Genomic DNA, 144,179 nt, shown 5'->3' with positions numbered 1-144,179 from the left:
TTCCCATTTCACCACCAATCCGGATGCTTCCCCGATGACCCCGACTGTCAAAAATTACATTTGATGATGACCATGTGCACTGGTTTACCACACCCACAGAATTACAGCCCAGAGAGGGGAAGGATTGAAACAGCTGCTGAGAATCCTACAGCTATTTTTAGTCGCTCTTTTCTCCCCAGTATTAAAAGATATTTTCTATTTCCTTCCAAAGATTCTCAGCACAGACCCTGCCCCAGTGATCTCACACACATTCCTGGACTCCGAATTAATTCCCTATCTCGCTTCCCCCACTCTCACAATCACAGCCCCCATCTCTCTCTGCCCTCGACATACTTCCCTTGTTAACACATTGTCGAATACTCCAATATAAACTCAGCAGCTTCACCCCAACTCCTCACCACAAGCATTGGTCCCAGAGGCACAGTCATTGTCCACAAATGATTACTTCCCCCTTGTCAATCCCAATCTGTTCATTTGCTTTCCATTTCTGTAACCCAGTAAGGATTAAGTTGTTGTTATTAATAAACAAACACAAGAGACACATGAAAACAGACACTCGGCATAGGTTCAAAACATTTCATATCTTCCTGGAAGACATTATTTAATATTTTGGCAGAAATTCGTATTGGTCCAGACTAGGGACAAGTGAGAGAGTCAGAAAGAGAGAGAGAAAAAGAGATAATGTGAATAAACAAGAGAAAAAGATAAAAGAATATGGGTGAAAAGGGAGTTAAGGGCATTGAGTGCACAGGCAAAGAGTATAAATGAGAGCAAAGCATTTCCTGAATGGTTGCTGGGTAACCTTGGAGAAGCAGTGGCCACAATAACAATCAGCCAGAAAACTAGCTCCCCAAATTTGCTTAAACAAAGCTGATTAAAGCATTGCACACTAGAGAGAGACAGCAGCAGATGGAGGAAGGTGGAGGAAATCTGCATTTTCAATCTCAAAATTTTGCCAGACTTGCAGGCAACCCAGTGAGAGTTCACAATGAAGGTACAAACTGTAAGTCTTTTCCCAGAGCAGTTAGTTTAACAATCAATGTGCTGTGTCGCTCCTGAAAATAGGTGGGGAACTTACACAAACTCAGGGATGGCAGGGATCCCTTAAGTGGCTGCAATCCACAACCTATCTGTGTACTTGAGTTTGAAACATGCTCCCAACAGAGATATTAACAATGGATCAATGAATGTGCCTACCCGTGTCCCACCAGAGGCAATGGCCACCCATGTCACATCTGTGGCACCAGGGGCAATGCCCACATCCAATGTATGAATATAATCAGCCAATATACCAAATTCCATCTGCTCCTTTAAACTGGATATCACAGAAAGGTGGTAACTTCAGCCTAGGTTCCACTGTTGGGTCCCATCCTCCCAAACAGCAAGATTATTGGCACTAAACATTAATGTTTAAAATTGTAACAAGACACAATGCCAACCTGATCATTTCTTAAGGGTGGCTATCGCCCATGCCAACCCCCTTGACTTTGTGCGTTTAGTCCCAATGTCACATCATTGATTCACTCAAACAATTGTTCTTAGACTAAAGATGAGAAAATTAAAACAATACCAACCCAAAATTCCTCCCCTAAGTTAGTTCAGGAGTCCTTCATTTCCCCCATGGCCTAGTGCTTCCAATTAGCTTTCCAGTATTACAAGGACAATTCCCAGGAAGCACAACCCAGCCAGAACAACCCTGAACAGCAAAATCTAATTGAAAACAAAACAGAGCTTTTTCCATTCAGATGTTGGTCAAAAATCTGGGAATAATCACGAAATGGAATTGGTAGATTGGTCCCATTCAAGATATTCCAAAGCCCAGTGTTGAACTTGCTTTAGTTGTGAGTCACTCAAACCTTCCTACCCCCTCCTCCATGGCTTCTTGTCCTTGATCCAGTGACCTCACCCCAAGGAATGGTTGTTTGGATTTTAGTCAATTATGGAATGACTAATCATTTGGAATGAATAATCGTAAAATAAAACAGTTTACATGGAAGAAAGGCAATAAAATTGGCAGAAAGCTCCCGATAAAGTAGCGAGGCTGAGCAGGCAGAAAATCTGTTACGGTTTCTAAAAGACTAACACAGGTGCACGACTTGGTCCGCACGCAGGGGAGCGAGTTGCTTCAGCGTGCCTCCGCTCACCGTCTCTGGCCAATCGGGAGCAGATGGGATCTCAGTCAAGTTTCAGGAACTTCCGCACATCGCTGGTTTCCACTGCCTCGACAAAATCCTCGTAACCCTGTGGGAAGTAAGAGTCAACTGCCGTCACTACGACCTGCATCTCGCATTAGGATTGGTTCATAAACATCGTTATTCTCTGCATCTGGCTAAGCCTCCGGGACGACTATTCCAACCATCGGCAGTCAGCCACCCACCTTGTCTAAACTTCAGCTCATCCAAAACTCTGCAGTCCATGTCCTAACTTGAATAAGTCCCATTCTCCCATCACCCCTGTGCTCAGTCACCTCCATTGGCTTCCAGTCTGGCAACATCTACATTATAAAATTCGCAAACTTGTTTAGAAAACCCCCCATGGCCTTGCCCCTCCCTATCTCTGTAACCTCTTCCAGTCCACCTAAAACCTTGATGCTCCTCCAATTCAGGTCATTTGGCCAACCCAAGTTTGATTGCTCCATCATGGATGCCTGTGCCCTCAGCAATGTTTGCTCAAAGCTCTGGAATTGCTTCCCTAAACCTCTCCATCTCTCTTTCCTCCTTTAAAACACTGCTTTGAACCTAACTGGTTGACTGAGCTTACACAACTGTCCCAATATCTCCACAAATTTTGTTTGATTGCTGTTCCTGTGAAGGATCTTTGGCCATTTTACATTGCAGGTGCTGTCTAAATACTGTCTGCTCTTGTTGATCAGATAAAAAGCAGATTAATCTTTTCTGTTGAACAAAATAAATTGTATTTCCACCACCAGCAGCCCAGTCTCCAACCACGAGGGCAAGGTGAAAAACGGAGTCTCTTGCGGTGGTCAAGAGCTGGAGCTGCCATTGTGCGCTGGTCCAATGCTGATCCCACTCCAATCCCGAGTCGTATCAAGCTTTCATCGCTTACCCCAGTTTCACCCCTCATCACCCTGAATGCACATTGCACCACCCTGGTCCTGACCCCTTTTGCCCCCCCTCCTCCACAACCCATGGTTTAGCCTGGTTTAATGCAGTTGCAAACTCCTCTTGTACTTTGACCAGTTACTTGGCATTGAGCCACCTGCCCAAGAACATCCTGTTCACGGGGTCCTGAGTCAACAATTCGATATCAAGTAAACACATAATGCCCGATTCAAACTCAACAAAATCTGTCTAGTGCCAGACAGGCCTTGAACTCCATTTAAAATCAAAGAAAAGACCTTAAGGATGGAACCGGCATTTCACACACTGCTCCTTGTGTGTGTGCATATTCACAGCCCCAATATCCCATCCCCATCGAGCTGCAGTCACAGAGCAATCCAAGAATTCCTGCACAATGCATGCACGAGTCGATCCCTTTCAGTTAACAAGTTTTCATGGGTGTACAAAAATTAAAAGGGCTGCTATGCACTTACACAAACCACCCACGCACTCCCAAAAACATTTTTTGACCCCCCCCCCCCCCCACCTCGCTCTACCCTTACACACACTCCTCCCTGTTCCGCACTCACATTAAACCCAGTCAGATGTGTGCACGTGCACACACCCCATTCCTCACACACTGTGGGGGAGGAGCCCCTGAGGTCCCTCTGTCAGCCAGTCACTAGGTTCCTCAGCTTTACACATTAGTATTAGTTTAAAATTGAGATTTTTGTGGAAGAAACTATGAACGTCTCACATGACTGCACATGTGGAAAGTGGAAAGTTATCTCTGCTGACTAATGCTGTTTGGGATGGTGATTTTTTTTTGGGGGGTAAGGTTCTGGAGGAGTGCATCAAATGTCTGTTCTACTGTGGAGCATCATTGTTGAACACAGTACAGGCCACACCAATCATACCCCACAGTGCTGCTCGCCATTGAAGATCTGAGGGGGCAAGGCTTGGGGGTTCCCAGACTTGGTCCGCATCTCCTCCTTTAAAGAGTGGTTCTGTGCAATGTCGATCATTTCATACTTGATGCCTTTACCATCCATGACGCGTATCACCTCCGATTGCTGGGATTTCACCTGGAAAGATTGAACAAAACAGGAGCAAAGTATCAATCCCCTATCGACAGTCAGAAACTCTCACCAAGGAGCAGCTCCTTCCTGCACGAACGGTAACACACCTACTCTTTCCCTTTGCAGACCTCCTCCCCATTCCATTCTTTACCCCACCATCTCGACAACTTCCTCCAGCCTGACAACCCTCCAGGATTTCTGTCTGCCTCCTATTTTGCTCTCTTATGCATTCCCAATTAAATCACTCCACCATTAGAAGCCGTACCTTTAGCTGTCCAGGCCCGAAAACATTTGGAATTCCCTCTTTAGTCCTCTGCAGCACTTTTTCTCCCTCCTCTCTTGAGAAACTCTATAAAAACCTCTCTCTTTAACCAGCTTTTGGTCACATCCCAATAGTTCCTCCTGTGACTTGCTGTCGAAGTTTGATAGTGTTCCTGTGCAGCCCCTTGGGAGACATTTTACTGCATTAAAGAGACTTTGTGAAGAATGGAAAGGTTTTTGTGCCTGACACGGGAGAGCATAAAAGGGTCCCTAACCGAGCAATGTCTTTGACCGAACCTTGTGCCGACACATCATCAGTCTCACTACAGAGCTGCCCAACCACTGCCCTCTCTCACTTTGGCACAGTCAGGGTTGTTTTGCCTCTGCCCACAAGATTATTTGATGCGAAGACTGGAATCTCCAATAACCAGCCAGCGCCGAAGCTAGTGAGAGAGAGAGAGAGAGAAAGAGGGCACATCTGTTTGCAGACCTTTCAAAACAGTCTGTGAAGAGGCAGCTTCCTGCAAACTGCTGCGCTCAGCCCAAAACCTGTTTTCTCCCCTCAATTGTTTTTGTCTTTTTTCTGGCAGGATTTTGCTCTCCTCCAGACGTTTCCGGAACAATTCTCTAACCATCCTTGGAATAAGACAACACATTCCAGTCTCGTACACGGTCACCTCCCATGAACTGCACACCTGAACAGGACCCTGCCCTTTTTCACAGGGTATAAAATACGCTTTTAAAACTCATTAGACCGTAGAAAGACCAAAAACCCTCAGCTGTAAGAGCGAGCAGGGGGTCATGAAACAGAATGGACAGGGAGCTGAGAACTTTTTACGGGGTCAATGTTCCAGACGTGCCTGTAGAAAGTCTTTAAATAAGCACGGGAAGGACAACTGATGAGACAGGAAATAAAAACAAAAGGCAGAAGCAAGGGAAATGGTGAGAAAACATAGGACAATTTAAACATAAACTTTCAAAATATTCATTGTGTAAATAATTTAAGTGAATAAAAGTCCTTGAAAAGGATCTGTAACAATCAGTGATTAAGCCTCATGACATGGTATCTTGCTTTGGGCGGTTTCAAACTTAACGTTAGGAGTCACGATAAATGTTCCTGTTGCAACAGCAAGAATCCAGAGGTCAGAGGTAGTACCTCAATGAGTAACAATTAGCTCAATGCTGCCCCTTACAGGTCAACTCATGGTTCAGCACCTTTGTGGCTGATTGAGGTTCATTCCACCCTCAGTGCCAATTAAACATACCCGGTGGGGTTCAAAACTTTACAGGAAAATAAAGAAGTCATCAAAGTCCCACTTTATATAACACTAAACCCCATCTCTCCCACTGAGACCCCTCCCTCCCCTCACCTCTCCCAGCAACACCTCCAATTTTAAGACCATTTATCGACTTCCAACTTTATTGATCTTTTACTATGAAGAGCAAGAAATAATGTTTCATTGTGATTAAAATTCTCTGTCCATCATGTTGCTCAGAATTCTCTGAGATTTCCACGAATTTACCGAGATTCAGACTTTTCACATGCTCACGGGTATTATCCTGTCCTGCGGAACACGCTACTGTACCTGTGCCAGCTCCCATTGTGACCACTGCCTGAGTCAACAGAGAACAGCAGGCACAAGGTCTGATGCCAGCCTGGATGGGTTTGCGCTGCACTGAGGTTTGGGCACCAATGCAAAGTGCTAAGTGTAAGTAGGTGGGTGACAATAATAGTCTGAGTTCCCAGGTTTGGATGGTTGGTGATGGAAATGAGAAGAAGACATACAGTCCCCTGAATCTGATCCACCATTAAATTTGGTCATGGCTGATTTGAATCTTAACTATGCTTATCTGTTTAAGTCCATAACGCTTGAATAACTTTAATAAAAAGCTATTGATTTCCAGTTTGAAATGAGGGAGAGGGACCCATATTTTCACTATCCCTTGTGTGAAGAAGCACTGTTTTAACATCCTCATGAATGGTCCAGCTCTAATTTTAATGTCTTTGAATATTTTTAAGGCAAAGAGAGATGGATTCTTGATAAGCAAGGGGGTGAAAAGCTATTGGGGTGAGGCAGGACTGTGAAGTTGAGGTTACATTCAGATCCGCCATGTTCTTATTGAATGATGGAGCAAACTCAAGTGGCCTACTCCTAATTCATAAGTTCATATGGCCCCTTGTTTAGGACTTCCTACGAGGGGGATTTTTTCTATCAACTACTTTAATCATCTTAAATCAATTTGAAGAACAGTTTCACTGAAATCAGTAAAATAACTAGCATTCCAAATCATCAAACACAGAGACAGAGTGAGAATGAGAGAGTGGGAGAGATAGGGAGAGAGAGCGAGAGAGAGATCTTATTGCTGGTTTATATATCAGCTGTCCATCCTCAAAGGCAACAGATTTCTTGGATCCTGATAACAACACTGAGAAGACAAGACAGAGTCTCTCTACAATTAGCACAAGTCTTCAATTCACCGATTCATTTTTGTGGTTTGAATCAAAACATCAATTCATCAAAATTGTAGCGATGAGAATTTTTTTCATTTTACCCAGTGAGTTGTGGTCTGGACTGCACTGACTGAAAGGATGGCGGGAGCAAATTCAAAAGGGAATTGAATAGCTACTTGAAGGGGAAATGTTTGAAGGGAATTGGGAAAGAGGAGTGTGAAATTAATTGATGTGCTCTACCAAAGGACCATAGGTATGATGGGCTGAATGGCCTCCTTCTGTGTGGAATCAGAATGGTTCTCGACTGAAAACAGCGCAGGAGCTCAACAAAGGGAGGCACGGGGCAAAGTTCCCTCACCAGTGTCAACGAATCTTCAAATAATCTGTGGGTTTCTGTTTGAATAATTTCTGCTTTATCTTCATCAAACAAACTGGACGAGTGGAAAATGAGGGAAGCTGGTTGACAGATCCCCAATGATTTCAGGCTGAAGAGATACCAAAGATACAAACTGATTTTAAAAGGAGCAGGGATTATTTGGCTCTATTAAAAGACCAAAGGTTATGAGGCCAATAAGTGCAAATAATTATATACTCAATGAGGCGTCGCAATGAGCAGGCCTTCTAAATGTCAAAGCACAAACACTCAGCTCACTGTAAGATTACATTACATTCCTGGAGACTGTTTATGTGTGAGATATTCTTTCTTGTGATTCTATAGCTCCAAAGCAGATTTTTAAAAATTATCCATTCACGGGATGGGACGTCGCAGGCTATGCCAGCATTTATCGCCCATCCCTAATTACCCTTGAGGGACAGTTAAAAGTCAACCACGTTCCTGTGGAGACACATTTAGGCCAGGTAAGGATGGCAGATTTCCTTCCCTAAAGGACATTAGTGAACCAGATGGGTTTTTACAACAATCGACAATGGTTTCATGGTCATCATTAGACTTTTAATTCTTGATTTTTATTGAATTCAAATTTCACCATCTGCTGTGGAGGGATTTGAACCTGCGTCCATACAGCAGTACTCTGGGTCTCTGCATTACTAGTCCAGTGACAACACCACTATGCCACCGCCTCCCCAAATTGAAGATGGGATGTTGAGAAAGAGTCACCCTGGGGTTAGACTGCTGTCATTTTAAAAAGCCAGAGTAGGTATTGAAACCAGATTTTTATTTCAAGAATATTTTAACTGCCAAGTTCAGAAATTGCCAAATGGAGATTCTCTGGATAAATTTCAGTTCAGCAAATCTAGCATAAAGGATACATTGCCCAGAAAACTGTCTTTCAGCCAGGAGTCTGGAGGAGGGTCAAACTAGTTGACAACGAATTGTAAAGTGCCTGGGTTGGACAGGGTTATAGCAGGTGCGTTGGTAGCTTTCAAAGGATTGAGGCAAAACAGCCCTTTTTGTTTTTTAAAAAGCCATTCCTCAGAGCTACACCAGGAAGTCAGAAAACAGCAACATATAGAATGCTTAATCTCCAGGTCTCAGAGCAAAATCATTCAGGCACGTTTCCAACAGGAGCAGGTCTGCTCAACAAACTAATGTGTTTTTTATAAACCAAGTTCAGCCAGCTGGCTAAATAAAATTAAAATAGCTTTTAAAAAATCAATAGCATATAATATTGAGCAGTTTCATTGGATGACATCTCTCTTGGATTGATAGCTGATGCTGACTACGGGGCAAGTCAGCAAGGTTGTTAAATCCTTGGCCTTATAAATTCAGGTCAATATATAAGAGCAGGAAAGTTATGATTATGTAAACAAAACACCAGTTTAGCTTCAACTGGAGTATTGTGTCCAATTCTGGACGCCACACTTTAGGAAGGATATTAAGGCTTTACAGAGGGCTCAGGAAAGTGTTTATAGACAATCTGATTCAAGTATCACAGACAGAAATGCAACGGATAAGAAATATATGCAGAAATACCATTTTCTAGTCTAACGTGGAGCTTGCACATTCTCCCTATGTCTACGTGGAGCTTGCACATTCGCCCCATGTCTACATGGAGCTTGCACATTCTCCCCATGTCTACGTGGAGCTTGCACATTCTCCCCATGTCTACGTGGAGCTTGCACATTCTCCCCATGTCTACGTGGAGCTTGCACATTCTCCCCATGTCTACGTGGAGCTTGCACATTCTCCCCATGTCTACGTGGAGCTTGCACATTCTCCCCATGTCTACGTGGAGCTTGCACATTCTCCCCATGTCTACGTGGAGCTTGCACATTCTCCCCATGTCTACGTGGAGCTTGCACATTCTCCCCATGTCTACGTGGAGCTTGCACATTCTCCCCATGTCTACGTGGAGCTTGCACATTCTCCCCATGTCTACGTGGAGCTTGCACATTCGCCCCATGTCTACGTGGAGCTTGCACATTCTCCCCATGTCTACGTGGAGCTTGCACATTCTCTCTATGTCTACGTGGAGCTTGCACATTCTCCCCATGTCTGCGTGGAGCTTGCACATTCTCCCCATGTCTACGTGGAGCTTGCACATTCTCCCCATGTCTACGTGGAGCTTGCACATTCTCCCCATGTCTACGTGGAGCTTGCACATTCTCCCTATGTCTACGTGGAGCTTGCACATTCTCCCCATGTCTACGTGGAGCTTGCACATTCTCCCCATGTCTACGTGGGTTTCCTCTGGGTACTCTTTCCTCCCGTAGTCCAAATATGTCCAGGACTGGGGCTGGTTTAGCACAGTGGGCTAAACAGCTGGCTTGTAATGCAGAACAATGCCAGCGGCACGGGTTCAATTCCCATACCGGCCTCCCCGAACTGGCGCCAGAATGTGGCGACTAGGGGCTTTTCACAGTAACTTAATTGAAGCCGACTTGTGACAACGAGCCATTATTATTAGGTGAATTGGCCATGCTAAATTGCCCCTTGGGTGTCCAAAAGTTAGGTGGGGTTATGGGTCTGCGGGCCTGGGTATGATGCTTTTTCAGAGGGTCGGTGCATACTTGATGGCCTCATTCTGCACTGTAGGGATTCTATGATACAGCAAATTTCTGAATCAATGTCACACTCGGACTGAAATGATGGACAGCAGAGTTTTAAAATCCTTATTCTTTCATGGGATGTGGGTATCGATGCCAAGGCCAGCATTTGTTGCCTATCCCTATTTTCCCTTGAACTGAGCATCTTGTAGAATCATCGAATGTACAGTGCAGAAGGAGGCCATTTGGCCCATCGAGTCTGCACCGGCCCTTGGAAAGAGTACCCCACTTAAAACCATGCCTCCACCCTATCCCCGAAACCCAGTAACCCACCCAACCTTTTTGGACACTAAGGGCAATTTAGCATGGCCAATCCACCTAACAGCACATCTTTGGACTGTGGGAGGAAACTGGAGCACCCGGAGGAAGCCCACGCAGACACGGGGAGAACGTGCAGACTCCGCACAGACAGTGACCCAAGCCAGGAATCAAACCTGGGACCGTGGAGCTGTGAAGCAACAGTGCTAACCACTGTGCTACCATGCTGCCCACCTTGTGAAGCCATTTCAGAGGGTAGTTAAGAATCGACCACATTGCTGTGGGTTTGGAGTGTCGGCCAGACGAGGCGAAGGAAGCGAATTTCCTTCCATCAAGGACATTAGCAAACCAGATGGGTTTTCATGACAATCAATGTTTGTCACCATTACTGAGACTAGCTTTATATCCCACATTTATTGATGGAATTTAAGTTCCACCAGCTGACTTAGCGGGATTCAAATCCATGTCCCCAGGGCTTTATCCTGGGCCCCTAGATTACTAGTTCAGTAACATTACCACTACACCACCATCACCACCTTGCTCTATATTGGCTCCGGCTCAGCCAGAAACAGACTGATTTTAAAACCCTCATCCTCAGTTCAAATCTTTCCAGTCTCCCTCAACTCCACTGGTCTTACAATCCTCTGAGATATTTCCATTCCTCGAATTCTGGTCTCTCGCCCGTCTCGATTTTAATCATTCCACCATTGGCGGCTGCACCTTTAACTGCCTAAACCCAAAGCTCTGAAATTCCTTCCTTATATCCCTCCTCCTTGAAGCTCCTTATAACCTCTCTCTGACCAAGCACTCAGTCACCTATCAATATATCTCCTTTACGTGGCTCAATGGCAAATTTTGTTTGATAAGCTCTCATGAAGTGCTTTGGGGCAAGGTGCTTTACAAATACAACTTCTTGTCGTCAGTGTCTGAAACTCTGTTGGTTCATTAAATGATTGAGAAACTAGTTTCTATTTGTAATGGAAAAAAGAGTATCTTAAACACACATGTACACACTGCCCCATATGCTCTAGGGGTTTTTCACAGTAACTTCATTGAAGCCTACTTATGGCAATAAATGATTATTATTATTATGTGGCTCACAGGCCACTTATAAAGGCATGTAACAGGAAGGATCTCTAAAAATGCAGCATGAAAGGAAAAAACATTAATCGTATTTATCACAACTGATGTCAACTCTTCTCTTGAAGATTTCACATGGAGACAGGGCCCTTTTAACTCAACTGGGCTGCTGCTCACAATTCCCAGTTAAAAATCAATCCCTAAAAAATGACCTGAATATCAGAACCAATATTAAATTCCATTAAGGCTCATTAATGAGTCGCCTAGCTCTGATTTAGTCATGCTCCCAGGGGAACTGGCTGATCTCGTCAAAATTGCACATTTTAAAAATCCTAATATTCCTCGCAATGATCCTCCCATCCAGCAAGAGCCACACAATGGGCTATCGGGAGAAGAAGGTAAATCAGGAGAAATGTCAAAGATTAGTTTTTTTGGAAGCTTTTAAGAGCGAGGGAAGGCTGAGGGTTACAGTGGCTGGGACACTAATGGAGCTGAGGTACAGCAATGATCGGATGTCGGGAGGAGGTGGTGTGGTATGGCTGCTGGTGGGAGTGGGGTGGGTAGAACAGCAGCTCAATTACAATGCTGCTGATTTCAAAGCGGCGGTTGCTTTAAGCTCGTTGGCCGATTCAATGGCATGAATACAGCTTGCAGAGCGCTGAGGCCGGGTCTTGCCCGGTTACTGTGTATCTCTCAGCTGCAACCGAACAGTTTACAATGTTGCATTTTCTGCAGCTCCGACACTGGGTGTGTCAGTTTCTCTCTCTCCCCCCTCACTGCTCCGAAACATGATCCGTTTCAGGGTCCCTGCATCCCCCTCCCGCTTACTAGAACCCCCTTTCTCCCGTCCCAGTTACACACATACTCACCTCCCTGGAGCCGGTCACAGTCGTGTAATACACTCTCACACTCATCTCTGCTGCTCTCACGCTCAACATTGGCACTAGCATCCGAGTAACACTGCACCATGTGATTGAAGCGGGCCAATTGGAACAGTTGCCCCTCCTCGCCTTAGGGTAAATTTCGGGACCCTCTCTAAATGACAAACAATTCCAGTGGCTCTGAAATACATGATTTATAATCCCTAATTCATCTAAGAAATAAAAAGCCACTGAGTGTCATAAAGCAAAGAAAAGGTGAAATGTACATGACCTTAAAGATCTGCCTATCATTGAATGAGAAGGTATGATAACGGTGTAGAGCACAGAATTTCAAGTTCGTTCTACTTTGGGCACCTCTTTATTAGAATCAGAGAATCCCCACAGTGCATAATAAGGCCGTTCAGCCCATCGAGTCTGCTCCGACCTAAAAGATCACGCTTCATAAATCCAATCTCCCTATCCCCATAATCCCGCCTAACCTAACCTGGGTCACAAGGGGCAATTTAGCTTGGCTAATCCATCTAATCTGCACATTTTTGAACTGTGGGAGAAACCAGAGCCCCCAGAGGAAACCCGAGCCCCCAGAGGAAACCCAAGCAGTCACGGGGGAAAGTGCAAACTCCGCACAGTCACCCAAGGTCAGAATCGAACCCGGGTCCCCGGCCCTGTGAGCCAGCAGTGCTAAACCCTGTGTTGTCCAACTCATCAATTATTCCCACACAGTCCAGATAAGGGTAAAGCTTCATCCACACTGTCTTATTAAGCGCTCAGAACAGAGTAAAGTTCCCTCCACCCAACATATTTGGTTAGTTTTGCTGAATATGGCTCCGGTAGCTAGTGAATCATGTTTGTTTCCAATCAGTCTTCCCTTCTGAAAATATGATTAGCAAATACTAAATTAAAAAAACAAATAAATGCTAATGCCTGTAGCAAAAGCAGTAGCTAATTTGTACACAGCAAGATCTCACAAGCAGCAATATGATTATATATTTAGGGATGCTGACTGAAAAATTAATATTGACCAGGTAACACACTGCTTTCATAGAATTTACAGTGCAGAAGGAGGCCATTCAACCCATCGAGTCCACACCAGCTCTTGGAAAGAGCACCCCACCCAAGCCCAGACCCCCACACCATCCCCACAACCCAGTAACCCCACCCAACACTAAGGGCAATTTTGGACACTAAGGGCAATTTATCATGGCCAATGCACCTAACCTGCACATCTTTGGACTGTGGGAGGAAACCGGAGCACCCGGAGGAAACCCACGCACACACGGGGAGAACGTGCAGACTCCACACAGACAGTGACCCAAGCCGGGAATCGAACCTGGGACCCTGGAGCTGTGAAGCAATTGTGCTAACCACAATGCTACCGTGCTGCCCTCACAATGCTACCGTGCTGCCCAAACTGCTTAAACACTGAAGTAATTAGATAAAAGAAATTGGTGAACAAATTAGCTATTTTAAAATGATCAATTTAATGCACATCAATGTGGAGAGTGCAACAAATCACGGCTGAGGGAGTAAGCCAATTCCACTCCAAAACAGCACCAAGTTGGATTTCAGTGGTTACTCTCCAGTGCCATTCTTGATATGTGCCCCATGGTCAAGTAGCCAATTTAATGTATTTAGGCTCATATCAAGAATGGCACTGTTCTTCAACTTAGTTCTTCTACTTCACCACTTTTCCACCTGCACCACTCCCGTAAAATGTGCAAAAGGGCCAAAAAACCTCAGGCAGGAGCCACCTAATGCGCGACCACAACTCCATGGCCGCCACTGGAAGTTGAGAGGGGACAGAGTTAATGTTTCGAGTCTGGATGACTCTTTGATAGCTCTGTTCTCTCTTCCCGATCTTCCAGCATTTCCTCTTTTTGTTGTGTTTTTTCGATCCTGGTCTCTCGTATGTCCTCATTTTCACCTCTCTACCCCTCATTAAGTATCTTTTTGAACCCCCACTCACTATTTGCAGCCTAATAACAGATTTTGTGTGAGAACACCCCAGTGAAATGCCTTGGGATGTATTTACTTTGTTAACAGTATTATATAAATGTAGTTGTTTGAAGAAAACATTAAATTGAATAAAATTTACATCTTGCCATCAAGTGATGTGTGAAGAAAATAACATTACGAATTATAAACGCCAATTACAGAGTGAACAGTTGAATTGTCACTTTGTCCCCAAAAGTAATAAGTACATAATCAAATGTTAAACCAAATTAAATATGTGCTATGTTTGATATTGCTAGTTTGAAACATTTTTGTGTCCTAGTTATTCTGTTCTTACCTGGCCAGCCAGTCAATATTGAGGTGGAATCGACCAGAAACCCATATCCATTACAGAATTCTGGGTGGATCATCCATTTTCCATTCACTTAGATAAAATATGCCAGATGGTATACTGGGTGGCCTTGGGATTGAATTTTGACCTGCGAGTGAGCTCTTCCCTAGTGTGTTATGTTTGTCTTCAGCATCCCAATCCAGGGAAGCAAAATCAAATCTTCCACTTTTGTGCTTGCAATCTTGATCCAGTTATCATGACGGATGTGGCACAAGGAAGTGCTGAGGGTTTTGACCAAGTATGGTTTGGCCGGTATAGGCTAGAAAGGTTCCTGTGCTGTTTTGTTCTTTGCTCTTGATAACTGGATCCCGCTAAATAGTGGGGACGGTACCTGAAATGGAGGGGCGGGGGGGGGGGGCGGTGCTGTGTTCGATGTCCGCGTTTGTTTATATGGAGTGCGGGGGGGGGGGGGGGGGGGGGGGGCTTTCACTATCCCACTTTGGTGGGGGGAAGGCTGGTGATCTGGATGGGAAATCCAAAAGGGGAATGGAGGCAGAGGCGGGAGCGGCTGGGGTCAGCATGAGTCAGCTGACTTATGGGAGTGCAATGGGGGAGGGGGGGGAGGGGTAGGGGGGGTTAAGCAGTTGCTTGGCCGGGGAAGGGGGGTTTGGGTGGGGGTGGGGAACTGGGTTGCTGCTGTGCTGATTGAGGGGGAGTTGACGGTAGAGAGGGTGAGTCGGGGCGGGGAGCCTCCGCCTGGGGGGGGGGGGGCTGCTGGAGAGTGCGGGAGACGTGGGCACGTGGCTGGCCTAAAAAAGGAGATGGCTAGTCGGCAGTGGTGAGGGGGGGGGGGGGGGGGGGGGGGGGGGGGGGGGACCCCTCCGAACCAGCTGATCTCATGGGACGTGAGAGGCTTGAATGGGCCGGTCAAGAGGGCTCGGGTGTTTTCGCACTTAAAAGGGCTGAAGGCAGACGTAGCCATGCAACAGGAAACACACCTGAAGATCGCGGACTCAACCAGGCTGAGGAGGGTATGGGTGGGACAGGTTTTTCACTCAGGGCTGGATGCGAAATACAGGGGGGTCGCAATCTTGGTGAGTAAGCGGGTGGTATTTGAGGCGGTGGGTATTGTGGCGGATATATTATGGCGAGTGGCAGGCTGCAGGGGGCCCGGGTGGTGTTAGTGAATGTGTATGCTCCGAACTGGGACGATGCAGGGTTCATGAAGCGGATGTTGAGTTGGATCCCGGATCTGGAGTCAGGTAGTTTGATAATGGGGGGTGGGACTTCAATACGGTTCTGGACCCGACAATGGATCGGCCTAGATCGAGGTCGGGTAAGAGGCCGGCAGTGGCTAAGGTTCTGAGGGGATTTATGGACCAGATGGGGGGAGTGGATCCGTAGAGATTTGCTAGGCCAAGGGCGAAGGAGTTTTCCTTCTTCTCCCACGTCCACAAGGCTTACTCGCAGATAGATTTTTTCGTGGTAAACAGGGCACTAATCCCGAGAGTGGAGGGGATGGAGTACTCGGCCATTGCGACCTCGGACTATGCCCCACACTGGGTGGACCTGAAAATGGGGGAGGAGAGAGGGCAGTGCCCGCTGTGGCGAATGGACGTGGGACTACTGGCGGACGAGGAGGTCTGTGGGCGACCGGGTCCGGGGGTGTATCCAAAGATATGTGGAGGCCAATGATAATGGGGGGGTGTCGGTGAGTGTGGTCTGGGAGGCGCTGAAGGCGGTGGTCAGGGGGGAGTTAATTTCAATCAGGGCCCACAGGGAGAAGAGGGAGAGGATGGAGAGGGAGAGATTGGTGGGGGAGATACTGAGGGTGGATAGGAGATATGCGGAATCCCCTGAGGAGGAGTTGCTGTAGGAGCGCCGGAGCCTCCAGACGGAGTTTGACTTGCTAACCACGGGGAAGGCTGAGGCCCAGTTGAGGAAGCTACAAGGAGCAGTGTATGAGTATGGGGAGAAGGCAAGCCGGATGTTGGCACATCAGCTGCGGAAGAGGGAGGCGGCTTGGGAGATTGGGGGAATTAGGGATAGGAGGGGGAACAAGGTGTGGAGTCCAGCTAAAATAAACAAGGTCTTTAAGGACTGTTATGGTGAATTATATGAGTCAGAACCCCCAGAGGGGTGGGGGGGGGAGGGGATGCAACAGTTCTTGGACCAACTTAGGTTTCCAACGGTGGAGGAAGGGTGGTTAGAGGGATTGGGGGCTCCGATTGGGATGGAGGAGTTAGTTAAGGGGTTGGGGAGTATGCAGACGGGCAAGGCCCCGGGGCCAGATGGATTCCCCGTTGAGTTCTACAGGACGTCCTCGGAGCTGTTGGGCCCGTTATTGCTGAGAACCTTCAACAAGGTTAAGGAAAAGGGAACCCTTCCCCTGACAATGTCGCAGGCTTTGATCTCGCTCATTCTCAAGCGTGATAAGGACCCGTTGCAATGCGGCTCCTATAGACCAATTTCGCTTCTTAATGTAGATGCCAAACTGTTGGCCAAGATCCTGGCCACCAGGATTGAGGACTGTGTCCCGGGAGTGATCAATGAGGATCAGACGGGGTTTGTGAAGGGCAGGCAGCTGAATGTGAATGTGCGGAGGCTCCTGAATGTGATCATGGTGCCCTAGGAGGGGGGGGCACAGAAGTGGTAGTGGCAATGGATGCGGAGAAAGTCTTTGATCGAGTGGAGTGGGAACACCTGTGGGAGGTGTTAGGCAGGTTTGGGTTTGGGGAGGAATTCATAGAATGGGTTAAATTGTTGTATCAGGCCCCAGTAGCGAGTGTTTCGACGAACCGGCTGCGGTCAGAGTATTTCAGGTTATAGCGTGGAACGAGGCAGGGGTGCCCTTTGCCCCCCCCTGCTGTTTGCCCTGGCAATTGAGCCGCCGGCCATGGCGTTGAGGGAATCCAGAAACTAGAGGGGATTGGTCCGGTGGGGGGGGGGGGGGGGGGGGAGGAACACCGCGTTTCACTGTATGCGGATGACCTGCTTTTGTACATTGCAGATCCGGTGGAGGGGATGGGGGAGGTGTGGTAGTATGACTAGAGGTACTACGGTACCTGGGAGTGTGAGCTGCTAATGGTGTAGAAGGCTCACTACCCATTGGCCCAAGGGTTGTCTTCTCATTGGTCGAGAGGAAAGTAGCTCCGCCTACGAGACGGAGTATAAGAACCCGTGTTTCCCAGCAGCCATTGTTCTTTCTGTACTCCTGCTGCTGGGCATACTTCTTGTAGATTAAAGCCTTCGATTTGGACTACTCCTTCGTTTCTGTGTCCATTGATCGCGCATCAATTTAACCTACAAGATTTTTAAAGGATGGAGCTCCGCATCAAGCCGGAGTGTCTACGAATCAGCCCCCATTCAGCTAACGCAGCTGCTACATTCAAGCACTGGCTGGCTTGTTTCAACAGCTACCTTAGTACGGCGGAAAACGTCCCGACGAAGGAGCAGAAACTGCACATCCTCCACTCGTGTGTCGGCACCGCCATCTACACACTCATCGAGGACACGACCGACTACGATGCGGCCATGGACCTGCTCAAAGGACACTTCATCCGGCCGGTAAATCAAGTCTACGGTCGGCGCTTACTGGCCACGAGGCAGCAGATCCCTGGTGAGTCACTAGACGATTTTTACCGTGCCCTCTTTGTACTGGGGAGGAACTGCGGTTGCCCACAAGTGTCGGCTAGTGAGCAAACCGAACTCTTCATCCGAGACGGCTTTGTTGCAGGCATGCAGTCCTCGCAGATCCGCCAGAGACTATTAGAAAGAGAAACCTTGAGCCTCATGGAGGCACGGTCCCTCGCTACCTCCCTAGATGTCGCGAACAGAAACACACACTTATACGCCCCCGACCGCGCGGCGGCCCCCTGGGCAGCGTGGAACTCAGCGTCTCTCTCCCCCACGAACTCGGACTCCACCCCAGGCCTGCGCCTGAAGGGCGCCCCGAAAAACCCGCGGGGCCCCGCTGCTATTTTTGCGGCCAGGCAAAGCACCCCCGACAATGTTGCCCAGCCCGTTCTGCACCCTGCAAGGGCTGCGGGAAGAAAGGCCACTTTGTGGCCGTCTGCCAGGCCAAGGCGGTCGCTGCGGTCCCGGGCAGCGACCGCGGGACTCCCCCTTCTCTCTCTCCAGGGGCCCCGTGCGGCCCGCGGACCTCGCTGCCCCCATCCCCCAACGCCATGTTCGACCTCCGGACGCCGCCATTTTACGCTCCCGACGCCACATCCGGGGGACAGGCGCCGCCATTTTGTTCACCCCCACCATGTGCGACCGACGGGCGCTGCCATCTTGGATCGGCTCCGAGGACCCCGCGGGTGACTACTCACTGCCCGATGAAGACTCCGACTATCTGCCACGACTCGCTTCAGTCACTCTGGACCAGTCCCGACCCCGCAGCCTCTCTACGGCAACAACAAAGATACTGCTCAACAGGCACGAGACGAACTGCCTGCTGGACTCCAGGAGCACGGAGAGTTTCATCCACCCCACCACGGTAAGACGCTGAGCTCTCCCTGTCTACCCGGTTAAGCAAAAAATCGCCCTGGCCTCTTGCTCCCATTCAGTGCAGATCACGGGGTGCTGCATAGCGGACCTCACGGTCCAGGGGATGGAGTTTAAAAATTACAGACTTTATGACCTCCCCCACCTCTGCGCGGCCGCACTCCTGGGGTTAGACTTCCAATCTAACCACCAGAGTCTAACATTCAAATTCGGCGGCCCTATGCCCCCCCCCCCCCCCCCCCCCCCCCCCTCGCTGTCTGCAGCCTCGCGTCCCTCAAAGTCGATCCCCCGTCCTTGTTTGCAAACCTCATCCCGGATTGCAAACCTGTCGCCACCAGCAGCCGACGGTACAGTGCCCAGGGCCGGGTCTTCATCAGGTCCGAGGCCTAACAGCTTCAGAAGGAAGGGGCCATCGAGGCTAGCAACAGCCCCTGGTGAGCACACGTTCTGGTGGTAAAGACCAGAGAGAAGAATAGGATGGTCATAGACTACAGTCAGACCATCAACAGGTTTACGCAGCTGGATGCGTACCCTCTCCCTCGTATATCCAACCTGGTCAACAGGATCGCACAGTACAAGGTCTTCTCCACGGTGGACCTCAAGTCTGCCTACCACCAGCACCCCATCTGCGCGAGCGATCGCAAGTACACTGCGTTCGAGGCGGACGGGCGGCTCTACCATTTTTTAAGGGTTCCCTTCGGTGTCACAAACGGGGTCTCAGTCTTCCAAAGGGAGATGGACCGAATGGTCGACCGATACGGTTTACGGGCAACCTTCCCGTGTCTCGATAATGTCACCACCTGCGGCCACGATCAGCAGGACCACGACACCAATCTCCGCAAATTCCTCTAAACCGCAAAACTCCTTAATCTGACCTACAACAAGGATAAATGCATGTTTAGCACCGACCGCCTAGCCATCCTCGGCTACGTAGTGCGAAATGGAATGATAGGCCCCGACCCAGAACGCATGCGCCCCCTGATGCAGCTCCCCCTCCCCCACTGCCCCAAAGCCCTCAAGCGCTGCCTCGGCTTTTTCTCATATTACGCCCAGTGGGTTCCCAATTACGCCAACAAAGCCCATCCCCTCATCAAAACAGCCACGTTCCCCCTGTCGGCGGAGGCCTGTCAGGCCTTCAGCCTCATCAATGCTGATATTGCAAAGGCCACGATGCGCGCCATCGACGAGTCCCTCCCCTTCCAAGTCGAGAGCAACGCGTCCGATGTAGCTCTGGCAGCCACCCTCAACCAAGCGGGCAGACCCGTGGCCTTCTTCTCGCGCACCCTCCAGGCTTCCGAAATCCGCCACTCTTCGGTCGAGAAGGCAGCACAGGCCATAGTAGAAGCTGTGCGACATTGGAGGCATTATCTGGCCGGCAGGAGGTTCACCTTCCTCACAGACCAACGGTCAGTGGCCTTCATGTTCGACAATGCACAGAGGGGCAAGATAAAGAACGACAAGATCTTGCGGTGGAGGATCGAACTGCCCACCTACAACTATGACATCTTGTATCGTCCTGAGAAGCTAAACGAGCTTCCCGATGCCCTGTCCCACGGCACCTGTGCCAACGCACAAGGGACCGCCTTCGAACCCTCCACGCGGACCTCTGCCACCCGGGCATCATCCGCTTCTTTCACTTTGTAAAGACCCCCAACCTGCCCTACTCCATCGAGGAGGTCAGGACAGTGACCAGGGAATGCCACATCTGTGCGGCGTGCAAGCCACACTTCTACCGCCCCGAACAAGCACATCTGATAAAGGCTTCTCGCCCCTTTGAACGCCTCAGCATGGTCTTCAAAGGTCTCCTCCCCTCCAACAACTGCAATACGTACTTCCTCAACATGATTGACGAGTACTCCCGTTTCCCTTTCGCCATCCCTTGCCCTGACATGACCACACCCACCATCATTAAAGCCCTCCACACCATTTTCTCCCTGTTCCGTTACCCCGCATACATTCACAGCGATAGGGGGTCCACCTTTATGAGTGACGAACTGTGTCAATTCCTGCTCATCAGGGGCATCGCCTCCAGCAGGACGACCAGTTACAACCCCCGGGGTAACGGACAGGTCAAGAGGGAGAACGGTACGGTCTGGGAGACCGTCCTGCTGGCCCTACGGTCCAGAAATCTCCCAGTCTCCCGCTGGCAAAAGGTCCTCCCAGACGCCCTCCATTCAATCCGGTCACTACTTTGCACATCTACCAATCAAACGCCTCATGAACACCTTCTTATCTTCCCCAGGAAGTCTTCCTCAGGGACCCCACTCCCGACCTGGCTGGCTACCCCCCCCCGGGCCCATCCTGCTCCGGAAACACGTGCGGACGCACAAGTCAGACCCATTGGTCGAGAGGGTCCAGCTGTTCCACGTGAACCCGCAGTACGTGTATGTGGAGTATCCCAACGGCCGACAGGACACGGTCTCCCTACGGGACCTGGCACCCGCCGGATCCCCGCCATCGTCCCCAGCACCAGCCCCCCACCCCCTCCTCCAACTGCAACTGCTCCCCGCAGGCGCTCCCCTCCCTGGCTCACCGGCACCCTTACCCGCACTGCCTAGAGGACCAGACGCCCCCCCCACGGCCCGGCACTCACCAGCTCCGCCTGGGGATACGGACGCAGCCACAAGGACCGGATCATCGCTCCCGGAGTCACGGACGCCTGCAACTCCAACCTCTCCAACGCAGCTCCGCAGGGCGCAGAGGATGTGCAAGGCCCCCGATCGGCTGATCAAGTCGATATGAACTGTTAATGGACTTTTTTTTGTTTGTTCTCTCGTTTTCCAACTCTGTAAATAGTTACCGTGTACTAACACGTCCCTGTATGTAGTTACGGGCCAGTGGGCAGATACCGTTGGAGAGGTATGGTCCCATATCACTAGTCATACTACCAGTATCTTATCCCCCCACCTCCTTCCCCGGCTTCTCAAAAAGCACACCCCCCCCCAGTTCATTTCTCAACAAGGTGTGAATGTGGTAGTATGACTAGAGGTACCTGGGAGTGTGAGCTGCTATTGGTGTAGAAGGCTTGCTGCCCGTTGGTCCAAGGGGTGTCTTCTCATTGGTCGAGAGGAAGGTAGCTCCGCCCACGAGGTGGAGTATAAGAACCCGTTTTCCTCAGCAGCCAGGTTATTTCTGTACTTCTGCTGCTGGGCACACTTCTTGTAGACTAAAGCCTTTGATTCGGACTACTCGTTCGTTTCTGTGTCCATTGATCGCGCATCAGGAGGTTATGCAAATTCTTAGGGATTTTGGAAACTTCTCGGGATACAAGTTAAATGTGGGGAAAAGCGAGCTTTTTGTGGTGCATGTGAGGGGCCAGGAAAAGAGATTGGGGGAGCTACCGCTCAAGATGGTGGAGAGGAGCTTTCGGTACTTGGGTATCCGGGTGGCCAAGAGTTGGGGGTCTTGCACAAGCTCAATTTAGTGCGCATGGTGGATCAGATGGAGGAGGACTTTAAGAGGTGGGTTGTGTTGCCACTCTCCCTTGCGGTTAGGGTGCCGTCCGTAAAGATGACGGTTCTCCCTAGGTTCCTGTTCGCCTTCCAGTGCCTGCCTATGCTCATCCCCAAGTCCTTCTTTAAGTGGGTAAATAGGAGTATTACGGGATTTGTGTGGGCAAATAAGACCCCGCGGGTTAAGAGACTGTTTTTGGAACGCAGTCGTGAGGGGGGAGGGTTGGCACTGCCGAACGTGTGCAGCTATTACTGGGCAGCGAATGTGTCTATGATTCGGAAATGGGTAATAGAGGGAGAGGGGACGGCGTGGAAACGGCTAGAAGCATCGTCCTGTATAGGCACTAGCTTGGGGGCACTGGTGACGGCATCATTGCCACTTCTGCCGATGCGGTATATCACAAGCCCGGTGGTGACGGCGACACTGAGGGTTTGGGGGCAGTGGAGACGGCACAGTGGGGAGGTAGGGGCCTCAGTTTGGACCCCGATACGGAACAATCCTAGGTTTGTTCCAGGTAGGATAGACGGTGGGTTCCTAAGTTGGCATAGGACGGGAATCAAAAGGATGGGGGACTTGTTTATTGATGGTACCTTTGCCAGTCAGAGGGCGCTGGAAGAGAAATTTGGGCTACCCCCGGGAACACCTTTAGGTACATGCAGGTTCGGGCGTTCGTGAAAAAGCAGGTGCGGGAATTCCCACTGCTGCCTGCTCAGAGGATACAGGATAGCTTGTTCTCGGGCGTGTGGGTTGGGGATGGCAAGATATCGGAAATATACCAGGAGCTGCAGGAGGCGGAGGAGGCCTCGGTGGAAGAGCTGAAGGGCAAGTAGGAGGAGGAGATGGGCGAGGAGCTGGATGAGGGCCTGTGGGCAGGTGCCCTGGGCAGGGTCAATTCCTCATCTTGCGCCAGGCTTAGCCTGATTCAGTTTAAAGTGGTGCATCGGGCGCATATGACAGCGGCGAGAATTAGTAAGTTTTTTTGGGGTAGAGGACAGGTGTGTGAGGTGTTCAGGGAGCCCAGCTAATCATGTTCATATGTTCTGGGCATGCCCAGCACTTACGGAATTTTGGAGAGGCTTCGCAAAGGTTATGTCCAAGGACTTGGACACTCAGGTAAAGCCGAGCTGGGGGATACCGATATTTGGGGTATCGGATGATCTGGGAGTGCAGGAGTCGAAAGAGGCCGGAGTTCTGGCCTTTGCCTCCTTGGTAGCCCGGAGACGGCTCTTGTTAATGTGGAGAGACGCGAATCCCCCAAGCGTGGAGGCTTGGGCCAGCGACATGGCGGGGTTTCTCAGGCTGGAGAAGATAGAGTTTGCCTTGCGAGGGTCTCTGCAGGGGTTCTCTGGACGTTGGCAACCGTTCCTTGACTTTCTCGCGGAACCATAGGTGGAGGTCAGCAGCAGCAGCAACCCGGGGGGCAGGGGGTTGTTTTTACGTTATTTGTTAGGGGCGGATGCCCCATTTTGTTTTGTTTTGTTAAATTTTTTAGCCTGTTAGAGGGTTTTAAGTGGTGTTGATGTATTGCTTTGTTCTCTTTGCATTATTTTCTTTTTATTGTAGTGTTATGTAAAAAATAATTGAAAAATTTGGAATAAAAACATTTATAAAAAAAAAAGAAAAAAAAAAGAAAAGTTGCAGTAATCAAAGGATGTTGAAATCCCAGAAAAAGAATCCGGGAGAAAAGGGTGTGAGCGATTGTCTGCTGGTGAACTCGGTGGGGAGTTCAGTGGGAGGAAAGATGGCGGAAGCAAATTCGCCGAGTGGGGCAGCAACCATAACAGTGGATAAGCTGGTTGAAGTGATGGTGGGAGAGTTTGAGCAGTTGTTTTCCAAGCATTTCGACAGGCATCAAAAGGGAACGAAGGCCTCGCTCAAGGAATGGATGGATGAGTCTCTTGCGTGCGCCCCTCCCCCCTCCCCCTCCCCTCCCCTCCCCATTAGGGAAGGCACAGTGGTATTGTTGAGCCAGCGACATGGCAGTGGACAGTGGGGTTGTCCTGTACGCAAGCAGGGCATGGTAGATATCAGAAGCAAAATCCGCTGCCTTGCAGATGAGCTGTTTCACAATGTGCACCACTTTTTCAACTTTCCCATTGGACTGCGGATAGTGTGGGCTGGAAGTGACATGTTTGAAACATGGTATGACTTGCAAACATAGACCACTCTTGGCTGTTGAAGCACGGGCCATTGTCACTCATGACAGTGAGTAGGATACCATGCCTGGAGAACTTCTCCTTACAGGCCTTGATGACTGTTCGAGATGTGAGCTTCACGACTTGAGCAGAAACTTTTGCTTGAATGTCCGTCAGTTGGTACTGAGATTGCCGGAGGTCCTGAGCTGGTGGGCCTGAACCTTCTCCATGGTGCCGGAACAAAAGAGAAAATGCTGGAAAATCTCAACAAGTCTGGCAGCATCTGCAGGGAGAGAAGAGTCGTTTCGAGTCCGATGACTCTTTGTCACAGCTTTGACAAAGAGTCATCGGACTCAAAATGTTAGCTCTTTTCTCTCCCTACAGATGCTGCCAGACCTGCTGAGATTTTTCAGCATTTTCTCTTTTGTTTCAGATTCCAGCATCCGCAGTAATTTGCTTTAATCCATAATGCCAGGATACATTTGCTGGTCGTCATGAAACAGACTGAGGTAAACCACCTAGATTAAGCAGTCTCCTGGTAGCATGTAGTTATGTACTCTGGGATAACACAGGCTGCAACTGGATGCAGCTGTAACCAAAAGACACTCCAGACCTTGAAGTTAGTTCAATCTTATTTTTTGAACCAGCACAGTTCTCTATGAGTTTGACTCTGCTAACCCAAGTGTGGTTACCCTGACTGAACCAGACTAGTTCTTAGCCACGTGCTGAAGGTGTGATACTGTAAATACACCCCGACTCACTCTAGATGTTCATCAGTGGAAAGAGGCGGAGTGTGAGTGCCTCGTGCCTTTTATAGTGAGATACCACCCGAGTCCTGCCTGCTCATTGGTCATGTCCTGTTCTCGGTGTTGATTAGCTGCCTATCATTATCTGCATGTCTGCATATCATGACACCTAGATTTGATCCTCCAAAATCCATCACCTCGCATTTGTCATATCTGTGCCCAAGTCTCCAATCTGTCTATATGAATGAAATGAAATGAAAAATCGGTTGTCACAAGTAGACTTCAATGAAGTTACTGTGGAAAGACACTAGTCATCACATTCCGGCACTGTTCGGGGAGGCTGGTACAGGAATTGAACCGTGCCTGCCTTGGTCTGCTTTAAAAGCCAGCTATTTTATCCTGACAATCCTCGGCCCTAATAGCGACTCCGGCAATCTTCGTGTCATCCGCAACTTGCTAATCAGACCACCCACATTTTCCTCCAGATCATTTATATATACTACAGAGGTCCCAGCACTGATCCCTGTGGAACACCACTAGCGACAGATCTCCATTTTGAAAAATACCCTTCAACCGCTAGTCTTTTATAACCAAGCCAGTTCTGTATCCATCTTGTCAGCCTATCCCGAATCCCATGTGATTTTAGTTTTTGTACCAGTCTGCCATGTGGGACCTTGTCAAATGCCTCACTAAAGTCCATATAAACTACATCGACAGCCCTTCCCTCATCCATTTACTTTGTCCTCTTCAAAAAAACTCAATCAAATTGGCGAGACATGACTTTCCTCATACAAATACTATGCTGCCCATCACTAACTAGTCCATTTTCCTCCAAACATGCACATATCCTGTCCCTCAGTATCTTTTCCAAAACATTCCCAACCACTGACTTCAAGCTCACCAACCTATAATTTGCTGGATTATCCCTGCTTCTGTTCTTAAACAAGGGAACATTGGCTATTCTCCAGTCCTCTGGAACCTCACTTGTGGTCAGAGAGGATGTGAAGATATGTTAAGGCCCCAGCTATTTCTCCCCTTGCCTCCCGCAGTAAACTGGGATAGATCCCATCAGGCCCCGGGACTGGTCTACCTTAATGCAATTTAGGATACTCAACACTTTCTCCTTTGATATATTGACGTTCTCAAGCGCGTTCACATACCTATCCTGACCTCAGCATCAGTCATGTCCTTCTCCCTGGTGAATACTGATACAAAGTACTCATTAAGGATTTCACCCACTTCCAGTGTTTCCACACATAACTTCCCTCCATTGTCCTCGAGTGGACCTACTCTTTCTTACTCCTAATATATGCATAAAAAGCCTCAGGGTTCTCGACCATGTTTGCTAATGACATTTCATGGCCCTTTTTGGCCCTTCTAATTTCACATTTAAGATCTTTCCTACTTTCACTGTATTCCTCAAGGGCTTAGTCAGTTTTTTGATGCCTAGACCTACTGGAACCTTCTTTTTTCCTAAGCTTACAATTTCTCTTGTTATCCATGGTTCACAAATCCTGCCATTTCTATCCTTCATTTTTTGCGGGAACATGTCTGTCCTGCACATCAGAACAGCCATGTCAGATGTAGATTGACCCTCAGATAGCCACTTCCAATCCACATGCCCCAAATATGGATGTAATTGGCCCTCATCCAATTCAGCATCATTACCTGCAGGCCAATCTTTGACCTGATCCATGACTACCCAAAATCTTATGGAATTATGGTCACTAAGCCCAAAATGCTCTCCCACTGAAACATCAATCACCTGGCCTCGCTGATTCCCAAATACCAAGTCTAGTATGGTCCCCTCTCTGGTCGGATGGTCAACATAGTGCATCAAAAAGCCCTCCTGGACACATCTAACAAATTGCTCTCCATCTGAGCCCCTGGCTGTAAGGGATTCCCAGTCAATATGGGAGAAGTTTAAGTCACCCATCACAACAGGTGGGTTGGGAATAGAGAGGTTGAGAGATTTGTTTCTGGAGGGTAAATTTGCAGAGCTGGTAGAAACGTTTCAGCTTCTGAGGGGAAATTGGATGGGGTACTTTCAGGTTAGGAATTTTGTGAGGAAGGAGCTTTCCGTGGTTACTGCTTCTCCCCCCACCCCCCTCCCAACCCAACCCACATTTTCAGTATCTGCCGACACAACTGCTCCAGTCTTCCTGCGGGCTGTTGGGAGGTCTATAGTACACTCCCAACATTGCGATTTCACCCTTCTTATTCCTGAGCTCCACCCATAATGCCAAGTGGAGTGTTTGGTTGAGGTTACGGGCAGGGGGCTTTTGGGGTTGGTGTTGTTATTCTTTACTTTGTTGTGTTTTAAAATGTTAAAACTGGAATTAAAATATTTTCAAAGAAAACGTGGGAGAAGGGGTAGAAGGAGGATTTAAAGAGGTGGTATGTTCTCCCATTATCACTGACCAGGCAGGTTCAAACCGTGAAATTTCTTCTGAAATGTTTATTTATTTTCCAGAAACTCCTGACCCTATCCCCATAACCCCACTCAACCTTTTTTTGGGACACCAAGGGCAATTTAGCATGGCCAATCCACCTAACCTGCACATCTTTGGACGGTGGGAGGAAACTGGAGCACCTGGAGGAAACCCATGCAGACTCCGCACAGGCAGTGGCCCAAGCGGGGAATCGAACCTGGGACCCTGGAACGGTGAAGCCACAGTGCTAACCACTGTGCTACCGTGCCGCCCGTATGGATCAAGGAAACTTTGCATTTAGAGTACAGTCTGAGGGCACTGGTAATGGTGCGGCTTCAGTTCCTGCAGGCCAAATACTCCACAAGTATGTTAGTTGTAGCCTCGTTGAAGAGTTTGGAACCAGTTTAGGCAACATTTTAAACTGGAGGGAATGTCACTGTGGGCACCAATATGTGGAAATCAGATTTAAAAGTGGGGTTGGAACTGGTTGGGGAATAGAGGGGTTGAGAGATTTGTTTCTGGAGGGTAAATTTGCAGAGCTGGAGGAACTGGTAGAAACATTTCTGCTTCTGAGGGGAAATTGGTTGCGGTACTTTCAGGTTAGGAATTGTGTGAGAAGGAGCTTTCCATGGTTACTGCCTCCTTCGTTGTTGGAAAAGACCGCTTGAGGACGAAATAGTATGATCTCCAATAATCATGGGCAGTTGGAGAGGGAGAGAGCCTCGTTGGAGGAGGTTAAAGGGATATAGGGAACAGGCAGGGAGGTGGAAACCGGGAAGAGATTGCCATGATCTGATAAAATGGCGGAGTAGGCTCGAAGAGTTAAATTTCCATTTTATAAACGCACACCACTCATTAAACAAACAATTCTCATTTTAGACAACCCACCATCCATACCGCCCTAATGCCCCATTTTATATGTACAAACCCCCGCCCCCCCCGCTGACGATTACCAATTCTTGAAGGAGATCAACAGCCTCCACCTCGAGTTGAACCCTCCTGCAACCCACTGATGGCAAACTTCTCTAAATGCTTCCCTCAAGTTTCAAACCCTGAAGTGGATGTAACTGATCACAGGTCCAATCACACAAGTATGCAGCCAGTTGAATAGAAAATTTTATTTGCAAATACAAATGTAGTTACATGTACAAAATTTATAAATAATTCTTACTTCAAAAATGTACAAAAATTGTCATAAAATTAGCACATACTGTTATTGTTTCAAGGCAAAGCAAGACAGTGAGAGTTTGACTTCTTCACACTGATCCTATTTAAATAAAATGCAGAGATGAAATAACCTGAGCTGTGGTTCCATTAGCAGGGCACACTTTCCAGTCTCTTCACTCGTGAATTATTCAGTATCCTGAAATTTCTATATTTTTCATTATGAAAAAGGAAATAAAATAATTTCAAAGTTGGTAGAAGCTCAGAAACTGGCCAGTTTTGAATCAGACATTATAAAAAGGAAAGCTTTCATCCAGCAGAATGCTGGACAGGGCGAGAGGTCAGTCTAACTTGGAGACGAGTAGCTCCTTTTAGCTTTTATTTAAAAATATAGATGCATATTAAATTTCCGTGGATTTCAAAAACCGGTGAATGCTGGAAATCAACTGCAAAGAAGGTCTGTCAATCTCTAAAAACGGAGATATTCCATGAGGAAATCTGCAGTATTGCATTAGATGCAAACCACAGCATCTCAATTATTTTTATATAGTTTCACCTGCCTGACTAAGATCAAATGAATAAGTTAGTGCTCTCTCTCTCTCTTCTTCTCCTCTCTCCCCTCCCCTACCCTCCCCCACCCCCACCCCGCAAAAGGAAAGAAAGATTTTGTATGCACAGTATATGCAGCATTGCCTGGTGGAATAAATGACCACAGATCGATCTCAGCTCAGCCCATGGAATTAATTCATTGCACTTTACAGAAGGCTAAATGTTGCATTATTTTCAGTGACTATTTCTGCACAGTCAATGGTAATAGATGCATAATCAAGCACTGCAGCAGTGACATGTTTTCTCAGGGACCTGTTCATACTATGGCAGTGCAGTCAAGACCATGCTTTGAAAATCTCTCAACCTTGCAACTGAAAGTGGTCCAATTCAGAAAGATTCTCAGGACAACTGAAATCCCACAATCCATTTAAAACAATTTCTTCATTCAATAGTTTCTGCACAATTTAGGATCCAATTTTAATTAGGCAGGAGGAGGGTCCTCAGTTCAGTCCCTCAGGACTGAATGCCAGACGGGTACAATTAGGAAGTTGTTGAACATTGACTGGAGAGGGTAAAAAGCTTCTATTCCTGACTTGGGATTGTAGAACATGGGCACTGGATATTGGAAGCGGTCCATTCTGCAGGACAATAGATGCTTCACTCACATGAGAGCTATGTTCACCATTTAAAAAAATACAAGTTTAACAATGAAAGCACCGAGGATGGCTACACAAGTTTGTCAATGCAGACCAGAGCAAATGCATAGATCCATTCCAGTCTGCTCCATGTCACTCAAGTGTGCTTCAGTATCCACTAGTGGCCAGGACATGCTCACTAGGAAATATCACAGCTCTTCACAATGAGGCTTTGGTGGTCAAATGAAATATCTTTTACCCTAACCTGCACCTATAAATTTCCACCTCACTTGATGATTTGTTTAAATTGACAATTAAAGCAGCCCACTCCTTTATAATCGGGAAAAAATGCACACCTGAGAATCAATTTGCATGAAGATTGTCATAGCGGTCTCCAAATTTAGCCCACACTCCATGGACGGGATTCTCCAGCCACAGCGACCGCCCGAATCAAAGGATTTTTCCCCATTGTCGGCATCTCACCCGTGGCGTTCATGCGGCGGGTGGGAAGAATCCAGCCCAGTTTCTCCCAAATAGCTAATTGCACCACCCCTTCCAAAATACCTGATTATTCACTCCTAAGATTACATTCTCACTGCTAAATCCAACTGAAGTTCAGAAGAGTTGCTGCCAATTTGCGAACTGGCATAAACGCAGTGCACAAAAAGTACTGGAAACACTCAGTAGGCCATCCAACATCTGTGATGAGAGAAACAGAAGTAACATTTTAGTTCCAATGAGAGATCTCCTGACTAGAAGTTTGAACTGTTTTCTCTCTACAGATATTGTCAGGCCTGCTGAGTATTCCCAGCATTTGAGTTTTAATCCACATTTTCAGCATCCACAAGATTTTGCGTTTGAATTTAGTTACTACACAAGTTACTGGAAATATTGCCACTATTAAGAGGATTATAAGAGGATTTCTTGCAAATTGAGTGAGCAAGCACTTGTTCTGTAGTTGGACTATTTACTGAGATAGAGAACAGGAAGACGCCTTTTAGTGCATTAAAGGAGGTAGGCGATACAACGGTAAGTATGACCTCTGTTCATATCTCATAGGAAAACTGCATTGTGGCAAGTTTTTGAACCTCTTTCCTGAAGGTTTCAATCAAGGCATTTACCAGAATGTCCAACACAAAGATCCAGTGCAATGTCCTTCAAACCCAGGCCCCCCACCCACTTCCTATTGCACACATTCACTGTGTGATGCAGTTGTCTCCCATATCCTGAGCATATCGATCGGATATCCTAGTTCTCAACTCATCGATATCTCTGCCCAGTTGCCTCACTTCAGTCAGTCTCTTGGTCAGCAGCTCCATGTTCTGCCACTCCCCTTCTTCTGCAGTGGAGCAATGCAGCGCTGAAGAAAGAATGTAATTAAACAGAAGAACATAAAAGCACAGATTGAGAAAAGTACAATCTTGCCCACAGTCTTTCAAGAGATATAAATTCTATGCTTCTATGATTATTGATGGAACTTTCCTGAATCCTACCTCATCAAACACCGCGTCCAGTTGCTAATTATCCCCTCTCCCCATCCCTTTTGTGCTGAGTGACGATTGAGTGCCGAGGGTGGAACCTTTCCATTACAGGCAGCATCCATATACCAGCATTAATATAACTAGAATAGTTTATGTTTTCCTTGACTGACCCAACAACGTGCTTTTATCCAATCCTAAGATAATCATCCTGCAGCAGGGCATCATTTCTATTGCCTAAACCAACCAACCACCCAGACCTGCCTAGAGCTGATTAGTATAGCTTTGCATACTGGCACAAGTGTTAGGTTGACAGTGCAGAAACTCATTTCACATAGGACTTACCATCAACAGATGTTATCTAACCAATTACAGTACTGAGCCCCATGCTCCCTCCACCCTCTATCTCCACTGAACAAATCTAGCAGTATTAATAACTTGTGAACCCAATCCTTGTCAACAGCTCAATAACCAGCTCCTTTTTCAAAGGTGCTAGTCTTGAATCAACTCCCTTCTATGAATGTTTGTAACCCACTTGATTGGGGCAGCCGGGGGGGGGGGGGGGGGGGGGGGGGGGGTTTGTGGGATATTGTCAACTCCAATCTTCAGTTTTGCCAACTTTGTACCCATCTCCTCTAGCCTCAAACTCAATGGCCAAGTTAAATACCTCATTGGTTGTCTGAGTCATAAATTATAGAATTTACAGTGCAGGAGGCCGCCATTCGGCCCATCGAGTTTGCACCAGCTCATGGAAAGAGCACCTTACCCAAGGTCAACACCTCCACCCTATCCCCATGACCCAGTAACCCCACCCAACACTAAGGGCAATTTTGGACACTAAGGGCAATTTAGCATGGCCAATCCACCTAACCTGCACATCTTTGGACTGCGGGAGGAAACCGGAGTACCCGGAGGAAACCCACGCACACACTGGGAGGATGTGCAGACTCCGCACAGACAGTGACCCAAGCCGGAATCGAACCTGGGACCCTGGAGCTGAGAAGCAATTTTGGTATCCACAATGCTACCGTGCTGCCCACTCCAACTCAGAGTCCTGGAAGTATCCTAACCTTTTTCCGTAAAAACTTGTTTTTAAGCCCATGGAAATTGAACAATCCAAGTCAAAATTATAGTTCAGGACTGCCCAGTAGTCAACCAAACATTTTTCTGAGTTCAGATAGAGTGCCCACCACACACAGCTGAATGCCTTATCGGCCTTACTGATCACTACATTGCATGGAGAACAGGAGTCAGTGCAAAATCCTTTATAGCAACAACTACTTTAGACTTCAGTTGTATACATTTGTACCAAATGCTTCCATATTAAAACTCACCTGCACTTCTGGTGTGGGCCATGGAGTGAGTGGTCACATACAGGGCAGCTCCTGCTCAAAGTCACAGAAAAAGAGCTCTTTTTAAGTATTACTGGGTGGAATTTTGATGAAAAGACGTAGGGGAGCGTTGGAGGAGTAATTTCCCCCGGGAGTGGTATGTCTGCTGGTTGCCAGACTCGGCAGAAAAGCGAGATTTTGCTGAAAAGTTGGAACAAGCGTGTGCTGCAGCAACAGCAAAAGCCACTTTAAGCATGCAGGTGGGAGAAATGCTGATGCAAGCCAGAAGGCTTCAACTTGACGGCCATTATTAAAGCTGAATTCCAGCAACAGAGGGAACTAATGCGGGAAGATCACGCAAAGGCCATTGAAGAAGATCAAAGACCTGGAAGAGTGCTTTGAAACGGACATAGGTGTTTGGAGGTACAGTGGTCACAGATTCGGGAGATCGAAGGAGTGATCTCGGACCACAGTGATCATTGAGTGGTAACTCTGGAGGCAGAGGTGGGGCTCCGAGGAGACCTCTGTAAAATGTTGAAGACAAAAGGTGGAGAGCAGAAGAATGCCTTGAGAAGGAAGAACCTACGAATAGTGGACCTGCCTGAAGGAGTGGAAGCTGGGGGCTCCATGAAGTACATCTTGAAGATGCCAGAAGGGCTGGTGGCAGATGGGGTGCTAGATAAGGCGCCTGAAGTAGATTGAGCGCACAGGTCCCGGAGGCAAAAGCCTAGAGCTGGAGAGCCACCGTGGGCAGTGATCGTGAGGCTCCACAAATTTGAAGAAAAAGAGAAGATTCTGTGGTGAGCCAGGGAGAAGCGTACCTGTGACTGGAAGGGGAATAGGGTCCGAATTTATCAGGACATCGGACCGAGTTGGCAAAGCGACAGGCAAGCTTCAACAAGGCCAAAACAGTGCTGTACCGGCAGATCAGGTTTGGGGTACTCTACCCGGCGAAATTATGAGTCACGTTCGGAGGCCGGGAGCATTATTTCGAGACCCCAGAAGCGGGCAAAAACTTCATTAAGGAGCATAAACTGGGGAGAACTGAATAGACAATGTTTGGGAACCGGAGTGCTGGCACTTTGTAATGAGAGCATGTTTGAAGTGGAGATAGGGATTGGGGAATGTTCATCTGTTCTTTTGGGTGGGGGGGGAAGGTTTGCTGTTTACTGTTAGGATTGTAAGAGGTGAAAAGTGTATGTGGGGATGGATGTTCTCCCCCCCCCCTCCCCCTCCTGTTTTCTGGGACTGTTTATGTTCAACATTTGTTAGTTTGCTTTTGGAGAAGGCTGTCTGGAGTTCAGGAGAAGTCCTTGTTTAGGTGGGGGAGGTTAAGGTCAGCAGGGAGCCTTCCTCCTCAAACTGAGTGGGGCGGGGACGGGAGATCATTAGGATGTGCCTTTGGACAGGGGCTGCTATGCTAGCAGGTTATGAACGACAGTGAGGTGGTGGGGGAGAAGGCCGAGAGGGGTGGCTGGGGGAGGTTGCTGCGATGCAGGGTGAGAGACGACATGGTCCTGGATAGCGAAAGGGGCCATCTGGGATGGGCTAGGTACAGGGTGGAATTAAAGGGGCAGGAGTTAAGTCGGGAAGATGACAGACTGTAGAAGGGTTTGGAGGCATAAACCTCCGATAGACTGGTAACATGGAACGTCTGGGGACTGAATGGGCCGTTTAACAGATTGCAGGTGTTCACGCAACTCAGGAGCTTGCAAGTGGTGGTGGTCTTTCTGCAGGAGACGTACCTCCATGAGGAGGACCAGGTTAGCTTAAGGAAGGGGTTGGTCGGGCAGGTTTTGCACTCAGGATTTGATTCAAAAAAATCGAGTGGAGTGGCGATTTTAATGAGCATAAAAATGGGATTTCTGAGTGTGAAGGAGGTGAGGAATCCGGGTGGGAGATATGTGATTGTGAGTGGGGTATTGGAAGGGGCACTGGTGGTGTTGGTACATGTGTATGTCCTGAATTGGGATGTGGGTTTTATGAGTGTCGCTGGTAGCGATCCCAGATTTGGCCAAGCATCAGTTGATGATGCAAGGACATTTTAACTGTGTCCTAGAGCCGAGGGTGGATAGGTCGAGCCCCAGGTCAATGGGTAGGGTATGAATGGCAAGGAAGCTAGGGGCATTTAAGGAGAGGATGGGTATGGTGGATCCATGGCATTTTCAGAACCCAGGGGGAAGGGAGTATTCCTTCTTTTCACATGTCTACGGTGTACTTGAGGATTGATTACTTTGTACTGAGTCAGGGGATTTTGGTTGGGGTGGAGGGGGAAGAGTACATGGGGATAGTTAACTCGGACCATGTGTCCCACTGTCTGGAGATTCAGTTTAGAACGGGACAGGAGCAGAGGCTGGGGTGAACGTTTGACTTGGGGTTGTTGGAGGATGGAGGTTTTTGTGATGAGGTGCAGTTGCCGATGAGGGATTATGTGGAGTTCAATCAGAATGGGGAGGTGTCGGCGACCATTTGGGGGGGGGGGGTGGAAAGAGAGAATTATTTTGTTCAAGGCTCGTGCAGGTAGGGAAAGGAGGGAGGAACATGACCGTCTCGTGAGCAAGATAGTGGAGGTGGACAGGGAATATTCAAGGATGCCCACCGTGGAGGGATTGGCGAGGAGAGAAAAGTTGCAGGGGAAGTTTGACAGGCTGACAACAGGGAGGGCGGTAGGGCAACTGCATAGGACAAGGGCAGTGCAATGTGAGTATGGCGCAGCAGCTACGGAGGCAGGCTGCATCCAGGGAAATATTGAGGATCCGGACTGGGGCTGGGGCTGTGGTGTCAGAGCCAGGGAAGATAAATGAGGCATTTAGGGAGTGCTACCAGAGACTTTACGAGGCAGACCCGGGGGGGGGGGGGGGGGGAAGAGAGGAGGAGAGGGACATGGAGCGGTTTCTGGACAAGCTGGAATTTCCCCAGGTGGAGGATGCAAAGAGGCAGGTGTTCCAGGAGCCCCTGGGGCTGAGGGAGGAATGGATAGTATCAGGGGTATGAAGTCAGAGAAGGCCCCTGGGCCAGATGGGTACCCGGCAGAATTTTGTAAGGAATTTGCGACGGACCTGCCACCACATCCGTTGGGGGCTTTTAATGAAGCACTGGAGAAGGAGGAGTTGCCAGAGACGAGTAATCACACTAATCCCATAAAGGGGAAGACCTGGTGCAATGTGGGTCGTATAGGCCCATATCACTATTGAACATGGATGTGAAAGTATTGGCTAAATTGTTGGCGGGGAGGATGGAGGACTGTGTCCCGAGGTGGTGGCAGAAGATCAAAAGGGCTTCGTGAAGGGGCTGGTTTAGCTCTCTCAGCTAAATCGCTGGCTTATAAAGCAGACCAAGCAGGCCAGCAGCATGGTTCGATTCCCGTACCAGCCTCCCCGGACAGGCGCCGGAATGTGGCGACTAGGGGCTTTTCACAGTAACTTCATTGAAGCCTACTCGTGACAATAAGCGATTTTCATTTCATTTTTTTCATTGAAGGTTGGATTTGTTTACTGTCATGTGTACCAAGGTACAGTGAAAAGTATTTTTCTGCAAGCAGCTCAACAGATCATTAAGTACGTGAAAAGAAAAGGGAAGTAAAAGAAAATAAAATTAGAGCAACACAAGGTACACAACGTAACTAGATAACATCTGCAACGGATGAAACATACAGGGGTGTAGTATTAATCAGGTCAGTCCATAAGAGGGTCGTTTGAGAGTCTAGTAACAGTGGGGAAGCAGCAGTTTTTGAATCTATTAGTGTGTGTTCTCAGACTTTTGCATCTCCTGCCCGATGGAAGTTGGAAGAGTGAGTAAGCCGGGTGAGAGGGGTCTTTGATTACCCACTTTATCCAGACAGATGGAGGTGTACATGGAATCAATGGATGGGAGGCAGGTTTGTGTGATGGACTGGGCTGTGTTCACGACTGAGGTTTCTTGCGGTCTTGTGCAGAGTAGTTGCCATACCAGGCTGTGATGCAGCTAGATAGGATACTTTCGATAGTGTAAAAGTTGCTAAGAGTTAATGAGGACATGCCAAATTTCCTTAGTTTCCTGGTGTTGTGCTTTCTTGGTGGTAGCGTTGACGTGGGTCGACCAGGGCAGATTTTTGGAGATGTGTACGTACTTTGCTTCCTGAAGTCAATGACCAGCTCTTTAGTTTTGCTGGCATTAAAGGATAGATTGTTGTCGCTGCACCACTCCACTAGGTTCTCAATCTCCCTCATTATTCGAGATCCGGCCCACTATGGTCATATCGTCAGCAAACTTGTAGATGGACTTGGAACCAAGGGCATGCAGCTTGCAAGTAATACAAGACGGCTGTTGAATGTGGTGATGAATCAGTCAGGGGCTCTGGTACTGGAGGTGGTGGTGTCCATGGACACGGAGAAGGCATTTGATCGGGTGGAGTGGCAGTACTTATTCGAGGTTTTGGGAAGGTTTGGGCCGAGATTTGTGGCATGGGCTGTATGCGGCACCAAGGGAGAGGATGAATGATATGAGCTCACGAAGCTTTGACTTACACAGGGGTACGAGGCAGGGGTCCTCGCTGTCGCTGCGGCTGTTTGCGCTGGCCATAGAGCCATTGGCAATGGCTCTCAGGGATGCGGCAGAGTGGCGAGGGATTGGGAGGGGCCAGAGGGAGCATCGGGTGTTGCACTGTGCCGATGACCTCTTGCTGTGTTTCGGATCCGTTGAAGAGTACGAGAAGGATTATGGGTCTGCTGGGGAGGTTTAGAGAGTTCTCAGGATACAAGCTGAAAGTAGGGAAACGCGAAGTATCCCGGTGAATGAGCTGGCACAGCAGACCAATTTGGGGGGGGGGGGGGGGGGGAGAATGCCATTTACGGTAGTGAGGGATAGGTTTAGGTATTTGGGGATTCAGGTAGAGAGGGAATGGATGGGGCTCCATAAGTGGAACTTAACGAAGCTGGTGGAGACGGCTAGGGACGATCTTAAGAGGTGGGATACACTGCACTGGCGGCGAGGGTCCAAGTGGTGAAAATTAATTTTCTGCCAAGTTTCTTGTTTTTCTTTCAAGCTCTCCCGATCTTTACACCAAATGCCATTTTTCTGACTTTGTATGGGTGGGAACGATGCTGAGGGTGGGGAGAACCCTGCTACAGAGGCAGAGACAGCAGGGGGGGTTGGCGTTGCCAAACTTGCTTCATTATTATTGGGCAGCGAATGTGGACAAGGTGCGGCGGTGGTGGGAAGAAGGGGTAGAGTGGGTTAGGATGGAGGAAGAATCTTGCAAGGGGTCTAGTTGGAGGGCTATGGTGTCGGCAGCATTGCCAATGGCTCTGAACAGATATTCAAGGAGCCCGGTGGTGCAGTCCACAGTGAAGTTATGAAATCAGTTGAGGAGGCATTTTAGGGTGGAAGGGATGTCGGTGCCAACGCCGCTGTGCGAGAATCATGGGTTTGAGCTGGAGGAGCTTGTTTTGGGGTTACGGAAAATTGGGAAGATTCTGGGCGTGAGCGTTCGTGGTCTTAGCCAGGATAGTGGAGGAGGAGGTGGACCCAGACCCTTTGGTGGTGATATTTGGGGTTTCAGAGAAGTCAGAGCTCATGGAGAGGAGGAAGGCTGATGTCGTGGCCATTGCCTTTCTGATTGCATGGCGGCGAATTCTGCTGGAGCGGCGGTTGCCAGTTTGAGGAAAGGTGGGGGATGTTTGCGACAGTGTTTGATGTTTGAGAGGCCGCAGGGGGATTGGGGGGGGGGGGGGTGAAAAAGGGGAAAATTCTGTACAGACTGTATGGTTGATTGTTGGGAAGCATGTTTCCCTGGTGTTTATTCGCTGTAACCCGTTTTGATACATATTTGTAATAAAATACATTAAAAAAAACTCACCTGCTGGATCTGTCTTTCTACCATTGGTCAACGTCTTTATTTTAGTAACATGGCTGTGTCTGTACAGCCTGCTACAGAAATCAAATACAGAAATATAGAGCATCTAGGACAAAGCCCTATGGAACAGCATATTGCATTTCTCAAATAATTTCCCACTTGTACCACCATTTTATTCTGCTGTTAAATGAAAATGAAATGAAGATCGCTTATTGTCACAAGTAGCCTTTATGAAGTTACTGTGAAAAGCCCCTAGTCGCCACATTCCGGCGCCTGTTCGGGGAGGCTGGTACGGGAATTGAACCGTGCTGCTGGCCTGCCTTGGTCTGCTTTAAAACCAGCTATTTAGCCCAGTGTTCTAAACCAGCCCCAAGTGTTTAAATTGCTTAGATTGGCAGTACACATGCTTTATCTACTTATCCATGAGCCTTCCTCTCTTATCCACAAAATTATTGTTCACCGCTAGCTCAGCTACTCTTTCAAGCCTCCCAGTAGATTTGGAATGAATGTATTTTATTGCAATCATGTATCAAAATGGATGACGGCACCAAAACACACCGGAAAACGTACTTCCCAACAATTGACTGTACAAACTGTACAGATTTTCCCCCTTTTTTCATTGCCCCTCTCCACACAATGAACAACTCCTAAAACATGGTGGCAAACAACCCCCACCTTTTTCAAACCCCTCTGTTGAGCCGCTTAACTCATACTTTATCTTTTCCAACCGCAGGAAGTTGTACAGGTCACCCAATGAAGCCGCTACCCCCAGTGACGATGCCAACCTCCATTCCAGCAAAATTTATCGCTGAGCAATCAGAACATGTTGCCATGATTCGCTGGCCCCCGCCCACATCTCTCACACTCATCTGCTACCCCCTGGAAGAACCCATTCATTCTTGCCCGATTTATATGTACCCTATGTACAATCTTAAACTGATCAGGCTCATCCTTGCACACAAGGAGGACCCGTTTACACTATGCAGTGCCTCACTCCATACTTCCTAGTTGATCTCCCCTCCCAATTCTCCTTTATCTTCATCACCCGCTCGCCTCCCTGCTCTCCCAGCCACCTGTACATATCCCGAATTCTTTCCCCCCCCTCCTCTTTCAAATCCAGATGCAGCAGTCGCTCCAGCAGTGTGTATCCTGGCAACCTAGGAAACTCCTTCCAGGCCTTTCGCACAAAGTCCCTAACCGGCAGATAGCTGAATTCACTCCCTCTTGGGAGCTCTACCCTCTCCCTTAGCTCCTCCAGACTGGTAAACCCCTCCTCCAAATAAAAATCCCTCACCTTGAGCAGCCCCACTTTCCTCCACCTTAGGCTGGACCCCTTACAAGATTCCTCCTCCATTCTACCCCTTCTCCTTCCCACCATTGCCACATGTTTTCCACATTCACAACCCAATAATAATGAAGCAAGTTCAGCAATGCCAACCCCCCAGCTGCCTCTGTTAACAGGGTCCTGCTAACCCTTGGCACCTTCCCCAGCCATACAAAGTCCGAAATAATCATGTCCAGTCTGCAAAAAAAAATCGGGAGTGTCTGAAAAATGAACAAGAACCATGGCAGAATATACATTTTTACCACTTGGACCCTCCCCACCAAAGTCAACTGGAGTGTATCCCACCTCCCGAGATTTGCCCTGGCCTTGTCCACCAGCTTGGTTATGTCCCACTATGGAGCTCGGTCCATTCCCTCGCTACCAGAATACCCAAGTACCTGAATCTATCCTTAGCCACCCCCTCGATTGGCTCGCTATCCCAGCTTATTCACTGGGAAAACCTCGCTTTTCCCTACATTCAGCTTATACTCTGAGAACCCACTAAACCTCCACAGCAAGTCCATGATCCTTCCCATACTCTCCAGCAGGTCCAAAACATACAATAGGTCGTCGGCACAGTGACACCCGATGCTCCCTCTGTCCCCTCATAATCCCCTGCCACTCTGCCGACCCCCGAGGAGCCATCGCCAAAGGCTTAATGGCCAGCGCAAACAACAGCGAGCACCCCTGCCTTGTACTCCTGTGTAGTTCAAAGCTTCGTGAGCTCATATCATTCATCCTCACACTCTCCCTTAGTGCCACATATAGCAAGCTCACCCATGCCACAAATCTCAGCCCAATCCCAAATCTTCCCCGAATCTTTAACATGTACCGCCACTCAACCCAATCAAATGCCTTCTCCACGTACATGGACACCATTACCTCTGGTACCAGGGCTCCTGATGGATTCATGACTACGTTCAACAACCGTCTTATATTGCTCGTGAGCTGCCTGCTTTTCATGAAGCCTGTTTGATCCTCTGCAACCACCCCTGGACAACTTAGCCAATACTTTCACATCCGTGTTCAACAGTGATATGGGCCTATACGACCTGCATTCCACCGGGTCCTTCCGCTTTCTCGGGATTAAAGTAATCACTTTCTGAGTCATCGTCTCCGGAGCTCCCACTTCTCCATACTCCTGATACTATCCAGCACCTTCCTCAGCCCCAGAGGCTCCTCCAACGCCTGCTTCTTTGCTTCCTCCAACTCAGAAAACACCAGCTCATTCAAAAACCCTCTCATGTCCCCCTCCCCTCGGCTCCGGCTTGTACAGTCCCTGGTAATACTCTCAAACGCTTCATTTAACTTCCCCGGCTCCAGCCCGTAATCTCTATTTGAAAAATGAAATGAAATGAAAATCGCTTATTGTCACGAGTAGGCTTCAATGAAGTTACTGTGAAAATCCCCTAGTCGCCACATTCCGGCACCTATTTCCCTGGATGCTAACTGCCTCTGCACCTAGTGAGGTCGTAAGCGAATTGCCTTCTCCCCATACTCATATTGCACCCCTTTTGCCCTACATTGCTCTCCTCCTGCCGTTCCAGTTGTCAGCCTGTCAACCACTGCAACATTTTCCTCCTCGGTGGGCACCCTGGATACTTCCTTTCCACCTCCACTATCTTACTCATTAGGCAGTCATATTCCTCCCTCCTTTCCCTATCCGCGCAAGCCTTGAACAAGATAATTTCCCCCCAGACCACTACCGTCAGCGCTTCCCAGAAAATGGCCGCCGACACCTGCACATTCTGATTTAACTTCACATAATCCTTAAATCGCCGCCCGCAATTTGTTACAAAAGCCTCCATCCGCCAGCAACCCCGAATCAAACCTCCACCCTGGCCTCTGCTCTCACCCTGGTCTAAGCTGGATCTCCAGCCAGTGGGGCACCTTGTCCAAAATAACTATCCCCGCATACTGAACCCTCAACCCCAACCAAATTCTCCGGCTCACCACAAAATAATCGATCCTCGAATGCGTCTTACAAACATGCGAGGAAAAATTGGGATAATCCTTTCCCCCAGGATTCTGAAAGTGCCATGGATCCAACATACCCATCCTTTCCATAAACTCACCCAGCTCCTATGCTATTCGTACCTACCCATTGACCTGGAGCTCGACCTACCCACCCTCGGCTCTAGGACACAAAATCTCGTCCCATAATCAACTGGTGCGTGGCCAAGTCCGGGATTGCTGCCAGTAGCCCCCTCAAAACCCACATTATCCCAATTTGGTGCATATACATTTACCAACACTACTGGTGCCCCTTCCAATACCCCACTCACAACCACACATCTGCCACCCAGATCGCTCACTTCCTTCGCACTCAAATCCCATTTTCCTGCTCATTAAAATAGTCACTTCCCTCTATTTCAAATCAAATCCAGAGTGGAAAACCTGCCCGACCCACCCCTTCCTTACCTAACCTGGCCCTTCACACAGAGATGTGCATCCTGCAGAACGACGACCTCCGCTTTCAAGCTCCTAAGGTGCAAGAACACCAATGATCTTTTAACTGGTCCACTGAGTCTCCAGACGTTCCACGACACCAACCTGACCAGAGGCTTACGCCTCTATTCTCCTCTACCATCCATCATCTTTCCCACTTAGCCTGTACCTAGCCCATCCCAGATGGCCCCCTACTCCAAACCTGACCACATCATCTCTCAACCCCTGCCACATCGCATCAACATCCCCCACCCGAGCACCCCCCCCCCCACGGCCACCTCTCTCGACCTTCACCCCCCCACCTCACTTCCATTCACCAGCCTTACTTGCTTGTGTGGAAGCCTTTACCCAAATGCTCCTCCCAATGACCTCCCCTCCCCTTCCCACACTCCTCTGCTCAGGGAAGGAGGCTCCCTGCTGACCTTACCCTCCTCACTCCAACAAAGACTCATCCTGAACTCCAGGTCACCGCCCCAGAAAGCAAACAATCGCTAAACACAAACAGCCCCATAAAACAGGAGGGGGGGGTGGGAACATCCATCCCCACACAATCTTTTCAACTGTACCACCCCTTACCATCCCCACATAAACATTCCACGCCTACCACCCCTTACCAACCCTTCAGTAAACAGCAAACCCAAGAAAGAACCCCATCAAACCCCCCCCCCCCCCCCACCAACTTCAAATGTATTCCCGATCTTTACAAAGTGCCAGCACCCCAGCCTTGTTCAAATGAAGTCCTCGGCTGCTTCTGGGGTCTCGAAGTAATGTTCCCAGCCTTCAAGCGTCACCCATAATAAAAGAATGCAGCTTCTCTGTGATTGCTTTGAAAAGCTTGAACTGTTAAGTAGAAACTGTCAAATTTCTAAAATGAGGAACAAACCATCAACCTGCTTATTCACCAAAACTAGATTCTAACTGTTGGGAAATGTAATTTTATATCTCTTCTCCCTCCTTTCCTGAAGGCACTGATCATGCTGGGACTAAGGCACGGTAAAACAGGACTAGAACGTACCTATGGCACAGTATTAAACAAGAACTTTAATGAATCAGTTGGGTTTTTAAAAATATGACAATTGGACAGGTTCATGACCAATCTGCTCACAGCAAGTCCCATTCACACTTCACCCCCGTGGTCACCAAGCTACAGTGGTTTAAGTAAAACCTTTAAGTTCTCATCTTTGATTTCAATTTCCTCCATGCCCTCACCCTTTTCCATCTCTAATCTCCTCCAACCCCGAGATATGTGTTACCTGAATTGGGTAAGGAGTCTTTTGGCATTCCATTTGGAATAGGAATGCATTCCATCACAAGAATGGGTGAGATGGCTGACAAATGGCTGGAGCATGGGACAAGGCACGCGGTGAAACCTCCAGGAATACATTTAATCAGTGGGCAACCGTCGTACCGTTTCAGAACTGATCTGCTATAATTAGGAATGGATTGTATCTAGAGTTGGAGGAGATAGTCAGGGGGATTGGACAAATGCAGTCAGGTAAGGCGCCGGGGCCGGGCGGGTTCCCGGTGGAATTTTATAAAAAGTATGCGGATCTGGTGGGCCCCCTGTTGGTGAGAGCCTTCAATGAGGCATGGGGGGGGGAGGGGGGGGGCTTTGCCCCCGACGATGTCGCGGGCACTGATCTGTCTGATCCTGAAGCGGGATAAGGACCCCTTGCAGTGTGGATCATAGAGGCCTATCTCGCTCCTAAATGTTGACGCTAAGTTGCTGGCGAAGATCCTGGCCACCAGGATAGAGGACTGTGTGCCAGGGGTGATACACAAGGATCAGACAGGATTCGTCAAGGGACGGCAGCTCAACACGAATGTGCGGAGACTGCTAAATGTTATTATGATGCCGGCAGTGGAGGGGGAGGCGGAGATAGTGGTGGCGCTGGATGCAGAGAAAGAGTTTGATAGAGTTGAGTGGGGGTACCTGTGGGAGGTGCTGGAGCGGTTCGGATTCGGTGAGGGATTCATCAAATGGGTGAGGCTGCACTACGCAGCTCCGATGGCAAGTGTAGTTACCAATGGAAGGAGATCGGAGTACTTTAGGCTCTACCGTGGGACCAGGCAGGGGTGCCCCCTGTCCTCCTTGCTCTTTGCATTGGCGATTGAACCTTTGGCTATGGCGTTGAGGGAGTCAGGGAGATGGAGGGGTCTGGTGCGGGGTGGGGAGGAACATCGGGTATCGCTGTATGCGGACAACCTGCTGTTGTATGTGGCGGATCCAGAAGGGGGAATGCCGGGGGTGATGGAGCTGTTAGCGGAATTTGGGGGCTTCTCGGGCTATAAGTTAAATTTAGGCAAGAGCGAGGTATTTGTAGTATACCCGGGTGATCAGGAGGAGGGAATTGGGAGACTCCCGTTTAAGAGGGCAGTGAAGAGTTTCAGATACCTGGGGGTGCAGATGGCCAGGAGTTGGGGGAGTCTCCATAAGCTTAATTTTACCAGGCTGGTGGAGCAGATGGAGGAGGAATTTAAAAGGTGGGACATGGTGCCGCTATCGTTGGCGGGTAGAGTGCAGTCCGTCAAAATGACAGTTCTCCAGAGATTCTTGTTCCTTTTTCAGTGTTTGCCCATCTTTATCCCTAGGGGCTTTTTAGAAGGGTGACTAGCAGCATCATGAGCTTTGTTTGGGCGCATGGGACCCAGAGGGTGAAGAGGGTCTTCTTGGAGCGGGGTAGGGATGGTGGGGGGCTGGCGTTACCCAATCTCTCGGGGTATTATTGGGCGGCCAATGTGGCGATGGTGCGCAAGTGGGTGATAGAGGGGGAGGGGGCAGCATGGAAACGGGTGGAGAGGGCGTCCTGTGGTGATACAAGCCTGGGGGCCCTGGTAACGGCACCGTGGCCGCTCCCTCCCACGAGGTATACCACGAGTCCGGTGGTGGCGGCTACCCTCAAGATTTGGGGCAGTGGAGGCGACATAGGGGAGAAGTGGGGGGCTCAATGGAGGCTCCGTTAAGGGGGAACCATAGGTTCGTCCCGGGGAACATTGATGGGGATTTCAGGGTTGGCACAGAGCGGGCATCAGACAGCTGAGGGACCTGTTTATTGATGAGAGGTTTGCGAGCCTGGGGGAGTTGGAGGAGAAATTTGGGCTCCCCCGGGAAACATGTTCAGGTTTCTGCAGGTAAAGGCATTTGCTAGACGGCAGGTGGAGGGATTCCCTTCGCTTCCCGCGAGGGGGGTGAGAGACAGGGTGCTTTCGGGGGTCTGGGTCGGAGAGGGGAAGATATCTGATATCTACAAGGTTATGCAGGAGGTGGAGGAGGCGTCAGAAGAGGAGCCGAAAGCTAAGTGGGAGGGGGAACAGATCGAAGACTGGGCATGGGCTGATGCCCTGGAGAGGGTTAATTCTTCCTCCTCGTGTGCGCGGCTTAGCCTCATCCAATTCAAGGTGCTGCACCGGGCCCACATGACTGGGACGAGGATGAGTAGGTTCTTTGGGGGTGAAGATGGGTGTGTCAGGTGCTCGGGGAGTCCAGCGAACCATGCCCATATGTTCTGGGCATGCCCGGCACTGGAGGAGTTCTGGAAGGGGGTGGCGAGGACGGTGGGATCCAGGGTCAAGCCAGGATGGGGACTCGCGATTTTTGGGGTTGGGGTGGAGCCAGGAGTGCAGGAGGCGAAAGAGTGTGCTGGCCTTTGCGTCCCTAGTAGCCCGGCGAAGGATCTTGCTACAATGGAAGGATGAGAGGCCCCCAAGCGGGGAGACCTGGATCAATGACATGGTGGGTTTTATTAAGCTAGAGAAAGTCAAATTCGCCCCGAGAGGATCGGTACAAGGGTTCTTTAGGCGGTGGCAACTTTTCCTCGACTTTCTGGCTCAACGATAGGGTACGGGGACAGTAGCAGCAGCAACCCGGGGGGGGAGGGAAGAGGAGGATGACTATGTTTGTTTATTTAATTTTAATTTATTTTTAAGTTCTCTTGTTGTTCATTGGGGTTGGGGGGGGGGATGTGATACATACGTTGATACGGTCTGGGGGGGTGTTACAGTTATTATGGGTTATTTTGTTACATTTCATTGTTTGTCGTTATATTTTATATTTTCTGTAAAAAATTCCAATAAAAATTATTTTTAAAAAAAGGAATAGATTGTATCCGCAGGACACATTGAGTACTTACACTGGATGCCGAGCAGCAGAGAGAGGTTAGGGTCTTTGCCTTGGGCTCTCTGTGTGAGGATATTACAGATTGCTTGTAGGTCATGCAAACTCCTGGCCAGCTCTAGATGCAACCTCTCCAACAGCTGCATGCTTTCAGATGGTAGCTGCTTGCTCTGGTCCAACTGTCCTACTTGTTCCTGAAGGGTTAGGTTTCTTTCAATCAGCTCCTGATTCTGGGCTGATAGCTGGAATAGAGCAACACAAAGTGTCAATGTCATTTCAAGCAATTTTCATTTAAAAATCCACATTGACATTGGAGCTGTAATTACGTAGTTGCTCCAATTGTTTTATAAAATTATTACTAAATTATTTTCCAGCCTACTCCCCTTTCTCAAAACTGTCAGAAAAATGGCAGAAATATGCGGATCAGAACTGAAAAGGTCTCTGTCCAAAACGTAACACCACCACCCATTCCACCTGCTACCAACATTCTCTCCACCAAAACCAAGTAGTAATGACATCAGATTGCAAAATCTGGTCAATGGTCTCCTCCCACCCAAGCAGTTGCTCCTCTCAAGAAGAGATGGCTCAGCTGGCACTTTCAGGCAGTACAATTTCACTTCAATATTCAGGGAAACAAATTGCACATCCAGTTTTCTTTTGCATTTGTGGCTGTATTCAGTTATAACTAGTCCGCATCAAATGCTTGCTAGATGTGGGCCAAAAATGTAAAACAATATTGTCCAGTTATATACATTAATTCAGTCTAGATCCTTTCTGATGTCAAAGCACGTAACTTTAGCAAAGTGCACAAAAAGGTGCCATTCTACACCTATAGCTGTCTCCATACCCACCAGCATTAGAAAAAGTGTAAAGTGGGAGTGGATGGGACAGCCACCCTGCTCTTTTATCATGTGGTTTCTAATGACCAATTATAGCTTTAGATTAGATGGAATACAGGGTGCTGTGCAGAGAAATTAACATTCAAATCAATTTTGAACTAAGACTCAGGAATTACTAAACTAATCAATGTAGAGCTCTGATTGGATCTTGGATATTAACTAAAGCTGTATCATCAAGCTTTTAGAAAATGGAAAGCAGCTAGTGCATGTAGACAGAGGATCAAGTTCTAACAAGCAGTGCTCATTCCTGCTCTCACTACCCCCAGTATCGCAACCCCTCAAACTTTTCCATTTCTATCTGTTCTAATGAAAGGTCATCGATCTGAAACATTAAATCTGATTCTCTCCACAGATGCTGCCTGACCTGATGAGCATTTCCAGCATTTTATCTTTTAATTTCAACTCTTCATTCAACCAAAGTACCACCAATATAGCCCAAGATGAACAGTCCACAGCCTGGTATGCTGGTGAATGTCGAACAGGTTGCAAGAATCAAATGTCAACAAGTTCTTCCCCTATTTGGACAAATTAGCACTTAGTTCAAACTCTCAAATGATGAGTCGTGATGTTACAAAAATTCATCAGATATACATTGACTGGGGATGTGACGGTCATTATTCAATACGTCAAACACTCTGGCTCTCTTCCCTAATCAATATTCAATAACAACTTTTACGCAACACTGGGTGTGTTAGGACTGCCAATGATTTTTGCATAAAGAGCCATAGTCAAATATTCAGGCTTGCCAAGATGAGCAGCTTGTAAGATCTGCTAAAAAAAAATGGGTAAATACAACAGCTTGTTTTAGAGTTGGAGTAGTTATATCTCAGTTGAGGGTGGGGCCCACACTTCAAGGAACAGGCAGCATTATTGTCCGAGTCTTGCAAGATCGGAAAGCAGCTATTAAATCCTTCAGCTCTAACCTCTTTCATGGCCTTCCTCAGTAACTGTGATCCATTCTCTTTCCCAGATAGCTCCTCACGAAGACCGTGACTTGTCCCTTCTTCTTGTGCCACACGCTCCTCTAGGGTCTACAGAGGGAGAGATATTAAAATATTTTAATGATCACCACCATTTGACTATTCCCTCCTCTCCTCAAAGTACAGACTGCAGGACTGCTCCATGCAACCTGCAGACCTTCATGGCTTCATTGGGGAGATGGTGGCGTTGTGGTATTGTCACTGGTCTAGTAAACCAAAGACCAGAGTAATACTCTGGGGAGCCAGGTTCAAGTCCCGCCACTGCGGATGGTGAAATTTGAATTCAATTAAAATCTGGAATTAAAAGTCTAATGGTGACCATGAAACCATTGTTGTAAACACCCACCTGGTTACTAATGTCCTTTATGGAAGGATATATTGTCCATATCTGGTTTGGTCTACACGTGATTCCAGAACCACAATGTGGTTGACTCTTAACTAACCCACAAGGGCAATTAGGGATGGGCAATAAATGCTGACAGCCTGTGACGCCCATGTTCCAAGAACAAAAAAAAACTTCAGGAGTTGGCATCATAGCCAACCTTGTTTGCATCATAGCCAAGCTTAACCTCGTCCTCACCAGATAGCTACATACACTATTGATAACAGTAGTTGCTGGATAGTGATCAGGCCTGAAGCACTGATTATTCAGATCTCCAGCCCCAAGATGCTGAATGCAGCTGCAAACCTGAATTTAAGGATTCTTGTGTTATCAGACAGAATATAAATTCCATTTACAAGGCAATAAGTACACGAGGGAGAAAGGAATAGAAAAAGAGGGGTGAAGGCAAAGGAATAGAAAAAGGTTCACATGGAGTATAAACAGTGGCATGGAACAGTTGTTCTGCACTTCGCATTCTCACCGTCTCTTGCCAAAGCAATATAACTGCCGATAGCAGTTTGCATGTGCGCATATTGATGTACGCACATCGGTTGACCCAGCACACTAACTCACTGTATTTTTCTGCAATATGCTTTTAATTTGTGGATTCCAGGATCCCAGACATCACTTTTCAGCACGTTGCTTGGAATATCTAGCTCAAGCATTTTATTGAAAGTACTATAGTATTTTACCAAGAGTGACTCACTTTAATGATTTGTCTCGCAATTTATAAACATTGTGAACATGTGCTGCTAAATATTCAGTGATCCGATAGATTCAGTCAAGACAGGGAAGAAAACTGTTGCACCAGCTCAATAATTCTAGCGGTTTATTTAAGGGGCAAAATCCTGCCTTAAAAGCGCCCACAAATTGTCATGTTCTCAAATTTCTTCAGTTTGAGGATCAATTAATTAATGATGTAGAAGTAAAAATGATTTTGCAAAGTATTGGCAGTCACTTTACTTCAATGCATGGTACATCATTCTTGCCCCAATAAAAATAGCGGCTGCCATGTGTCCTGCTGCACATTGCCCCCTATAAAAGATGGCAGTACAGGACACCCAATAAAATTGCGAGCCGTGCAAAAAACAACTGTTTTGCCCAATTTTAATGCAAAAGCAGTTTTTAAATTTAAAAATTGTTCCGAGTATTAGTCAGCATTTCTACATCAAAAGTATTCCAAGTAACCATCACTATAGAGTTAGTCGCCTGTAACTTAAGCCCTTTACTACTGCCTGCATCCAAATGGTCTGAGAGATTGCTACTGTCAGATAGTTCTGTGCTACAGAACCAACACCCAACAGGAATTGGACTGAAATTACCAATGTTCACCACGTTGGCTGATAAAGAGTGATTCTAGACTTTCATCCCATTAATGTGTTCTGGAATGAAATGCAACACAGAATAGAGTAGTGTGTCATTTACCTCTCCTCTAACCCCTCCCCCATCCTTACGAGTGATTTATGCAGGTGGTTGTGTTTTTGAACTCCCCTTACCTGTATTTGCGAGGTAAGCTGTTCCATTTTTTTCTGTTGTTTATCTATAATCTAATAAGTAAGCAAACAAAGAATTAGAAACCGAATTTGAAAGAAGCACAATTACTTCTGCCCTTTAGATCACTTTACTCAGCACAATTGCCACTTTATTACAAACACTGGCATACTGACTACTCCCTCTACATTATATGCAGAAGGCAGTATACAGTGAGGACAAGATGTGTGGTAGTGATTGTAATATACACTGGCATTTACCCAAAGAATATTACATCATATTTGGAACTACAGGATAAACAAGTACAAGGCCACTGTCACACAAAGGATGCAATACTCAGTCACTGGAAATATCCACTGGAGAATGAAATTCCTAATAACAGTCAAATTACTGAATTTAGTTTTCAATGGCCCACAGTTTAAGTACCCCATTTTTAACCCTACCACACTGGCAACTACTGGAGAAGTAGCAAATTAGGGAATGAACACAAGAAATAGGAGTAGGCCATGCAGTCCTCAATAAGATCATGGCTGAACTTCCACATCAATCCCACTTTTCTGCCTTTTGTTCGATTCCCAAAGCACCAATTTAATTGACCAGGCCTCATATGTACTCTATGTCTGAGCGTTCACTTTCTTTTCAGAAGGGGTAGAGAATTCCAAAGATTCACAATGCTCTTGAGAAGAAATTTCTAATCAATCCTATTTAAAATACGCATCAGGTTTTTCAATTTAAAAAAAAAACAAATCAGGAAAAAATTAGCAATGCAAAACAGGTACAGTACAGAAGAATTATTGCAAATATAGGAACAAACAAGACGGTAAGGAACTAGTAACTCCAGTTTTGATAACCAATTGAGAAGGAAAGGAGGATAAGGAGCAAGAAAGGATAACAGTTGAGGGCACACACATTCATGCATTGAGAGATAAGACATAGAATACAATATGCCACACAATATGGCTCATGGAAAGCCCAATATGGCCCTTTGAAAGCCCAACAGGAGCAAGTCAGGCAAAGTGCAACCTATACTTTTTTATGAGGTCCTAGACTCTATGCAAAGCATTAGGTTTAGGAATTCTATAGGAATGCATTCCATTTACGCAAGTTTTGAATTAAAGGATGTGTCACTAATCCAGGAGCAGAGAGGATATTCTTACCAGCTGCAAAAGTCAGGATGTTGTGCAGCCTTTTTTTTTTCCATTAGTATCAGTAATTCTCCCATCTAGAAGACCCAGAATTAGGGACATAGAATTAAATTCTAAGCCTTGGTCAATATCTTCTTCAGCTCGACTACACCTGACCAATAAGATTCAACCTTAAACACAGACCCACATGCAATGTATATAATCACCCTCGACTACCAGGCACTTTAAGCACATCAGGATCGAACCTCTGTCTAAGACTACACATTATTTGCTGGTTTAGCACAGGGCTAATTAGCTGAATTTTAAAGCAGACCAAGGCAGGCCAGCAGCACGGTTCAATTCCCATACCAGCCTCCCCGAACAGGCTCCAGAACGTGTCGACTAGGGGCTTTTCACAGTAACTTCATTTGAAGCCTACTTGTGACAATAAGCGATCTTCATTTTTTAACCTTAAGTTAAGGGACGGCACAGTGGTTGGCACTGCTGCCTCAGCGGCACGGACCCAGGTTCAATTCTGGACTTGGGTGATTTTGTGGAGTTTGCACTCTGTGTATGCATGGGTTTCCTTAGAGTGCTCCGGTTTGCTCCCACAATCCATGGATGAACAGGTTATGTGGATTGGGAATGCCAAAATTGGCCCCTAGTGTCCACGATGTGCAGGTTAGGTGGGATACAGGATTATGGGGGAAAGTGGACCTCGGTAAGGTGTTCCTTCAGATGGTGCAGTGTCATTGGATGGCTTCCTTCTGCACTGTAGGAATTATATGGTTCTGTCTCCATTTTATTGTAAACAGAAATTTATTGGCATAATCCTATATACTACCCAGTGTTTCCCCATCAATGTTAGCTACCAAGTCCTTTTTCCAAGACTGCAGAGTATCCAATGTACTAACGCAGGATCTAAAACACAGGGTTTCGTAACGCTTGCTGATCAACTATTTGAGCTCCACAGAATGTGATTTTTTTTCCATCGGGGAAATAGAGGACCAAGACACAAGTTGTCTTATAAAGAATAAAGTCTCCAAGTTGTAAATGCTTTCAAAAGGAGTGTCTCGGAATGTCAAATTGTTGGCACACCTGCTCAAAGGATGACCAGGAAGCATCCCTGAACAAGTCTCCCAATCCATGGTCCACAAGGCCCAGTGGGAAATCTGAGCTGCCCTGGATGGGGAAAGAGCACGCAAGTCATTCCCATTGATGGACCATTCCCCACATTCTAATGGTATTAATAATAGGATTATCACATTTAGTGGTACCAGCCTTAATATCTCCATAAAATAACAAGACCTACACAGGGCAAGCCAACTGGTCAGCCTCAATATCAAGCCAAATGGAGGCAGGATCCTTCCTAACCCAGTCCCTTATTAACCCAAAGTGAGAAGCCAGTTGCTACAGACTATTGTTCAGAACGCCCACCCCCCTCACCTTGTCCCCAGGAGCAGGAGCTGAGTAAAAGGCGAGGCGGCTTCTTATTCCAGACAAACTAATTATTCCATTAATCTCCTTTAAAACTCCAGCTGACAACAATATTGGCAATATCTGCAGGGGGTATAACAATCTGGGCAACATATTTATTTTAATCATGTCCTGCCCAGTCATGAAACCAGCAGGGATGACCAATGAGCCAAGTCCTACCTGATAGAAGAAATCAACGGAGGGAAATTTGCCCATGTGATTGCCTAAAACATGGAGGTAATCGTGACCCCCAGGTACTTAAATCACTAATGAGGACCAACTAAAGGTGAGATTCGCAAAGGGGTGGGTTCGCCCCTAAATCTATCCTGCCGGCATAGCCTCCGATTTTATAAAATTAATCTTGAGAAGGCATTAACTTTAACCATTACAGTAATGATAGCAGCAACAGAGATGCCTGTTTTCGACAAAATATGAGGGGAGTCCCACCTAATAGCCTCGTCCAAAGGCCTGCACAAATGACATGGGGATAGGGAGCCGGGGATTCGGAGCCCAAAATTCTGAGACCTAAAGCCTGAGCACTGCTGCCACAGGCCTTTGGTACAACACCTGAATCAATTTAACATAACCCAGCTTAAATCTTCAAAACATGTACATCAAATAGTTTAATTCAACCCGATCAAAGGCTTTCTCCCCATCCAAAGAGATCACCAGTGCGTCTAGAGTCTGCTTCGGAATGGCCTGAATCACATTCAACAATCTCAATAGTTTATTATTGAAGAACCTTCCCTTAATAAACCCAGTCTGATCATCCGGAATAAATCGGAAGGATACCCTCCAGCTGTTTCACCAACACCATCAACAATAATATCAAGTCGAAGTTCAAAAGAGAGATTGGCCTGTAAGAGGTAAAGATCCGGAGGAATTTGCCCATCAAAATTATGGAGATGTTAGCCACCCGACATGTTGGTGGAAACAGTTCGGCCTCAAAAAAGTGTGACAGGACATCCTGACCAATGGCTCCATCAGCAGATCCTTAAACTCACTGTAAATCACACTGACAATCTGGCCCTGGGGCCATTCAGAGTTGAAGCTCCCCAATAGCCACAGGCACCTTGTCTTTAGAAATAGGAGCATTAAGTGCCAAGTGCTGGTCCTCCGAATCCATAGGAAATCCAAATGAGGAAAAACAAATGTTCCATGCCAGCCATCACATCACTGAACTGATCTGTCCTATGTAACTCAGCATAGAAAAATTCCTAAAGGCTCCGTTAATCTTCTGTCTTTATTAGTCTCCCCCTCCACCAAGCATACACAGAGGGCACAGCCCTAGAACCTGCTTTCTTCTTTGTCAGACAGGCCAGGTACTTAGTCTGCTTATTTGCAAACTCAGTTTCTGCCTTTCAAATTTTGCCTGCTGTGTCAATAAGGAGTAGTCCAGAGCCACCCGTGCTGCGTTAACCCCCTTCGGTAATTGCTTGTTAGGGGCCCTCCTAAACCTTTTCACAGCATTAGCCAAACAGACTTCCAACCTACACTGGCTCTCCAGCATTCTACGCCTTTTGTTGGCCATGTAAGAAATAATCAGTATGCGAGCATAGGCTTTGCAAGTCTCCCATAACGTGGAGAGAGTGACATCAGAAATAGAGTTAACGGAATAGAAAAACTGTGGTAAAAGATGCATTCCAAGGTAAGGAGTTGTCACGATGCCGTGACCCAGAGAGGGGGAAAGCCCTCAAAACAAATATTCCAGGAAAATGGGAGCATGATCAGATACTACAATACTGCCCATAGACCAAATAGGATCATTCTAGGCACTAAAAAAAAATCAATCATTTCTGGTATGACACTGATGGGAATCTAAGAAAAGGTAGTAAATTCTCTACCCTAGGATGAAAAATTCTTCACACATCCAAATATTCCATCTCCTCATGTCGAGGCCAGTGCTCCAGCCTGTAGTAGTGGTGGTTTGGGGGGGGTAGTTCCTAGTGACCGACAGCTTGTCCATTAAGGGGTTCAGTTGACAAGGGCTGCACAGTGGTTAGCACTGCTGCCTCAAGAGCCCCGGTCACCCAGGTTCAATTCTGAACTTGGATGATTGGGTACATTCTCCCTGTGTCTGTGTTGAGTTTACTCTGGGTTCTCCAGTTTCCTCCCACAGTCCAAAGACATGCTGGTTAGGTGGACTGGCCATGAGGGGAGGTATTGTCAGTGGACTACTAATCCAGAGACCAAGGGTATTGCTCTGGGAATCCCACCAAGGCAGATGGCGACATTTGAATTCTTTTTTTTCCTTCTGAAAATTTAGAGTACCCAATTCTGTTTTATCCAAGTAAGGGGCAATTTAGCGTGGCCAATCCACCTACCCTCACATCTGGGTAGCGGGGGTAAGACCCAGGTAGACACTGGGGAAGAATGTGCAAACTCCATCCGAATAGTGATTCAGGGCCGGGATCGACCCCGGGTCCTCAGCGCCATGAGGCAGCAGTGCTAACCACTACACCATGCAGCCGCTGTGACATTTGAATTCAATTTTTTTAAAATCTGGAATTAAAAATCTAATCAAGACCATGAAACCATTATCAATTGTCGTAAAATCCATCTGGTTCACCAATGTCCTTTAGGGAAGGAAATCTGCTGTCCTTACCTTTTCTGGCCTACATGTGACTAGATCTACAGCAATTTGTGGCTGGCTAAATTACAGCCTGGTATGGCAACTGCTTGGTCTAAGATCGCAAGTTACTTCAGAGTGTGGTGAACTCAGCCCAACGCATCACACAAGCTTGTCACCCTCATGTTGATTCTGTATACACCTCCCACTGCCTCAGGAAGGCAGGCAGCATTATCAGAGACCCCTTCCACCCAAGCACTGCCTTCTTCCAGATCCTTCCATCAGGCAGAAGGTACAGAAGTTTGAAGACTCACACATCCAGACACAAGAACAGCTTCTTCCCCACAGCTACAAGACTCTTCAACGACTCTCCCTTGGACTGATCGGTTCCCTGCAAGAACACTATTCAGACACCCTATGCTGCTCTTGCTCATGTATTTGCTTTGTTTGGTCCCTTGTTCTGCACTTTAACCAATCATTTTGTCGACGTACCATTTGTCAATGTTCTCTGTTGATTATTCCTTTGTCTACTATGTACGTACTGTGTGCATTCCCTCGGCTGCAGAAAAATACTTTTCACTATACTTGGTACATGTGACAAATCAAATCAAAAATCAAAATCAAAAAAATCAAAATCAATTTGGTTGACTCTTAAAATGCCACTTACTTTGAGGGCAATTAGGGATGGACAACAAATTCCAGCCTTGCTTGCAATACCCACATCATATTAAAGAAAAAAATTTACCTTGCTAAATTGCCCCTTAATGTCCAGAGATTAGGTGCGGTCACAAGGACAGGGCACTCTTCAGGAGGGCCAGTGCAGACTCGATGAGCCAATCCTCTTACACTGTCGGGGTTCTATGATTATTTAAACAAATTAGCCAGTGCCAATTCTGCAAGGTCCTGAAAACCGTACACATTCATTATGGAGTCAGCTTCTCAGTGTATCAGCCCCTTAACCATCACATATATGCCGCCCCTATCCTCAACAGTTTGCTACCTTCAAGGGGACATTCTTGATCAGAATTAGGGCAGCACGGTAGCACAGTGGATAGCATAGTTGCTTCACAGCTCCAGGGTCCCAGGTTCGATTCCTGGCTTGGGTCACTGTGCGGAGTCTGCATGTTCTCCCAGTGTGTCCGTGGGTTTCCTCCGGGTGCTCGGTTTTCCTCCCACAATCCAAAAAAATGTGCAGGTTAGGTGGACTGGCCATGCCAAATTGCCCTTAGTGTTCAAAAAAAAAAAAAAAGGTGAATTGGGGTTACTGGGTCAAGGGGGCAGGATAGAGGTGCAGGCTTGAATGAGGTGCTCTTTCAAAGGGCCTGTGCAGATTCGATAGGCCGAATGGTCTCCTTCTGCACCGTAAATTCTAAAAAAAAAATTGCCACACCCTTACTACTCGTTGAAATAAATACCTATTCCCATCTCAATTTCAGCACTCCCTTGTCAACCAAGTGAGTTTCCAATAATAAAGCTATGTCCACTTTCTCAAGGAGAGGGACAGAACAAATGTTAGATCATGGATTAGACAAACTGTGCCATGCAATCAGGATAAATGACAGATAAAGCAAATGGTGCCAGAGCCCGTGGAGAAGCTGCTATTCCCGTGCCCACATCACCCGATTTCCCCCTCATCAGCCCTATTTGGCTGACCTCTACCCTGAGACCCCAAAAGATCCCCTCTAGAGGAGCATCTAACCAGTCAAGCTCTTTAATTATTTTACACATTTCAACAACATAATTTCTTATTCTTTTAGACGCCAGAGAATATAAGCCCACTCTATTCAATCTCTTCACACAAGACAACACTCTCACTCCAGGAATCAATGTAGAACTACAAATTGGTTAGAAGGAAGGCGTTTTGGTGGGACGGGGAGAAATCCGGGATGCAAGGGGAGAACCTCGGGTCAATAATGCAAATAAAACGCCACTGAAATCTAATATGTAATAATGAGCTGATATGACTTTAGTAATATAGAGCAGAATGTGCAGTTTAGTCTATCTCATAGCAGATATTGAGACTTGAGGAGACAGCACAAAATCACCAGAATGCTGCCTACAGTGAAGAAATACAGAAACAAAGATTTAAATAGTTGGACTTTGATTTGTTGTAACACAGATTAAAAGGACTATATGATAGAAGTATTTAAAATTATTTTTAAAAGGGAACAGAGTGAGAGGAAGCAAATCAGTAGAGGTTATAGATACAAGACTAAACACATGAGATCTAGAAAGCTGAATCTTCAAATTGAGGCTGTGGAATTCACTTCCAGCGTTACTGTTTATGATAGAAACTTTGTGACTTCCGGTTGCGGTGATGTGGTGAGCAGTCGCGTACAAGGCAGCTTCCGTTCAGTGACGCGCTTGTGATCCTGGTCACCCGATTATTTGGTGTAATGCCTCGGGGGTTAAAACTAGGCAGAAGACACTTAAAAGCTCTGCACCTGAAAAAGGTAGCAACTCGTGGTGAAGGGAAGAAAAATATGGTGGAGCCCCCGGATTGTCGATACCTACCCTGGAGCCAACGGAGGAATTGATGGAATTCCTTGTGGGGATGTTCCACAAAATAAAGGCCGTTGATGGCAGAAGATGTTTCCAGAGCAATTGAGAAGTGGTGGCCCCCACTTCGCTAACCTTGAAGAGGGAGGAGCATAGGATGGAGGCACAAGCACAAAGATGCGTGAGATGGAAGAGGCGGTCTCGGATCATAGTGACCGGATTGCCTCTTTGGAGGCCGAGGTTAAGTTGATGGCGGAGGCCCAAAAAATTTTAAGAGCCACGGCTGAAGACCACGGAGAACAGGTCCAGGCACCAAAATCTGCAAATTGATGGGCTACCGGAGGGCAAAGACAAGAATTTATGGCGAAGATGCTTGGTAAATTAGTGGGGGAGGGGGTCTTTGCTAACCCTCCTGAGGTGTACCAGGCCCACCAGTCACTTCAACAGAAATAGAAATCCGACGATCCACCACGGGCAATCATAGTTCGCCTTCATAGATTTCTCGATAAAGAGCAGATCTTGAAATGGACGAAGGAAAACTATTGGGAAGGGCAGTGTTTGAATTTACCAGGACACTGAGGCGCATCTGGCAAAACAACGAGCTGGGTTCAACAAGCTTTACAAAAAAAAAAAGGAGGTGCGATTCAGAATGGTGTACCCAGCGCGACGGCAGGTCACATTTAAAAACAAGGACCACTATTTTATTAAGCTGGAGGAGGCGATGCAGCCTCACGGCGCCGAGGTCCCAGGTTCGATCCCGACTCTGGGTCACTGTCCGTGTGGAGTTTGCACATTCTCCCCGTGTTTGCGTGGGTTTCGCCCCCACAACCCAAAGATGTGCAGGCTAGGTGGATTGGCCATGCTAAATTGCCCCTTAATTGGAAAAATTAATTGGGCACTCTAAAATTTAAAAAAAAAAAGCTGGAGGAGGCGTAATGACTGTGAGGAAGACCGGACGAGGAGAGATTAGATTGTGGTTATGGGATGTTTTTGGAGTTTTTTTGAATTTCACATGTTCATGTATATAGTTCCTGGTAATATTGGTGTTTCAGCTATTTAAGGTTCAGTGTTCTTCTCGCACATGATAGTGTAGAGTAGTTTGATTGGTCAATTAGGGGTGTGGAGTCTTTATTTATTGTTTTGCCGAATGTGTACTTTTGGTTTGGATGAGGGACTGCCATAAATGGGTGCCTGGCTCTTTCTGGTTGGGATTTCAGTTTTTTTTCCTCTTTTGGACTTGCTGGACAGGGGCTGCCGAGCTAGCATTTTTGTTATTTAACGGAAGCAAAGTGGGGGTGGGGACTGTAGCTAGATGCTTGGGGCGGAAGTAGCTTCTGTTTTGTTTATTGGTTGAGGTCATGGATTTAGGTTGGTTGCGTGTTCTGTGTTGGGGTGGGTGGGGGAGGGAATGGGTGTCTTTTGAGTTGGGAGGAATGGTTAGCAGATGTTTGGAAGGGCGAGGGAATGAAGGGTGGGTTAGGTGGACAGCGAGGTGGGTGTTTGGTGGGGGGGGGGGGGGGTAGATAAAATGCTGGCGACGAGGGTCTCTTTATGTACGAGCCAACGTTGGGTTGGAGCCGGTGCCTATCTTGGGTGGGCCTGGATTCAAGGTACGCTGGGGCCGAATTGGAGGCCCTCATAGAGGGGATATGGCTGACTCTACTAGAGGGAGGATCCGGAGCCACCCAGGTCTCAGGTGTTTACTCATTTGAGGACTTTGAATGCAGAGGTAGTCTTCTTGCAGGAGACACTTTTGGGAATTAAGGATCAGATGAGACTGAGGAAAGGGTGGGGGGTGGGCAGATGTTCCACTCAAATTTTGATTCAACGTCAAGAGGAGTTGCGATCTTTATCAATAAGAGGATGGCATTTCCAGCAACTAGAATTTTGAAAGACCTGGGAGGTGTGGGGAGGGGGGGCAGATTTTATCTAAAGCATGTTGGCAGACATCTTCAACCTCTCCCTATTCCATTCAGAGGTTCCCACCCGCTTCAAGGCCACCACCATCTTACCAGTGCCAAAGAAGAACTAGGCAACTTGCCTCAACGACTATCGTCCAATGACCGTGACATCGATCATCGTGTAGTGCTTCATGAGGCACATCAACTCCATACTCCCAGAATGCCTAGATCCACTGCAACTCGCATACCATCACAACTGGTCCACAGCAGACACCATGTCACCGGCCCTACACTTATCCCTGGAGCATCTCAACAACAAGGACCCCTATGTTAGACTCCTATTCATTGACTATACTCCGCCTTCAACACCATAATCCCAGCCAAGCTCACATCAAAGCTACAAAACCTAGGACTTGGCTCTTCCCTGTGCAACTGGATCCTTGACTTTCTGACCCATAGACCACAATCAGTGGAGAATCCATGGAGATTTTGTCACCCAAGTGAGAGGGAGTTTTCCTTCTTCTCTCACATGCACTGGGACTACTTCAGAATAGATTTATTTCATAGTGGGAAATATGCAATTAGACACAGGCCCAGCCCAGTCCCCACCATGGAGGTTGGACACATCATCCCTGGCACACAAAGGGTTTTGTGAAAGGGTGATTTTGACCATAGGGAATTATGTAGATCCCAACCAGAATGGGGAGGTCTCGCCTTCCATGTTCTGGGAAGCATTGAAGGCAGTGATCAGACGAGAAATAATATCGTACAGGGCCCGCAAGGTTAAAGCTGGCAGGGCTGAAAGGCCGAAGATGGTGACTCAATCTTGGAGTTGGATCAGCAATACTCCACAGCCCCCACGGCAGAGTTGTTGGCAGAGAGAAAGAAAGAGGCGACAAATGATGTTTGAACTTGAATCGATGGGGAGTACAGTAAGCCAGCTTCGCCATTTGTGAGGGACATAGTGTATTGGTTCCATGCAATCGGAGAAAGCACCGGGGTGGATGATTTTACGGCCGAATTTTACAAACAGTTCTCGGTCTTGCTGGCGCCACACTTACTGGGCCACACTTACTGGGAATGTTCAACGACTCTGTTCAGAGGGGTGCTGCCTGCCACGTTGATGTAGGCCTCTATTTTTCTCATCCCGAAAAAAGACAAAGTTTCCCTTGAGTGTGGGTCTTCTCGGCCTATTTCACTACTGAACTCTGATATGAAAATACTAGCTAAGGATCTAGCAAAAGGTTTGGAGGGGTGCTTACCAGAAATGATCTCGGAGGACCAGACAGGATTTGTCAGGGGCCAACAGTTGTTGTCCAACATCAGGAGGCTTTTGAACATGGTCATGGTGCCCTCTTGTGGAGTAGGTGCCAGGGGTAATCATCTCCATGGATGCAGAGAAGGCCTTTGTGTGGAGTGGAGCTACCTCTTGGGGTGATTTGGGTTTGGTCCTACTTTTATTTCCTGGGTGAAACTGCATTATAATGCCCCCGCGGCTAGATGTCCGGACCAATGCTGTGAGCTCAGGATATCGCGACTACATTGGGGAAAGAGACAGGGATGCCCGTTGTCTCCACTATTATTCGCGCTCGTGATTGAACCATTGGCCATTGAACTTAGATCGTCAGGGGAATGTTGAGTGGGGTGGGGAACATATAGTGTCCCTTTATGCAGATGATTTGTTGTATGTTTTCCATCCTCTCGGATATGGGAGAAATTATGGAACTGTTGAAAAAATTTGGATTCTTTTTGGGGTATAGATTTAATATGAACAAGAGCAAGATGTTCCTGGTAAATTCCCTGGGGAAGACGACAGATCAGGAGAGGTTGCTTTTTAAACTGCCAAGACGAAGTTTAGGTATTTAGGGATTCAGGTGGCGCATGATTAGACACTGTTGCCTGAGCTGAACTTGACCAGTCTGGTGGAAGAGGTGAAGGGGGAAATCGGAGGTGGGATGCCCTCCCACTAACGATGGTCAGTAGAGTACACAGTCAAAATGAACATTTTACCCAGGTTTTATTTGCATTCCAGAGTCTTCCGATCTTCCTTTCCAAATCATTTTTCACTAGGGTTGATAAGACTAATCTCTGCCTTTGTTTGGATGGGAAAGAATCCCAGGATTAGAGGAGCTATCCTGGTGTCACAAGACCTCCCCTTCAGGAGGTCGCAGGTCAGATCGCTCCCTCTCACGATGGGCAAACGGACCTTTTTCGGGACCTGGCGACCTGAAATCAGTGGAGACGACGATAGGAAAGAGGCTTCCGCCCCGGGGTGTGGACAGCTGGACCAGAAGTGGTCGAGTGGAGCGGCAAGGAACGAAGCGGGAGCAGCGGGGACCCCAGACCGGGCGGCGAAGCATGGTGGACAGCAGGGACCAGGGAGCGGAGGCTCACTGGCCAAGGGAGCAACAGATGGAGTTCTTCAGGAATTGCTTCGCCGAACTGAGGGACACGCTGGACCCGCTGAGAGCGGCAATGGACGGAATGGTCGAGACACAGGCGGACCAAGAGAAGGTGCTCAGGGATGTAGAGGCGAAGCTCTCCAGCCAGGCAGACACTCTAACGGAGCTGGAGCACAAGGTGGAGGAGCTGAGCACCCACCAGAGAAGGATGCAGGAACAGCTTGAAGAGCTGGGGAACAGAGCCAGGAGGCAGAATTTGAGGATCGTTGGCCTCCCAGAGGGCTGCGAGGGGTCAGATGTGGGTGCATACGTGACGGGTATGCTCGAGGCGCTGATGGGACCGGAGGCCTTCCCTCGACCCCTGGAGTTGGAGGGGGCGCATAGAGCCCCCGCAAGGAGGCCCAGGACGGGTGACCGACCGAGGGCCTTGGTGGTCCGCTTTCACCGACTTGCTGACAGGGAACATGTGCTGCGATGGGCCAAGGCAGAGAGGAGCAGCAGATGGGAGAACTGCGAGGTTGCATATTTACCAAGGCTTGGGAACGGAGCTGGCCAAGAGGTGTGCAGGATTCATCAAGGTAAAGGCAGCCCTCTACAAAAAGGTGGTGAGGTTTGGAATGCTATATCCTGCAAAGCTTTGGGTTACATTTGAGGAACTCCACTACTACTTTGAGACACCAGAACAGGTTCGGACTTTCATTAAAGATAAGAAACTGGACTTGAACTAACGGGCACTTAGTTCTTTCAGTGCTGTACAGTGGCGGCGGTCTGTTAACCTAATTTGCTCTGATTAGGTGTGAACTTTTATTAAAAGAAGCTGGACTTGAACTAAAGGACTCTGGGCTCTCGGAGCTTTTGAGTGGCGGCGGTTTGTTAAATTATCCTGTACTGTAATGTTTTATCCAAGATTGTTTTCTGCCTGGACAGAGAGCGGGGGCTGGAGGGCACACAGTTTAGGGTGTTTTTGGGGGATTGCAATGAGGGGGGGGGGGGGGGCCTTTTGGCGGGAGATCGGGGTATCTGATAGGGGGATGGGCTAGGGGCTGGTTAAGGGACTTGAAAGGGCATGGAGAGATACAATCAGGTTAATGGGTCCCTGGTGTGTGTGTGTGGGGGGGGGGGGGGGCAAGCACTCAGGCGGGAGACAGACAGGCGCCAAGGGCAGGGGTCAACGTAGCTAGCTTAGGTCAGGGGGCACCAGGGAGAGTAGGAGGAGGGGCAGGCTAGGGCCAAGCGCAGGGCTGATCTGGCAGGTCAGGCCTCAGGGGGCAGCTGAGAAGTAGAGTAGAGGAGACTTAAGTGGGCAAGGGGGTTTGACAAGGGATCCCCGGGGGGGAAAAAGTCACTTGCAGACTCTCCAGGTGCAGTGCAGGAAACCGACAGCAGCAGCACCCGGGGGGTTAGAGCCACATTAGTTTAGTTGAACGTGTGGCATGGGCAAACAGAGCTGACAGGGGAAGTGCCTTATTAACATGTTTATTCTTTCCCACTGTTCGTTTTCACTATGTTAAGGCTCTTTGCATCGGGCCTTTTTTTTCTGTAAATGTTACAAATTTGTTTTAAATTTAAAAAATTCAAAAAAAAAAAGAGCCATCTTACAGAGTGGGCGACAATCAGATGGGTTGGGGCTACCAAACCTGATGCTCTATTACTGAGCGTCGAACATTGGAAAAGTGCGAAGATGGTTTGAGGAGCCGGGTGCGGGGCGGGGTCGGATGGAGGAGGCCTCTTGCGCAGAATTGTGTCTCAGGACGTTGGTTATGGCCCCTCTTTCGTTCTCTCCAGCTAAACTCTCGAACCCGGTGTTAGTGGCATCTTTAAGAATTTGGAACCAGTTTGGACAACATTTTGGATTGGGATACATGTCTTTGCTGTCACCAATGAGTGATAATCATAGGTTTGCACTGTCACGGCTAGATGCAATCTGCAGGATATGGAGGCGAACAGGGGTCGAGAGGTTCAGGGATTTATTTGTGGAAGGTAGGTTTGGAGGAGAAATTTCAACTCCCGAGGGCGAATGCATTCAGGTATTTGCAGGTGAGGAACTTTATTCGTTAAGTGTTGTCCTCGTTCCCCCAGTTGCCGTGATCCACACTGATAGATAGGATGCTATCACGAGATGCGATGAGACAAGGGAAGATCTCCGATATATAGGAATATTTGCTGAAGACGGGGAAACCATCACAAGAAGAGGTGAGGCGGGAGTGGGACTTAGAGCTGGGCCTAGGGCTGCAGGGGCGGCGCGAGATCCTGCATAGAGTGAACTTGACCTCCTCCTGCACTAGGTCGAGCCTGATACAGTTTAAAATAGTACACAGAGTACACTTAACTAAGACGTGTAGAAGTGGGCTCTTCCCTGCGGTGGAGGACAGGTGTGAGTCTTGTTGAGGGAGGCCTGAGAATCACTGACACATGTTCTAGTCCTGCCCCAAGTTAGTTGGGTTCTGGGTCTCATTTTCTGAGGTCATGTCAGAGATTGTTGGGGTCAAACTAGAGCCATGTCCGCTGGTGTCAGACTTCCCGGAGCTCCTTTAAGGGGCGGGGGGTTTTCTGTTCCATTTAAGTCTCTCGACCTTGGTCAGTGCCTATTCTGCTATCTCCACTATCGAGAGGTGGGTTTTTTGTTTTAACAGCTGCGCAGATCAGTAAAACTTCCTACCGTTCAAGTCATTTTTCCGATTGTAATAGTTGAAATGTCTGAACTGAAGCAGCAGGTGCTGTGGGCATTACTATGCAAATACAGTATGTGAAACCATTTTGGTTTCCAACATTGCAAATTTGTTTGCAAGGACATGCAAGACCAGACAGACGAGGAGCAAAACTGCATCGTCCTATTTTTCAGCAAGATCAAAAGATTATTACTGTTCTCACAATGGAAACAATTGAATCCAATTCCCAAGGAACAAAGGCAATCACAGGTCTGCTGACAAGTGCGAGGGTGGCAGTGTACTGAATAATCTCCATCTTTAAAAATTCAGTTTTATTTAATTAGGCCATCTCCTTTTCTGATTTACTTTATACCAACTAGAACTTGAAAAGGAACAGGATAAAAGCTTCACCTAGACTGCTACAGCTGTTCCGACATTACCTCAATTTTAGAAGTGTGCACTAAATCTCAGCTATTTTGAAATGGTTGCTGTGCCTAGTCTCAGGATTAATCAAGTCACAAAATGGTTGGGCATAACTTTGCAAGTTAAAAAAACATTTTGCAGTCTGAATCAGTTTATTTTTGCTTAAAGCTGGATGGTAGTTTCTAGTTAGTCAGTCTGATAATGATCATACTTCAATTATTTGAAAGTTTAGATCAAACAAGCCAGGGACAGGTAGCTGTCATTTTGCCAAAAGGTATCTGAAAACTACCTGGTCAAAACTGAAAAATCATGAGAACAAAGTAGTTCACTGTTTGGATATCCTGGCAAAAATGAGTTAAGAGTGAGTCTTAATTTCAACACAATGAGACTGTAAGCAAAAGGGAGACCGTGTCAGGTTACAAATATAGAGTATTAGAATTGGACATTGCCCACTGCAGTCGATGGCCAATGACCATCAAAACACACAGTAAGTCAGTGTTCGCCAAACTTGAGAAAACTAGGCAAGTAAACACGTGGCTAATGGAGTGGTTCGGGAAGGAGGGGGTTTCATTTCATGATCTAGCTTTTCGTTATAGCTTTTTTGTGGCTGTTGACCTTAAGGTTTCCCAATCCTCTAGTTTCCCACTAATCTTTGCCACTTTGTATGCCTTTTTCAAGTTGATACCTTCCTTTATTTCCTCAGATATCCATGGCTGATTATCCTTTTTCCTACAGTCCTTCCTTTTTACAGTCCTTCCTTTTTACTGGTATATACTTTTTCAGAGCACTGGGAAAATCTCTTTGAAAGTCCTCCACTTTACCTCAATTGTTCCACCACAAAATCTTTGCTCCCAATCTATCCTAGCCAAATCCTCCCTCATCCCATTCAAGTCTCTCCTTTGTTTAAGCACAAGTCACTGGTATTGGATTTTACCTTCTCACATTCCATCTTATTTTAAATTCAACCATACTGTGATCACTTCTTCCGAGATGATCCCTAACTAGAAGATCATTAATTATTCCTGTCTCTCCTGTCTCATTACACAGGACCAGATCTAAGATTGCTTGCTCCCTCGCAAGTTCCATTGCATGCTTTTTGAGGAAACTATTGCAGATATACTCTATAAATTCCTCAAGGCTGCCCTGACCGACCTGGTTTGACCAATCGACACTTAGATTAAAGTCCCCCATGATAATTGGGGTACCATTTTTACATGCATCTGTTATTTATTTATTGGCCGTCCCATGGTGATGTTATTATTTGGTGGCCTATAGACTACACCCATCATCCTATTTATTCTTTTCGCTAGAACACTGGTCCCAGATCGGTTCAGGTGGAGACCGTCCCAAAGGTACAGATCCCTCCTGCTCTAATACTGATCCCTCAGTAGCAAGAACATCCTTCCTCTCATAAGGATTAGATGAAAATTGTTGAGCTTCTCGAGAACCAAGTTGTCCATGTTCCACAGCAACAAACGAAGCGTTGAGAGCACAGACTTTATAAATATGCATTTTGATTTTCAGAATCAGCTTGACGTTCCATGCTTTTTGAGAGTCAGCCATAGGTGTTAGCTGCTTTCCCTATTAACATAAGCATTAGAAGCAGCTTTCCCTATGAGCATAAGCACTAGAAGCAGGAGTAGGCCATCTGGCCCCTCGAGTCTGCTCTACCATTCAATAAGATCATGGTTGATCATTTTATGAACTCCGCTCCACTTACCTGCCCGCTCACTGTAACCTTTTATTCCTTCACTGTTCAAAAATGTATCTACCTTTGCCTCAAAAACATAACGAGGTAGCCTCAACTGCTTCACTGGGCAGGCAACACCACAGATTCACAAACCTTTGGGTGAAGAAGTTCCTCCTCAACTCAGTCCTAAATCTGCTCCCCCTTATTTTGAGGCTAGTTCTAGTTTCCCCCGCCAGTGGGGAACTCCCTGTTGCTATCTTAATAATCAGCACCTACAGGGGCTTGGCAACAGGTAACACCCAAACAACTCAGCACCTGTTGAACACTTCATATTCAGCATTTCCAGCAGACCTCCAGTGGTCTCTTCAACCATCAGAAGTGCACCATATGAAGTTACCCTCACCCCGAAGGATTTGATTTGTTGCACATCCATCATCCTACAAGGATGGAGGCAGGCCAATAGCAGATGACACAAGTATAACTAGAACGTTAAACCTAATAAAGAATTGGTTAGGCTGCAGAAGGAATACAATGCCAGTTTTGGGTATGATAATTTAGGATCAATGACGTGGCCAGGAAACAAAGTGGCGCACATTCAAAATATTGAAGGGTGCTTAATAGACTAAATTCAATCGTCGGCGAGTCAGTAATTAGAGGGCAAAAATCTATCAACAGAACACAATAGCAAAAAAATGTGCTTAATCATTTTCCACAGTGGTATGTCAAGATATGCACGATATGCCCCACAAGGAACAATAATTAAAGCAGAATCCACAATAATTTTTAAAAGGGAAGTGGTTTGGGGTGAAGCGAAATGGACACGTTTAAAAATAAGGGGTTTCCCATTTTTAAGACCGGATGAAAAGGAACTTCTTTGAGAAGGTCATTTAGTTTTTGGCATTCTCTTCCAAGGCAGGCAGTGGGTTATTGAATACAGTAAAGGCAGAATTCACAGATTTTGCATCTAGAAGGGAGATCTGTCAAGGATGGAGGACAGAAAGTAAGTGAAGTTAGGCCACAATAAATTAGTCATGATCTTACTGACGGTCAGAATGTCCTAGCCTTTCTATTTTTTAGATATTATTTGCTTTCATTAGCCAAGGTATGTAATACAAGAGCAGGGAAGTTATGCCAGAACTGTATAAAACACTAGCTCGGCCAAAGCTGGAGTACTGCATATAATTCAAGTCACTACAGTACAGGAAGGATGTGACCACACAAGAGGATTACTGGAAACTTCTAACTCTGAAGAAAGTTTGGTTAGGTTAGGTTGGTGTTGTTTTCTATGAATCGTAAGAGGCGGAGGGAAGATTTAAGTGCGAAGTATAAAATGACGAGGGGTTTAGATAGAATAGTTCCCTTGGCAGAGAGGCAAATAGTCAACAAGCATAAATTCAAAGTAATTGGCAAAAGGATTACAGAGGAGTCGGGTGCGTGATGGGGTCTGGAACTCTGCCAGAGAGGGAGGCAGAAATATTTTTAAATATTTGGAGGTGCAATTAAACTGTTACCCTTTGGGCTATCGACCAAGTTGGAAAGTGGGATTAGGCCAAAACTCTTTTCGACTCAAACACAATGGACTGACTGGCCTCCTCTGTGCCATACATTTTCTAAGTTTCTAAGACCAAGATTGTAGATCTTGCACACCCATCCTGGATCAATACAAAATAAATAATAAATAACAAAAGGCCACAAGAGCTCCTGAAATTTCAGTTCTAAGTTTCAAAATTAATATTTCCCAGAAGGGCTCAGCCTTTTGGCTAAAATGAGCGCGAGGTCAGGTATAATTCTGTTTTAGTACACTGGGCTAAATCGCTGGCTTTTAAAGCAGACCCAGGCAGGCCAGCAGCACGGTTCAATTCCCGTACCAGCCTCCCCGAACAGGCGCCGGAATGTTGCGACTAGAGGCTTTTCGCAGTAACTTCATTGAAGCCTACTTGTGACAATAAGTGATTTCCGTAATGCCCGGATCTGGTATGTCTCTCTTGTGGGGACCATGAATTGGATTCAATTTGAATTGGTTTTTGGTACAGGGAGGGATCTGGATTAGGGATTTGCCTCTGTCCACATTGAGCTCTGGCTTTGTAACTCTGATAAAGTAATAAAAAAAGTTCTCTGTTGAAACTTCTGTTCCAGCTCCAAATGAGACTCGTGTTGTTGCACTTACACATATGCCAATTAAATAGTAAAACACAGCAAAAGGAGCAAATGTTAAGATTGCTCAATATTATTAAATGTCATCAAGACAAATCATTAGAAGGAATAGATGACATTTTTTTCAACAATTTAGCAAAAAGATGTGGGCGAAGTAGCTCTACTACACCAATCTACTAGACTTTGCACCAATTTAGATTGGTGCAAAGTGTTGAATTTATTGCTAACAAACAGATCGTCTGGCTCATGAGACCTTTCACTGTATTTAGATATGAAGCAGAACACCTCAGTATTATGCTCACATGATTTTGCACAGAATAGAATTCTTGCCAATCGTACCATGCCCAATTATGGGACCTTTTATTGCCCGAGCTCTTGACAATGCAGAAAGATGAGACTATTTTCCAGGCTGCAGACGTACTGGTACAAAAAGGCAACATCAGAAATAGTCACTGTTTACATTCCTCAATTATGAGAAAGATTTTTGAACGGACCAACAAATATCCAAAATCCCACACACTAAAACAAGACTTTGATTTAGTTTGATTGCAGGGAACAGCAATCACTGCCAGTATTATAGCTCAGTCTTTTTGTTTCACAAAAAGCAGACAGAATATGTTCCCTGAAACACGGATAAACATCCAGCAACCACAGCAAATAAAATTAGTCACAACTTTAGTGAATATCACATATCTGTGGCTTTGGTAATTGGTGTCCCACAGATGTTCTTCTTTGCAGTTTCCACAGGTCTATAGTTAGTGCAAGTGATTTGATGTACTGCAATATCCAATCGCACTGTGCAGTGGTGCAAATTTACACGAGTAGTCCTATAAGCAGTGTCGTGCAAATTTCTAAACAATTATTATTTGCCCCAACAACAGACATTTGTCCTGAAATGCAAGTGCTCACCTTCGTGGCTCGGTCATAATCTCCCTTGAGGTTGTTGCTCTCAGACTTCAGTTTCTCTATGTCCATGATTGGTAACCGTACACCATCCTCCAGACACTTGGCAACTTTCTCCTGTAGTCTGAAGAAAAGAGGCAGCAATGCGTGAAATCACACTGCCCAATTTCAGGAAAGCATCAACTTTTAAAGAATAGGAGTCAGTCCAGGAACTGGTCACGTTCCGCAAATATTCAGATCTTGTACACATTAAAGTGCATCAGTGATACCTTTTAGATAGACAGGTTCAACAGTGGCACAAGGCTACCAGAGATGGAGATTGGCAGAAACAAAAAGGGGGCAGGGGCACGGAGGACAAGGAGGGGGGAAAGGAGGAGGTGGAGGGGAGGACCAGAGATGGAGATTGGCAGAAACAAAGAAAGGGGACAGGGGCACGGAGGACGAGGAGGGGGAAAAGGAGGAGGTGGAGGGGAGGACCAGAGATGGAGATTGGCAGAAACAAAGAAAGGGGGCAGGGGCACGGAGGACGAGGAGGGGGAAAAGGAGGAGGAGGTGGAGGGGAGGACCAGAGATGGAGATTGGCAGAAACAAAGAAAGGGGGCAGGGGCACAGAGGACGAGGAGGGGGAAAGGAGGAGGAGGGGACGACCAGATATGAAGATTAGCAGAAACAAAGAAAGGGGGCAGGGGCACGGAGGACGAGGAAAGAAGGAGGAGGAGGAGGAAAGAAGGAGGAGGAGGAGGAAAGAAGGAGGAGAGAAGGAGGAGGAGGAGAGAAGGAAAGAAGGAGGAGGAGGAGGAGGAAAGAAGGAGGAGGAGGAGGAAAGAAGGAGGAGGAGGAGGAGGAAAGAAGGAGGAGGAGGAGGAGGAAAGAAGGAGGAGGAGGAGGAAAGAAGGAGGAGGAGGAGGAGGAAAGAAGGAGGAGGAGGAGGAGGAGGAAAGAAGGAGGAGGAGGAGGAGGAGGAAAGAAGGAGGAGGAGGAGGAGGAGGAAAGAAGGAGGAGGAGGAGGAGGAGGAAAGAAGGAGGAGGAGGAGGAGGAGGAAAGAAGGAGGAGGAGGAGAGGAGGAAAGAAGGAGGAGGAGGAGGAGGAAGAAGAGGAGGAGGAGGGAGAGGAGGAGGAGGAGGAGGAGAGAAGGAGGAGGAGGAGGAAAGGAGAAGGAGGAGGAGGAAAGGAGAAGGAGGAGGAGGAAAGGAGAAGGAGGAAAGGAGGAGGAGGAGGAAAGGAGGAGGAGGAAAGGAGGAGGAGGAGGAGGAGGAACGGAGGAGAACGAAAGGAGGAGGAAGAGGAGGAAAGAATGAGGAGGAGCGGAGGAGGAGGGGAGAAGAAGGAGGAGGAGGAGGGGAGAAGAAGGAGGAGGAGGAGGGGGGGGACGGAGGAAAGGAGGGGGGAGAAGAAGGAGGAGGAGGAGGGGAGGAGGAGGAGGGGAGAAGGAGGAGGAAAGAAGAAGGAGGAGGAGGAGGAGGAGAGAAGGAGGAGGAGGAGAGAAGGAGGAGGAGGCGGGGAGGAGGAGGAGGGGAGGAGGAGGAGGAGGAGAGAAGGAGGAGGAGGAGAGAAGGAGGAGGAGGAGGAGAGAGGAGGAGGAGGAGGCGGAGGAGGAGAAGGAGGAGGTGGAGGAGGAGGAGGAGGAGGAGGAGGAGGAGGAGGAGGAGGAGGAAAGGAGGAGGGGGACGGAGAGGAAAGGAGGAGGGGGGGGGCGGAGGAAAGGACGGAGGAGAAGGAGACGGAGGAAAGGACGGAGGGAGGAAAGGACGGAGGAGGAGAAGGAGACGGAGGAAAGGACGGAGGGAGGAGAAGGAGACGGAGGAAAGGACGGAGGGAGGAGAAGGAGACGGAGGAAAGGACGGAGGGAGAAGGACGGAGACGACGGAGGGAGAAGGACGGAGACGACGGAGGGAGAAGGACGGAGACGACGGAGGAGAAGGACGGAGACGACGGAGGAGAAGGACGGAGACGACGGAGGAGAAGGACGGAGACGACGGAGGAGAAGGACGGAGACGACGGAGGAGAAGGACGGAGACGACGGAGGAGAAGGACGGAGACGACGGAGGAGAAGGACGGAGACGACGGAGGAGACGGCGGAGACGACGGAGGAGAAGGACGGCGACGACGGAGGAGAAGGACGGAGACGACGGAGGAGAAGGACGGAGACGACGGAGGAGGAGAAGGACGGAGACGACGGAGGAGAAGGACGGAGACGACGGAGGAGAAGGACGGAGACGACGGAGGAGAAGGACGGAGACGACGGAGGAGAAGGACGGAGACGACGGAGGAGAAGGACGGAGACGACGGAGGAGAAGGACGGAGACGACGGAGGAGAAGGACGGAGACGACGGAGGAGAAGGACGGAGACGACGGAGGAGAAGGACGGAGACGACGGAGGAGAAGGACGGAGACGACGGAGGAAAGGGAGGAGACGACGGAGGAAAGGGAGGAGACGACGGAGGAAGGGAGGAGACGACGGAGGAGGAGACGACGGAGGAGGAGACGACGGAGACGACGGAGGAGGAGACGACGGAGACGACGGAGGAGGAGGGGACAGAGGAGGAGGGGACAGAGGAGGAGGGGACAGAGGAGGAGGGGACAGAGGAGGAGGGGACAGAGGAGGAGGGGACAGAGGAGGAGGGGACAGAGGAGGAGGGGACAGAGGAGGAGGGGACAGAGGAGGAGGGGACAGAGGAGAAGGGGACAGAGGAGAAGGGGACAGAGGAGGAGGGGACGGAGGAAAGGAGGGGACGGAGGAAAGGAGGGGACGGAGGAAAGGAGGGGACGGAGGAAAGGAGGGGACGGAGGAAAGGAGGAGACGGAGGAAAGGAGGAGACGGAGGAGGGGACGGAGGAAAGGAGGAAAGGAGGGGACAGAGGAAAGGAGGAGGACACGGAGGAAAGGACGGAGGAAAGGATGGAGGAGGAAGAGACAGAGGAGGGGACGGAGGGGACAGAGGAAAGGAGGGGACAGAGGAAAGGAGGAGGACACGGAGGAAAGGACGGAGGAAAGGATGGAGGAGGAAGAGACGGAGGAGGGGACGGAGGGGACAGAGGAAAGGAGGAGGAGGAAAGGAGGAGGAGGGGGGGCGGAGGAAAGGAGGAGGAGGGGACAGAGAAAAGGAGGAAAGGAGGAGGAGGGGGGGGAACGGAGGAAAGGAGGAGAGACGGAGGAAAGAAGGAGGAGGAGGGGGACGACGGAAGAAAGGAGGAGGAGGAGGGGACGGAGAAGGAGGAGGGGACAGAGGAAAGGAGATGGGGGGGGACACGGAGGAGGGGGGGACACGGAGGAGGGGGGGACACGGAGGAGGGGGGGACACGGAGGAGGGGGGGACACGGAGGAGGGGGGGACACGGAGGGGGGGGGGACACGGAGGGGGGGGGGTCACGGAGGAGGGGGGGACACGGAGGAGGGGGGACACGGAGGAGGGGGGGACACGGAGGAGGGGGGGGACACGGAGGAGGGGGGGACACGGAGGAGGGGAGGGACACGGAGGAGGGGGGGACACGGAGGAGGGGGGGACACGGAGGAGGGGGGGACACGGAGGAGGGGGGGACACGGAGGAGGGGGGGGACACGGAGGAGGGGGGGACACGGAGGAGGGGGGACACGGAGGAGGGGGGGACACGGAGGAGGGGGGGACACGGAGGAGGGGGGGGACACGGAGGAGGGGGGGGACACGGAGGAGGGGGGGGAGGGGGGACACGGAGGAGGGGGGGACACGGAGGAGGGGGGGACACGGAGGAGGGGGGGACACGGAGGAGGGGGGGACACGGAGGAGGGGGGGACACGGAGGAGGGGGGGGCACGGAGGAGGGGGGGACACGGAGGAGGGGGGGGCACGGAGGAGGGGGGGACACGGAGGAGGGGGGGACACGGAGGAGGGGGGACACGGAGGAGGGGGGACACGGAGGAGGGGGGGACACGGAGGAGGGGGGGACACGGAGGAGGGGGGGACACGGAGGAGGGGGGGACACGGAGGAGGGGGGGACACGGAGGAGGGGGGGACACGGAGGAGGGGGGACACGGAGGAGGGGGGGACACGGAGGAGGGGGGGGACACGGAGGAGGGGGGGACACGGAGGAGGGGGGGACGACGGAGGAGGGGGGGACGACGGAGGAGGGGGGGGACGGAGGAGGGGGGGGCGGAGGAGGGGGGACGGAGGAGGGGGGGGACGGGACGAGGAGGGGACGGAGGAGGAGGGAACGGAGGAGGAGGGGACGGAGGAGGAGGGGACGGAGGAGGAGGGGACGACGACGGAGGAAGAAGAAAAGAGGAGGGGACGCGACGGAGGAAGAAGAAAAGAGGAGGGGACGACGACGGAGGAAGAAAAGAGGAGGGGACGACGACGGAGGAAGAAAAGAGATGGGAACGACGGAGGAAGAAAAGGGGAGGGGACGACGGAGGAGGAAAGGAGGAGACGGAGGAAAGGAGGAGGAGACGGAGGAAAGGGAGGAGGAAAGGGAGGAGGAAAGGGAGGAAAGGAGGAGGAGACGGAGGAAAGGAGGAGGGGGGGACGGAGGAAAGGAGGAGGGGGGGGACGGAGGAAAGGAGGAGGAGGGGACGGAGGAAGAGGAGGGACGGAGAAACGGAGGGGGGGAAATGGACGGGGGGGGGGGGGGAAGAAAAAGTGACAAATTTAGGTTTTGAATGGGATGGCATCAAAACACTATCCTATTGTGCTTCAGCAGCTGACTGACCTCCAGGGGGGCGGCATGGTAGCACTGTTGCTTCATTGCGCCAGAGTCCCTGGTTCGATTCCCGGCTTGGTGACTGTCTGTGTGGAGTCTGCATGTTCTCCCAGTGTCTGCGTGGGCTTCCTCCGGGTCCCTCCCACAGTCCAAAGACGTGCAGGTTAAATGAATTGGCATGCTAAATTGCTCTTGGGTGTCCAAAACAGCCAGGTGGGGCTACTGGGATAGGGCAGAGGTGGGGCTACTGGGATAGGGCAGAGGTGGGGCTACTGGGATAGGGCGGAGGTGTGGGCTTAAGTCGGGTGCTCTTTCTATGGGCCGGTGCAGACTCGATGGGCCGAATGGCCTCCTTCTGCACTGTAAATTCTATGATTCTAAAATGCCAGCATTTCCTATTTTACAACGAAGGAGACGGATAGAATGAGTTGGATGATTGTCCAGTTTCAAGTAACTTGAATTTCAGTCTCACATTTGTTCCTCTGGATAAAATACAATCCATAGATTCAGACCAGAACATTAAACGTGCCAGCCAGGTTACTTTACCCATGAACTGTGGAGACCAACTCCATCTCTTTCTGCTTCTGCTTCTCCAGGATGCTGTCCTTTTCTCGACATCGCGCTCGAGCTTCCCCCAGTTTAGTCTCCAGATCCAGCACTGTACTCTGTAGCAGTTCACATCTCAGCTCCACATCTTTTAGCTACAAAGCAGAATCACTGATCTAAATATCTGCACTGGCGGGAGGACACAACATTCTATTCAAAGTCCATGCAACAGCTCTTGACTTGGGCATGGATGCACACCAGCTCTCTGGTCAACAGATGCCACTGTCCGAACACTGTCCTCCCCGCTCACCTTCACATACATCAAGAACCTTCCTTTGCCACATAGGGTGCTTTATTTAATAGAGGCAGCTTTGGAGAGAAAATCTTGCCGAGCTAGAATTGGTACCTGTCAGTTGGCAAAGGAATGCATTGTAAAAATGTTAGTTTAGAATCAATATTGTTACAACACCCTGGGCAAGTTCGGGGTCAATTCCAGCCCAACACGTCTGGGAGTCACACAAGTGAGTTAACCAATAATTATTTAAAAACCTGAAATCCTTCCCCCTTGGCTGCCCAGTAATTACAGTCACCAGGTTGAAACACAATTATTGTTATTTATAACAGGAATAAAGATGACATGTGCAGTCATTAACACTGGATAACAAGTGAGCGAACCTACTACCCCCTTTAACTGTCTCACAAGACAATAAAAGAGGGATGGCAAAATAATACGGATTAAGGACAAACGGGAAGAGTCCTTGCTTTGGATAATGAGGTCTTCAGTGCACTTTCTTCACAGTATTAGTGTGGTTTAAAGTCTCTGGTCTATAGCATGTAATAATCTTCCTTGAAGCTCAGCAGTATATCTTGCAGCTTTACCAGCATAGACCTCTGACTTCATACCAACCTTTTTTCCACACACCACTCTGGATTCTGCCTGCACAGCCCTATCTGGAGAAATGTGATTCTCAGTGGCCTTTTGGTGGGAATTAACTGGATATTCCTGGATCAAGTTGTTTTGATTTCTCCATCCAGCCTACAGAATCGACAATGAAATGAACACCAGCCTGTGACTGAGAACTCCAGCCTGTGACTGAGAAACAGGCGAGTGGGACCAGAACCAATCACCACTGACCACAGGCAGGGCACTGACATTTGAGCCAATTCATTGGCCACCAGCCAAGTCAATCAAAGCAAGTCATCATTGATGCCTTCCAGATTCTTCCTGCTGATTTAAAGGTTCAGGCCATTGCTTCTGCTTGAGTTAAAGGTACAGGCTGCATTAAAGTCACAGATTCATGAATATTTCATGGATCAAAATGGTAATTGCAAAAATAAAAGGGGAAATAAGGGAATTATCAAGAAAAACCGTTACAATTTGTATCCTACAGTATTTACAGCACCAAGGCATTTACGCATATCCCTGTGCAGGCTCTGAACCTCAACTGCTCAAGTCTCTTCCCATAATTCCAATTTCATATACACAATCGTACCATAATATCCCATTACAATGAAAGAAATTGTATATGAATAAGGACCGATGGAAACATGCAAAGAGCAGGGAATCACCCACATCAGTTATGAATGTCGGAGCTTTACTGTAAACTCGTACGGCCATATGGTGCTATGGTTATTGGGTTAACTGTAAAGCAGTCACTCATGCAAATTAAATCCAGACAACCAGAAAACATAATTCTAACCCTGTAAACTTTGACAGAAGCTGCAGCTTTGAAGTCTCACCTCGCCACATGGGACACTGCACTTTCCTTGTCCTCACAGGCACAAAATTAGGAGAAACCTCTTGGTGGTGCTGGTTAACATGAGGCACACTGGCCAGGTAAGATCTTCCAGTTTGGTCAGGTCATCTGGAGATCTTGTTCAATAGCGTCACAAGATTGTTTCTGAAGAAGCAAATGGGGCCTTGTACAACATCTTAGACATTATGCCAATAAGTGCTATTTATTACGGTGGAAGATTTGAAAGCCTCACCCACTTTGTGTGCTCTGTTTGTGTCCAGCCTACAATATTACCCCAAAAAAGATACAACTTCACTTGATAGCCTACGGACAGTCTCACCTGTCGGCTCTGCTTCTGATAGTCATCCAGAGTGGGTAGATCTGCCAGATACCGCTCTAGAGTTTCAATGCGTTGCTGCTTCTCTCGGTTCTGCTCTGCCTCCTTCTGACACTTTCGTTTCAGATTATTGATGTGTTTGTCACGGCCACGGACCTGAACAACAGAAGAAAATATGAATGCAGCAGCTCTAAAACAAGTCTATGGACAGCAAACAGGAGGGGAAGCTGGGCCGAGTTCTCTACCTTAATCTAAAAGCATTGGGAATTTATAAACAAATCTACTGCTGCCCAACCAACTTTGAGGACAGGACCAAAAATCAAATCTAGTCTGTGTGGCAACATTCCATTAATTAATCCATTCATTTTGAATAACAATCTGCTTGTAAAATAATTAGTAACGCAGGGCAGCACGATGGTGCCGTGGATTAGCCCTGTTGCCTCACGGTGCCGAGGTCCCAGGTTCGATCCTGGCTCTGGGTCACTGTCCATGTGGAGTTTGCATATTCACCCAGTGTTTGCATGGTTTTCGCCCCCACAATCTAAAGATGTGTAGTCTAGGTGGATTGGCCCCTTGATAGGAAAAATTGAATTGGGTACTCTAAATTTATATTAAAAAAAAAATAATTAGTCACGCCCATTTAAATTGTTAACCACTGAAAGAAAAACATTGGAGAATAAAACCTCTGAATAATTTTTATTTAGTTTTCCAACGATAGCCAAAATCAAACTCACTCTCCAAAAGGCTACAGATACTGGGGAGGAAAAGAACTGGAGCTTTTATAGAAAGCTAGAAAATAGGCACAGGAAGGGCAGAACGGTGGTGCAGTCTTTGGGTTTCACCCCCCAACCCATGTGCAGGTTAGGCGAATTGGCCACACTAAATTGCACTTTAATTGGGGAAAAAATTGGGTATTCTAAATTTAAAGGAAAAAAAAGATAATAGACAAAGAATGGGCCATTCAGCCTTTTGAGCTTTCTTTGCCATTTATTATGATCCAGTCCCTATGATAGGTGTCCATGATAAATGAATAAAATACTAAATGAACTACAACAGTCTGGATTAATTTAGTTGTTTGCTCCCCCTCTAAAACCCATGTGTGGGCTCTTTTTACAAGTCTATTAGCGAGATTCAAAAAAAAACTGATCGGGGGCGACCAGGTGGCGCAGTGGATAGCACGGAGTACCCAGGTTCGATCCCAACCCTGGGTCACTGTCAGCGTGAAGTTTGCACTCTCCCCATGTCTGCGTAGGTCTCACCCCCACAACCCAAAGGTGTGCAGGGTAGGTGGATTGGCTATGCTAACTTGTCCCTTAATTGGAAGAAAAATGAATTGGGCACTTCAAATTCAAAAAGAAACTCATCAGTTACAAAGTCAGTGAAATTTCAGACTCATTTCCATCTCATCAGGTGCTAGGGTTCAAGCATTTCTGACAATCAACGCAACAAGCACTTTTGTCAGTGTGCAAAAACCACCTCACTGCACACTGATAATGCACCAGATTTCTGATGCTTCATGTTTAGGTAGCAGAAGCCTATGGTAATTATGAAAATAATGGTCTCACTCACCATGATGAGAGAGAGTGTAGGAACAAAGGAACAAGAGTCCACCATGGAGCTTCCCATACCAGTTCCATCATCAATGAGATCATAGCTGATCTGCGATTTTGCATATCACTGCCTTTGTTCCATAACCCTTCATAAAAAAAGTGATCAATTTAACAACTGATCCAACATAAATTGTCTTCAGAGTTCCAAATGGCATTGTGGTACAGTGGTTAACACTGTTGCCTCTCAGCACCAGGGACCAGGTTCAATTCTGGCCTTGGGTGACTGTGGAAGTTTGTACGTTCTCAGTGTCTGCGTGAGTTTTCTCTGGGTACTGTTTCCTCCCACAGTCCAAATGTGCAAATTAAGTGGGGTGACCATGCTAAATTGTCCCTTGGTGTCCAGGGATGTGCAGGTTAGGTTACGGGAGATAAGGGCAGGGTCGGTGCAGACTGTGTGTGTTGCACTGTAGGGATTCTATGATTCTACCAGCCTTTGTGCTTAGAAAATAGTTTCCTAATTTCACACCTGAAAGGGTTGGCTCTAATTGAACTATGGGTCTAATCAGAGATGACTCAGCCAGAAGTAATTTCTCTGCATTTACCACAATCTATTCTTGTTAAAACCTTGGAGAATTTTAATCGCATCACGCTTTAACCTAAATTCCAGGGAACGCATCCCAGTTTATGTAATCCTTCCTTTTAATTAAAATCTTGGACTTTTTCAGTCCAGAGGTTGACCTCACATTTGCCTACGTTAAAATTTATTTGCCACACATTTTCCCCCATTTACATAATAGGTTAATTTCACCCATCCATCTATACAATTTAAAATGCTAATCATCTTTCTGCCATCGACAAATATGGAAATGCAGCTTTCTATCTCAAGAAATTCACCGAATAATTGAGCCCCAACACATTCTTGCGGGACAGACTTGTTACATCCAGCCAGTTAGAGTATCTGCCCATTATTCTTACTCTGCCCCCTGCCACTCAGCTAATTTAACTAGGTCAATAAGTTTCTTTCAATTTTAGGAGCTTAAAACCTTAGCCGAAGGCTCTTAGAATCACTTTAGCAAATGCCTGCTGAAAGTCCATATAAAGAACTTCCACTGACATTTCTGTTTCCCACTTTAGTCATCTCTTCAAAAAAGTTTAATCTGGTTGGTCACAAACCTTTCACATCTATGCAGGCTCTCCAACCGAACCCCATCGTTAATTGTAGACTACAGCAATTTGCAACAATAAATATTAGGCTAACTGATCTATGATTCCATGGTTTGGCCCTCTCATCTATCTTAAATAGCTGAGTGACATGCACAATTTTCCAATCCAAAAGGAAATAACTGTTATACTGAAATGGACCAACGGTTTCCCATAATGAAACTTCTAAACAACGTGGTGCAATGTATACTTTAAAGAGAATTGTTGTGTATTGCAACGTGTATGTTGCAGTAAATAAGCTGTGGATTGACCAAACTGGATGTTGCTTGGATGAGTGCAGCTCCAACAGCACAAGAAGCTTGACAACAGCCAGGATAAAGTAATGTTTTTGATCAACACTCTCCACCACTGCCAGCTAGTGGCAGCAGATTGCACCATCAAAGATGCATTGCAGTAATATGTCCAGGCTCCTTTGACAGTATCTTCCAAACCATGAACTTTACCACCTAAAAAAAAAATCAAATACAGCAGGTGCATGGGAGCATACCACCTGCAAGAGCCTCAAGTTACATACCATCCCAACTTGAACTAAAATTACTATTCCTCACTCTGATTAGGTGAAAACTCTGAAACTTTTCCTCAGTGTATCTGCACCACATAGGCTGTAGTCATTCAAGAAGCCAATCACCATCACATTCTCAAGAACAATTTGAGATGGACAATAATTGTTGACCTCGTCAGTAATACCCATGTTTTTAAAAAATATATAAATTTAGAGTACCCAATTCGTTTTATCCAATTAAGGGGCAATTTAGTGGTCAATCCACCTACCCTGTGTGGCCAATCCACCTACTCAAAAATGGGTTGTGGGGGCGAAACCCATGCAAACACGGGGAGAATGTGCAAACTCCACATAGACAATAACCCAGAGCCGGTTCGAACCTGGGACCCCGGCGCCGTTAGGCAGCAGTGCTAACTACTGCTCCACCGTGCTGCCCCTGCCCATGTTTAATGAATAAATCAAAAATGTGTTTCTGCCATTGAGGATTCTGATGTTACAAGTGTATGCTGCCATACAATGGCAAAATGCGGTACTGCACTAGTTTAAAGTGCACCCATTAAAAGACAATCCAAATCAAAACAGCATTCACAAGAACTTTATGGATCACATAAAACTTAAATCAAAGTTCCTGTAGCACGTGCTGTATTACCAACAGATCTTGGTGTTTCAATAAGGATTTATCCATCTTGGAAACTTTTGCAAACTACTAGATCCACAATAAAAAAAGCAAGTTAGCACGGCTGCCTCAGTACCAGGGACCCGGGTTCAATTTCAGCCTCGGGCGACTGTATGTGGAGCTTACACTCGCCCAGTGTCTGTGTGGGTTTCCTTTGGATGGTCTGGTTTTCTCCCACAGCCCAAATATGTGCAGGTTAAGTGGATAGGCCATGCCAAGTTGCCCCTTTGTGTCCAAAAGATTAGGTGCTGCGTGGACCCAGGTAGGGTGCTCTTGGGTTGGTACTGACTTGGATGGGCTGAATGGTCTTCTTCTGCAATGTGGGGATTCTATGCAGTCTAGCATGGTCGATGGACTGCCCAGGCTCACTCGCCACCACTGGCCCCATCAAGTTCCCCCACACTTGAACACTTGCCTTTTCTTCCATTCTCTTCACGTCATCAGTGTGCTTCTGTGTATTTTCTTTGACACTTTCTTTCAATTGACGAATCCCCACTTCCGTCGCTGCTAGCTTTTTCTCCACCTCCAGTTTTTCATTATTCAATGTTTCTGTCCGTTCTGCGTACTGAGCCCGCAAGAAAGCATTTTCCCGTAGTGATTCCTGTAAAACCAAGGAAACAAATCATTTTTTGGTTCATGGAGTCACTAGGACTCATCTGCATTCCATCATTTTTGCAAATTGAAAAGTTAAGTACATTAATCTCAAGTTTTATTGAGAACACACAGATACAATGTCAGCAATGACTTCAGTAAAAAGAAATCAATGTTGCCATGCATTTTCCATTATCAACACTCCGTATTATAGAGCTCTCATTGTCTCTTCTTCGCCCACCATCCAAGGATCCCAACTCCCCATTTCTAGAGCTATATAATACAAATACACAGACTGAAAGAATAAAACTTTTGGCAATGATACGTGTTGGAGAAATCACACCAGAAGTCAACAGTTACATTTGTAAAATTATATATATTGTAGAAATATATAGCACAGGAAAATTATGCCAAATGGCCCCTCTGTGCTCTCAAATTATATACAAAAGTGTACACTCTGGCTGTCAAACTGTCTCTACTTTGAACACTAGCTCCATTCGATGTTCCTCAAACCCTTTTTGTTCCCCCACAGTTCATTATTCCTGTGTTGAATTCAAGATTTATCACACCAAATCTTACTCCAAGTCATTCTTTGTCAGGAATTCCTGACTTGCTCCAGTTTTCCCTTCCCCACACCAAACCAAAATTGCCACTTCACTATTCAACTCTTCTATTGTTTCACACTGGTATGGACTTGACCTAGGTTTCATAATTAAGCAGAAGTACCTGCAGTCGGAGTATGCAAACATCGCTAAGTGGAACTGGATGGCCCAGCAGGGCACTGTGCATCTGTAACTCGCTCTCCCTCATCTTCTGCTCCAGTTGACTGATTTGTTGTTTCTGCCTTTAATGCAGAGGAGTAAAAGGAATAAAACAGACAAAAATGTGATTAATACTCCCTATTCAACAGCGTTAACAAGCTCACAACCTCAGAGCAAAATGAAAATGTTTTTCTTTCATTTCTTAACATATGATCAGTTAGTACAGAGGTGGATACAGAAAAAGGGAAACATAGTGCAAGAACAGCATGGCGTGTTAGCATAGCTCCATGTAAACATAGCTCATCTCCGGTGAGCCTGGTATTTATATCAGCTCCCTGGATGCAACAATTCCAATTAAATTTGGCACATCAGATGTTCAAAATTCAGCATAACTCAGCGCAAGAGATGGCTGGTGTGAAAAATTAAATGCTCATGAATGCGCTGAGATTTTATTTTTGTGTGTGGTGGGGAAAGAAAGAGAGAGAGAGAGAGAGAGAGAGAGAGAGAGAGAGAGAGAGAGAGAGAGAGAGAGAGAGAGAGAGAGAGAGAGAGAGAGAGAGAGAGAGAGAGAGAGAGAGAGAGACAGACATTCAAAGGCACATGGTTGTAATAAAAGTTGGAAAATGTAATCTGCGTCAAGTTGAACCTGACTGACAAATGCCCAGTGGGCATACTAAATGGACCTTTATACAGTTTCTACCTATGCTGCGCCTGACCAGAGAATATTTACCACCAATAAAGGTTGGGAGTGTGTTTCTTTTCTCACTGATAGCATTTTTAAAAAACAAATGATTACACATACCTTTCAATAACCATCTCCTTCTCTTTCAACAAGCTTTCATTTGCTTTTATTAGTGGGTCCCATTTGTTACGTTCCTGATGTGCTAAAGTGGAATAGGCTAATGGGTATTGCTGGGATCCATGGTTCAAAATCTATGGGAAGAGAGGGGACAAATAATTGTTAAACCTACTGGTAGTTCAGTGCAGCCGCTTTCAGAATTACTATGAAGGCCTTCATTCATCACTAAGAAAGTCACTGCTGACCGAATGTAACGGTCAGCAGATAGGCACAGGCATTCATCACAAGGAAAGTCACTTCTGACCATGAGTAACTGTTGCCAGATAGGCACACGTGTCAAAAAAAATGAAGATCTAATCGTTAATGATTGGTTTAAAGGAACAAGGGTCATAGTCTTGTGCATCTGGTCAACTGGGGAACCAACACCAAAGAAACGTAACGAACCAGTGAGCAACTGTATCAACATACCACTTTGAAAGTAAATATTAAAACTCTCATTCAGACCGCTTCTCATGACACCATCCAACAAGTAGCGTCAGTGGAGACCCATGCTCCAAGTCAAGTAGTTCTCGCCAAATCTTTGACGGTGTGATTGGGGTAGTTTGAGAGATTTGGAGGCAGTTCTTATAGCCTCTCTGCATGACAATGGTTTAGTTAGCGAAAACGATACCACACATCTTCAGTAACGAGATTGCTGGGCCTGCCTTCGCCCATCCTTTCTTTTCCTCTTTCAAGGCAAAAAATGTTCAATCACAAATGGAATGTAATTTCATTACCTGCATTTGCTCCACTTGTAGCCTAAGACCCTCCAATTGCTGCTGCTGCCATGCTGTCAGGTCACAAGGTCTAGTATTACAGCGAACATCAAACTGTTTAGCATGTGCTTGACCCCTTAGCCACACTGGAGCCCAAGGTGTTTGCTGTGCTTGTAAACTATGAAGCCCTTCAGGAACAGAGCCAACACAATTAGGTCGCAAATAAGCTCTTGATCCTAAAAGAACATTGTTTGGTGTAGTTTTGCTTTCTGGCAAGGATTTAAAAGTCATGTTATAGTTACTGCAGTTATCTTTGCCACCAGCACCATTGATGTCATGGGGTACCTCACCCTTACTACATTCATGGAATTTGTACCTCGGTTCATCACAGATAGTGTCCAAAAAAGCAGACTGATTCAAGGTTGGTTCAATGTTTGGTGTATCAAACTTTCGTACCATCTCCTCCAATCTCAGGTGTTCAGTATTTGGATAGTAGCCATCAAGCACATGCAATGTAGGTCTGCAGAGATTTGTTGAATTTACAGTCAAAGATTTAACACTGGTAGAAGATTCTTCCATTTCACTGGCCCTAGTCTCAAAGTTAGAAACTTCGACCCCATTCAATGTGGACAATGTAGACCAAGGTCTTCCAGATCTTTGATCTTTCGTGTCCAAGGAGCCACTTGATCGCACAGATTTAGAACTGACGCCTTGATCACCCACTGGATGAAGATTAGATGAAGGGTTACCAGAGGTGGAAGGCATGACAAGTGCAGTAGGGATGATGGACTGTGAGCGGATGGGTTTGAAGGAGGAGCATCCACTGGAGCTGCAGAAATCTATGGAAATAAAAAACACAACTGAAAATCAATTTATTCCTATAATGGGCACAAATGCAGAGGTCAGTGATAAATATCTATTGGAGCTTCTTTCAAATGACTAAATCCTCAAACTTTTATGTTACAGAGACACAAACAAATGCTTCAAATCAAATGATTTTATAAAAAAATGATTTAAAAACCTTGTGATACAAATGAATGAAAATAATAAACTGCTATGGTATCGCATGACGGTTAGAAATTCCAGTAGAGGGATTGAACTAGCGATGTTGGCAAAATTCTGGGCCATACTCTTAGTTAGCTAGCTAACCCCACAACCAAAAGTCTGTCAATGAGTGAGAGGTAGATAATGTCTGGGTGCCTCCTCCCACAACATAGCTCTGAAGTGACCCAAAATTTCCAACTCCATATGAAGACACAAGTCTTGCTCCATAAAATCAGTTTGGGCCCTGATTTATGTTACATTCATACTAACAGTTGCATTGCTGCAAACCTGGGGATAAACCTGAGATTCAGTTAAAGTATGTGAAATGAAGAAGTTATTTAGGTTTTCAGGCACACAACAGAAAATGAGGCAACATGTTCAACCCGATTACCAAGGCTGAACAGGTAATTTCAAAGCTGTATACCCCCTGTAATATTTTACACTCAATTAAAGCATTAACCTATCAGTTTAATACTTAATAAAAGCTACAACATGGGTAATTGTTGGCACTTCTGGGACAGACTGTACTCCCTCAGCAAACTGATCTATTAGAGCTATGAAATAAAGTATTGCACATAATAAACATGAACAAACATTCAATTATTATCCCTATGCAACTGCTAGTGATAATATTAATCTCAAGCAGCTATAGATATTAAGTTAGTGAGTATCTTTTTCCAACAGCAGCCATGGGAAAAAAAACATGAGACACAATAATTCACAGTTTCATATAGCTATAAAATTGATTCAATTATTTATCAGAGGCTGAGTTTCACTTATGCAATCCTTTTTAAAATAAGTTGAGGTTCAAGAAAGGCAGAAACAAAACCTGAAGCATGGTCTGAAATGCTGATATTCTATTTAGAATCTAACTAGATAAAGCTTACCTTCCTAAATCTTCAGACTGAAACACTTCGTCTACAACAAAATCCATATGTATAAAGCCAACTTTTCAAAATACTTAACTAAATGCCCAACTTTCACCTCAAACACAAGCTTTGCTCAGACATGATGCTGATCAACAGTACAAGTGAAACTAGCTATATAAGCTACTATCAAGTCGCGTGGCTGGGAGGAGAAATGAGAACATCTTGTTCCACTTTTGTCAGCGAGAACATTAGCAAAAAAGATTGCTGGTATAATTAGCACCACTTCTCAAATTTCACTTTTGGAAATGCGGAGCTTGTACAAGGTCCCACTAACTCAGTCAGACTTGCACATTCCAGAGGTCTATCCAGGAATTCACAAATACCTGTCTTTATAAATTACTAATATTGAGTTTCAGGGATTTGAGAAATGTACACAATCTTCAAACTCATTCAATGACAGATTTAAAGAAATCGTACAGCAAGTCTTTCAGCAAAAAGAGCAAGCAAGGTTTTAATGTTTCGGCAGACCCATTATCACAACAGTGCTGTTTATTACTTGCACTCTAGAATTTTGTTCCAAGTATTCAGCAATTACAGATTTTTAAAATTCTTACAGTTTGGGAGCTCCATTATGAATTTTTAGCTTGGAAATTTAGTCAATCAGAACAACACTAACCATCTTACCATCAGCTGTCCAACACAGGCTGAAGTACAAACAAGGCCACACTATATCGTCAGCACTGGTAAGAACAGTTCAATCAAACAAACATACTGCATTAAGTCCAGATACTTTAATTAACACTGCATACCATTTTTCAATTTACTGCACAAATGTACGTCAAAATTCAAGAGTCAGATATCACAGATCATTAGAATGCCTGCCAATATGTACACAGTACATTTCTGCACATTAAATTTAGTTTCTTCAAAAACACAGTAACTGAGAAAGCAGAGGATACTCGCTTCAACTCCTACTAATGTATATTAAAGTGGCTCAGAGCCCAGGCTGCTTCAGCTCAAATTGGAACATCCCTGCTGCCACCAAAGCCCCATCAGTAATTTGACAGGCGTTATTGGACAGAGAAGTAATAGACTAAACTGGCAGATCAAGCTCCACCATTGTATTAACATTTTCAAAATTGAACATAAATTAATACCCAAATAGCTGAGCTGTCATACAATAGTTGAAATAGGAGGTCCATGATAGTTGCTTGAAAATTTTCTGTTCTAAACGTTGACGTATTCTGACATTGAAAGTTTGACTTTGTCATGACATGTCTATCAATCGTGACAGCAAAATGAACACATACCCTTTGGTACTGGCATCGAAAGCAAAGCAACACATTACATTAGTGAATGTTATGCCAATTCAGCACTGCTGCCTCTACCAATTGCATGCAATGGTGTCTCCAAGCAATTTACTTTACAACAGCTTGCTATACAACCCAACCGTTATTAACAAGTATTTTGGGTAAGCCATATTACACACCAGTAATGTGCACAAGTTTGAGTCTTATTTACCATTTCAACTGGAAGACAAAATAGTTTTCAATATTTCACTTTTACCACACTGATTGCAGCACAAATCAGCGATTTTTTTTTTTAACCACCGCAAGCTTTACCAGCTCAACTTTCCATACCAAATAGTGACACGCTCCTGAAGACCATCCCTCATTAATACTGACAAAGACCACCCAATGTTCATATGCTAGGAACTCCAGGAGTCAAGGGAAGGAAAGTTTTTAGGAATCAATCACTATTTGAGCATGACAAATTAGATCATCAGTTGAGGCTGCAACAGGGATGGCATATTCAGTGCCCGAGTTATGAGGGGGCTCTGGGTCAGGTTCAGCTGTGATGTCCAACAACACTGCCTATCGGAAGGGAGGCAAAAAAAGGCATGGGGATTACATTTTCTCATCTCTGTACTTCCAGGGTATGAAAGAAGAATGTGTGCCTGTACTGTGTTCCATCTTCAAACTACATGCACTGGATATAAATTATTCTGCAAAGAATAATGACTGCTTGCCATTGCCAAACTGCACAGCAAAATCAAGAAAATTTGGTGGTGCTGGTTGAGGGAAACAATGTTGGTCACAACACCAGGAATTCCCAATTATGCCACCTACCATCCACCTAAATAGACAAATAGCAGCCCAATTCAATATTTATCTGAAAGACAGTACTCAGAACTGAACTCAAGATGACAGCATAGAATGTGCACTGGAATGGGGCGGAAACCACAAAACCTGTAGCTCAGAAATGACAGGACTACTAACTGAGCCAAGCAACATAGCCAATTAGTCAATGTCTCAATCTTTATCAAGTTTTAGACAATGCACCGAAATGTAACTATCCCACATGTAAAGTTTATTTTTGTTAATTTTTTGCTTCTTTCCTGAAGATATTAAAGCGCATGGGATTATGGGTAGTGTCAAGATGGATAGAAAGGAAACAGGAAGCAAAAAGTTGGAATAAATGGGCCTTTTTCAGATTGGCAGGCAGTGACTAGTGTGGTACCGCAGGAATCTGTACTCTGACCCCAACTGTTCAGATTATAAATTAATGATTTGGACAAGGGAACTAGACATAGTATTTGCAAATAATACAAAGTTGAATGGGAGGATGAACAGTGAGGAGGATGCAGAGATGTTTCAGCGGGATTTGGACAGCGAAATCTTGGTGTCCTATGGCATCAGTTCCTGAAAATGCACGCGCAGGTACAGCAGGCAGTAAAAAAAAAAGGCAAATGGTATGTTGGCCTTCATAGTGAGAGGATTTGGGATGTTTTACTCTACTTGTATAGGGAATTGTTGAGGCCACACCTGGAGTAGTGTGCACAGTTTTGATGCCCTTATCTGAGCAAGGATCTTCTTGCTATGGAGGGAGTGCAGCAAAGGTTTACCAGGCTGATTTCTGGGATGGCGGGACGGTCATATGAGGAGAGACTAAATCGGTTAGGAATATATTCATTGGAGTTAAGAGTCAGAAGGGATCTGAGAATTTTCTTAGTCTCTAGCATGATTAGACAGAGTAGAGTCAGAAAGAACGTTCCCAATGGTGGGAGAGTCCAGAACCAGGGGTCATAGTTTGGGAATAAGAGGTAAAAGATTTAAGACTGAGGCAAGGAGAAATTTCTTCATGCCAGAGATTTGGCAATGTGTTGAATTCACTACCATAGTTAAGTAGTTGAGGCCAAAACGTGGTATATCTAATTTAAGAACAAATTAGATATAGCTCTTGGGGCTAAAGGGATATGGGTGGGTGGGGAGAAGAGATGATCAGGATATTGAATTTGATGTTCAGCCATGATCATAATGAATGTCAAAGCAGGTTCGAAGAGCCGAAAGACTCCTGCTTCTATTTTCTATGTATGTTTCGCTATGTTTCCATCTAGCTGCCTGCTAGTACCTCACACAAGAAGGTATCTTCCATAAAGGGCAGCACGGTAGCATTGTGGATAGCACAATCGCTTCACAGCTCCAGGGTCCCAGGTTAGATTCTGGCTTGGGTCACTGTCTGTGCGGAGTCTGCACATCCTCCCCGTGTGTGCATGGGTTTCCTTCGGATGCTCCGGTTTCCTCCCACAGTCCAAAGATGTGCAGGTTAGGTGGATTGGCCATGATAAATTGCCCTTAGTGTCCAAAATTGCCCTTAGTGTTGGGTGGGGTTACTGGGTTATGGGAATAGGGTGGAGGTGTTGACCTTGGGTAGGGTGCTCTTTCCAAGAGCCGGTGCAGACTCGATGGGCCAAATGGCCTCCTTCTGCTCTGTAAATTCTATGATAAATAATACTGTAGCAAGTCTAAATGGCGAATGTATAATCATGATTTTATTAGTGCCACAAGTAGGCTGACATCAAGTTGTGAAAATCTCTTAGTCATCACACTCCGGCGCCTGTTCGGGCACACTGAGGAAGAATTTAGAATGTCTAATTCACCTAATAAGCACGTCTTTTGGGACTTGTGGGAGGAAACCAGAGCACCCGGAGGAAACTGACGCTGACGGGGGGAGAACGTGCAGACTCTGCACAGTGACCCAAGTCAGGAATCAAACCTAGATCCCTGGTGCTGTGAAGCAACAGTGTTAACAACTGTTAGTAAACTAGAGTCTAAATGGTGAATGTTAGTAACTATTTCATTAAAGAGAGGTAGCACAGCCAAGTCCAATCTAGTCCTCACTCAGCATTCATATACTTACTGACATTATAAACTCTGGCTGATATTTTTACTCCTGCTCATCTCAGGGTCACTCGTATAACGGAGTTAAACTAACCAGATGCTGACTAGAAATGATCGGGACCCTCACGGTTTGAGTTCAATCGGCTCTGCCTCAGATATTAGTTGAAGATGACATTTAAAACGCAGGCTGCACTTTATCACCACCCTCAAGACAAATTTCTACTTAACTCACCGTCCGTGCTATCAGAACAAGATGTTCCCAAAGCAGTGTCCCCACTGTCTGCTGTGCTGGGCCGCCTTTCTCTCCTGCGTTGAAACTTTTCTGAAAGTGTGGGCGTTTGCCACTCAGCTTCACAATAACTTCCTCTCCGTATATCAGAATCTGTTGAAAGCAAAAATAGATTTAAAAATATCACATTCTTGCCTCATTAACTCTAGTAGATTGGACAGTTCATCAAACTATATGCATCGTTAGCAATGACCGTGAAAAGCTGATATAATAATAATGGGCGGAGATAAAGGCTTAGAACTTCAGGGTAAATGCAATGGTTCCCCACAAAGCTACTGTGATCCTGGTGGCAAGTGCTTTAGAGGGGATTCCAACCAGGCATGAATTACATGAGGCTCAGTAGCATATGTGACAACAGCAAACAGTTGAGAGCATGGCTTATAAGTCACTATACCGCAAACTGAAAAACGGCTGATGTAGTTCAAAAACAGTTTTAAAAAAAGACGTAGGAAAAAATAATTTTCCACTGACTTGTTACAAAATTAAAAATGTAAACTTTTTTTTTAAAAAGTCGTCCAATAATTGCCCAAATTTGAACTAGCTCTTTACTTGGTGTTTGAAGTAGTGAACCCTCAAAAGTAACATTGGAGCAACCAATGCAACTTCTGAATTAACGTACCAAAGAACGCACTGAATTAATCTCCATATTTGGCCAGAACTTAAGGCATAGTGTCGATTGTCCTCTGATCCATGGTCTCCTCCAGCATGGCTCCCACTGGGAGAGCTGGATTGCTGAACTAATCTACTTTGCTTTTTAGTTACAAAGCATTCCTACTGCAAATGGAGTGGCTTACACAAACTAATTGTTTAGACAACTCTCCACTTAACAGCACATGAACAGAAACAAGGCATAATTGATTTTCCTTTTGAGTCTAAATTTTCTCAATCTTGCTTAAAATCCTGTTTGTTCCCAATACAATTCCTAACAAACAGGCTTGTAGCACCAGTCGTCACCTCAAAGACAATGATAGCTACAATGGCAAGTGGAAACTGTTTCACAGTAGGAAGTTGGGGTTTAAGGCAGCTTGCGGAGCCGGCGCAGAGGAAACTTACTTAGCATCTATTTTTGGGGCTTCAGGCAAGTAGCCATTTGTCAAGTATAAGCCTGGATTATTAAACGTTGAAAGTATCATCAAGCTCAATTCGATCCTTACCCAACATCTGATGTGCACTTTCTGGCAAGGTCACTGGATAGCAATCAGAAGCAGGCCATTTGGCTGATTTTACCACAACCTATTATCAATCAGTGACTGACTGAGATCAACTAATTCAGCATGGTATGAAGATCAAAGCAAACCAGTGGATCGCATGTGCATTTAGGGATGAGCAATAAATGCAGGCCTAGCTAGTGATGTCCATCCACACCCTGTGAAAGAAATAATTTTTTTAATTGCATGCGTATGATTTAATTTAGCCACTCCATAAAAAGGATATACTAACACAGCCTGATTTAAACAAACGATGGATAACTTATAATTGGACTTAAGGAAACAGGGTTAGAATGGAATGCAGCCACAAGTTAAGAATTCTGTTCTATTCAACTGGACACAAAGCAATAAATACTGCAACTTTGTTGCGGGAGGGCATAAAACGCAGAATGGTATTTTTATTTTATATTTGTCACACAGAGTACATTAGAAGAATACCACAGGCAGGCAAGTTTAATACAAGAGGTACATAATGATGAACACGTTCAAAGTGGATGGTGTCATAATATACATCCATGTATATAATGGAGTGCAGACAGGCAGTGATGACCAGTGAGCACACAGAACACAGCATCCAATCACCAGACAGGACACGACCACTATAAAGCCAGAGGGCACCAGTTTCCCCGCTCTCTCGGGATCCAGCCTCTGAGACAGTCAGAGCTCGTGAGCATTAGCCAGTGCAAACACCATGTGGTAGTCAGTTAGTCTGGTGAGGCTAGCCTCAGGTCTCCAGTCATGTCAGCATTGTCAACACACAGTTGAACATGTAATATAGTTAGATGTTAAATAAAATAGTGTTGCATCTCATCAAGTGTTGGAAGTCTGTCTCTCACTACACTGCATCAAACACAGTCCACATAGACCCAGCCTACCCAACACATCAGATGGATTAGATCAAGAGTGACTGTCGCAAATCACTTTCCCAGAGTTTGAGACTATAGATTAAAATCCAGCAAACCTTTTTCACTGAAGAAACACAGAACTCATTATGCTGACATTACTCTTCAGTTTTGTTCAGGGAATTTTGCTAATTTAGTCTCTAGGTCAGCAGCAAACAAAGCAATTAAAATCTAAAAAATTCCATTTGCCAAACAATGCTAAAGTTAACAAAAATATCATACAATAAAGGTATTTCTCCGCCAGCTCCTTAAAACTGGAAAACCTCCCCTCCACAAACAGGTCTTCAAATCATTCCCCTTCCAAGACTTAACCTAGAGTTTAAACCCACTGGCTGGGAAAGGTGGTTAATGCAGAAGGGGGCTAGCAAAGACAGGGAACAGAGCTTAAAATGCTGCCTGAACTGCTTCCAGATTCCCAGGTTGGACACCACCACTGGACTCGGGGAAAATCTTACTGGAAAGAAAGGCAACCATGCAGTTACCACTGCACTAAGGCGAGAACCAGTGCGGGAGGTTGCCTCCATTTGTCCCCATACGGAACCAGGATCGCTGAACCACAACATTATCTTCTGAATATTGGCTGCCTAATAGTAAAACAATAAATTGGGTAGAGCCAAACCTCCAGATTATATCACTTTGGAGCAAAGCCCCACAGATCCTCAGAGTCTTACCCGCCCAAATAGAGGAGGACAGTAATTTATAATGACTTTGACAAAAAAAAAAGACTTGGAGAAAAATTGGGAGAGATCGAAAACAAAATAAAAATCTTGGGGGTACATTCATTTTAATAGTCTGAACCCTGCCCGCCAAGGACAGGGGGAGGTTATCCCAACTTTGCAGATTAATGCAATTTAATTTATGAAGCAAGGCCCAATTGTGAGCCACCTGCACCCCCAGATAAAAAAAGTTAATCTTGGTTGAGCAAGGGGGGGGGGGGGAAAGAGAGACGGGACGGGACGGGGGGGGAAATAAGAGGTTGACCGGGAAGCATTCACTCTTGCCCAAGTTCAACTTGTACCCAGAGAAGGAGCCAAAACTCCCAAGCAGTTTCATTATCTCGTCCATAGAGGGAACTGGGTAAAGAGATACCGATGAAAAGGGATATCCGAAGCTCCACCCAATCCTGACCTATCCCCTTCTACTTAACAGAGGACCTCAGCACTATAGCAAGTGAATCTATTGCCAAAGCAAACAGGAATGGAGACAGTGGATACTGGTGTCTTGTACCCTATTCAACAGAAAGTAGCCAGAGTTCAGAGCATCCATACAAACACTAAGGGGGGGGGGCACACAATGGCAGATAGAGGCCCGTGCGAGGGCAACAAACCACAGGATAAGAAATCATTAAACATATCCAAAATGTTCTACAAACTTCTGAAATTCAATGAGGAATCCTTCTGGGTCAGGGCCCACCACTATCTTGACAATGGCTTTAATGGTGTGTCTGTAGTCTTTTTCTGCTTGCCAACAACTCCGGGTTAGGGCAAGTGAGTATTGGTGATTCAACTCAAGAATGGAGTCCAGCCTCTGCTGCTCCGACCTCACTGTCTTCACCATGTGCACTTTGTAGGCGATAATCCACCAATCCAGATTAGGGTTCAGATCACGATTTAAGTCCCCACACAAAATAAGCTGACGCAAATCAGTGAGGGAGACGAGCAGATTAATAAAATTCATATCATCGCAGTTTGGAGCACAGATATTAACCAGAACATCTGGGGTGCTCACCAAAGTCACAGACAATAACAACTCTGCCATTGGAGTCAACCAAGATTTTAACGGCAGAAAACAGAACCCTCTTATAAATTAATATTGCCTCTACCCGCAATATCATTGAAGACCGAATTTAAAAACTGTCCCACCCACTCCTTCCACAGCCTTATCTGGTCTCTGAACCACGCAAATAAGTCTCTTGCAAAAACACCACATCGGAATTTAAACACTCCATGTGAGTAAATACTCTCGCCCTTTCAACTCCTGATGTTCCTAGTGACCAAACAAATTGGGGGTATCGTTTCCCCCCTCCCCCAATCCAGAGTCAGCCATTTTCACCAAGTGAGATTACTCAACAGATACTCAAAAGGTATAGCAACCAGGCCCACCCAAAATGGCCACCAAATCAAATCACAAGACGAAACAAAAAAATCTGCAGTCACCGTCAGCAAACTACCCCACCCCTCCATACCCTCACCCTCCGATACTACCACACCCAATACGCATACAAATTGAAGCAAGGCAAACACAACCAAAATCTACTTCTAACAATCCCAAACCCAAAAGAACTCTTAAACTCATTATCTAAAAAAAACCTCAATGAGCTGCGGCCAAGCCTTCAAAATCGTTCCCATTAGTTAACTTTAGGTTAGCAGAGAGGTTCCGAAATAGTTAAGAAAAATGGTTACAAACAATGAAATACTAAAACCACAAACTATTGCGCTCCAACAGGGAGCTATATATTTTTATAACAATCAGAACAGAACCCCACATAAAACTAAACCCCGAACTGTAAAAATGCAACACTAAGAACAAGAAAATGCAAAAATAAACATGGAACCCGAACTATTCAACATGCCGTCCCAACAACCAAAATACTCAATCACCCCACGCACAACCAACGTTTAACAAAGGAGTCCGTCTCTCCCGCACATCAAATAAATAGTCCTTTTCCTTGAAAGTACTTTTAGCTGCACAGAATACACCACACCAAATCGAACTCAACTCTTTTGTACAGGGCAGCCTTGGCTTTATTGAATGCAGCCCACCTTTTTGCCAGCTCCTCCCATGTCTGGTAAAACCTGATGGTGGGGCCTTCCCATTTGAAATCACGATGCTCCCTTGGCAATCTCAGAACCCACTTTCTCTCCTTGAAGCTAGAGAACTGCACTTTTACCATACACATTGGATCCTCAGGACAATGCCTCTGCTGGAGCATACAGTGGGCTTGGTCCAACTCAGAAGAGGATGTGCAACCATCTTCCCAAACATCTCCTGCAAAAGTACTCTGTGGGCTTGGGCCTTCCATCCCCTCTGGCAGCCCCACAATTTAGACGTTTTACCTCCTGAACGTATTCGAAGTCACTTACCTTGGCCTGAAACGATTTATTCGTTTCGGCCACCAATGAGGCAACCTGATCTCAAAAGGGCCACTTCCTTGTATTTTATCATGGGCTTTCACAGTTTCATTGGTCTTCTCCAGAGCCACTCAGCTGGGGGCCAAGGTCTCCTCTGTAGATTTCCCGATGTCCTCCAACACAAGCCGCCAGTATTTAATAAAATTCTTTTGCCAAGGCTCTTGAAAGCACCTCAGACTTTAGTGGAGTGGCTGGAGCCCCAGAATCTGGCTCCACCATTTTCTCAGCCGACAAGCTTAGAGAGGCCTCCGATTCCATCTGCGAAATTCTATTGTCTGCCTTTTTACCCCCGACTTTTCAGACATTTCACTTTTATAGAATCCTTATATAATTAATTATATGGGTTTTCAAAAGAAAATATCCCTTGAAACCAAAAAAAAAATGACCAAAAGTGCAGTAATCTAGCGGGGGCCACCTCGTGTACGTCTTCTCCCTACATAACACCACGGAAATCAGCATTCCACAAGTTAAAGGTTACAGTGCAGCCATCCTTCATTTAAAATATATATATATTTTATTACAAAGGTGTAAAAAAAGTTACAGCACATAAACATCCCGGGAAACAAACTTCCCAATAGTCAACTATACAGTTTGTACAATGTTTCCCCCTTTTTCATCTCTCCTCCTCCCCACCCCCACAATGAGCAACTCCTCAAACACGGTCACGAATATTTGCCGTCTTGTCTCAAATCCTTCTGTCGAGTCTCTCAGCTCATACTTTATCTTTTCCAGCCACAGGAAGTCGCACAGGTCATCCAACGAGGCCAGAACCCCGGTGGTGATGCCGACTGTCACTCCAGTCAGATTTGTCTCCGGGCAATCAGAAGCGAAGGCCACGATATTGGCCTTTCTGATCTCAGAGTTCCAGCTTCTCGAAGAACACAAATATCACGACCAACGGGTCCGGGTCTACCTCTTTCCCCACTATCCTTGCTAGGACTGAACACGCTCGCCCAGAATCTCTCCAAATTTTCACAACTCCAGAATATATGCACATGATTCGCTGGCCCCCGCCCACACCTCTCACACTCATCTGCCACACCCTAGAAGAAACCACTCATTCTTGCCAGAGTCATATATGCCCTATACAACCTTAAACTGTATCAGGCTCATCCTTGTGCACAAGAAGGTCCAGTTTACCCTACACAGTGCCTCACTCCATACTCCAATTGATCTCCCCTTTCCATTTCTCCTTGATCTGCACCATGCACTCGCCTCCCTGCTCTCCCAGCCACCAGTATATACATCTCCAATTCTACCCTCCCCTTCCACATCCAGAAACAGCAGTCACTCCAGCAGGGTGTATCTCAGCAACCTACGGAACTCTTTCCAGACCTTTCGTACAAGGTCCCTTACCTGCAGGTATCTGAACACTCTCCCCCTCGGGAGTTCTACCCTTTCCCTCAGCTCCTCCAGACTGGCAAACCCTTCCTCCATATACAAATCCCTCACTTTGACCAGCCCCACTTCCCCCAAAACTCCTATACATGCTATCCACCACCCCTCCCAGCTCAAACTCATAATTCACACACAACGGTGTTAACACCGACATCCCCTCCATCCTAAAATGCCTCGTCAACTGGTTCCAAGTCTTCACCATCGACTGTACCACCGGTGTCCCTGAATACTTATTCTGCGCCATTGGCAACACTGCCGTCACAATAGCACTTAAGCTGGACCCCATACAAGATTCCTCCTCCATCCTAACCCATTCTATCCCCTCTCCTTCCCACATTCGCCGCCCAATAATAATGAAGCAGGTTGGCCTCTGTAACAGGGTCCTCCTAACGCTCGGTACCTTCCCCGCCCATACAAAATAATCGTGTCCAGCTTCGAAAAAAAGGCCTTTGATATAAAGATTGGGAGTGTCTGAAAAATAAACAGGAACCGAGGGAGAATATTCATCTTCACTACTTGGACACTCCCCGCCAAAGTCAACAGCAGTGTTGACTCCCAAGATCTCCCTGGCCTCCTCCACCAGCTTTGTTAAGTTCCACTTGTGCAGCATCATCCCGTCCATTCCCTCACTGCCCGAATCCCCAAATACCTGAACCTATCCCTAGCTACCTTAAACAGCATCTCCCCGAACCAAGTCATTCACCGGAAACACTTTGCTTTTCCCTACATTTTAACTTATACCCCAAGTACTCCCTAAACCTCCCCAGCAGGCACATGATCCTTCCCATACTCCCCAGCAGGTCCGAAACATACAACAGTAGGTTGTCAGCAGAAAGCGACACCCGATGCACCCTCTGTCCCCTCAATCCCCTGCTACTCTGCCGACCCCCCAAGGAGCCATCAACAAAGGCTCTGTAGCCAGCACAAATAATAGTGGGGACAAAGGCACCCCTGCCTTGTTCCCCTGTATAATTCAAAGCTCCATGAGCTCATATCATTCGCCCGCACACTCGTCCTTGGTGCCACATTTAGCAAATGCACCCATGCCACAAACCTCGGCACAAACCCAAACCTTCCCAGAACTTCAGACAAGAACCGCCACTCCACTCGGTAGAATGCCTTTTCCACATCCAAGGACACCACAACCTCCGGATGGATTCATGACTACATTTAACAACCTTCTTAAATTGCTAGAAAGCTGCCTGCCCTTCACAAAATCAGTTTGGTCCTCTGCAACCACCCCGAGACACAATCATCCATCCCTCCTACCAACAACTGTATTCCAAAGTAATATGGGCTTATACGGCCCACATTCCACTGAGTCCTTCCCCTTTTCAGCTATAACATAATCACTGCCTGTGTCATCGTTCCCGGCAGTTCCCCCTTCTCCAACGCCCCCAAAAGATGCGGTGCCATTTCCGTCGCAAACTCCTGTTAAAATTCCATCAGATATTTGAGCCAGGGAAGTGGGATGGAAATTTTCAATTTGCAGGATTGAAGGAGCTGGAAGCAAAGTATGGGCTGGAGCAGGGGGAAATGTTTAAATACATGCAGGTCCGAGATTTTGCCAGAAAAGGAGATACAGAACTTCCTGGAGGAGCTGGCCTCCACATTGCTGGAGGAGGTGCTGACAAAGGACTGGAAAAAGGGGGTAGTGTCAGCGGTCTACAGAGCTATTTTGGAAGAGAAGGCACCACTGGAAGGGATCAAAGCAAAGTGGGAGGAAGGGTTGGGAGAGGATATGGAGGAGAGGTTCTGGTGTGAGGTTCTGGCGTGAGGTTCTCTGGAGAGTGAATGCCTCCACCTAGTGCGTGAAGTTGGGGCTGATACAGCTGAAGGTGGTATACAGGGCACACCTCACGAGGGCGTGAGTGAGCCGATTCTTTGAAGGAGTTGAAGATGTATGTGAATGTACGTGAAACTGGACCCGGGCCCCCGGTTGGCCATATTCGGGGTGTTGGACCAGCCAGGATTGGAAACAGGTGCAGAGGCAGATGTTGTAGCCTTCACCTCATTGATCCCCCGAAGACGAATCCAGATGGGTTGGAGAGCAGCCTCTCCACCCTGTGCCCTCGCGTGGCGGGGATTTGTTGGAATTTTTGACTCGAGAAGGTTATGTTCGAACTGAGGGGGAAGGACAGGGGGTTCTACAATTCATGGGCATTATTCATCATGCACTTTCAAGAACTGGATAATATCGAACATTAGTTGGGGGGCGATGGATGTTAATAGGAGCTATGGGGGATTCCCAATTCCTTTTTGTCAGTTGTTTATATAAACATGTGGGCAAATGTTTTGGGTTTGGTGGGAGGGTGGGATCGTTGTTATTGATATGGGGATTGACATATTTGCTACCGATTATTGTTGGTGGGTGTAAATTTGGGAGAAAATGCAAAAAAGGAGAATAAATAAATATTTTTTTAAATTCCATCAGATATCCATCCGACCCTGGCGCCTTCCCCAACTTCATACCCCTGATACCATCCAGCACCTCCTCAACCCCAGGGGTTCCTCCAGCACCTACCTCTTTACTTCCTCCAGCTGAATAAGCTCCAGCTTGTCCAAGAACAGTCCCCATGTCTCCCTCTTCTCCCCACGGGTCCACCTTGCACAATCCCCGGTAATAATAATAATCTTTATTGTCATAAGTAGGCTTACATTAACACTGCAACGAAGTTACTGTGAAAAGATCCTAGTCGCCACATTCCGGCACCTGTTCGGGTAGACTGAGGGAGAATTCAGAATGTCCAATTCAGCCAACAGCATGTCTTTCGGGACTTGTGGGAGAAAACCGGAGCAGCCAGAGGAAACCCACACAGACACAGGGAGAATGTATAAACTCCTAAACGTGTCCGACACGACACTCCCAGCCCAGATCCTCAATATTTCACTGGACGCGGCCTGCCTCCGCTGCTGGTGCGCTAACATGCAATTCTCCATCTCTCCATATTTATACTGCACCCTTCTTGCCCTACATCACTGTCTTACCGCCCTCTCCATTGTCAGCCGATCAAATTGCCCCTTTAAGGTTTCCTCTTCGCCAATCCCTCAGTGGTGGGCACCCTCGAGTATTCCCTATTGACATCCACTATCTCGCTCACTAATTGGTCATATTCCTCCCTCCTTTCCTCGAATGAGATAATCGCCCCTCTAACCACTACTTTTAGCGCTTCCCAAAAAAGTGGCCACCGACATCTCCCCATTCTGGTTCAACTCCACATAATCCTTAAATCGCCGCCCACATCTGGTTTCAAAAGCCTCCATCCACAAGCAACCCGGAATCAAACCTCCACCCTGGCCTCTGCTCTCGTCCCAGCCTAAGCCGAGGCGCAAGCCAGTGGGCGAAAAAAAACTATCTCCGCGTACTCTGCCCCCACCACCCCGGCAAATATATCTCTGCTCACCACAAAATAATCAAACCTTGAATACACCGTGTAAATGTGGGGAAAAAAGGAATTTACCTACTCATTAAAATTGCCACTCCGTGATTTTGAATTGAATCCCGAGTGGAAAACCTTCTTCACCCACCCCTTCCTTAACCAAAGCTGGGCCATCATGCGAAGTTGTGTCTCCTGCAGAAAGACCACCTCCACTTTCAAGCCCCCGAGGTGGGCAAACATCTCCAATCACTTAACTGGTCCATTAAGCCCACGGACGTTCCATTTCACCAGCCTTACCAGAGGCTTACATTCTACTGTCCATCATCCTCCCCACTTAGCTCCAGCTCCGTTAATTCCACCCTGTACCTAGCCCATCCCAGATGTCCCCCTTCTCCGACCCTGACCATGTCATCTCTCACCCACTGCTACGTTGCGTCAAACTGCCCACTCCCCTCCCACTTCTCGGTCTTCTCCCCCACCTCACTTCCGCTCACCAGCATTATTCGGCCGCTTCTGGGGTCTCAAAGTAATATTCCTTGCCTACAAACATAACTTCGCCGGGTGGAGCACCCCAAACCTGATCCACCACCGGTGCAGAACCACCTTGGCCTTGTTGAACCCTCCGTCATTTCACCAACTCGTGTTGGTTATTAATGTTGGTTATTTATTCGGACCGGCATTATTATTTCGATTCCCCGGAGGAGGCGTGAGTCTTCGTGCGGACGGAGAAACTGGACTTGAACTAGGGGTTTGGGGTTGCGGGGTCGGTTGTAATATCTTAGCGCTGGATTCTGCTGTTGCTATGTTCTTTTTTTTGTACTTTTGCAGTTTTGATATGGTTATTTATGGGGGTGTTGTTCTGCTATGTTTTTTCTGCTGTGGGGCATTGGTTGAGTTGTGTATCTTGCGATTCTAGTGGGGAAAAAAGTGTTGTTTGAGGCATCGGAGGTGGTGGCAGATAAGGGGGGTAGGTATGTTATGGTTAGGGGCAAGCTACAAGGAGAGAAGGTGGTACTGGCTAGTGTGTATGCCCCAAATTGGGACGATGCGGGCTTTATGAGGCGTATGTTGGGACGGGTCCCGGATCTGGAATGGGAGGTCTGATCATGGGGGGGGGGACTTTAATACGGTGTTGGATCCTTCGCTGGATCGGCCCAGCTCTAGGACGGGTAGGAGGCCGGCGGCGGCCAAGGTATTGAGAGGGTTTATGGATCAGATGGGTGGGGTGGATTCATGGAGGTTTGAGGCCGAGGGCACGCGAGTACTCTTTCTTCTCCCACGTACATAGGGTCTACTCTCGGATAGATTTCTTCGTGGTGAGTAGGGGACTGATTCCGAGAGTGGAGGAGGCAGAGTATTCGGCCATTGCAATCTCCAACCACGCTCCGCATTGGATAGAGTTGGAGATGGGGGAGGTGCGGGACCAACGTCCGTTGTGGCGGTTGGATGTGGGGTTGTTGGCGGAGGAGGTGTGTAGGAGGGTCCGGGCAAGTATTGAGGGGTACCTCGAGGTGAATGATACGGGAGAGGTTCAGGTGGGGATGGTCTGGGAAGCCCTGAAGGCAGTGATTCGTGGGGAGCTGATATCCATCCGGACACACAGGGAGAGGAGAGAGAGGAGTGAGGGATAGACTGGTGGGAAAGATGCTGGAGGTGGACAGGAGGTATGCAGAGGCACCAGAGGAGGGACTGTTGGGGGAGAGACGCAGCCTGCAGGCTAAATTTGATTTGCTGACCACTAGAAAGGCGGAGGCACAGTGGAGGAAGGCACAAGGGGCAGTGTACGAACATGGTGAAAAGGCGAGTAGGATGCTGGCTCATCAGCTCCGCAAGCGGGATGCGGCTAAGGAAATTGCTGGAGTGAGAGACAAGAGTGGGAATGTGGTGCGGAAGGGGGTAGAGGTGAATGAGGTCTTCAAGGACTTTTACGGGGAACTGTACCGGTTGGAGCCAACGGGGAAGAGGAGGGGAATGGAGAGGTTCCTTGACGGGCTTTCTTTCCCGAAGGTGCAGGAGGAGAAGGTGGAGGGGTTGGGTGCGCCGATTGAGCTGGAGGAGCTAGTTAAGGGGATCGGGCAGATGCAGTCAGGGAAGGCACCGGGGCCGGATGGGTTCCCGGTGGAATTTTATGTAAAAAGTTTGTGGACCTAGTGGGCCCCTTGCTGGTGCGGACACTCAATGAAGCGTGGGAAGGGGGCACTTTGCCCCTGACGATGTTGCGGGCGCTGATCTCGTTAATTTTAAAGAGGGATAAGGACCCCCAGCAGTGTGGTTCAGACAGGCCCATATCTCTCCTCAATGTGGATGCTAAGGTCCTGGCAAAAATCCTGGCCACCAGGATAGAGGACTGTGTGCCAGGGGTTGTGCACTAGGACCAGACAGGTTTTGTGGAGGGAAGGCAGCTGAACACGAATGTGCGGAGATTGTTGAATGTCATCATGATGCCGGCGATTGAGGGGGAGGCAGAGATAGTGGTGGCGCTGGATGCGGAGAAGGCCTTCGATACAGTGGAGTGGGGGTACCTATGGGAGGTGTTGGGGAGGTTTGGATTTGGTGAAGGGTTCATTAGATGGGTACGGCTGCTATATGAGGCCCCAATGGCGTGCGTGGCCACGAATAGGAGGAGGTCGGAAGTACTTCCGGCTTTACCGAGGGACCAGGCAGGGTTGCCCCTGTCCCCCTGTTGTTTGCACTGGCAATCGAGCCGCTGGCGATGGCGTTGAGGGATTCAGAGATGTGGAGAGGCTTGGTGCGAGGTGGAGAGGAACATAGGGTGTCGTTGTATGCCAATGACCTGTTACTGTATGTGGCGGACCCGGTGGGAGGGATGGAGTTGCTAGCTGAGTTTGGGACCTTTTCAGGTTATAAACTAAATTTAGGCAAGAGCGAGGTGTTTGTGGTGCACCCTGGAGACCAGGAGGAAGGAATTGGTAGGCTCCCACTTAGGCGGGCAGGGAGAGCTTTAGGTACTTGGGGGTGCAGGTGGCCAGGGACTGGGGGACTCTTCACAAGCATAACTTCACCAGACTTGTAGATCAGATGGAGGAGTTCAAGAGGTGGGACATGCTGCCATTATCGTTGGCGGGGAGGGTACAGTCCGTCAAAATGACGGTGCTTCCGAGGTTCTTGTTCCTCTTTCAGTGCCTGCCCATCTTTATCCCCAGGGCCTTCTTTAGGAGAGTGACTAGCAGTATTTTGAGCTGTGTGTGGGCACATGGGACTCCGAGAGTGAAGAGGGTGTTCCTGGAGCGAGGGAGGGATAGAGGCGGGCTGGCGCTGCCCAACCTTCTGGGGTACTATTGGGCAGCCAATGTGTCAATGGTGCGCAAATGGGTGATGGAGGGGGGAGGTGCGGCGTGGAAAAGAATGGAGATGGCGTCATGTAGAGGTACGAGCCTGGGTGCCATGGTAACGGCACCGCTGCCGCTCTCCCCTAAGAGGTTTACCACGAGCCCGGTGGTGGCGGCGACCTTAAGAATCTGGGGACAGTGGAGACGGCATCGGGAGGAAACAGGGGTCTCGATGGAGGCTCCACTGGGTGGCAACCATCGGTTCATCCCGGGGAACAAGGATGGGGGATTTAGGGGGTGGCAAAGGGCGGGCATCAGCAAATTGAGGGACCTGTTTATTGGCGGGAGGTTTGCAGGCCTGGGGGAACTGGAAGATAAATTTGGCCTTCCCCAAGGGAACATGTTCAGATACTTGCAGGTAAAGGCGTTTGCTAGGCGACAGGTAGAGGGATTCCCTCTGCTGCCGTCGCGGGGGATGATGGACAGAGTTGTTCGGGGGTGTGGGTCGGAGAGGAGAAGGTGTCTGACATCTATAAGGTAATGCAGGAGGTGGAGGAGTCGTCAGTGGAGGAGCTGAAGGCTAAATGGGAGGAGGAACTTGGGGAGCAGATAGAGGACGGGACTTGGGCGGATGCCTTGGAGAGAGTCAACTCTTCCTCCTCATGTGAGAGGCTTAGTCTCATCCAATTTAAGGTGCTGCACCGGGCCCACATGTCCGGGACTAGGATGAGTAGGTTCTTTGGGGGAGAGGACAGCTGTACCAGATGTTCGGAAAGTCCAGCGAACCACGCCCATATGTTCTGGGCATGCCCAGCACTGGAAGAATTCTGGAAGGGGGGGTGGCGGGGGACGGTGTCGAGGGTGGTTGGATCCAGGGTCAAACCAGGGTGGGGACTCGCGATTTTTGGAGTTGCGGTAGAGCCGGAGTGCAGGAGGCGAAAGAGGCCGGTGTCCTGGCCTTTGCGTCCCTAGTAGCCCGACGAAGGATTCTGCTACAGTGGAAGGATGCGAGGCCCCCAAGTGTGGAGACCTGGATCAGTGACATGGCGGGATTTATAAAATTGGAAAGGGTCAAATTTGCCCTGAGAGGATCAATACAAGGGTTCTATAAACGATGGCAGCCTTTTCTGGACTTCCTGGCTCAAAGATAGGTAACGTGGTCAATAGCAGCAGCAACCTGTGTCTGTGTGTGTCTGTGTCTGTGTCTGTGTGTGTGTTCCTTATTGTAGGTCTAGTCTGTAACTTTATATTGTGTTAATTTGCGTTGCTGTTAAATGCTGTGTTGTTCATGGAGGTGGGGGCGAATGTTTATGATTGTTAATATTATTGGTATTTTACTATGGTGCGTTATTGTTGTATAAATTCAAAATTTTTCAATAAAAATTATTTCAAAAAAAAAATTAATGTTGGCTATTTACTGTTGGGTTGGTAAGGGATGGCAGGGGCTCCAATGTCCTGATATATTGGAACCTTGTTCCCCACCCATTCGCAGGTGCGCTTCTCCCTGGCTCAATGAAAGATCATAGAACATTACAGCGCAGTACAGGCCCTTCGGCCCTCGATGTTGTGCCGACCTGTGAAACCACTCTAATAGCTACACTATTCCCTTATCATCCATGTTTATCCAACATTAAATGCCCTTAATGTTGGCGAGTCCACTACTGTTGCAGGCAGGTTATTCCACGCCCTTACTACTCTCTGAGCAAAGAACCTACCTCTGACATCTGTCCTATATCTATTTTCCTTCAATTTAAAGCTATGCCCCCTTGTGCTAGCCATCAGCATCGGAGGAAAAAGGCTCTCACTGTCCACCCTATCTAATCCTCTGATCATCTTGTATGCTTCAATTAAGTCACCTCTTGACCTTCTTCTCTCTAACGAATACAGCCTTAAGTTCCTCAGCCTTTCCACATAAGATCTTTCCTCCATACCAGGCAACATCCTGGTAAATCTCCTGTGCACCCTTTCCAATGCTTCCACATCCTTCCTATAATGCGGTGACCAGAACTGCACGCAATACTCCAAATGTGGCCGCACCAGAGTTTTTTAGAGCTGTAACATGACCTCATGGCTCCGAAACTCAATCCCTCTGCCAATAAAAGCTAATACACCGTCCGCCTTCTTAACAACCCTATCAACCTGGGTGGCAACTTTCAGGGATCTATGTACATGGACACCGAGATCTCTCTGTTCATCCACACCACCAAGAATCTTACCATTAGCCCAGTACTCCGTATTCCTGTTACTCCATCCAAAATGAATCGCCTCACACTTTCCTGCATTAAACTCCATTTGCCACCTCTCAGCCCAGCTCTGTAGCTTATCTATGTCCCTCTGTAACCTGCAACATCCTTCCGCACGGTCCACAACTCCACCGACTTTAATATCATCTGCAAATTTACTCATCCATCCATCTACACCCTCCTCCAGGTCATTTATAAAAATGACAAACAGCAGTGACCCCAAAACAGATCCTTGTGGTACATCACTAGTAACTGAACACCAGGCTGAACATTTCCCATCAACCACCACCCTCTGTCTTCTTACAGCGAGCCAATTTCTGATCCAAACTGCTAAATCACCCGGAATCCCATGCTTCTGTATTTTCTGCAATAGCTTACCGTGGGGAACCTTATCAAAATGCTTTACTGAAATCAATATACAGCACATCCATATATACTGGGCAACTCCTACTCAAAAGGCATAGGATCTTCTCTTTCCCCACAAATTTGTGTATCACTGCCTGTGGCGGCTCCCCAGCTCCAGCCTTCTACCTCAGATGTGTGCGCTCTATCCACTTCAAGGGCCTTATCTAGCACTCCCTCCGCCACCAGCCCCGTCAGAATCTATGAGATGTAGCTTGTGGCACTCACACCTTCCACTCCTTCTGGCAGGCCCACTATCCTTAGGTTCTGCTTTCTCAAGGTAGTCTCCTGCTCCCACGTTTGCCTCAACGTTTTGCAATGCTCTCCCAAGAGCCCCACTTCCAGCTCCAGTGATCACTTTGATCGAACATCACCCCTTCAATCTCTCGGATCTGCGACCCCTGCACCTCCAGACACTTTTCACCCGCTCCATCAAGTTCTTCAGCGGTGCCACAGCTCTTTCGATGGCCTTCAAGCGGTCCTCTCAACTCCTTCCTTTGCTGGCGTAACTCATCCTTAATAAAATCCATCAACTGCTCCATCTAGGGCTTTCCGACTTTGCACCAGCCCTTCCCCGTCTGCCATCCTTCCACTGGTTGCTGCATCTCAGGTTTCCTCCAACTGCTTGGCCAGGTCCCTCACCGTCTTAAGCCGGGTTGGTAATACCACTCCCGGGGGGGACATACCACTCCCAGGGGAAAAACTACTCCTCCGACATTCAACTATCTGACCTTCAAATACACCTTTCCAGCGAAATTACACCCAATGTCGGGTAAAAGAACTCTTTCCTATGCCTTTGAGCAGGAGTTGCCCAGTGTGCGACCACTCACACCATGGCCACCACCGGAAGTCCATCCTTCATTCTTTGCCACAATGTCATTTGCATAGAATTTATAGTACAAAACACTGGTGCTCTTTATGCTGGTGTTATTGCACATTAACCTTCTTTACCATACTTCATCTCACCGATTTAAAATCTATTTTGTATTGTGCATTTATCTAGGCTCCTGTTAAATGCACCAATGAGATTCATCCCAACTGCTCAATGTGGTCGTAAGTTCCACATTCTATCCACTTTCTAAATAAAGGAATCTCCTTTGGATTGCAGGTGTGTGTGTCAGCTGTAGCTCAACTGGCAGCACACACTTCTTTTGAGATAGAGGTAGTGGGTTACAGTTGCACTTCCAGAACCGGAGCACAAAATGCAAGGCTCAGTATTCCATACAGTACTGAGGAAATGCTGCATTGTCGGAGGTGCCTTCATTCAGATAGGATGTTATACCGATGATGGATGGAGAAGAACTGATGGTAATATTTCAAAGAGCAGAGGAGTTCTTTCCAGCACCCTGGCCAATATTCATCCCTCACATAAAACACGTCATCATACTGCTGTTTGCGGGAACTCGCTGTGGGCAAACTGCCTGCCTGGTTTCCCGAAAGACATGCCGTTAGGTGAATTGGACATTCAGAATTCTCCCTCCGTGTACCCGAACAGGCACCGGAATTGTGGCGACTAGCGGCTTTTCATAGTAACTTCACTGCAGGGTTAATGTAAGCCTACTTGTGACACAAATAAAGATTATATAACAGTGACATCAAAAAGTACTTAATTAGTTGTAAAGCATTTTAGAGCATCCAGTTGTCAAAAAAGACACTGAACAAATAAATGCAAGTCTCTCTTGGGATTTAGTTTATATTTATAGATTATATTTATAATCTTTAGTTTTGGACACCCCCTTGTAGTTGAGGTTTACAAAGATTGCTAGGCAAAGGAAACATGCAAATTATCAGTTCAAAAATATTTCAGATACATTGACTCAAAAACAAAAATGAAATTCTACATCTAGATTAATTATATTCAACAAACAAATCAGCACATACTCAAACCAAAAATTCAAAACATGCTTCCCATTTATAGAAAGAATTAATTTTGAGCAATCTGCAAATGTTGGGAGGAATGGCATTTTCTCAAGGAAAGGCATGCCATTGTCTGTCTCAGCCTGACCTTAAACCCACTCAGCAGGTTTGTTAATGCTTTATGTCAACAGTTAGTGCTTGTGTTAGCAGAGATTTTTAAAGGACAAGGCAGATCTCACACCATTATCAATTTACACTATTTCAAACAATATTACAATAGCAAGTTGCCAAGAAGGATAATAAACTATAACAAACTATAATATTTCTATTTTCAAAGCAGATTTGCTTGTGATCATTTGTTAACAGTGGTGAATGATCATCAGATGCGAGCAGTGTCAAGAAAACAGCAAAGGGGAAATGGACTCAAAACTTCCACTGCCAGGAAATTACTTTTGAAAACACTAACGTGGGAAGCCTGCCAGGGACACTCAATGATACCCTGTCTGCCAATTTGTGCAAGACCTGATCATTTCAATGCATAGTACTTTTCTGCATCGCTGTACATTATGTTAAACAGATCAACTTGGAAGGTACTGTGCCGGCTACTTGCAAGTTGCTCTGCATCTCACCCCAAGTACACCTGGGTCCTTGCTCCAAATTAGGAGTGGCACGGTGGCTAGCACTGCTGCTCTGCCGGCTACTTGCAAGTTGCTGTGCATCTCCCCACAAGTACACCTGGGTACTTGCTCCAAATTAGGAGTGGCACAGTGGCTACCACTGCTGCCTCGCAGCGCAGGGACCTGGGTTCAATTCTGACCTCGGATGACTGTCCGTGGGGGAGTTTGCACTTTCTCCCCCGTGTCTGCATGGGTTTCCTCCTACAGTCCAAAGATGTGCAGGTTAGGTGATTGGCCACACTAAAATTGTCTCTTAGGGTCCAAAAGGTTAGGTGGGGTGACTGGGAAAGGGTGAGACCGGGGCCTAGGTAGAGTGCTCTTTCAGAGGGCCGGTTGTAGACTCAATGGACCAAATAGCCTCCTTCTGCACTGTAGGCATTCTATCGTATGATCCAGGACTGGATTGGGCACAGCTGCAATGCTCTTTTACTGTCAAATACCTCGATCCAAAATGAGAAATTTCGAAAGGGTTCTCAAGGCTGGCTGTCACACACTTAAAGATTCTAAGTTGGTGAGATGAATATTAAGAGATTGGAGAGAACTGATACAAAAATCAAGGGAAAAGTGCTTCTCATGCTTGAAATGGTTTCATTGCTCAGCAGGACAATGGGAATAACACTGCTCCCAAAGCAAAACGCAGTTTAAAACCAACTCAATTGCCCCCATGACAGAGACCTTAAAATAAAAAGCTGCAAATACTGTAAATCTGAAACAAAGTCAAACTGCTGGACAGATTCTGTAGGTCAAGCCACATCTGTAAAAAAAAAATTCAAACACTGGCACTTCAAACATATCTCATCAGAACTGGAAGATGTAGACTGACAGTCTTCATTCTCAGCAACCCTCATCAAGAAAAGACAACAGGGGTTTAGGTTTGAAGTCAAGTCAACTCGATGGTCAAATGGCTGAAAGTATCAGTAGAAAGAGGAGAAGCTGTTGCTTTAGCTTACATTGAGTTTCACTGGACCGTGCAGAAAGTCACGGACAGAAATTAAAGTGAGCATGCGACAGAAAATTACAATGGCAAGCGGAGTTCAGAGTTCAAAATGTGATCACCTAATCCAATGTAACGGGGAACCCATCATAAGGATCAAACAGTAGAGTGGGTTGGAGGAGGTACAAGCAAATCACTGTCTCACGTATAAATCTTTGAGGCCTTGGATAGTGTTGCAGAAAGATAACAAACAGTTGTTTCTACTGTGCTTATGTGGCAAGGTGCCAAGAGCAAGCTGGTGCATGGCATGTGGTCAAATGATGGATCATGGCAATGGTGGCCTGCACCCCTGGGGCTGGCCAGCTTTTCCTTCACTCTGTTCCTTTCGAGCCCGAAACATTAACATTTTTTCTCATTTACAAACCCCATGCTGCTTGGGAGTGTTTCATAATTTACTTTTTGTTCCATAGGAGACCCTACTTCTGTCACATATATTACTGTCGCACCTTAACAAATGCATTATTTCAATTCAAGCCTTGCAACCTCAACCTCTGCACATGACTAACAACTAAACTGTCCCATTTACATTGTAAAACAGTCACAAAAGGTCAGCCATCTCTCCACCCCAGACTGTGGATGAAGGATGCCAACTTAATAGAAAGACTATGATAGTTTCCATTTCCATTTCATCCCCCCCCCCACTTCAATATAGCATCAGCACTCTAGCATTCCACTTGTTAACTATTTAAAATCGTTGTACATGTTTGCGTTTTCACAAATGAGCAGTCCCATCATATACAATTTCAGAATGGTATTCTGCTGAACTGACAGTTCACATGACGTTATTTCCCACGCGTGCAGACTGCCAGAATTTTCCCCAATATAAATTCTAGGGCTGCTACAAATCATTTTTGTAATCCTAGCTGCATTGATATACAAAGTGCTTTACAAACTATGGAAAGTAAGTTGCACAACTATCAGAAAAGACTGGTCTCTTTTCTCCAGAAAACAGAAGATCGAAGGGGGATCAGCTACAAAGAGATTCAAAGGGTTAGACTGACCACGCTAGATATATTTCCACTTGTGAAATCAATAGTCAGAAACAAAGACAATCACCAATAAATCGCAGAGGATAACGCTTCCACAAAGCCAGGAAACCTGTGAAATTCAGCAGAAGGGAAGATGACGGACCTCATCTTGGGTGTGGTTGCTCATATCACTGTGGAAATACTGACTGAGGTGATTGCGCAGGAGCTTGAACAACAGTTTGCGAAGCATTTTCAGGTGCAGGGCAGGGTGATGGAAACTCTTAAGCGGCCAATTAAGAAGCCACTTGGGCCGATTCGGGAGAAGCTAGAAAACACCTCGGAGGCTGTGACAGAGCATGGAGAGGTGCTGAAAGGTGTGGAGGCAGGCTTGTCGCGGCATTGTGATCGAATCACCTCTTGGAAGCCGAGATGATGTTGCTAGTGGATGAGAGGAACAAGACTCAGAGGGCAAAGGTGGATGACTTGGCTTGGAGAATAGGTTGAGGGAACATCAGAATTGTGGAGTTGCCGGAGGGCCCAAAGCAGACCGAGTACTTTTCTCAGATGTTTCCCATTCAGCCAAAGTGAATCAGGACTCGTGGTGGGAAGGAAACATCAAGATATACCAAGATGTCAGAGTAGGAGAAAGGGCGTACGGTTTTTAATAAGGTGAGTCAGTATCTATTCAGGAGTGCGGTTTGGAGTGGCGCACCCAGTGAGTTTGAATGTGACTTTTCAGTTGAAAGATCATTTTTTCAATACATCGGAGGAGGCAAAGTTTTGTCAAGGAGCATGGACCTGAACTTGATGAATAGATTTGATTGGACTTTATGGGGGACAGTTGGGAGAGGTTGCACTTTGCATCTGTTGTAGGTTTTGTTGTTCAAATAGAGTTTTAGTGTCGTGTCCTAGGGTGGGGTTGGTGGCTGTCTTGGGTGGGTCCTGGGCCTGGGCCGACTGGAGGTGGCGACCATTGTCTTTTAGCTTTAGGAATTATCAGTCATGGGTCGGGGGTTTGTAAATGGTAGCGTTTTATAAAGTGAAAACTGCAATAAAAATATTTTGAAAAGATCTGTTGGGCTAAATGCTTATTTGTGCACTATAAAATTGTATGGAGAAATTATTTTGAATTGCAAATACATTTCAAATGGACAACACCATTACATTTTACAGCACTGGCTGGCAAAGACGTTTATGAAAGGAGACAGAAAAAGAATGTTTGTTGTTCACAATAGAGGTTTAGTGCTCTTACCTATGTGTTGCTCTGCGTTGAATCGAGTCTCTATGCTTCCTGGAGGTAGCCCTCTGAAACCTGTTCACAAATCAAAAAGGACATAATAATTAAAACCTAGCTCACATGGCATAATAGCATAGAAATTATGGCTTAAAAAAGGTGAGATTCCAATAGATTATATATTTAAATTTCTGAGCAACATACGCGACAACTTTGATGACTGATCAGTGCTATAACTGAAAATGGTGTGAAGTGCAAACTGATCAAGAAATAAAATCAGTCTCCAACTAGCAGGTCTTTGTTTGCTCAGTTTTTCAATATGTCTTGTGACTTTACCATTTTGTCCACAATTTTACATTGTCATCCACTTTCACAAGCAGATTAGAACGATAGAATTTAGAATCATACAATTTACAGCACAGGTGGTGGCCATTCGGCCCATCGAGTCTGCACCAGCCCTTAGAAAGAGCACCTTACTTAAGCCCACACTCTCCACCCTATTTCCGTAACTCAGTAACCACACCTAACCTTTTTGGACTCGGGGCAATTTAGTACAGCCAATTCACCTAACCTGCACATCTTTGGACTGTGGGAGGAAACCGGAGCACCCGGAGGAAACCTACGCAGACATGGGGAGAACATACAGACTCCGCACAGGCAAACACCCAAGCCGGGGATCGAACCCAGGTCCTTAGTGCTGTGATGCAACAGTGCTAACCACTGTGCTACCATGCCACCCACATACTGTTATCTAGAGTAACCAAATGGCGGTTGCACATTAAGCAAACTTATAAAAACTGCACTTTGAAAAATGGAGTCAAGGAAAAGTTATGGCATCAAGTTGCTGATAACTTTGTTCTGAAAACATAACCAAAGATGTTTCAGTATCAACGCATTATTTATATCCATGTGCAAGCTCTGCTTAGTGTTAGAATATCACATCAGACTCCATCGTTTGTTAGGATACCGGGTGAGAACTCCAAACAATTATTTTTAATTTGCAAAACTGTCAAGGAAAGGATATTCCACCCCAGGAGTATTGACACTGACCAACAGGTATCTTTTATGCTGAAATAAAACTTTAATTTAAACACCGAATTAACCACGTTAAGAAGTAGCTTTACAATCATGTTAAACAGTTCCTAACTGAAAGGAAAAACTTGAACTTATCTATACCTGCTACTAATACCAATGAATCAACTCAACACAGTTCAAATGCCGCTTGTAAATAAAGTTATCAAAACAGGTTACTTGCTCAGCTGTGACTTTTGGAGAGAGATCTTTTCTAGAGTAGATCCAATACACTTCCGTCTCGTCAGTCTCAAGTCCTATGGCAAACTGCTGTTCAACTTAAATTTATAACAGACTGCAGAACTACAGACAGACCTGGTTCCTTCCATCAATTACGTCATCTGTATCCAACTAAGTTCCATGACCTATTTAGCTAGGACTAAATAATATAAATAAAGTTCCATTAGTCCTTTATCTGTAACCAAGTTGTTGGAACAAATCATTACCTCACCTTTTACGACTCTTTAATTACAGCTTTAGTAGACACTGCTTGTATGCATTTTCAACCAGGGTTTTTAATAGCATTGCTGCCAAATATGAAATATAATACAAATCACTTTAACACATTCGATAGAGATTCAGGATGAAGGAACAGCAGACCTCAATTTGTAATCAGTCCAGGAAACACATGGCTGATTTAAAAACACTTTACCATGAGTTATATTTAATCCGGCTCAAGTACGCAGGTACAATTTATACTTAACATTGCTTTAAGCACAAGCTTGGTTTGATAGATCAGTTTTCAACTACACAGAAGAGCCACTTATTCTACCAGTTTTTTAAAAAAACTTTTCATTTATTTGCACAAAAGTAGACAATAAAATGCACCATAGTTCCTTGGATACGTTTTCTTCAGAAAACAGCAAACAATTTATTTTTCATTGCCCCTCTTTTACACACACACAAGTCAAAAGGACTGACCAGTATCTTGCAATGTCAATGCCGGTGTAAACTGATCATTTTGAATCTGGAACTTAGGAGAGTGGGCTGGTTGGTCTCCCCTTAAATACCTTTCCAGCCCAAGAGAAAAGGAAGGGAGGATGAATGATAAAAAGCATATTTCACCATCTACCCCATATCCCAATCACACTAAAGAAATAAGAGATGTTTTCTGAAATGACAAACCCTATCGTCTAGACCACAATGCCGTCAAAGAAAACCTACCACAGCATAAATAGTAATATATTGCTCAAAATAAATTACTTTAATCCATTGGGGCTTACAGTCAACAGCCCAACTGCATTGTGGCACAGACATGATGTGCAGTTATAGTTCTATTTTAAGCGGAACGCAGTACTTTTAAACGCTCCTTTTTAAAGAATACAGACCTTTTTTGACAAAGTAAAAATGCTTTTGTGACAGGTGAAACAACGACAAGTTCATGATGAAAGATGCCTTAAACATCTGCTTACTAGCTGGTAAAAAAATTCTAGTTTTGTATTGTGTTAATTTCTCATCCCAGCTCAAAGACATTCCTGGACATATGAAAACAGACAGTACGTGCAGAAACATGCGTGGAGGGTGGGGCAGGGAAAAGGAGCACAAGAAACAGCACAACCTAGTAAGTAAACTGCTGTTCAATACTAGGAGGCACAGTCATTCTCTGCTTAGAAAAAGCAAATATTATCGACAAGACATACCGAACTCTCTCTCTTCAATCATAATAAATCTTCAGATGGCCAGAGGATGTCATCAAATAGTCAATGCTGCACATGGGCAATTGATGTGCTCAATCAGAAACCTGTTTTTTATGTTCAAACTGTTCAGCAAACATACATAAATTAACTTTCTACTAGTGAGAATACACAATCACTCTGACATGCCATTACAACACTCATTTTGCAAGTAGAAAACAAAATTCCACTAGTAATTTAAAGTTATCAAAAAGGAGCATTAAACCCTGCAGTTGATGAAGAATTGATTTCTTAGAATCATACAAGATTAAAAAGGACTCTTAACTGATTAATTGTTCTATAAACCACAATACAATGGATTTTAGTCTGCATTTAAAACCCTCTGGATCTTCATATTAAGTATGGCGTCAGTGGGGAGCCTCAGAAAAAGACCATCAAATCACCACATGATCTCCAACCTCCTTTACCTCTCCAAAGTCTTTCAATGTATTGTCACCTTCTCCAACTTCCCATCCTAATAGCTTCCTTGTACAACTCAATGAGATTATCCTCACTCAGTACCACTTTTTCCTATACTAAAAATGTATCAACAGCAATAAATTCCCTTTCCACTCCATTAGTTCTGGGATCCCAGGTGTGGTTTGAAAACTCAGGCTTTTGCCAATCTTCGCATTCCATTTGCCAAGAGTCTGATTTGGTCTGAAACAGTAACTGGGGAGAGAAAATAAATGGCATCATAAAAGGAGTTTTGAGATATGGGCCAAAATGACACCTTTGATCCTTCCAATGTTCAGCTGGTAGAAACGTAGTTCATCCCAGTCTGGAATGACCAGACTGCTTGCCCAAAGAGGCAATGAAGGCTCCAAGGGAGCACCTGATAACAGAGATACTGAAATCACAATGAAGGCCCCATTCTTCTCTATACAGGAAGCGAGGAAAACAGCAAATAGTTCTGCAGCAATATGGGTTCCAGCTTGGTGGAAAAGGAGACCTCGGTCTTATCACTGCCACGGTCTACAGATGATGTCACTAAGGGCAACATGGAGGCGAGACGTGCTAGTCTCTATTATTGACCTGTCCTGCCACCTGCAAAAACGTGTGTATAAGCACACTCAGATCTCTCAATTCCTGCACCCATTTAAAATTTTAACAATTAACCTGTGTTGTCATAATTGGTAAAATTCCACCAGTTCCCTAGCATATGCTGACAAAGGTGGGTGGGGAATAAATCATAACTCTTAACACATACTTGGGTAAGCACAAGATGTCCGCACGACAATCAGGGATGCGGAAACTGTGTGGGTTTCATAGATTGCTCAAGAATCTCAAAACCAGAGTGATGTTTGTCCACATTGTTCAGACAGCAAAATTTAAAAATAGCCCAAAGTCGATGGTTGAAGTCTGTCGGCATTCTGAATTCACACTGTGATGGGACACTGGAATGGCTGTTAATTTGAAAGTGGACACTAAATGAACCAACAGTGCATTCACCTGAATTAACTAAATATCTGGTGAGCAATGGCATTGCTCTGTACCATGCATTCAGCACTTTACTTGGGTTTCTTAATTAAAATATCACAAAAAGAAAAACTAGTTATACCTCAAGCCAGACAGGAGAAGATGTGAGAATACATTCGCTTTGCAATTTGCTGCCAGTCAGCAAACAAGATCAAACCAAGATAATACTTGAAATTCTCTGATCTCTCTGTTTTTATTTTATAAAGGATTCAAGAAAATTCATGATCAACAATTTGGGTGTCATCCAGTTTTTAAATCATATTGGTAGCTGCTGAAAGTCTATTCAGAATCCATTTCAATTGAAAGTGTCAGTAATTTGCAAAATGCCATGTGGCAATACACTAAAGGAAGAAAATGTTATACGTGTTCCTTTAAATGGTTTACATGGAGGCACTTTTAACTTGGGTATTATTACATTACAAATATCGTCCAATGCTTTGTGTAGTAGGATCCTGTGGCTTGAGCTGCATGTAAATGGCTCAACACCAGTCTGTGTAAAGAGAGTCAAAGCGCGCAATGAATTCACAAGGTAGATTTCAAAACAGACGCAGATATCAACCTCCACTTTTAGGCCTTTCCCAAATGTCAGTAATAAGACATTGTGGCACATCACACAATACCCAAAACACATCATCATCTGAACAAATTTAAAAACTGCAACAGGTTGCTGTAATTTTAAACAACCATGGATGGAATGTAGGAACCCAGTGTCATGAATTCCAATCCGTAGGAGCAGATTGAGTGGTGTTGCTTGAACTCACTGGATACTCTCCTCTTCCAGAGGGGTTATTTTTTTAAACATGTACATATTCAAGTTTCAGCAACACCAAACAGGATATAAAAGATCGAATCACTGACTTGACAAGACTGCAAATGCAATAGGAGCAGAGGAAAAGGAAGGAAGAAAATAAAGAAACATTTTGACCTGGAATCATTCAGTAGTACACAAACACAGATATGCAGCACTCAACAAGGTTGAAAATACCACACAGTAGATTCTTCCACATGAAACAGCAAAGAAAGGATATTATGCTTCAGGCGCATATACTTCAGCGATGCATTACTAAAATCTCCATTTCGAGCTTTGAGAATCAATTAATTGAATATAATGTTTCAAAGTCAGGCTGCAGCCAACTCAAAATAGTCAAACCTAATCTTGCAAATTCATTACACACAAATCACCAGTGCATTTGGCTCAGCAATACATTTTCATTCTTGATCTCGTGAGACATAAATTCAGCATGTCACCTTGGGGTGTTGGCAAGAACTAATCCCAGGTTTGATTACAACTGGGTAACAATAAAGAATCGATACAGGATTTTTTTAAATCAGCAAGGGTTTTTTGAAAATAAAGCTTTCCCAAAATTAGCCTGCTTACTGGAATAGACACGATAGTACTATAAAATTAAACTTTTGAACAGTGTTGTAAATCACCTATTGCTTATACACCCAAATAGACTCATTACTGCAGTTCACATCAAATATCTAATCCACAGCATGGTGCTCTTCAGAAATCTATACAGTAACCAGATACAGAGACTTTGTCTTCAATCAGTGCATGGCAAATCTAGCTCGGAATGAACTGTTCTTGATTATGAAAAAACCATAACGGCTAGCTCAATACTAATTGCTCCAAGTCATTCTATTTTGTCTACATCAGAAACTCCACATCCATGCCCATATGTCCCCTTCTTCACCTCAGACTATTTAGGTCCCTGCCCCTATTTCACCATTGGTTGCAGGGGAGTGGGGTGAGAAGGTGGTGGAAGAGGGAAAGTAGCAACGTCTACCCTTCCATTTGTTAAATATCTCTTTACACAAAAGACTCCATATAATCTTAATCTTTGTTCATTCATTCAACCGTCAGGCCTGACAGTCATCTCTGTACTGCAGCAAACTGCTGATATTGAGTATTTGAATTGTTAAGCTGTGTAGCTCAAATTTAAAATTAGAGTGGAAGCTCTATGATCCACATCCCAGTTAACTGTCAGCTTAATTAGCTGCCAGAACGTTCACGGCACAAATGGCAAAGGTACGTTTATATCTGTGTTGTACCCATCTTCACATCAGCGACTGGGTATTTCTGGGCCATGATGCAAGCCAAAATTGAGATTCTTGATCAGAGCTAATTTTCAGTACACATACATCAGTGCTTCTCACACTACTGCAGCGGAATGACTCCGTTTTATTGCCTCGTCTGACCCCAGAGTGAAACTTTTGGGGGACAAGCATTTCTGGGGGATTGGGGAAGAGACGGAACTTCAGCTGTTGGGGCGGGTTGATGGGGGGGGGGGGAGAGAGAGAGAGAGAGAGCGAGAGCGAGAGCGAGAAGAGATAGTCTTTAGTCCTTGACAGAGGGTACAAAGGTTGAGCTTGGGGCAGGGGGTGTTATGAAAAGCAGGTTTTCTACAAATGAAATGAGTACCTAGATCACCACAAGGCCATACCCAACTAAATACACAAAGTTGTCACAAATCAGTTAGCGCTCCATTGTAGCCTCTGCTGCATTTGAATTTGCAACCTCAGAAATCTCACCCCAGTGGAATCACAAGCCACAGTTTGGAAAGCCCCGTTATACACCAAAGGACATTCCACTGCTCTTCAAACTAGTTTCAGAATTGTATACAATTTATGGGTCCTGTCAAGCAGAACTTGTTTATCAATTTAGGAAAGGGTAACCTGGATTTCTTGGGCACAAATAATCTTAATTTTAGTACATTTACTAACATTTTATTCCTAACTACATAGAAAAAGAGCTTACATTATTACCTTATCACATCCAAGGACATACCAAAGCATTTTACATCGAGACTCAAATACTGACATTAGGAGTTCCAGAAACTTCAAACTCCCATAAACACTAATGATCCATTATTCTGTACTTTTGGCTGTCTCAGGGGGATTAGCATAAAATTAAGAGATGCCCATTTCCTTCACGTGACACGCAAATTAACATCCAGTTGAATTAACAAAATTGATCTGCTGTCTAATATAATAGCTACAACACCTCCACGGGCGTAATCAACAGCAAAACTTGATACCATTTCGGCTGCATTATAACCTCTCTCCAATACCCAAAATGATGCCTCTTATACTCACTCACACAAGGTCACAGAACATTTGCTAAAACCGGTGATAGAGGATGAATTAGGCCACAGAAAATCAATGATTTCCCAACTGCTACCCAAAGCACAAATTCACCCAAGGCTGAGCTTCTAATTTCTAGAATCAAATTTCTACAGTATTGCTATCTTTGCTACGGTAATCTCCAGCTGCCCTCATCTCAGTGCAGAAAGAAATTGTAGTCCCATCTTGTTTCAGCATTGGTCGTGTCAGCTAGAAACTTTCCTCTTCTTCCTCCCTCCAAGTCCTTTTGAATTGTTTGCTCAAATTCTGTACCAAAATTTGCTGCATAATATTTTCGGTTGAAGCACATCTCTACAGATGAAACATTAAACCAGCCTGCTCAATTTGACGTTTGAGATCCACTGGCACCAGTTGAAGAGCAGGGAGTTCTCCCAATTTTGGCCAGTGCAACCCCCCCAACCCATCCCAAACCAACTACTACCAAAATAAGCAAACTAGTTGGTCAATCACTTCATTTACATTTCAGAAACACGAGAACAATTGCCACTGTATAAATGTGACTTCACTGTACTTCAAATGTGAAACGTTCCAATGTTTCAGCAACATGAAACGGCACTATGTTGCATGGATACTTAAGATGCCCTTCTAGGACATAAACTATGAGAGGTTTATTGATTTATATGATCCTGGACATAAAAATTACCAGGAACATTGCCTGTATGGAATTTTAGAAACCTCAGCAGAGCTGGTACACAGCCAACCATTTAAACATCCGAAATTATCAGTCAAGAGACTCATATTCTGGATCATTTTGGACAAGTGGTAATGCAGAGCTTACATGTGCAAGATTTAGACCAATCAGATGAACTGTGTGTGTTTTACAAGGTACTGCAGGCAAAGGTCACTTGAGCCATTCTTGGGCATCTCCCAGTAGTGATCTGAAAAGCAACAGAAGTCAGGGAATAGGAGGGCAATTAGGAAATAATAATAATAGCCATATTAATGGATATAGATGGGTTAGGTATGTGGGCCAAAATGTGGCAGGAAGCACGAGGTCATCCACTTTGGTCGGAAAAATGGAAAAGCAACTCATTATCCAAATGGGAGAGACTCCAGGGTGCTCCGTGCAGAGCAGGAGTCACAGAAAACTAAATACGCACATACAGCAGATAATAAAGAAAGCAAATGGAGGCATTTATAGCTAAAGGAATGGAGTATAAAAGGTAAGGAAGAGTTGTTGCAACTGTTCAAGACACTGGTGAGACCGCACCTGGAGTATCGGTGCACAGTTTAGGTCCCCTTATTTGAGGAAAGATGTCGTGGCATTGGAGGCTGTTGAGAGGAGGTTCACTGAAGAAACCAGAGATATGGGGCTAGATTCTCCGTGCGGCAACAGCAAAATTGCGTTCGTTGATGGGCCGGAGAATCAGGGTTGGCGTCGCTTCTGCGATCCTCTGTCCTTCCAAATCGGCATAGACGCAGAGTAGGCCGCGCCACGTATCACGGCCTCAGGCCATTGCCCGAGGCCCGCCCACAATTGGCCGAGTTCCCGATGGTGTGGGACATGGGTGGCATCACCCGTCAGAACTCGGCGTGACGTCTGCGGACTCAGTCCAGCGCCGCCAGTCAGGGGAGGGTTGGGGACATTTTCAGGGCTGGGGCACTGTGGTGTGGCAGTCCGGGACACCCAAGCCGGCCGAAGGGGGGGGGAACTATTTTGCGGGCTGGGTCTGCCAGCTGCATCTGCCATGATGCACAGTGGGCCGCTGCAGGCCGCCACCGTACACATGCACGGCCATGGACCTGGCAATTCTCCGGGGCGCTCCGGCAGCTCAAGCCAGGTGCTCCATGCTGCCGTCCTGCTAGCCCCAGCAAAACGGGAATCGGTGGCAGTTTTGCACAAGTTTTCCCCGTTCCCACGCCGGTGTGGGGACAAAATCTCCGAATCAGAGAATCTAGCCCGAGATGTTGGTCTTATGAAGAGATTGAGCCGTTAGGCCGATACTCTCTGGAGTTTAGAAGAATGAGGGGAGATCAAATTGAGATATACAAGATGATAAAAGGAATGGCTAAAGTAGACGTGGAGCAGGTGCTTCCTCTTGTGAGTATTCTACAACGAGGGGTCATAGTCTCAGAATAAGTGGTAGCAAATGTAAAACAGAGATGAGGAGAAATGACTTTTCCCAAAGGGTGGAGAATCTTTGGAATTTGCTACCCTGCAATGCAGTGTATGTTGGAACAAGAGTGATTAAATTTGAGGAGTTAGACAGATTTTTAATTTGTAATAGGTTGAAGGGTTAGGGAGAAGAGCAGAACGGTGTAGTTGAGACCATGATGAGATCAGTTATGACATATTGAATGATGGATCATGTTTAAGAGGCCAAATTGCCCTACACCTGCTCCTAGTTCTTATGTTGTTAGTGCATGGAAAGCACTGCCAACAGTGGTGGGGAGTGAGAGTCATCGGGGACATTTAAGTGACTTTTGGACAGGCACATAGACAGCAGTAAATTGAAGGGGTGTAGGTTAGGTTGATCTTAGATTAGGATAAATGGTCAGCACAACATCGTGGGCCGAAGAGCCTGCACTGTTCTACGTTCTCAGAAAGAGCTATTCGGTCTAATTCCACCTTCCAGCCCTGAGATAACAGCACCTCAAGAACAAATCTGGTGTTCTTGATTAATATGGGACTCATTGATTAATAAGGGGATCAGGGGTTAAAGAGAGAAGGCAGGAGAATGGAGACAGGAACATGTCAGCCATGATCGAATGCTAGAGCAGACTCGATGGGCTGATGCTTCTCCTCAATCTTATGGTATAGTTGTAAAATGGTTAAAAAAAATTTTTAAGGATCCACATCAGACAAGGTAATTGTCAGACACCAACGGTGTAAAATGCAACTAACTGCATTCCTTGCTCACCAAAATACAAGTGCTCATCTGCCCCAAATTCTACACATTATCCAAATAGCTACTTGAAACATTGAGCTCATCCAAATTCAGGAGTAATATTAGCTTATAGATTTATGCAGTGCATTTTTCAAATAAACTCATAGGCAGCACCTCATAGCCATTTATTAATATAAAGAAACGTATGCAATAGATAAACTACCAGATTTTGAGTCAAATTCCTGCCCAGGACAGGTTTCAGACTTACTAAACACTTTTTAAATACATGCTAAAAAGTTCTATTAATATCAATTATTTAATTACTATAGGGTAGCAGCCTCATGAAGGCACACATTGTACCTTAGAGCAATTTTAAAGCACTGTTTTACCTGTTGATTGAATGACTGCAATAGTAACAATCAGTGATGACAAATGGCATTATAAAAACAAAATGATCCAGGCACACTACTCATGGCAGCTGTTCGGAGTCCCAGTGCACCAAAATCAGTCCCACAGGCCCTGTAAAGTCAGTTGAAAATTCACCCATCTACTGTAAATTACATATCAAACTGCTAATTGAAGTAAATTTGTTCCATTATGCCAGTGTCAACGTCTGTCATCCATGTACACCAACGGTTTGGCTCCTAGGATAACCCATTTTTCCCCCGTTAGGATTGCTATTACCAAAGAATAACTTGTATTTTGTCCTCAAAATATAGAAAATATTAAGCGCCTTAGCATGTCATAAGTCAACAACACAGAAAGGGACGAGTAACCAGTGGGGAGAATCATCTAACATTAAATAACCTGCATACTGAAAATCTTCAACTACAAGGTGAATCTGAAACGGGGAAGACGTGTGCTGGGAACTGCGTCCTTCCACAATCTCAGACCCGGGAAAGATATTGGGCAGAAAAACGTCCCACATTTCTGTACACAGACGTCCAAAAGGAGGAAATGTTTCACAAATAATCGACTTGTTTAATGCTATGAGCTTCATCGAAAATAAAAACTTTGCGCCTATTTAGGGATTAGTCAATACCCTTGAAAGCTGAAGCTTCACTCAGGGTAACCGAGCCATACAGACTAGGTAGGTATGGGCCCGGGGTGGTACAGGGGAAGGGGTGGTACAGGGAAGGGGTTCGCCTGGTGATGGCGAATGCTGAGGGCGAGCTTAGGAGGAGGTCCGCCAGGGTTGCGAGGTGGGGAGCCCGGGCCGAGCTGTGAGACTGGGAGAAAAGCAACTCCGACCCTCGGGAACCTCTAGGCCAAGAACTCTCCCCGACACCAACCACAACATTCAACTCCCCTGACCCGCGCAGACCTGACACCCACCGCTTGCCTGCCCCGGGCTGTGGCCGGCTTCCGACCGACGACCCGCCAATAAGGACAGTTTGAGGGCTCACTCAGCTCAGTACCGAACCCCACCGCGACGCCCGGCGATAAAGCCGTTGGGGTGCCACGCAACCGACCTTCAATCCACGCAATGTCCGCCCCCCTGTTCCCATTGGCTAATCATCCAGCCAAACCCCAGCCAACAGCTGTGGAGTGCAAGTGTTTATTGGATAATTCCGCTGTCAATCATGATGAGGAGGCGTTGCTACGGCCGTAAGCAGGTTTGCCTGCGCCAAGCACTGATTGTAGCAACGAACTCGATTCAAACCAACTGCCGGAAACCGTAATATACCCAATGGCAGCGCATCAATTGCGGTACCATAATAACCGAAATTAATGTCACTTCAAATTGCGCAGTGAATGGAGGAAGAGACGCCGCAATTGCTTTGAGCGTCCTGGCCTCAGGTGGAGAAACAAAATCAACTGAAGTTCTGGTAAAAGGCCTGAAACTGCAACCACTTCTTTTTCACCCCACAGACACTCCACCTTCCCCACATATTCACTCTCCCCATCACCGATGAACAGTAGCAGCGTGTGTTCCATCGGCAAGATGCACAGCAGGAACTCACCAGGGCTCCTAAGGCAACACTTTCTAAACCTACCACTACACTACTGTCCAGGAGGACAAGAGCAGCAGATACCTGGGAGCCCCACCACCTGGAGGTTCCCCTCCAAATCACTCACCATCCTGACTTAGAAATATATCACCAAACTCCCTCCACAATACCACAGTGGGTGTACCTACACCTCAGGGACTGCAGCGGTTCGAGAAGGCAACTCACCACCACCTTAAGGGCAACTAGGGGTGGGCTATAAATGCTGGCCTAACCAGTGACACCCACATCCCATGAATTAATTAAAAAAGATAACTTAGGTGGCTTCCGTTAGAAGTTCAGAATAGCGTGTTGCTCGTTATGCTCTCCCTTAATTTGCTCTTTAATTACCTTTGCTCAAGAGTCGCCAGGTATCTTTCTTTTTTTTAAAATAATTTTTATTGAAATTTTTTACAGAAAATATAACAATAAACAATGAAATGCAACAAAATAACCCCTAATAACTGTAACACCCCCCAGACCGTATCAACGCATGTATCACATCCCCCCCACCCCCCCCAACCCCAATGAACAACAAGAGAACTTAAAAATAAATTAAAATTAAATAAACAAACATAGTCATCGTCCCCCTGTCGCCAGGTATCTTTCTGATACCACCACAGGGTTTAAAGCCGAATACTGATCATGACTCGATACACCAGTTAGTAAGTTTGAAATCAATACACATTTATTTACACACACAGTCAATTATTACTCATGCATAAACTCTACTCACTAAACTACAACTACTACTAAAAGCCTATACTTAGCTCGAGTGGCCCACTCAGTCAGAGGAAAATGGCCGTTGGCCGCTTCTGATACTGCTGGCTTCGAACTAATACAGAATAGTAGCTAGGAGCGTCTATCTCGTAGCGTGCGTTGACCTGAGACTTACTTGGTTGGTGCTTGGCGGCCTCTCGTCGCTGAGAGCCAAATGCCAAGTTGAAGATGGAGAGGAGTCAGGGTAAGAGAAGAGAGCGAACTGACCTTGGGGACTCTGTTTTATAGTCCCCAGGGGTTTCGCGCCCTTCTGGGCGGACCCCGGACTTGGTCCCAATTAATTGGACCATGTCCCAATCGTTCATATTGATTTTCTCCAATACCGGAGTTATTCCTGATCGGCGGGCCCTATGTAACCGTTGGCCTGCCTTTGGTTTAGCTTCCACTGGCGCCGGGGAGTCTGTCCTGGTCTCGATTGTTTCAATGTTTCCTTTTTGTCCCCGGAGATAGCTCATTAATATGCTAATGGCTATTGGTTTCAGTTCTGTCTGGGTTTTGCAGGTCTTAATACACAGGAAACCTTGCACCTGCTTGTTTTCTCTAGTGTTGTCTGTTTTTCCCTGCACTCTTTGCGAGTGTCCATTTTGGAATCGGGACGTGGCCACCCAGGTGGCTACAAGCGGCAACAGCATGGATTTGATTCCTGCTCCAGCTGAAGTATACTTGGCACCTGCTTCCCTGCCCTGCCCTGAGAGTGGAAGTCAATGGCAAACCACGGGGGGGGGGGTCGGTGGTTACAGTCAAGGAAATGGCTCAGAATGAAACACAATGAACGACCTGCCTTCAAGGCACAGCATCAGTAATACAACACTGGAGCAGGCAATTCAACCCATGTTCTCAGTATCTGTTAGTCCCTACTCCATCTTCTTCGCCATAGCCTTACGTGGGCGATCAAAGGGGTTATCCAGCTCAACTGTCTACCCCTCTTCTGTGGCTAAATTCGCAGCCGGGTATCCTTGGAGAGGGAGCAGGTAATGTCTGCTGGCTTAATCAAGGCCTTCCGTGCCCAATGAGCACCATGGGGAGTGAAATGCTTAATCAACTCCTTTAAGCACCTTTTGTTATTATGTTTTAATTGTTTTTAAATTTACTTTTGTTGTATTTCTTTAACGGGCTGCCTTTTTATTTTGTCGCTTAATTCACTAATTTTGTTCTACTGTTTACCTCAAATAGGAGAGCCTTACTAAATTGAAAAGTTTATTCCAGGTTTTGCACTGGAGTGCTGAACTTGTGGCATTTGAGTGCTACAGTGAGAGTTTGGTGACTGAGAGAGTATAAGGGTTCATTTTTATTTAAAGTCTAGTATTTCTTTTATTTAGTTAATTAACTTAAAAGTTGCTGTTTGGTCTATAAGAAGATGAATTTTGAATCAGCTTTAAACAAGGTTCTACTTGGACTTACTTGCAGCTGGAGCTTGTTAATTAGTTAATTGCATTAGGCCAGTTTTCAGAAGCTAGAGTCACAGTATAAATAGGAGCTAGTTACAGTGCAGACTTTGTTGCACTGGAGTGCTGAGCTTGTGGCATTTGAGTGCTACAGTGAGAGTTTGGTGACTGAGGGAGTGCTGAACTTGGTGCATTTGAGTGCTACAGTGAGAGTTTGGTGACTGAGGGAGTGCTGAGCTTGTGGCATTTGAGTGCTACAGTGAGAGTTTGGTGACTGAGGGAGTGCTGAACTTGGTGCATTTGAGTGCTACAGTGAGAGTTTGGTGACTGAGGGAGTGCTGAGCTTGTGGCATTTGAGTGCTACAGTGAGAGTTTGGTGACTGAGGGAGTGCTGAACTTGGTGCATTTGAGTGCTACAGTGAGAGTTTGGTGACTGAGGGAGTGCTGAACTTGCGGCATTTGAGTGCTACAGTGGGAATTTGGTGACTGAGGGAGTTAGGTGAGGAGGGAGTAAGGTGCTCCTTACATTTCATTTCCTATATTTATCAAAGAGCGTGAAGGGAGCCAGGAGTTTAGAGTACAGTTGACTGGAAGTAGAGTCGGAGGGCGGAGGTCCAGTTGGTCCAAGGGGCAGCTAATTCTGTAAAGTAAGAGGGGATGGGGCTAGGGCAGTTGCATGCTCCTCCTGTAGGATGTGGGTGGTAAGGGAAACCACTGGTGTCCCCGCTGACTATACCTGCGGGAAGTGCACCCAACTCCAGCTCCTCAGAGACCGTGTTAAGGTACTGGAGCTGGATGAACTTCGGATCATCCGGGGGCAGAGGGGGTTATAGAGAAGAGTTACAGGGAGGTAGCCACACCAAAGGTACTGGATAAGAGTAGCTGGGTTACAGTCAGGGGAAAGAAAACTAACAGACAGACAGTGCAGGGATCCCTCGTGGCCGTTCCCCTTCAAACAAGTATACCGTTTTGGATGCTGTTGGGGGGGATGACCTACCAGGGGAAGGCCCCAGCGGCCAGGTCTCTGGCACTGAGTCTGGCTCTGGGGCTCAGAAGGGAAGGGGGGCATAGAAAAGCAATAGTAATAGGAGATTCAATGGTTAGGGGAATAGATAGGAGATTCTGTGGTCGCGAGCGAGACTCCCGAAAGGTATGTTGCCTCCCGGGTGCCAGGGCCAGGATGTCTCGGATCGTGTCTTCAGGATCCTGAAGGGGGAGGGTGAGCAGCCAGAAGTCGTGGTGCACATTGGTACCAACGATGTAGGTAGGAAAAAGGGTGTGGAGGTAAAAACAAGTTTAGGGAGTTAGGCTGGAAGTTAAAGGCCAGGACAGACAGAGTTGTCATCTCTGGTTTGTTGCCGGTGCCACATGATAGCGAGGCTAGGAATAGGGAGAGAGTGCAGTTGAACACGTGGCTGCAGGAATGGTGTAGGAGGGAGGGCTTCAGGTATTTGGATAATTGGAGCGCATTCTGGGGAAGGTGGGACCTGTACAAGAAGGACGGGTTGCATCTGACCCAGAGAGGCACCAATATCCTGGGGGGGAGGTTTTCTAGTACTCTTCGGGAGGGTTTAAACTAATTTGGCAGGGGAATGGGAACCGGATCTGTAGTCCAGCAACTAAGGAAGACGATAGTCAGGACGCCAAAGCACGTAGTGATGCAGTGGGGAAGGTAACAATGACAAAGGAGGTACTTGCAGGCAAGGAGATGGGTTGAAGTGTGTATACTGTAATGCAAGAAGCATCAGGAATAAGGTGGGTGAACTTAAGGCATGGATTGGTACTTGGGACTACGATGTGGTGGCCATCACGGAAACTTGGATGAAGAGGGCAGAAATGGTTGTTGGAGGTCCCTGGTTATAGATGTTTCAACAAGATTAGGAGGATGGTAAAGTAGGTGCGGGGGTGACATTGTTAATTAGAGATAGTATAACAGCTGCAGAAAGGCAGTTCGAGGGGGATCTGCCTACTGAGGTAATATGGGTTGAAGTCAGAAATAGGAAAGGAGCAGTCACCTTGTTGGGAGTTTTCTATAGGCACCCCAATAGCAGCAGAGATGTGGAGGAACAGATTGGAAACAGATTTTGGAAAGTGCAGAAGTCACAGGGTAGTAGTCATGGGTGACTTCAACTTCCCAAACATTGAGTGGAAACTCTTTAGATCAAATAGTTTGGATGGGGTAGTGTTTGTGCAGTGTGTCCAGGAAGCTTTTCTAACACAGTATGTAGATTCCAACCAGAGGGAGGCCATATTGGATTTAGTACTTGGTAATGAACCAGGCAGGCGATAGATTTGTTAGTAGGGAGCATTTTGGAGGTAGTGACCACAATTCTGTGACTTTCACTTTAGTTATGGAGAGGGATAGGTGCGTGCAACAGGGCAAGGTTTATAATTGGGGGAAGGGTAAATATAATGCTGTCAGACAAGAATTGAAGTGCAGAAGTTGGGAACATAGGCTGTCAGGGAAGGACACAAGTGAAATGTGGAACTTGTTCAAGGGTACTACTGCGTGTCTTTGATATGTATGTCCCTGTCAGGCAGGGAAGAGATGGTCGAGTGAGGGAACCGTGGTTGACAAGAGAGGTTGAATGTCTTGTTAAGAGGAAGAAGGAGACTTATGTAAGGCTGAAGAAACAAGGTTCAGACAGGGTGCTGGAGGGATACAAGATAGCCAGGAGGGAACTGAAGAAAGGGATTAGGAGAGCTAAGAGAGGGCATGAAAAACCTTTGGCGGGTAGGATCAAGGAAAATCCCAAGGCCTTTTACACATATGTGAGAAATATGAGAATGACTAGAGCGAGGTAGGTCCGATTAAGGACAGTAGCGGGAGATTGTGTATTGAGTCTGAAGAGATAGAAGAGGTCTTGAACAAGTATTTTTCTTCAGTATTTACAAACGAGAGGGGCCATATTGTTGGAGAGGACAGCGTGAAGCAGACTGATAAGCTTGAGGAGATACTTCAGGAAGGAAGATGTATTGCGCGTTTTGAAAAACTTGAGGATAGGCAAGTCCCCCGGGCCTGACGGGATATATCCAAGGATTCTATGGGAAGCAAGAAATTAAATTGCAGAGCCGTTGGCAATGATCTTTTCGTCCTCTCTGTCAACAGGGGTGGTACCAGAGGATTGGAGAGTGGCGAATGTCGTGCCCCTGTTCAAAAAGGGAATAGGGATAACCCTGGGAATTACAGGCCAGTTTGTCTTACTTCGGTGGTAGGCAAAGTAATGGAAAGGGTACTGAGGGATAGGATTTCTGAGCATCTGGAAAGGCATTGCTTGATTAGGGATAGTCAGCACGGATTTGTGAGGGGTAGGTCTTGCCTTACAAGTCTTATTGACTTCTTTGAGGAGGTGACCAAGCATGTGGATGAAGGTAAAGCAGTGGATGTAGTGTACATGGATTTTAGTAAGGCATTTGATAAGGTTCCCCATGGTAGGCTTATGCAGAAAGTAAGGAGGCATGGGATAGTGGGAAATTTGGCCAGTTGGATAACAAACTGGCTAACCGATAGAAGACAGAGAGTGGTGGTGGATGGCAAATATTCAGCCTGGAGCCCAGTTATCAGTGGCGTACCGCAGGGATCAGTTCTGGGTCCTCTGCTGTTTGTGATTTTTATTAACGACTTGGATGAGGGAGTTGAAGGGTGGGTCAGTAAATTTGCAGATGATACGAAGATTGGTGGAGTTGTGGATAGTGAGGAGGGCTGTTGTCGGCTTCAAAGAGACATAGATAGAATGCAGAGCTGGGCTGAGAAGTGGCAGATGGAGTTTAACCCTGACAAGTGTGAGGTTGTCCATTTTGGAAGGACAAATATGAATGCGGAATATAGGGTTAATGGTAGGGTTCTTGGCAATGTGGAGGAGCAGAGAGATCTTGGGGTCTATGTTCATAGATCTTTGAAAGTTGCCACTCAAGTGGATAGAGCTGTGAAGAAGGCCTATGGTGTGCTAGCGTTCATTAGCAGAGGGATTGAATTTAAGAGCCGTGAAGTGATGATGCAGCTGTACAAAACCTTGGTCGGCCACATTTGGAACTGTGTGATTCTGGTCACCTCATTTTAGGAAGGATGTGGAAGCTTTGGAAAAGGTGCAAAGGAGATTTACCAGGATGTTGCCTGGAATGGAGAGTAGGTCATACGAGGAAAGGTTGAGGGTGCTAGGCCTTTTCTCATTAGAATGGAGAAGGATGAGGGGCGACTTGATAGAGGTTTATAAGATGATTAGGGGAATAGATAGAGTAGACAGTCAGAGACTGTTCCCCCGGTGGACACACCATTACAAGGGGACATAAATTTAAGATAAATGGTGGAAGATATAGAGGGGATGTCAGAGGTAGGTTCTTTACCCAGAGTAGTGGGGGCATGGAATGCACTGCCTGTGGATGTAGTTGAGTCGGAAAAGTTAGGGACCTTCAAGCGGCTATTGGATAGGTACATGGATTAGGGTAGAATAATGGAGTGTAGGTTAACTTCTTAAGGGCAGCACGGTAGCATTGTGGATAGCACAATTGCTTCACAGCTCCAGGGTCCCAAGTTCGATTTCGACTTGGGTCGCTGTCTGTGTGGAGTCTGCACATCCTCCCCGTGACTGCGTGGGTTTCCTCCGGGTACTCCGGTTTCCTCCCACAGTCCAAAGATGTGCAGGTTGGGTGGATTGGCCGTGCTAAATTGTCCAAAATTCTATGATTAACCTAGGACAAAAGTTCGGCGCAACATCGTGGGCCGAAGGGCCTGTTCTGTGCTGTATTTCTCTATCTTTCTATCTATCTACTCTGTCAAAATTTGAACTAATTTTGAATGCCTCTACTGAATCACCCCTTATTTAAGTCTAAAAATAACCTAAGTTTCTTTAGTCTCTCACGTAGTTGAATTCCCAAATCATTGGTGCCATTCTGCTAGATTTCCTCTACATTCTCTAAGGCCTTAATTTTATTGCTTAAATGTAGCGTCAGATTTGGACTTGGTACTCCAGCTGGAGTTCAACTATGTTTAGGATAACTTCATTATTTTTACATTCTATGCCCCAATTTATAAAACTAAGGATACTGTTTCCTATTTGTAAATAGTCTACCCAACTTCAAAGGCTTGGGTTATCTTTGCATCCCATTATCTTTGTTCCTGTATTCTTCGAAAATTTTACTACTTCGATATTAATGACTCTCCTCATTCTTCCTACCAACTGATTCTTTATACCAGGAGGCGATCACACCACTTAGAATGAGGTCTTCTGGTTTGGTCAGTGGTCAGGGACAGGGGAGGGGGGGGGGGGGGTGAGATCCAGTTGTCATGCTCCATGTAGGTACCAAAGGCATAGGTAGAACCATGAAGGAGGTTCTGCATCGAGAGTATGAGGAGCTAATATCATGAAATGGTAGGATGCTTTTTTCACAACACCCTGGCCTTGTACGTGGTCAATTCCAGCCCCATTTGATCCGGAGTGGCGAATTAGAATTTATATTTTTTTAAAAAATAATTTTAATTCAAATTTTCACATTTTCACAAGAAAGAAACAGTAACAGAAAATTCTAAGAACAAAAAGAACAACCCCCCCCCCCCCCCCATATATACAAAAGAGAAACAATAAATAAACGCCCGTCGTTGGCAAAGATTCAACCCAAAACAAAAACAAAGACCCCCCCCCCCCGGTTGCTGCTGCTGACCTTTTGATTTTACCGTTCGCCAGGAGATCTAGGAATGGTTTCCATCTCCTGAAAAAACCCCTGCACTGACTCCCTTAGGGCAAATTTCACCCTCTCTAATTTAATAAACCCCGCCATATCGTGACCCAGGCCTCCACGCTTGGGGGCCTCGCATCCTTCCACTGAAGAAGAATCCTCCGCCGGGCTACTAGGGACGCAAAGGCCAGAACACCGGCCTCTTTCGCCTGCTGCACTCCCGGCTCCACTGCAACCCCAAATATTGCGAGTCCCCAGCCTGGATTGACCCTGGATCCTACCACCCTCGATACCGTCCTTGCTACACCCTTCCAAAATTCCCCCAGCGCTGGGCATGCCCAGAACATATGGACATGGTTTGCTGGGCCCCCTGAGCACCTAATACACCTGTCCTCGCTCCCAAAAAACCGGCTCATCCTTGTCCCGGGCATATGAGCCCTATGCTCACCTTAAACTGTATGAGGCTAAGCCTCGCACAAGAAGAGGAGTTCACCCTTTCCAGGGCATCCGCCCACGTCCCCTCCTCAATCTCCTCACCCAGCTCCTCCTCCCATTTACCTTTCAGCTCCTCCACCGAGGCCTCGTCTACCTCCTGCATCACCTGGTAAGCTTCCGAGATCCTCCCCTCTCCAACCCACACCCCCGAGAGCACCCTGTCCTGAACCCCACGCGGCGGCAGCGGAGGGAACCCCGCCACCTGCTGCCTGACAAACGCCCTTACTTGCATGTACCTAAAGGTGTTCCCCGGGGGGAGCCTAAACTTCCCTTCCAGCTCACCCAGGCTCGCGAACTTCCCATCTATGAACAGGTCCCCCAGCCTCCTGACACCTGCCCTGTGCCAACTCAGGAACCCGCCATCAATTCTCCCCGGAAAAAAACGGTGGTTCCCCCGTATCGGGACCCCATCGAGGCCCCCACCTCCCCCCGTGCCGCCTCCATTGCCCCCAAATCTTGAGGTTAGCCGCCACCACCGGGCTCGTGGTATACCTCGTTGGAGCGGCGCCGTTACCAGCGCTTCCAGGCTCGTGCCCACACAGGATGCCATCTCCATCCACTTTCATGTTGCCCCCTCCCCGTCCGTTACCCACTTACGCACCATCGCTGCGTTGGCAGCCCATAATATCCACAGAGGTTGGGCAGCGCCAGCCCCCCCTATCCCTGCCCTGCTCCAGAAACCCCTTCTCACCCTCGGGGTCCCGTGCACCCACACAAATCCCGTAATGTTCCTGTTAACCCACCTGAAAAAGGCCTTCGGATAAGGATGGGGAGGCACTGGAACAGGAACAGAAACCTCAGGAGCACCGTCATTGAATTAGAATTTATTTAAAATACCCAGATCTTTGGTTGAGCCCAATAAACTACAGTCACCAGGTTTGTAACTTTACGCCATGTTTGTGATGTGTGGAGGGTGAGGGATGGAAGATTGGGATACCTGTTTCTGGAGGGGCCATTTGGCAGTCTAGAGGAATTGATGGTGAAGTTTTGGCTCTCGGGCCCGGACTCATTCAGATATCTCCAGGTATCAGATATTTATACGATGGACCTTCCCGACATTCCCCATGGCATTGCCAGTATTTCTGATGGAGAGAGTCCTTTTGCCCACGGGGTCGGAGGAGGGTATCACATCCAATTTATGGACGGATTTTGGCAGCAGATTTGATTTCAGTGGAAGGGGAAAGGCGAGGTGGGAGGAGAAGGACAGCGCGGTAGCACAGTGGGTACCACTGTTGCTTCACAGCTCCAGGGTCCCAGGTTCAATTTCCGGCTTGGGTCACTGTGTGGAGTCTGCACATTCTCCCCGTGTCTGCGTGGATTTCCTCCGGGTTCTCCGGTTTCCTCCCACTAGTCCCGAAAGACGTGCTGTTAGGTAATTTGAACATTCTGAATTCTCCCTCAGTGTACCCGAACAGACCGGAATGTGGTGACAGGGGCTTTTCACAGTATTCATTGCAGTGTTCATGTAACAATAAAGATTAATTATTAACTTGAGGCCCATAATAGATGAGGTCTGGAGTGAAGCCCTTCATAGGGTTACCTTCATGTCCTCCTAGAACATAGAATGTGGGAGGCTGGGTTTGATCCAGCTTAAAGTGGTGTTTAGGGCGTACCTGACCAAGTCCAGAATTAGTGTTTCTTCAGGGAGTGGATGACGGGTGCGACCGCTGTTACTGGGCTACGGCCAACCATGTGCACATGTTCTGGTCTTATCCCAATCTTGTGAGCTTTTGGTTCTTCTTCTTTAGCACCTTGTGGGTGATTTTGAATATTGAACTGGAGCCCTGTTTGTTAGTTGTCATATTTGGGGTGTCGCTGGGGCTATAGACGGATGTGGGGTGATGTTCTTGCCTTCGCTTCATTGATTGGCCAGAGGGGTTTCTGCTGGGGTGGAGATCTGTATCTCCGCCCAGTGCCTCAGTATGGTCGAAGACTTGATGGGTTTTTGTTCCCCAAGAAGGTCTAGTACACCGTGAGGGGTTTGGTCGAGGGGTTCCAACAGAGTTGGCAACCTTTCATGGTTTATTTTAAGGAACTGATCACTGTCAGTTGTTGGGGGGAGGGGTGGGTAGAGTTGTGTTCATGTTACTTTTAATGTATCTTCTCTGTAAATTGTACTTGGTTTGTGTAGATTTGTTTATTTTGTCATTTATAAAATGAAAACTAATAAAAACACTTTAAAAGAAAGTTTGTAACTTTAAAACACAAGTAACCTTTTATTATGTGCAGTGTTATAATTAAATGGACAGACTATCTACTACCCCTTTCCAACCCCCGCTTCCTGGAAAGGGAAAGAAAATATTAATAAAAATAAAAGGATAAGGATCTTTGATACCCTGGGATAACTTCCAGTCATTATCTTTCTTAAGTTCAGGCTTTCATTTGGTACTTCCTCCTTCTAGACTGAAGCTGGTTTTCACTGGCAAATCTGTCTATCTTCTCTGCAGACTCAGTGTATTTTTAAGTTCACAGCAAAGGATGTACCAGGCACTCACTGCTTTCAGAACAATAAAGCAGTTCTTACACTTCAGCAAGCAGGAGAGAGAGAGTCCTTTCACTTCCAAGGTCTAAACACTTCTACTGAGTTCTCCTGGAAAGTGTCGTGCAGGAACCAATCATTGACTGTTTTCAGGCAGAACACTGTCTGTGGCCAACCCCCCGGTTGTCAGTTAACCAATTGAACCGACTTCCTCTAGACCTGTTTCCAAAGATCCATTTGGTGCCAAAGAGTCTGGTTTCTCCTTTCCAAAATGCAAAAACTGGGAATGCAGTGGCCTGCCAAGCAGGCTGTTTCAGCCGCGTCTTCTGTTTAAAGGTGCATCTCAATTGTGGGTCCATGGACCAAATAATAAAATAAAAGAAATGGAACAAAATAAATAAACAGGAAGGACTCTTTCATACCCCTTAGCGGGATGTAATGTCATTGCAAGGATATTTCATCACAAGGTATGTGGCACAAACAAGACACACATCCATTCATCCTTCCTTACCACTACATAAGTTCCTCCAATCTTTCATCTGCCACTTATCAGCACTTAAACTTGTGACAATGCATCCGCAATAATATCCTTTCCAGGAACATGGACAATTTTGAAAGTTTGTAACAATAAACTCCAACAGAACAATCTTGCATTCCGAGTTTTAAATTTTCCCACAAACGCAAGCGGATTATGGTCAGTATAGGCTAGGCTTTGTTATTATAATGCCAGACATAAACTTCCAAATGTTGAAGGGCTAGTAGCAATGCTAAGACCTCAATGGTGAAGTACTTTCTTTGGTACAGACTTAGTTTCTTTGAAAGGTATCCCACCGTCCTCTCAATTCCAGACTCGTCATCCTGCAGTAACACTACCCCACCACCAGATCGCTGGCACCCATAGCCATTTTAAAGGGGTTGAAAAAGTCAGGGTGACCAACATTGGTTCACTAACCAAGATTGCCCTTAATTTCTCAAAACCTGTATGGCATCCTGCAGACCATACCATTTTTGCTTGTTTCTAAAGTACATTAGTCAAAGGTACCACTATGGTACTAAGGTTCGGTACTCGCATATTCCCAGGAACTTCAATCTCCCATTTCTTTTTGGCAATGGGGAAATCTAATAATGTCTTTATCTTGGTTGTTCTGAGTACCACTCATCCCTGTCCCATAACGTGCTCCAGGTAGGCCACCTTTGCTTTGGCAAACTCGCTTTTGGCGGCAGGCGGGGGCAAATGTGCAAGGCTGTTGGAGGAAATGTTTGAGTTGCAGGTTCAGGATTTTGTGGAGAGAGGTGCCGTCTTTCCCGGGGTTGCCGCCTCCAGTGCTGCAAGATAAGCTTCTGTCAGAGGACGAAATAGGGGAGGGGAAGGTTTCAGATACTTATATGGAACTGATGAAGTGGAAGAGTGCCCTGGTGGAAGATGTTAAGCGAGTGGGAGGAGAAGTTGGTAGTGGAATTGGAATATGGACTGAGGCCGTGGAGTCTGAGTACGTTCTCGTTATGTGCAAGGTTAAGCCTCATCCATTTAAAGTGGCGCCTAGGGCCCATATGACGGTGGCCAGGATGAGCAGGTTTTTTGACAGGGTAGGGGATAGGTGTGGGCAGTGCACTTCCACATGTTCTGGCGTGTCAAGATTGAGGGGTTCTGGCAGGGGTTCTTGGATGTTATCCCAAGGTTTTGGGGGTGAGGGTGGCTCCGAATCCAGAGGTAGCAATATTTGGGGGGTGAGGGGAAGAGGCCGATTGGCCTTTGCCTCTCTAATAGCCCGGAGACGGGTTTTATTGTGTTGGGGGGACCCGAAGCCGCCAAGGTAGGGGAGGGTGAATGACCTGGCAGAATTTCCCTGGTTAGAGAAGATCAAGTTCGCTCTGCGGGGGCCTGTAGAGGGTTTCACTCAGAGATGGAAATCCTTCATTGATTTCTTCAAGAAGGATTGAGTGGTCAGCAAAGTTGGGTGTTGGGGGAGGTTAAGGAGGGGTTAGGGGAATTGAAAAGGGTAAGGTGGGACATGGTAGGGGTCGTGTCTGGGGGGTTGGAGGGTTGAGGTTGTTGGGCGGGTTGTTGTGTGATGAACTTTTTTTCCTCATTGGTTGTCCTTTTGATATTTTGTATATTTATATTTTGTTGAAAAGCCTTTAATAAAAATTTTAAAATAACTTATTTGCCTTTGGGCCTTTTCAGGGAGCACTGGGAATCTGTGCAGAATTTCACAACAGGCAGCACATTGGTGCAATCAGGACGTGACCAATGCCCTTTACAGGAGTTCCCATCATTATGTGAACTTTGTTCTGGATGAGGATAGACACGCTCGAAGATTTACAGGCTTTGCATACATCTCTGGGTTCCCCAGAGTGCAGAGAGTGATAGACTTCACCCAAGTGGCCATACGGGCTCCCTGGCAGCAGCCTTTTGAGATTCCACAAGGGCTACCATTCTGTTAACGTGCAGTTTGGTGTACGACCATCAAATCCTGAACGTGTGTTCACAGTTCCATGGGAATTGCAACAAGTCCCATATCCTCAGTCGCTCCCAGATGTCTGGGATCTTCGAGGGGCTAGACCGCCTGCAGGGATGGTTGCTGGGGGATACCCACTTAAACACTGGCTATGACTCTGATGCGTCACTTTCAGACTCCAGCCAGGGAAAGTGTTGTAACCCTGCATGGGAGCCATCCAGCTGGGGATTATTATTCCCTTATGCTGATTGGGCTGTGAGTTAACCAGCACCAGTGTAACAGGTCAGCTGCTGTCACAGCTGACAGAAAGGAGTGAGGAGTCTGAATATGTAACTGGGTACTGTGTAAATACTGCTGTGATGCTGAATAAATTTCTTTCTTATGAACTCTTTGGACTCCCCCATTACCGTTTACTTCATTGGTGACAAGGATAAATTGGAGCTGTTGGCTGTCTTCCCTGAAATTTCTTTTTATGAAGAGTGTGGATTGAGCTGTGGACCTTTCATTGCTGTCAGACCCCTTTTTGGAATATGTATTAAAATGGCAGGTGAGCTGGGCTGAAGATTGATGCTGGCTTATGGAGTGAGTGTGCTGGGAATGTTTCAGGGTCTGATGTGTCTGGCAGTACCGGAAGTGATGTCATCAGGGTGATGTCTGGTGATGGTTGTACAATGTTTTGTGTGAAACCCCTGACATGGCTGGTTATGTGGAATGTGCGGGCCCTGGGGGGGGGGGGGGGGGGGGGGGGGAGCTGATGTGGTGGGGGTGGGAGGGTCATGATATGTGATAGTGACAGTACACTTGGAAGGGAAACCAGTGGTACTGATGAACGTTTATGCCCCAAATTGGGATGATGTATCATTCATTACGCGGTTGGTGGCGGCAGTGCCAGACATAGAAACTCACCAGCTTATTATAGGGGAGCTTTGTGCTGGACCCAAAGGCAGATTGATCCTGGCCACGATTGCTGCCCACGGGAGATTGCATTGGGTGTACCTGGTGTTGGGAGTGGGTCAAGTGCACCGCAGGGGCTCTTAATGAGGCAATTAGATGTAGGGTTGTTGCCAGACTTGGGGTGAGGGGCGGGAGTGGGTCTGTATGAGAACCCCTTCACTCCTGAGTGAGGATCTGAAGGGCCATCTAGGAATACATTGCAAAAATGACAATGGGGAGGTTTCACCCTCAAACCTATGGGAGACATTAAAGTGGGGATTAGGGGAGAGATTATAGCTGTTGAGGTACATGTGGACAGGGAGGACATGTGAACAGCCAGTGAAGCATGGCTGAGGGGGAAGAGCTGGTGCAAAGTGGAAGGCCCCAGATGGAGCAGTTGATGGCTTTTAAAGGAGGAATTCCGGCAGCAGAGGAAGGAGATGCGGGAGGATCACTCGAAGGTCATCGAAGGAGCTGTGGAACCCCTGAAGAGTTCGATGGAATGGGAGGAGGAGCGACAGGAATTGGTGGATAAGATTTTAAACGTGGATTGTAAATATGTGATGGAATTGTTGGTGTGCAGACAGGAACCTCAAATGCAGTTTGATTTGATGTCAATGGACTGATGCACGATCAATCACTACTGAAGCGAATTGTAGTCCAATTGAAGGCTTTAATGAACAAGTAGTTACCCCAGCAGCTCCGGTACAGAATGACTGCTGTGGGTGAAACACAGACTCTTATGCTCCGCCTGCTGGGCGGAACGCAGGCAGGTTCTACCACTCATACTACAGTATAAAATACATCCCACCTAGGTACCGTTATACCCCTAATATAGCCTACCACACGGACAAAGCGGTACGGCAGTTGAGGTAGGCAAAAGGGGCAGTTTACGAGATCGCTGTGGTCCCCAATCACTCCTTCGATCTCCTGAATCTGCGACCCCTACACCTTCAAACACCTCTCCACCCGTTCCAACAAATTCTTCAGGGGTTCCACAGCTCCTTCGATGGCCTTCGAGTGATCCTCCCGCATCTCCTTCGTCTGCTGCCAGAATTCCTCCTTAATAAAAGCCATCAACTGCTCCATCTGGGGCCTTCCACCTTGCACCAGCTCTTCCCCTCAGCCGTGCTTCACTGACTGAAGCACCACAAGTTTCCTCCAGCTCTTTGGCCAGGCTCTCACGGTTTTCTGCTAGTTTTGGTAACCAAGAGACATACCATTCCTGGGGTAAACTACTCCTCCGACCTTCACCTACACCTTTTCATCAAAATTCCACCCAAGATTGGGGAAAAAGAGCTCTTCGCTCTGCCTTCAAGCAGGAGCTGCCCTGTGTGCGACCACTCACACCATGGTCACCATCGGAAGTCATCGCCTATGATATTGAATGGCAGAACAGACTCCAGGAGCCTACTCTTGCACCTAATGTGTCTGTTTGGAAGTATGTATGTATCTTAACTCTTAATTTTCATCTGTCATGTCACAACTCACGTTTTCCTGAAGCCAGTTCCTATACTCTTCACTGTCATACATTTCCAAGTTTTGTGGAACCTGCAAATTTTGAAACTTCATATTCCTATGCTTTTACTTTCTTGTCTACAGTGGCCAGCTGGTGATGAGGAAGCTGCAGTAGGGAATCTGAAGGTCAAGCCTATGATTCATCTACTGAATCTAGAAGCACAATGTTGTTACAAGCTGCGAGGCCAACTGTGAAAACACCTACATGGGGAAATGTGTCTGAACTTGTATGGCCCTTCCCAGACCTTTGGGAATTTTAAACATGTTTAATGGAAATTCCCAACTGGCATGTGACATATGATAGTTTGCCTGTCAAAGGGTTCTCCGATGAATCCCCTGGGGTAGCAATATGGATTATATGGCAGACGTTGGATCACATTCATTTATGTTACTTCTTATAATTGGATTGTTGGAAACGCCATCTGAAGAGTCTCACTCACAGCAAAAGCTTAGTTTAAACAAAACAAATAACCAATGGGTCATGAACACCAGGAAGATTTGATAAAACCAACCTGTTACTATCTACTGAGCCAAATAAGGAGACATTAGGATAGGTGACTAATTGGGACTTCCGGTGACAGGGATGTGCTGAGCAGTCGCACAATGGGTCGCTCGCCTCCTAAAAACCTGATATTAGGCTCTTTACTCAAAAGTCTGGTAAAGCAGGGAAAAAAGTCTCCCCTCACCCTATCTAATAACAGCACAATAGAAGATGCCGAACAACAGTAGCTCCAGAGGCCGTAAAGAACCAAAGCGGCAGAAACCAGGAGAAACAAGCGGTCAAGATGGTGGACACACGGGGTGACTAAGTGCTGGCCACACTAGAACAAGAGGGACCAGCAAATCACACTCAGGGATCCCCCTCACCAGCAGTTGGATGCCGGAAGTTCCTCTGCAGGGAACTAAGGGCAGCTCAGGGAAGAGATATACCACCATTCAAGCCGCGGTCAAGGTGGTGATCACGGAGGCCCTGACACATGCAGATGGCCCTGGACAAGGCAGAGAGACAACTGGAGGCCCAGGGGAGACCATCAAGGAACTGGAAAAAGCCGCAACAGATCAGAGTGACCTGATCATTGCTCTCGAGGTGGAAATAGTGAGGGTGGTGGCGACACATGGAAGTCTAAAAGGCAAAACAGAAGACCAAGAGAACTAGTGAGGCAACAGAACGTAAGGATAGTGGGCATGCCGGAGGGAATTAAAGGCAAAGACCCATGGACTATGTGGTCCAGCTGCTGGGAAACCTGGTGGGAAGGGACATCTTATCCCAACCCGCCAGAAATACACAGCCACCGGTCACTCCAGCCAAAGCCCAAGGCCGGAAACAGCCTTCCGGAAAAGAATCTGCACTGGGCCAGGCAAACAAAAGACCTGCAACTGGGAAGGGCACCAGATCATGACATTGGGGCAGACCTGGCCAAGCGTCAGGCGGAATTCAACAGAACAAAGTGTACAAGAGCAAAGTGAAGTTTGGGATACTGTTCCTGGCCAAACTCTGGGTCATGTTCCAGGGCAGACAGCTATTTTTCACGATCCCTGTGGACAAGGACAAATTTATTCAGGAAAACGGGCTGGGAAAACAGCTGCAAAGACAGCGGTGAAAAGATCACCTGAAGGGACTTACTTGACCTGAGAGACACTTTGCACGGGACTCCACTGCCTCGCTCTGAACAGGGGAGCCAAAACATAGGAAGGAAGGGCCGAGGGCAGCAGATCACAAGAGAGGGTGAGGAGGATAGAAAGAGGGGAACCAAATAGTGGGCAAAGTGTAGGTTCATAATCGACCCCAGGTCGGGGACCACCACACTAGCAGGAAAGCTAGAGCTAGGAGGTAGTGGTGGTGGTGGTTGGGGGGGGGGGGGGGAGGCATATCTTTCTCTGAGGAGCGAGTGCCTGGCAATGAGGGGGGGGGTGCATACACAACACCAATGGGGAAAGCTAGGGGGGTAAACAAGGGGAGTGGGGGGGGGGGTGGGAGAAGGCAAGGGGGAAAGATCATAGGGGAAACATAGGGATAAGCGTGGTAGGGGCTCTAGGCTGGCTACAACAGGCCACACGTGGTGACATGGAACATAATGGCACCACAAGCAACCACTTTGGAGGGTCCCTGGAGTGCAGGGGCCCGGCCTCATGGTGAGTATGGTAATCGTGGCCATTTTGGATGGCTCCCTAACAGAGGGAAACCCCGGAGTGCAGGGGCACATCCACAAGGTAAGCAAGAAGTTGGGGGGGGGGACAAACCCCCCCTCCAGAATAGTCACCGGGAATGTCAGGGGATTTAACAGCCCAGTTAAAAGATCCATAGTCTTCGCCCACCTGAAAAGTACGAAAGCCGACATAGTCTCCTCCAACAGACACACCTGAAGGAGAAGGACCGACTGTGGGTAAGAAAGGGATGGGTGGGACAAAACTACAATTCCTGCTACGGACGAGAGCAAGGGGGGTAGCCTCATACTGTTAAATAAGACGACGATGTTTACTGCAACGAGGACGGTTATGGGAGTACGTCCTGGTCAGCAGTGTTCTGGACAGGACATCAGTGGTGCTGGTCAACTTTTACTTGCCCAACTGGGATGGCACGGAGTTTATAAAGAAGACCATGGCAGAAATCTCCGACATTAACATACACTGACTTTTTATGGGCTGGTGGGGGGATTACTTATTACAGGACCCAAGGACGGATAGGTTGAACCCCAAAACAGGGAAGACTTCTAACATGGCAAAAGAACTCGACACATTTTGGAGCAGATGGGAGCAGTGGACCCATGGAGGTACACTCACCCATGGGAGAAGGAGTTCTTCTTCTCCCAGGTACATAACATATACTCTCGGATTGACTTCTTTGTGTGAGGAAAATGGTGCCTCCAGGGATAGTAAGACCGGAATACTCCGTAATCATGCGAGACAAATGTCACAAGCCATAGGCGAGTATATTACTAACAAATGGAACAGGAAGGTCTCACCCTCCATGTTCTGGGAGGTGCTGAATGCTGTGATCAGGGGTGAAATTATTGCCTACAAATCACAGAAATAGAGAAGAGAGGGTGGCTAAGCAACAGCTAGTCGACTCCATACTGGAAGGAGACCGCCGATACTCTGAGGCCACGTCTGTAGAGCTCCTGGTGGAGAGGAAAAGCTACAAATGGACTTCGACCTGCTCCCACGAGGAAAGCAGTACACCAACTCCCCCAGGCAAGAGGGGGACCTTGTATGAGCACGGAGTCAAAGGGCGCGATTCTCCGCCCCCAACGCTGGGTGGGAGAATAGCGGGAGGGCCTCCTGACATTTTTCATGCCCTCCCGCTATTCTCCCCCCCCCCCCCCACGACCCACGCCACGAATCGCCGCTTTTTACGGCGAGCGGCGATTCTCCAAGGCCAATGGGCCGAGCGGCCGGGCCTTCACGCCCGTTTCAACACGGCAGCAAACACACCTGCTCGCTGCCGTCGTGAAACGGGCGCCAGATGCCCGTTTGGGGCATCTAGGGCCCGATTTGGACAGGAGCACTGCGACTGTGCTCGGGAGGGGACAGGCCCGCGATCGGTGCCCACCATCGTCAGGCCAGCGTCCAAAACGGACGCACTCTTTCCCCTCCGCCGCCCGGCAAGATCAAGCCGCCACGTCTTGCCGGGCGGCGGTGGAGAAAGACAGCACCGCGCATGCGCGGGTTCGTGCCGTCTGCGCGATGAAGTCATCCACGCATGCGCGGATTGGAACCGGCAACCCGTGCATGCGCGGATAACTTCACATTCTCGGCGCGACAAGGTCGCAGCCGGGAAAGACGGAGGCCCACTCCTAGCCCCCCGGGTGGGGGTGAATTAGGTGCGGGGAGCGGGCTCCGAGGCCGTCGTGAACCTCGGCCGAGTTCACGACGGCCTTCACGAATTCGGCCCCTGCGGAGAATTCCGCCCAAAGCTAACCAACTGCTGGCTCACCAGCTGGGGAAGCAGGCACCCACAAAGGAAATAGCCCAGATTAGAGACAACAAGGTCCAACTAGTAGCGGAGC

The 144,179-nt window shown here is 46.8% G+C and overlaps 2 protein-coding genes across 3 annotated transcripts; both read right to left on the bottom strand.

Moving 5' to 3' along the window:
- Positions 1–562: 562 nt before the first annotated feature.
- LOC119966462 (SH3 domain-binding glutamic acid-rich-like protein 3) lies at positions 563–12,213 on the bottom strand. Its single transcript, XM_038798197.1, has 3 exons — positions 12,065–12,213; positions 3,977–4,144; positions 563–2,241 (listed from the first exon to the last, which is right to left on the bottom strand). Exons 1-3 carry the CDS (start codon positions 12,143–12,145, stop codon positions 2,176–2,178), a joined length of 315 nt encoding a protein of 104 aa, XP_038654125.1. The 5' UTR covers positions 12,146–12,213; the 3' UTR covers positions 563–2,175.
- A 16,520-nt stretch (positions 12,214–28,733) lies between these two features.
- Positions 28,734–123,899, bottom strand: cep85 (centrosomal protein 85). 2 transcript variants are annotated; one of them, XM_038798169.1, is made up of 13 exons: positions 123,798–123,899; positions 90,524–90,673; positions 84,219–85,036; positions 83,446–83,576; positions 82,609–82,726; positions 81,707–81,892; positions 77,346–77,498; positions 75,270–75,424; positions 70,059–70,176; positions 50,269–50,319; positions 48,334–48,441; positions 46,528–46,753; positions 28,734–31,343 (listed from the first exon to the last, which is right to left on the bottom strand). In XM_038798169.1, exons 3-13 carry the CDS (start codon positions 84,960–84,962, stop codon positions 31,180–31,182), a joined length of 2,154 nt encoding a protein of 717 aa, XP_038654097.1. In that variant the 5' UTR covers positions 84,963–85,036; positions 90,524–90,673; positions 123,798–123,899; the 3' UTR covers positions 28,734–31,179. The 2 variants fall into 2 exon arrangements, with proteins under 2 accessions (XP_038654097.1, XP_038654087.1); XM_038798159.1 differs by lacking the exon at positions 123,798–123,899 and adding an exon at positions 91,735–92,094.
- Positions 123,900–144,179: the final 20,280 nt, after the last annotated feature.

Source organism: Scyliorhinus canicula, chromosome 1 (assembly GCF_902713615.1).
Source record: "Scyliorhinus canicula chromosome 1, sScyCan1.1, whole genome shotgun sequence".
Taxonomy (NCBI): domain Eukaryota; kingdom Metazoa; phylum Chordata; class Chondrichthyes; order Carcharhiniformes; family Scyliorhinidae; genus Scyliorhinus; species Scyliorhinus canicula.
Note: the sequence above shows the minus strand (reverse complement) of the source record. Positions and strands in the feature narration are given on the sequence as shown.

Coding starts and splice junctions, on each gene's coding strand:
- LOC119966462 (XM_038798197.1), bottom strand. CDS start 12,145: ATGCTAGTGCCAATGTTGAGCGTGAGAGCAGCAGAGATGAGTGTGAGA. Junction 4,145..12,064: donor CTGTGACCGGCTCCAGGGAG/GTGAGTATGTGT, acceptor CAATCTTTCCAG/GTGAAATCCCAGCAATCGGA. Junction 2,242..3,976: donor ATGGCGAGCAGCACTGTGGG/GTATGATTGGTG, acceptor TACTTCCCACAG/GGTTACGAGGATTTTGTCGA.
- cep85 (XM_038798159.1), bottom strand. Junction 70,177..75,269: donor TTGGTCTCCACAGTTCATGG/GTAAAGTAACCT, acceptor TCTTTTCTTCAG/ACTACAGGAGAAAGTTGCCA. Junction 31,344..46,527: donor TCTGCTGCTCGGCATCCAGT/GTAAGTACTCAA, acceptor TTCTTTCTTCAG/CGCTGCATTGCTCCACTGCA.